The sequence below is a fragment of the Panthera onca genome, chromosome X (assembly GCF_046562875.1).
Source record: "Panthera onca isolate mPanOnc1 chromosome X, mPanOnc1 haplotype 2, whole genome shotgun sequence".
Classification (NCBI taxonomy): Eukaryota; Metazoa; Chordata; class Mammalia; order Carnivora; family Felidae; genus Panthera; species Panthera onca.
The window spans coordinates 19,192,568-19,336,746 of record NC_138357.1 but is presented as its reverse complement, the minus strand read 5'-3'; the positions used below and the strand labels follow the sequence as shown (position 1 = coordinate 19,336,746).

Sequence of the window (144,179 nt, the reverse complement as noted above, 5' to 3'; positions counted from 1 at the left end):
GATGGCCTGTAATTCTCCTACTTAGTGGGGTCTCTGTCTAGTTTGGGAATCAAGGTAATGCTGGCTTCATAAAATGAATCCAGAAGCTTTCCTTCCATTTGTATTTTTTGGAACAGGTTGAGAGGGATAGGTATTAACTGTGCTTTAAATGGTAGAATTCCCTTGGGAAGCCATCTGGCCCAGGACTCTTTATTGTTGGGAGGTTTCTGATAACTGATTCAATTTCTTCACTGGTTATAGGTCTGTTCAAATTTTCTATTTCTTCCCGTTTGAGTTTTGATAGTGTGTGAGTGTCTAGGAATTTGTCCATTTCCTCCAGGTTGTCCAGTTTGTTGGCATACAATTTTTCATAATATTCTCTGCTAATTCTTTGTATATCTGTGGTGTTGGCTGTGATCTTTCCCCTTTCACTTGTGATTTTATCTATTTGGGTCCTCTCTCTCTTTTCTTTTTGAGAAGTCTAGCTAGGGGGTTATCAATTTTGTTTTTTCTTTCAAAAAACCAGCTTTTAGATTCATTTATCTGTTGTACTGGTTTTTTTTGGATTCTGTATTGTTTATTTCTCCTCTTATCTTTATTATTTCTCTTATTCTGCTGGCTTTGTTTTTTGTTTTGTTTTGTTTTTTGGGTTTTTTGTGTGTTTTGTTGTGTTTTTTTAAATTCTATTATTTTTTTTTTTTTTTTTTTTTTTTGCTGTTCTGCTTCTAGCTCTTTTAGGTGTGCTGTTAGATTTTGTATTTGGGATTTTTCTTGTTTCTTGAGATGATAGGCCTGGATTGCAATGTATTTTCCTCTTATGACTACCTTTGCTGTATCCCAAAGGGTTTGGACTGTCATGTTTTCATTTTCATTTGATTCCATATATTTTTTTAATTTCTTCTTTAACTGCCTGGTTCACCCAGTCATTCTTTAGTAGGATGTTCTTTAGCATCAATGTATTTGGAGGCTTTCCAAACTTTTTCTTGTGGTTGATTTCAACTTTCATAACGTTGTGATCAGAAAATATGCATGGAATGATCCCAATTCATTTATATTTATTGAGGGCTGTTTTGTGACCCAGTATGTGATCTATCTTGGAGAATGTTCCACATGAACTTGAAAAGAATGTGTATTCTGCTGCTTTTGGATAAGAAGTTCTGAATATATCTGTCAAGTCCATCTGGGCCAGAGTATCATTCAAGGTCATTGTTTCTTTATTGATTTTCTGCCTAGATGATTTATCTGTCCATTGTTGTAAGTGGAGTATTAAAGTCCCCTGCAATTACAGTATTCTTATCAATAAGATTGCTTATGTTTGAAATTAATTGATCTTTGTGTGCTTGCAAGTTGGGAGCATAAGCATCCATAATTGTTAGCTCTTCTTGATGGATACACCCTGTAATTATAATATAATGCCCTTCTTCATCTTTTGTTACAGCCTTTAATTTAAAGTCTAGTTTGTCTGGTATAAGTATGGTTACTCCAGCTTTCTTTTGACTTCCAGTACCATGATCGATGGGTCTCCATCCCCTCACTTCCAATCTGAAGGTGTCCTCAGGCCTAAAATGAGTCTCTAGTAGATAGCATATAGATGGATCTTGTTTTGTTTTTTTTTTTTTTTTTATCCATTTTGATACCCTATGTCTTTTGATTGGTGCGTTTTAGTCCATTTACATTCAGAGTGATTATTGAAAGATATGGATTTAGTGTCATTGTGTTATCTGTGGGTTTCATGTTTGTGGTGATGTCTCTGGTCCTTTGTAGTCTTTGCAGCATTCCATTCACAGAGTCCCCCTTAGGATCTCTTGCAGGGTTGGTTTAGTGGTCATGTACTGCTTCAGCTTTTGTTTGTCTGGGAAAGCCTTTATGTCTCCTTCCATCCTAAATGACAGCCTTGCTGGATAAAAGATTCTTGGCTGCATATTTTTCCTATTCAGCACATTGAATATTTCCTGCCACTCCCTTCTGGCCTGCCAAGTTTCAGTGGATAAGTCTGCCACTACCCTTGTGTGTCTACCCTTGTAGGTTAAGGCCCATGGGTCCCTAGCTGCTTTCAGAATTCTCTCTTTACCTTTGTATTTTGCCGGTTTCACTGGGATATACCACGGAGAAGATATATTCTTATTAAATCTGAAGGGAGTTCTCTGTGCCTCCTGGATTTGGATGTCCGTTTCCTTCCCCAGATTAGGGAAGTTCTCAGCTATGATTTGTTCAAGTAAACCTTCTTCCTTTCTCTCTTCTTCTTCTGGAACTCCTATGGTATGGATATTATTCCGTTTCATTGAAGCACTTAGTTCTCTAATTCTCCCCTCATGGTCTAGTATTTTCTTACCTCTCTTTTTCTTGGCTTTATCCTTTCTATTTCACTTATTCTCCCCTCTGTCTCCTCCATCCTTGCTGTCACTGCATCTAGTTTATTTTTCACCTCTTTTACAACATTTCTTAATTCATCGTGACTATTTCTTAGTTCCTTGATCTCTGCAACAGTAGATTCTCTCCTGTCTTCTATGCTTTTTTCAAGCCCGGCAATTAATCTTATGACTATTATTCTCAATTATATTGTTTATATCTGTTTTGAGCAATTCTCACTGTCATTTCTTCCTGGAATTTCTTTTGAGGAGAATGCTTCCATTTTATCATATTGGCTAGTTTGCTGACCCTTATGTGTTTTAATGGCTTGTTATGAGTCCTGCACCTATGAGCACTACTATATTAAAAAGGGGTCATACACTGTCCAGGGCCTGGTCCTTCAGGGGATGTTTTCAGAGTGTGTTTCATGCTCTCTGTTGTGACTCTGGTTGCTTTATCTCCCTACTCATAGTGGTGGTTTGGACCTTCCACCAGGTGTGCTTTGATTTGTTCATTGAAGTATCCCCATGGCCCACCACGTTGTCCCCATAGGCCCCCGAAGATGTTTCTGTTACTCTGTAGCCCGGATTCCTGGAATTCCAAGCCTTCTGGCCTCCATACTGCTGTGTTTGAGGGATGAGGGAACTTCGGGTCCCCCTACTTCTCCGTCATGTTGACTCTCATTCTTAAGACAACATTCTAAGGGTGCCTCTGTGGCTCAGTCTGTTCGGTGTCTGGCTCTTGGTCTCGGCTCAGGTCATGGTCTTGCAGTTCATGGGGTCCAGCCCCGCATCAGGCTCTGTGCTGACAGTGCAGAGCCTGCTTGGGATTCTCTTTCTCTCTCTCTCTCTCTGCCCCTCCCGCACTCTTTTCCTCTCAAAATAAATAAGTGAATATTTTTTAAAAAGAAAAAATTCTAAACAAAACTATAGATTTCTGTACATGTATACACCTCTGTAAGTGCATGAAGAAGATCTGGGTACAAAGGAGGGAACATTTGTAAACTCATTCTCTGAGGTCAGCATTACCCTGATACTAAAGTCAGACAAAGACACTACAAAAACCCTGCAAACCAATATCCCTGATGCATTTTGATGCAAAATTCCTCGACAAAATACTAACTGAATTCAACAGCACGTGAAAAAGATTATACACTATGGCCAGACCAGGTTGATACTTAGAATGCAAGAATAGTTCAGCATATGAAAAACAATCGACATAATACACCACATTCACAGAATGAAGGACCAAAAATCTGCAAGATCATCTGAGTTGAAGCAGAAAAAGCATTTGACAAAATTCAACACCCTTTCATGATAAAAACAATAATCTAGGAACAGAAGGAAATGACCTCAGTATAATAAAGGCTATAGCTAACATCATATTCAGCTGTGAAAGACTGAACGCTTTTCCTCTAAGATATGGTTAAAGGCAAAGATGCCTACTCTTTCCACTTCTGTTCAACATAGTACTGGAAGTCCTAGCTAGAGCAATTAGGCAAGAAAAAGAAATAAAAGGCCTCCAAATTAGAAAGAGGTAAAATCGTTTGTTCACAAATCACATGATCTTATATGTAAAAAAAGTCCTAAAGATTCCACATTAAATAATTGTTAAAACTAATAAGCAATTTCTGCAAAGTTGCAAGAAACAAACTTAACACATAAAAGTCAATTGCATTTCGATAAACTAAACATGACCAATCTGAAAATGAAATTAAGAAGACAATCTCATTTGCATCAAAAAGAATAAAATACTTAGGAATCATTTATTACAAATAAATGGATGACATCCTATGTATATGGATTGGAAGACACAATGTTCAAATGTCCACCCAAAGGGATCTACAGATCCAGTACAATCCTTACCAAAATGCCAATGACATTTTTTATAGAAATAGAAAAAAAAAAAAAAGGTAAAATTCATATGGAATCTCAAGGGACCTCAAATAACCAAAATAGTCTTGAAAAAATAAAGAACGGGGGTGCCTGGGTGGCTCAGTCGGTTGAACTTCCAGCTGCAGCTCAGGTCATGATCTCGTGGTTCATGAGTTCGAGCCCCGCGTCGGGCTCTGTGCTGACGGCTCGGAGCTTGGAGCTACTTTGGATTCTGTGTCTCCCTCTCTCTCTGCCCCCTCCCGCTTGTGATCTGTCTCTGTCTCTGTCTCTCAAAAATGAATAAACGTTAAAAAAATTTTAAAGAACGAAAACTCTAAAAGCCCAGAAGAAAGCATAGAGGAAATGGTTCAGCACATTGGATTGGGTAATGATTGTTCGGATATGATGCCAAAAGCACAGGCAACAAAAGCAAAAATAGATAAATGGGACACCAAATTTAAAAACTTTTGTGCATCCAAGGAAATAATCAACAGAATGAAAAACGGCCTATGCCGTGGGAGAAAATATTTGCAAATCATATTTCTGATACAACTCAACAACAAAATAAGCAAATTAAAAATAAGCAAAGGACTTCAACACACAATTCTCTAAAGAAGATACGCAAATCGCCAACAAGCATATGAAAAGATGCTCAACATCAGTAATCATTAAGAAACACAAATCAAAACTGCAATGAGACATCACCTCGCACTCATTAGGATGGGCACTATCAAAAAAAACAGAAAACAAGTGTTGGCAAGGATGCAGAGAAATCAGAACCGTCGTGCGTTGTCGGTGGGAATGCAAAATGGTGCAGCTGCTATGGAAAACAGTACACAGTTCCTCAAAAAATTAAAAATAGAATTATCATAGGATCCAATAACCCCACTTCTGGGTAGATACACAAAAGAATTTATATGCAGGATTTCAAAGAGTTATTTGTACACCCGTGTTCATTGCTGCATTATTCACAATAGCCAAGAAATGGAAACAGCTCCAAAGTCCACTGATGGATGAACGGATAAGCCAATGTGGTATATCCATACAATGGAATATTATTCAATTTTAAAAAGGAATGAAATTTTCACGCGTGCTACAACAGGGATTCCCTTGAAGTCATTATGCTAAGTGAACTAAGCCAATCACAAAAGGGTAGATACTGTATGACCAGATTTATGAGGTACATAGAGTAGTGAAAGTCAGAGACAGAGAGTAGAAAGGTGGTTGCCAAGGGTGGGAGAGGTGGGAGATAGTGCTTGATGGGCATAGAGTTTCAGTTTTGCAAGAACAACATGTTCTAGGGATCCGCTGTACAACAATGTAAATATACTTACTGAACTATATACAGTTGACCCTTGAACATCACAGGTTTGAACTGTAAACGATAAACACAAGTTTAAACTCTAAAGGTCTGCTTGTATGCGAATATTTTCCCATAAATATGGTACAGTACTGTAAATGTAGTTTTCTCTTCCTTATGATTTTCTTAACATTTTCTTTTCTCTAGCTTACTTTATTGTAATACAGTATATAATATACACAGCATATGAAATATGTGTTAATCGACTGCTTATGCTATCTGTAAGGTTTCCAGTGAACAGTAGGCTATTAGTAAAGTTTTGGGAGATTCAAAAATTATATGCAGATTTTTGACTTCACGGAAGGTCAGTGCTCCTAACCCCTGTATTGTTCAAATCAATTGTACTTAAAGTGATTAAGATGGTAAATTTTATGTCATGTCCTTATAACCACAATTAAAAATAAAATTTAAATTTAAAACAAAACAGAAGGATTTGGATGGATATGGAGGGAAAAAGGAATACGGGAATGAAGAAGAAATACCGTTTTACCTCTATTTTTGCTATAATGAAACTGTTTTCAGGTATTATATAATTAAAATATTTGTTAAAAGCTAAGTGCCCATCGACAGATGAATGGATAAAGAAGATGTGGTATATATGCAGAATGAAATATTACTCGCCATAAAAATAATGAAGTCTTGCCATTTGCAACAACATGGATGGATCTGGAAGGTATTATGCTAAGTGAAATATGTCAGACAGAGAAAGACAAAATGTGGTTTCACTTATATGTGGAATCTTAAAAAACAAAACGAAACAGGGGCGCCTGGGTGGCTCAGTTGGTTAAACGTCCGACTTTGGCTCAGGTCATGATCTCGCGGTTTGTGAGTTCGAGCCCCACATCAGGCTCCGTGCTGACGGCTCGGAGCCTGGAGCCTGTTTCGGATTCTGTGTCTCCCTCTCTCTCTGCCCCTCCCCCGCTCACGCCCTGTCTTTCTCTCAAAAATAAAATCATTAAAAAATTTTAAAAGGAAAAGGAAACAGAAGCAGACTCATAGATACAGAGAACAAACTGGTGGTTACTGGGGGTGGGGAGGGTAACATAGATGAAGGGAATTAAGAGGTCCAGATTTCCAGTTATAAAATGAATGAGGCACAGGGATGAAAAGTACAGCATAGACAATACAGTCAGAAATATTGTCACTACTTTGTATGGTGACGGGTGGTAACTAGACTTATCGTGGGGATCGTTTTGTAATGTATAAAAATATCCAATCACCATGATGTACCCTGGAAACTCGTAAGATACGGTATGTCAATACAAGCCAAGGCTTTGGGGCACCTGGGTGGTTCAGTCATCCAAGTTTGGCTCACGTTCAAAACCTTCTACTGCCTTTCTACAGGCTCAGCTGCAATATATTCGAAACAATATATTCAAACGCCCTGAGCTCAAAGCCACGAAATAGGAGGCGGGAAGAAGTCTTTGAAAGACCCTTCTGAAGATAGTTGATGAGATAACTGAACTAAATGTCAAGGAATGCTAAAGCCCTCAGGCTTATTATACGTACACAAAGTGATCTAAAGCAGAGGTGGGCTGGGCCAGACCCCAAGAGCTTGTTCCAAGGTTATTTTCATACAGTCATCAGGTTCAGCCTAACAAAACGATTACATATAAGTCCTTGGAGGGGCCGCTGAATGATGAAGAATGATTTTTAACCAGCATGTTATTTTTTTATGTCAAGTATACATCAGCCGTGCGGGGGAGGGGGTGGTGTTGAGACTTTTGTTCTCTTTAATTCGCCCAGGCGTTTGGGTATACACCATTAATGTGCTCCACCAACCATTCATTCATAGCTAGAGCAAAAGGAGCTTTAACCTGACCCCTGTCTCAAAGCCAAACGGACGGGGTTTAAATTCGAGAGTCCAGCGTCCCGTCAAGATATTTATCTAGTCAACTCTTTGCTACCTTCGCTAAGGAGAGGAGAAGCATTCACACGGAATACTGAAAGTGCTTTCGGGGGTATGACCAAGGAATCTTTCTTTTCGGCATTACATTTGCCTTTCTTGTTCTGTTTTCTTTAGGTGGAACAAGAAAACCATATTGCACTCCCGGAGTCCCTCAGGGGCTAGTGTCACAGATGAGAATAGCTGGGGTCCAAGGCCAGCATCGCCGGGGGGGGGGGGGGGGGCCTGTCATAACGACGATTGCTCACAGGCACCCCGTGCGCTCCTGGCTGTCTCCCACGTCTCTGGGGCTGGCAAAGGAACAACAGCGCAAGGTTGTTTCCAAGAACAAAGTTGTCAGAGACTCTGAAGTCACGGTAGCTCTACTTTAGTCTGGAGATCTACCCCAGTCGTTCCAGACCCCCGGGAGCCAACCCAAGCAGAGCATCTTCATTCAGGAAGCATACGACATTGTTGTTAAAAACACGGTCCTTGAAGCCAGTCGGCCTGGGTCGCAGCTCTGCGACCTTGTGGCCTTGGACAAGTCACTTAAGTTCTCTGTGCCACATCTGTAAAATGGGCATAATGATAGTTGTGAGGAGTAAGCGAGCTCACATATACAAAGTGCTTAGGTTAATCTTAAAGCTCTCAATGTACGTTAGTTCTTTATTAGTTCCTCCTTCCATCCGGTCAGCTTAGCCCATCCAGACCTCCCCGAGGGCCTTGTGGAGGCTTCAAGTTTCCGGAGGCTTTGCAGCCATGGGCACACTTGTCACATGGTGTTGTGTTGTTTATCGGCCTTCCACGTTGGATTGGGAGCATCTTGAGAATGGGGCCAGGTCTTATTCATGGTTATATCTCTAGCAGCTGGCAAAGTCCCTGGCCAGAAAGAAAAATAGAAAGAAAGAGAAAAACAATAGTACCTCAGTTAATGTCTTTGAATTAAGCTCTTTCGAGGTTCCCTTAATTCTCAAATTCCTAATTCAGATCTCAGCAGTAGCCCAGTCAGGTGCCCCACGTGGCTTATTTCTGAGGTCAGTGACAACATGTCTCACTGTCAGAAACTTCCATAAGTGGCAGGGGACAGTCATGGAGAGTACCACTATTGTCCCATATGATGCCTCCAGCAGAGTTTCACCAAGTGCCAGAGAGAAAACCTAAATAATTACAGCCAATGGACACCCATTCTTCTGTCGGTTACTTGAGAGATATGTGTTTTCAGGGAGCCTAGGCATGGCGGGTGAGCAATGCCCCCCAAAGATGCCCACATCCTAGTCCCCAGAATCTCTTACCTTCTATGGCAAAAGGGCCTCTTCAGAAGTGATTAAATTAAGGCTCTTGAGTTGGGGAGATTATCCCAGATTATCCTGGTGGATCTGATGTCATCACCAGGTCCCAATAAGTGGTAGGCGGGGGAGGGTGGCGGCTGATGGCTCAGTTGGTTAAGCATCTGACTCTTGACTTCAGCTCAGGTCATGATCTCCCGGTTTGTGAGTTCGAGTCCCACATCCGGCTTGCACAGAGCCTGCTTGGGATTCTTTCTCTCCCTCTCTGTCTCTCTCAATCTCTCTCAAAATAAGTGGATAAACGTTGGGGGGAAGAAAGGAAAATTCTGAAAAAAAAGAGGGAGGCAGGAGGGTCAGAGTCAGAGAAGCAGATATGGCCTTGGAAGCAGAGGTCAGAGAGAGATTTGAAAGTGCTGTGCTTGCGGCTTTGAAGGTGGAGGGAAGGACCGTTTACTAAGAAGACCTGCGGGCAGCCTCTAGAAGCTGGAAAAGGGAAGGAAACAGATTCTCTGGTGAAGCTTCCAGAGAGAATGCAGCCCTGTCTCTCCTATCCTCTTCCACAAACTCATCCGATGGTTCCTTATCACCTACAGGATAAAAGTTCAATTCCTCGGCATTGCACTCAAACCTCTGGCCCGAACTTGCCTTTCTGGACTCGCCTTTCACCGTTTCGAGCTTCCACACATGGAGCTTCCTCCTGTGCCTTTGTCTTGTTCTGTGTGGTCCTGTGCCCACCACCTTGTCGCTTAGGCTGATTCCGGGGAGGGGAGGGCTTCTTCCCTCCTTCCCTTCGCGCATCGAGCTGAGGCACTGGCTCCCCCAGTAGGTTACCAGTAACTCCCTGGAGCCCTTCCTCATTCCACCTCATTAGGTGTTCACGCATTTTGTCTATCACCCTAGAGCATCGACACAGTGAGGACAGTAGCAAAAAATGAATGCACTTATAATAAGGAAATAAGTACATTTATTATTTTTTTAAGGATGCAGTGGGGGGTTTGTTTTACTTATTTTGGACTGAGAGACAGAGAGAGAGAGAGAGAGAGAGAGAGAGAGAGAGCAGGAGCTGGGGAGGGGCAGAGAGAGAGGAGGACAGAGGATCTGAAGCGGGCTCCACGCTGACAGCAGTGAGCTCGAATTCATGCACCATGAGCTCATGGCTTGAGTCAAAATCAGAGGCTCAACCGACTGAGCCGCCCAGGTGCCCCAGAAAATAAGTTCATTTCTTGAAGATCTCTTCTCTTTCACTTCTCACCACCACCACCACCTCCCCTACACACACACACACACACACACACACACACAGCCATACATATAGTAGTCACTCAATAAACGCTGCAAGGAGGAATACGTATTAGGGTCAAACAGCACAGTGAGAGCACTGCAGGGGAACAGTCTGCATAGCTCTCAGACGCTCTTTCCATTCTGCTGAGGAGAAAAGGTGATAGGAACCAAAATTAGGAGTGCAGAGGGCCGGGGGTTCCAATCCACGTCCTGACACGTTTCCACTATGTGACTTCAGGCAAGGTACCCAACATCCCTGTGCTGCCTCTTCCTCATTTATAAAATGGGAAGGGTAATGACACCTTCCCTTGTAGGACTGTGGTTAGTCCGATGAGAAAAGTTCAAAGCCCTTAGAACGCTCTCTGGCAGGAAGGAGGCACCGTGTGGGCCAGCTTTTACTGGCAGGGTGATGGTGATGAGTGTGCCATTAACAGTATCTTTCCTCCCTAAGCCTTGTCAGCACGGGCCTGTCCCCTTCACCTCCTAGTGGCCTCAGTTTCCCATGTCACCAAAATGATAGCCCATACCACTCTGCTCATTTCCAGGGTTACACTTGATTTAAATGTACGGAAAAGCCATTTTATTGAAAAATGTTCAGAAACGCTGGAAAGCGTTAAGCAAATGTCACGCATTTTCAGTCCTAGTTATGATTTGATTCCACCAGGTGCCTCTCCCCGGCACCCACCCTCCCCCGCCACCAAAACGGGAATGCCTCAAGGTGATGAAAATTAATAATATCTCAACAGAAATAATACTTCTGTACATTATAGTAATTTCTAAATTTTTTCCTGACACTCTATATTACAGGGGACTGCTTCGTAGAAGAATACCCCTTTTGTGAACAGCCCGAGGGTTTCCGCTGTTATTTTTTAACATGAGATGTGACATCGGGCTCAACATTGAGACCGGGTGGGAACTTTGTCAAGTTCAACTCATCGCTGCAGCTACTTTGCTCTGTGTTTAATGAGCAGGCGTCCTCCTTTTGAGACGGGCCGAAGTGAACTTGGATCAGACCCTTAGTCCTGGAACAATGCATCCCACCTTTGTTGGAGCCCAAAGAGCTTTTCTGTGCAAAGGCCAGCGTGTCTTAACAAATGGCATTCCGCACATTTTCTCGGCCCCGGCTCCAGCCTCAGCGGGATTCCACTGCATTCTTGGCAGTCGGGCTCCTCTCCTCTGGCAGGGGGTCAGCCCGGGGCCACTGAGGTCAAGGAACCTCCACAGGCCGCCCCTGCCTGGAGGAGGCGGACAATGCAAGCCCCCGCCACAGCGCTTCCTGCTTCAGCAGCTTGGGCTCGAATGTGCACAACTGCCCCCGCGAGAGGGGCTCCCGGCCTGCCGAGGACCGGGCGGCCTCAGCCAGCACTGGAGCCAGCGAGGAAGCCGAGGGGGAGAGTCTCAATCTTAGTTCATGATTTGAAGGAGGGGAGCCCTGTGGGAAGGGGCCGGGAGGGTTACGCTTCCTTAGGAAGCCCTTGCCGGCAGCCCGTGCTGTGGGAGATGCACGAGGGCGCGTGACTGCCACCACGGTCCCGGTCACTGATCACCGCCGGGCCTCCGTGTAAGTGGATGAGGTCCATCAAAAGGCCTCCTGCAGGAAGGAAATGCTATGAGCTGTGATTATGTTTGGGGAGAGGGATTGTGGGTGAGTTTCCTTTTCTTCCTTATATTCACTCTACTTTCTCATTTAACAATGACGTGCATGCTAGCGTAAGAGCGCTTAACACCTCCACCCTTAAAGGCCACACTGCAGTCCTCGTGTGGAAGAGTTCCCACGGCCGAGGGTTGGGATAAGGGTCTGACTTCCGGAAGGCCCCTTTTAAAACGCGTGAGCGTGTGTGGAGTGAGTTGGGGTAGGGGAGTGGGTTTCATGCGCGAACCCATTGATTTCAGAGCAGGGGGTGCGGAAAGCAGAAGGCAGAGCATACGAGCAAACACGATTGTGTGGCACGCATGGGTGTCTCTTGGTCTGCCTGAGAACCGTCACACCGTGAAGGAAGAGAGAAGGGCTGGGAGAAGAATTCCAAGTTTTGTAGGGAAAGTTCAGGAAGGCAGCCCGGATACTGTAACCTCAGGGCCTGGCCTTATTTCCTCCTTTGGAAGATGAACAGGTGAGGCCAGCACTGTCCAGTCGAGTCGTGGAGCACCGGAAATGTGGCTGGTCTGGAGTGAGCTGTATGGTAAGTGTAACATACCCACTGGAAAAAAAAAAAAAAGAACGGGAGATATCTCATTAATAAGTCCAAAAATACTGATTACGTGTTGAAATGATAATATGTTGGTTATAGCAGGTTAAAGCACATATATCACTGAAACTAAGTTCCCCTGTTGTTGTTGTTTTTTCTTTTTACCGTGGCTACTAGAAGATTTAAATTGTGCCTCTGGCACGCATTGTATTTCTATTGGACGGCGCTGGGTTGCACAATCGTCTTGGAGCTTCTTAAATTTTCCCATTGAAATATCACCAAAAGCTCATACAAGTACCACTGAATGCGGGTGGGGGAGGCAGGCTCTGAGCATAATACGAAGTCGTCTGCTAAAAGCAGGGGGTGTCTTTGAAATCTCCTCTTTTCTGTTTTAAAATGGATATGTGCGTGTTTTAATATAAAAACGACAGGTCTAAAAGAAAGAAAAAGAGTTCTCTCCCTGCCTCCACTCACCAATCAATATCTTTCAGTAAGAAGACACAAAGTTTCGCCTGTCTTTCAAGCCCCACCGCACCCCAGCACACTGTGTTCGAGTCCTGGGGGTCCAGCGACCTCAGTTTGGGAAACACAGGTGGTGAGCTCTAAAAGGGCCCCTCCGTCTTTCAGTTTCTATAGGAAACTCCTGAGTTCCTAATTGCCACATGTCCCCTTTTGTTCTCAGGTTCTCACCTTTGCTCCCCACCCCTTAAAGTTCCCGAGGCCCCCGGGCGTAGATTGGGCCAAGTAGAAAGGACAGAGGCGGCCTTTCTCTATCTTTTGTAGCCCCCCAGAGCTATGCACACAGGTGCCCCACAAACACTCGTCATGTTGAATAGTTCAGTAACCAGAAAGGGGGCCCGGCTCCTGCTGCTGCCAGCAGTGTGAAAAGGTCTTTCAAACTGGTTCTGCTTTGAAAATTAACTAGGGAAGAAAGCCGCCTCCAATCCTCTGGGGGACGCGGACGGGGTCGAAACCAAATGACAAATAAGCAGACGAAGTAAGAAATCAATTAGGAACCAGCGCGATTCAGACCATCATGTGACGTTCCCTCACCAAGCTGGAAGGTAACCCTTCCGAAAGGTGCACCCCAATCGGTGGGGTGAGTCAGGACTGATCACTTGCTGGGCAAATTCCTCATTTTCTCTCTCCTAACCCTGTATGAGCTTTCCAGTGACCCTGGACGCTTCGTGTTGACGCCTTTTTTCCATTTTAACCTTCCCTTTTATTTTTAAAAAATTTTCTTAATGTTTATTTATTTTTGAGACAGAGAGAGACAGAGCATGAAGGGGAGAGGGTCAGAGAGAGAGGGAGACACAGAATCTGAAACAGGCTCCAGGTTCTGAGCAGTAACACAGAGCCTGACGTGGGGCTCGAACTCACGGACAGTGAGATCGTGACCTGAGCCGAAGTCGTTTGCACAACCGACTGAGCCACCCAGGCGCCCCTAACCTTCCCTTTTAGACTATCAATTCTGACTGCCCTTGACTCTCAAAGATGCCAACGGTGCCCGGTTCTGGGCCACTCATCATGCTGCAGCCTCTGTAACATTTGGTGTAGAGGGATCCATCCCACAACGCATTCTCGAACAGAACCCTTGGAAGTTATAAATATATATTTTTTCTGGGTGACCTGATGACTGGCTTTGAAATAAGCCTCTAGGTGGGGCGCAGCTAAACCACCATCACCAACAGGTCCTTCTTCCCTCAAGGGGTCTACTGAGAAATCACTGTGCCTCATCCCATTCCCAGCCCACGAACAAACAGGAGCTGGGAGCTGGTGCCTGGCTGGGGAACAGGGTGGGAGGCTTGCCGTTGTTTCCAGAAAGGGGAAAACCGGGACTGCTTGCCCTGTCTACGTCACAGGGCTTTGTGATCCTCCCTCTTCCTTGGGAATTCCTCTGATCTGAGACCCACAGAGCTGCTTCTGGGTACAGAGTCGGACCTACCTTGAAGCTCCGGTAAGGAAACCCCTGTAAGCATGCTCCATGAGTCAGAACAAACTCACTCAGCTGTTGAGCAGTTCTGGAAACTCTAAAGGTTCGCCCCGTGGTTTAATGAGCTCCTGTCCTGCCAGCTTACGGTGCCCCAGCAGGTAGGAGTTCCACATTCGCTCAGCTGGCTCCCTGGGGGGAAACAAACTGAAATGCCTCTGGGTCAGTGTGGTCCCTTTCCTGTTAACAGAAAGCAAACTTGAAATTCACAAGAAAACCCAAGTCCCATCAGTGCACAATAATTGGACAAAGGCAGTTGTCTTTCTTCTGCGGTCAAGCAGGATGTTTAATGGTGTAAGACAGGAAGCATCACAGTGTTCGTTGTCACTTGAATAATTCCCGTGGATCGATCTGTGCGTAAGCTTGGTCAGATTTCTTGAAAATGGAGTGCCTCCTCTCTAATCACAAGCCTAGGTGAACTGGAAAGAGTTTCTGCCAGCTACAGGACCAGCCCCTTCATTGCTTCTGTGAAGAAATGAAGCTCACAGAAAGAGCAATAATTTGCCTATCTCACAGCAAATTAGTGGCATGGGCGGGGCGAGAATCCAGTTCTCCTGGCTCAGCAAACCTTTTAGGTCACTTACTATGCGCCTCGTGTTTTTTCTAGGCACTGGAAGACAGCAGCAAATAAGGTAGATGTGGTCTCTGCTCTCACTCGAAGCTTCCCATCTATTTTTTTTTTTTTTTTTTTTTTTTTTTTTTTTTTTGCAGCATTGAAATGGAGCAGATACTAATTCCAATCAAGCCTGGCAGAGTATTTGGAGCCTGCTTTGGATTCTGTGTCTCCCTCGCTCTGTGCCCTTCCCCTGCTCATACTCTGTCTCTCTGCCTCTCAAAAAAATCTTAAAAAATATATATTAAAAGAATGTACCTGTTCCAGTCGGGATCAAACTCAAATTCATTAATTGTAATTAGTCAATACGTTTCTTAAGACTTTGAAAATCCGTAAGGTCCCCGTTTCCTCTCTCTCCCCTCTTCCCTCTTGTGATTGTCTGGTCTGCTTTCCCAGGTTGGATTTTACCAACTGCCAGATACTCCTTTGCTCCTAGATTTCCTGTCAATTGCAAGTTAGAATTAGAAGCTTGATCAGGTTCAGGTGTGATTATTTGAGCCGAGCTACTTCATAGACAGTGTTGTGCGGGTCACCAGGAAGCACACATTGTCTGCTTGTCACTCTTCCTATGAGGCTATCATGCAATTGGCAATCAATGCCTAAGACCCGCTGATGGATTAGTGGATGCAAACTGTTGACATCCCAACCCTGTCACTCTCTCTGCCTTTATTAGCTGCAATGCTTTCTATAAAATGAATCTTCCCCTCATGAAAATTTGGTTCCCCTCTGGGGTAGGGTTTATGCAGGGAGGGAAGATAAAGGCTTGATTCTTTCTCTTCACTTACCACTTTTGAAATGAGTTAGTTGCCTACCATCTTCACAAGGGATCAATGAGTTTATTGTCTTGTTCTTGTTTTGTTCTTTAAGCAACATCCTATTTCTCGGCATGGTCTCCCTTTTGGTCTCCTCCTGTGCGTCAGGCGCTGTTCTAGACCCTGGGACTACAATCGCGAGTGAGAGACGTGGGCTCTGCCCTGGTGCAGTTCACAGTCTAGGGCTGGCCGCACCACACACTCCCCACTAGACAGCTGCTTAAATAGGGCATATCTCGCCAGATGTTGACAAGTGACCGTCCATACACAGAGCTCACTAAATGATCCAGGAATTCCACGGTCACGGGGTTATCCTCAGGTCCTTCTCAGCATGCTCCCCTGCCCCTAACGCCTCACCTTTTGGAACATCCTCTCTCCCTGCTAATCTGCCCTTGATATTCATTTTAAGCAGATGCTATGGAAGAAATTATTAAACAAGAGGAATCTATACAGTGTCATTTCCTTCCCCTTCTGGATCTCCCAGGAATAACCCCTGTCACCGATCTGTCCCACTCAAGCAGCTAAAGTGTCGGGCTTTTCTAGAATGCTCCGGCCCTGGCGTCTGTGACAGTCCCCATCCCCGCAGCCTGTACCCCACCTATTGGGAATAGGGTGCTTCTGTGCATCTGTAGGGGAGCAGTTCTGCTGGGGGCCAAGGACCTAAAGTGCAGGTATAAGACCCTCAGCCACCCAAAAGCCACTGGCTTCCCGGCTGCCCATTGGACATTTGGGGGAGGAGCTGTTTCTCTCTCTGGTATGCCCTGCTTGGGTCCCAACACCATAGCTGATATGAAATAGGTTGGAGAGGTTGCTGACTGCCGTGAACAGGTGATCTTTTAATTATTTATTTTGGGCCCCATGCATGCTTAGAGCCTCACTGCAAGGTCAAAGCAACAGCCCACACAAAAGTTGGCTAAACATGTAAGAGATGGAAAATGTTGATGGTGGCAACTAAATATAGACGCACATATGGGTGGATTCCAGAAACTACAAGGCGGTGAACCTGACACTGAGCCCCAGCAAGATTCTGAACCACATTATCAAACAGGTGGCTTTTGCATATTTAGAAAAGAATGCGGAGCCCACACACGATCGGGCTTGAAAAGGTTAAAGAGGAAAACTCTGGGCAGCTCCAGGCAAAGGAACGATGTTTGATGATGGGAAGGAGCAGAAAGGGCCACGCCAGGCCAGCGGGGCTGTTTCTGTGACAACGTTGACCTGGAGGAGGTTTTAAATACAGGACGTCACGAAGAAAATGGGGAGTCTGGAGCATGACTGAACCTATGGCATGGATTATGTTTTGCAACAAATATATGTAAAAAATACAAACAACAACCTAGAATAGTTTACAGTATAAACCATAGTATATAGTATAAACGGATAGCGGGTTTCTGAAACTGACTATAACTCCTTCCTCCCTTACAAAACAGTGAAGTCCCCTCTCCAGATTTCTGGTCCAATAGGTACCCCTTTTTAACTTGCATACATTTTTAAAGTAAGCTGTATGCCCACCATGGGGCTTGAACTCTTGACCCTGAGACCAAGAGTCACACGTTCTACAGACTGAGCCAGCCAGGTGCCCCTAACTTGTATATTCTAAGTTCTGTTGATCTTCTGTGTGTTGTCTTCCACGATAGTCTCATCGGTAAAATGGTGAAGTGTGGGCTGGCTGATAACGTTTATCGACCTGGGAGTTGATTGATGGCCGTGTCAGGCTGGAGGGAAGAGTGGATACTCCAGAATCCCAGCCCTGTGTTGGCGAACATACTTTGTCAAGGAAAGATGCAAACAAAAAGAGTCTCTTGATCAAATTTGTTCGTGACTCCAAGCTGAGACTTGCCCAATTCTCTACACGTACATCCGCGCAAACTCCTACCCCAAACCCTTAACCTGAGACATTGGGATATCAAGAGCTGGAAGAATTAATTGACCCTACTCACATTCCTGCTCTGAGGTGCAGTCCCTGCTGGTTGCAGATCCCTCGCTCTTATCTGCTCGATCTCTCCTCCAAAGAAAGAGCGCACACTTCTATAGAGCCTCTGTTCTCCCTCCAGGTAAGCCCTGGGAGAAAACAAAAGCGGACAGGTATCCGTTTCATTCAAAGAGCCTGGGAAAATGAAATTCTGCGTAGGGATCATTTCATGTTAAAGCCGTACACACCGTTGTGCCTTTCGGTCTGAAGGAAGTCGGTGTAACCAAATACAATTTGGGCACAAATCTTAACATTCTTAACTGTAATTATTTGTCCAATCACAAGGCACTGCTCTCAGGAGATTCTTTAGGTCAGTCCTGTCATTGCCAAATCTATTACCGAGAAGGTAGGAGAAGGAGGACAAAGGGCACCTGAATGCAAAATGCTGGCTTCTCTGAAACGGCCTCAATTCCAGCTCAAGTGCCTTAGGTTTATACAATTTAGAAATTACATCCCCCCTCCTTTGTTTTAGAAGCGAATTTGATGGCTTTGATAAATCTCCTCGAAGCTTTGGCTGACTCAGCCCTCTTCAAAGAACATTCAAGCAGCTCCTTCACTTTACTTCCTTCACTTTACTTTACGAATACATGAACAATGCCCACCCAGGCCAAGGAGAATTGCCCACTGTTTGCTTGCAACCTCTTGCGAGGAAAGCGACAAAGTTTATGAATATATTGGATGGGACTCGCCAACTTTCCTTTTGTAACTTAGGTCATTTGGACTGGGAAAGCCCTTGGGTTGAGGATGCAGAAACACACATAGTCTCCTCCTTTGTATCTTCCCTCTGGAACTCCTTATTGAACAGGTGGTTATATTTTTATTCCCGTATCTTATCAGCACCTTATTTGCCATGGAATGAAGAAGGCGTTTGTTCCAACATTTTTGTAGATACTGATCAGTTACAAGGAAAGTTGTGCTTTAAAATACTCGGCCCAGAAAATACTTTCTAAGTCCAAGAAGATGAGGTTGGCCTCAAGTTAAATTCTAGCTTACAGTTGGGAAGGAAAAACCCAGTTTATCTTGTTCTGAAATCAGAAAACCTAATAAACTTGATAGATGCAAAACTTTATTTCCCTTTTCAGAGTCTCAGGAAAACTAAATGGAAATCCATGTACTGTGCCTGTACCTGATCCTCGTCTACCTTTTCTCTTTACTCTTTGTTTTTACACATAAGACGAATTTCTCCTGGATCCAGAAATGAGTGGCGAATGATATGGGGATTTCAACAAAGCATAAAGAAACCAGAAAAGGTCTCAAATGGTCTCTATTTAGTTCATTTCTTAGGTGACTTTGGCGAATTCATGCTAGAGAAGGCTGAGCCACAATATGTATTTTTTTTTTTTTTTTTTTTTTTTAGGTTTTGAGACAGTGAGAGCAGGGGAGGGGCAGAGAGAGCGAGAGGGCGGGAGAAAATCCCAAGCAAGCTCCCTGCTGTCAGCAGAGCTCAAACTCACAAACCATGAGATCCTGACCTGAGCCGAAATAGAAAACCAGACACTCAACCAACTGAGCCACCCAGATGCCCCCACAATGTGTATTTTTTTTCAATATATGAAATTTATTGTCAAATTGGTTTCCATACAACACCCAGTGCTCATCCCAACAGGTGCCCTCCTCAATACCCATCACCCACCCTCCCCTCCCTCCCACCCCCCATCAACCCTCAGTTTGTTCTCAGTTTTTAAGAGTCTCTTATGCTTTGGCTCTCTCCCCCTTTAACCTCTTTTTTTTTTTTCCTTCCCCTCCCCCATGGGTTTCTGTTAAGTTTCTCAGGATCCACATAAGAGTGAAACCATATGGTATCTGTCTTTCTCTGTATGGCTTATTTCACTTAGCATCACACTCTCCAGTTCCATCCACGTTGCTACAAAGGGCCATATTTCGTTCTTTCTCATTGCCATGTAGTACTCCATTGTGTATAGAAACCACAATTTCTTTATCCGTTCATCAGTGGATGGACATTTAGGCTCTTTCCATAATTTGGCTATTGTTGAGAGTGCTGCTATAAACATTGGGGTACAAGTGCCCCTATGTATCAGTACTCCTGTATCCCTTGGGTAAATTCCTAGCAGTGCTACTGCTGGGTCATAGGGTATTTTTTTTTTAATTTTTTAATGCTTTTTTATTCTTGAGAGAGAGAGACAGAATGTGAGCTGGGGAGGGGCAGAGATAGAAGGAGACACAGAATCCGAAGCAGGCTCCAGGCTCTGAGCTGTCAGCGCAGAGCCTGACGTGGGGCTCGAACCCACAGACCGCGAGATCATGACCTGAGCAGAAGTCGGCCGCCCAACCAACTGAGCCACCCAGGCGCCCCCACAATGTGTAGTTTTACACACACATATGTGCAGAGAGAAATCTTCCCAAAAGTTATACGAAGCACCTCTCACCCATTTTTCCTCCTTCTGCTCACACACAGCATGGCTACCTTCAGAGCTTCGGTCCTCCCTTAACAAGGAGGTGTCCTCCAGAAACCAGTTTGGGCAGGCTTCACGGGAGAGTCTCGAAAAATTCACGACAGTGATCAAAATCCCCTCCTCCTCAGTCCCTGATCAGGAACAGGACTCTTCAGTTGTTTACCAGGTGTCAGAGAACATGGCCGAAGAATGGTCCCCCGGGGAGACACTGAGGCACGCACCTTTATCGGATTCAAGTGAGAAAATCAAGTACAGCCCTCCAGAACAAAATGGAATTTGAGGCAATTACCCAACTAGCTCAGCAACAAAGTTAACCAGACCCATTCAGTTACAGGAGTGTTTAAGACCCCCAAATGGTCATAAACTAACCGGCCTCCAATCTCAGATCCCCTCAGGCTACACAGCTACCCAGCTTCAGGCTCAGAGCCACAGACTGCGGAGAGGCAGAAAGGCTGCAGGGCATGTTGATGGGAACCAGAAAGCCACACCAAGTGGGTCCCGATTTTTACAGGAAACAAAGTTCGGCACTACACAGTGGGACCTGAATTCTGAGAATTGCCTAGCTCATTGCAGTGCCCACCTGCAAATTCGTGAGGATTTGTACATGGCGATGATTCTGTATTCAGTGCAATTGCAGGAAGCATCTGACACCAGAACAATGTAAAATCTCGCAAGTAATTTTCCCAGTAATCCCATTCCTCCCAACAGATAGCTATTTGTGGCCCAACACACTGGAAAGTCTCATGGTAAATTCATTTTCTTCGTTGTATTCAAAGCCGTTTGAAATAAGCCACAATCAAAAGTTATGTCAACACTTAAGGGCTACTCTTGAGCCCCTGGCTTCTCTCTCCCAACTATGTAGAACTCAGTGTAATCCATTGAGGTGTCTTCAAATCACCGAAATTTACAGTAGGTAGAAACTTTAGATATCGTGTTCCAAACACCCAAGACTTACCTACCCTCCGTTGGCCAGTTGTAACCCATACACAATGATGAGTGGTTTTTTCTCTTTTTAAGAAATGATCAAATATTAAAAAATTATTAGGTCACCTTGGCTAGCAAAGGGTATTGTGGCTTATTGGGCATACAAATGAAATAAACGTTATGGGTAGCAGCACTTGGACAGATCACTTTCTTATTCTTGACTGCACTTGAAAGTGAACACACTACTGGGTAAAGATGAGACTACGGTTTGCAAAGAAAGGAATGCGTTATTTAAATAATAGCCAGCCCTCACGCTGACAGTGTGGAGCCTGCTTGGGACTCTCTCTCTCCCTGTCTCTCTGCCCCTCCCCTTCTCACTCTCTCTCAAAATAAATAAACATTTTAAAATAAATCATAACCAGCCCTCAGTTAAAACAACAACAACAACAATACTGTTTTATCTGATTGACATCTTTCTCCACGGAAGAAGAGTTGATGGAATGAACGAATCAATGTATCAAGGAATGCACAAATGAATCGGTTCTGCTTACAAAACATCTCATTGCACTGGAGCAACCTTCTGGAGAATAGTCTAAAAAGCCCTGCTCAGTACTGCTTGGCTGGTGGTTGCGTTACCTTCTACTGGAATCATATTTTGGACGTCTGATGTCTCCCATTAGCAGGTAAGCCCGGCCTTATCTCTCTCATATTGCCCACACGGCACCTGGCATAGAGGTGGGGCTCAACTCTCACAGGTGCTGTACCACTTTGCCCCCAGCAATCTCAGGGCACATGTATCGACCAAGAGGACAGAACTTCAGCTTTTTGCTGCCCATACAGGCAGCCCTCCTTTCTTTCCCCTCATTTCTCTTCCTGCTCTTCACCATTAGGCAAGTGCCGCCCCTCAACCACAGTTCCACATCCTTGGCGACTTTCAAGGAGCCCCCTTCAGAACAGAGGCTCAAGTAGGCCTTGTCCTTAGTGGAAATCCAAACCCACAGGAGGCTGAGACTTTGGAACCAGAAAAGCATATGGACCTCAGACAAACCATTTTAGAGCGTAGGCAAAAGCCCAAACACCACCTGTTTTCAATATGAGTGTCTCCATTACCAAACACACATTTTTACTTAGGCCTCAAATTAGGTCGAATGCGACACCAGCCTCCAATTCCCCACCAGCCCAGCCGTCCCCAGAGCAGGGATCCGCCTGTATAATCAGCTTGCCTAGGCCATGGTGGTCTGGCCGGCATCCACTCATGGTGCCCTCAACCCTGAGTGCTCCCTGCACATAGCCACCCGACAAGTCTGGCCACGTCACCAGACAGGGTCCGGCCGGTTATTAAAGCAGTGAACGGGACGAGCCACGCCTTCCCACCGGGAAACAGCTGAAAGTATAGACTAAATGGAAACCATCTTCCTTTTGGCCAGTCGTGACAAGATTCTGGAGACCTTCTTGGCGGTACGATCTCTTGAGGATGTGAAACAGTCCAGCGGCTGGGGTTTTTCAGAGCTAACGAGTGATTTGGGAAACTTGGAAGGAACCTCCCGAGCCCTGACCTTCCTGTCCACCCTTGCCTCAAATCCCTAAATGACGATGTCATTGCTTCAGCTGAACACTTTGCTCCCAGTCAAAATGCAGAGGCTCCAGGAGGGAAAGCGGGCCACCAGAGCCTCTGGGGTTTGGGGAGTGGGTGGTAGGAAAAGGCTGATATCTGAGAGGCTGAGGGCACCCGGGACAAAGCTTGCTTCCCTCACATTTTTTTCCTAGCGTTTCAGAATCTGTCGGTGAGAGATCTCACAGATGCCATCTCTGATTGGTCTGACCAAGCCAGCAGTGACTGCCACGGAAGTGCATCATGGAGGACAAGCGGACAGAGCCCAGCCTTTAAGGAAGCTGGATAAGAGCTCATGATGAAGCTTACCACCAAGCTGTTAGGACTTCCTGATGCATCCTCGAATCAGTCACTGTGTGTCTGTGACTTTTAACAAAAGAGCAGAACTCGCCCTCCCAACGAGTGCTGGCTCCTTCCAAGTGCAGAGGTTCCTTGGAAGGCTGTCCACTAGCTCCAGCCATATTGTCACACTCACATGACTTGAAGCACCGTTCACGGGACCTGACTTCCGAGCTGTTTCTGAGCCATGTGAGAAAATCCCTCTCCTTCTTTCATAACCACATCTCGTTTCTGAGCAAAATTATTGACCTTGAGGCTGAGCGAACCTCATGAGAACTTGGCTTTCTTGGCACTTGTCTTACATGCAAACGGATCTGGTTGGTGACGGAACCCTCTGGCCAATGCTCCGGATGTGGCCTTTACTAACTTCCGGCTATTAAAACAAAAACTTATATCCATCGTCAGTGGCAGGAGATATGCCCCAAAGTGGTGGGAACTCCAAGCGTGCTGCAGGCTGGGAAGGCATTCTCTAGTGGGTTCTGGAGCACCGGCTAACCTTTTGAGGAATCAGCCTACACAGGCACCGTTGGAAAAATGAGGGCACACTTGTTAAAGAAGAAAGGTCAGGGGTAACTATTGGGGAGTGGGAGCAGTTTTCTCAAGGTTGATTCCACAGGCTATGTCAAGCTCTCGGCCACTGCTAAAGAAGTATGAATCTGCATTAACTATATTTTAACAAAACCAAAACCAAAGCCAAAGCCATGTCTGGATTGGGAGGGGGGCGGGCGGGCCCAAAGAAGGGAGGAGAAGGAGGAGGGGAGAGGCTGCTTTGAGGATAGTGGCTTCAGAGTTGGTGGTGGGAAAAGGAAACATGAATCAGGAGGGTGGGGAAAAGCGGGGGCAGCAGTATAGATGGAATCATCCTTGAAATAAAAACTTTCTGCACTTCTGACCATGCAGGCATACTGAAGGGGACTCTTCCCTGCTGGAAATGGAAAAAAAAATATTTCCATAGCATCATACTGACATTTGAAGACAACCGACGAGAAATGCGGGACGCTGGTGAACCCAGGCAACTCCCTCTGGTCTGGTCAGGCAGGGGTGATCCATGTAGTCAGAGAAGAATAGAGTCACTGGGGCACAGACGGTCCCTTGGCGCTCCCTTGGACACTGCCTCTAATCCCCACCTGCTGAAACTCTTCAGTGAATGCTACCAAGCCCCTCCTCTGTCTTGGCCAAGGTGGAAGCTGTTGTTATTCCGCATTCATCCGGATTCGTGTGATCACACCGAATACACCATCCTACTCTCCTCGCGAGGTGACACCAAGGGAAATCATCCCCTCCTCCCGTGAGGACAACCAGGAGCTCAGCTAGGCCTCTCCAGTCGAAACGGGGAAGGAGCCACGTGGGTCCTACATACAACAACTACGTTTAAGGCTAGCACTGCAAGGCATTTCCTTAAAACATTTCCCCCCCAAATGTTAGTTATTAGGTTATGCCATGGGCTAATCTCTTGTTAAAATTTAAACCATTCAAACCAAAAATGGGTTTGAATTATGAAAAATATCTAAAGATCTGAACGCAGACAAGCCAAAATTTTCCCGGAGTTATTTGGTTGTTTATTTTCTAAAGTATCTCTTGGCAACATGTACGAATCTGCAAGGAAATTTTAGTTAGAAACGTCCGAAAACGTCCATTTCCAGTGGAAACACTGACAGCAACTTCAAAGGCTCTGCCACCTAATCACTAAGCAAACAGTCCACGTGCGTACACTTTGGAGTTGGCAGAAAACCTGTCCTAACATTTAGAGATGCCCGGAGATAGAACACTACCGGAGGTAGTGAGATCCCTGTCACTGGACGTGTCCAAGCAGTGCTCGGGCAACCACATGGCAGGACTATTGTAGAGGGCAATCAATCATCAAGGATTCAAGATTGGCCTGGCTGACCTCTAAGGGACTGTGGGAATTGGGTGGAGCTGGTGTATGTCTAGAAGGTGATAAATTGATCTCTATGTAGCTCTGCGTACATTCCGGAATCCCTGAATCTCAATGAAGTTTCCTATCCCCGCCGGAGCTGCTGATGGCTAAGGCACTGACGATGTAATGCTCCACTTCTCCATCCCGGCTGCAGCGAGGGTGCCCTATACTCCTACTCGTGTTTCCCTCTAGTAGTACGCAGGTGTAGCCAACCCAGTTATCTGCCTACCCAATAACCATTCCTCCCTCCTTGCTTGTGACTCAGCGCCTAATTTGCTCAGTGTCTATCCTCCTCCCTGAAGCCAGGTCTTTCAAATAGGACTAGCCTTGGGGCGCCTGGGTGGCTCAGTAGGTTAAGCCTCTGACTTCAGCTCAGGTCACGATCTCGCGGTCGCGAGTTCGAGCCCCGCGTCGGGCTCTGGGCTGACGGCTCAGAGCCTGGAGCCTGCTTCCGATTCTGTGTCTCCCTCTCTCTCTGCCCCTCCCCCGTTCATGCTCTGTCTCTCTCTGTCTCAAAAATAAATAAACATTAAAAAAAAAAATTTACAAATAGGACTAGCCTCCGCCCAGGGCTTGAATCTTGGTTAGACTTTATACTCAACAGCTTCGGACACGTGAGCCACTCTGGACAAGAGGGGAGGGAAGGTTTGCCGGAACAGGGTACCTTCGAGGAAAGGTTCTTGGCTCCTCGAGAGACTTGAGGGAAACAGTGTCTCATGGCTACCAACAGAAAGTGGTGTGTGAAGATGTATTATTACCATAACTGCTACAGCCATTTTTTCAGCTCTGTTGAGGTTTTCCAGCCATCTCTCAATCACGAGAGAAGGTATCCAACGTGCCACGGTGGGCAAATTGAAAGATGGAAAGAACCCGGATCCTTGATAACAACACTGAGAAATAACCATCCCTGCAGCTTTCCTTATGTGGTAGATTCTTGTCAGAGGAGATGATAAACCCCTTATTGTTTAAATCCTTTTGGGTTAGATTTATCCTTCCTTGTAACCAAGACCGTCTTAACTAATACCACTGTCTTTGATGGGATCTTGGCTTCTCAGCATGTTGCAGGGATGTGGCGAAACCACTCTTTTAATCCGTGTGCTCTGGGCCAGGAGGCCGCATGAAAGACGGACAAGGGAAGTACTCAGAATCATCCTCTCCCCCTACTAGTTCTCTAGAGTGATCCCCACTCCTTACTCAGGCTTCCCTTGTGGTGCTATCATGCTCAGCTAACTCCTTAATCCCTTATGAAATTAGACCTCTTGTGGGTCCGCCTCACTCCCTCCACACTTGCCTGGCCTTTTCTGGGGCCTGAGGTGTGGTGGATGGGCTCCGTTTGGGAATATTAAAGCCTGACCCGTCACTGTGGCAAGACGACTGCGGTCTCAGTTTACCTGATGCTTGTCTTCTATTGCTTTGGAGTTGCCTCTGACTGACTGCCCCACAGGGCTGTGTGCCCGTATCAAAGGCCAGGCTTAAAACTGCTTTGCCTGGGTCAGTAATTCTCGAGGCGTAGTCTCCGGACCAGCAGCGTCACCTGGAAAACTTGCAGAAATGCAAGCTGTTGGGCCCCATCCCAGATCTGCTGAATTAGAAGTTCTGGGGATGGGGCCTGGCTGTGTGTAGCAGATCAATCGCTCCGGGAGATACTGACGCACACTCGCGTCGGAGAACCACCGCCCTCGACCTCGGCCACTGCCATGACTGCTCACGGGGGTATAGGCATTTCCTAGGGCGCTGATGTGATTATATCACACTGCAAGGGTCCCATTTCGCTCTGCAGTTATACTTCCTTTGCCGTGACTGCTTGATCGTCTGTCCCCCTCTCTAGTGGCGAGCTCTGCCAGAATGGTCACCACGTCTATTTTGCTTCGCCATGGTATCCCCGGTGCCTGGAACGGTGCCCGGCATATGGTACGTACTCTGTCGACGTTCCTGGAATAGGAAGAAGGACCCCTGCGGGCCACATAAGTGATCGTTTGACATATATCGCTCCATACTAAATTCAGCAAATTCCTAAGGTCATATCTAGCGAAGACGTTCCAGTTGTGCAATGTTCTCTCTCTGAACTGGGTAAATTGACTTTCAGGTCTGCCCACCTTGAAGCAACGAGGACGCCTTCAAATGACTCCAGAACGTGACTTCTACTCAGCAAGCTGTCGTGCTGGAGAGCCGCGGAGATCGGCTATTGCTCATTCCTTTGTTCACTTTTCCCTGCAGCCTTGACGCTGCAGAACACTGAGCACCCCAGGGCCAGGATGAAAGGAAACACGAAAAAGGCCTAAGAGGCCCGGCAGGGCTTTTTGTTGGTGCCAGCCCAACGCCACTCACTCCCCGCCCTTCCGAGACCACATCGGATCCTTCGGGAGAGGACAGATGGGACTTGGCTACTGGGAGCCACTTCTGCATGGCTTTCTCCCTTCTCCCTGTCTGCTCTGGAGCTTTGCTATGTGACCAGGAGAGAAGAGCTGTAATTCACAAATGCGATGGCAACTCAGAGTCTGGCAGGAAATTGGGGACAGGGGGGTGGTGGCGTGTGGTGGGGGGAGGCACAATCTGGGGGATCGAGGGGCGCTCACCTGAGCGTCCTCCTGCCTGCCTCCTAGGAGGGAGGCTCAGTGCGTGGTTTCTCTCCCCTGGCTTCACCGGTGGAGAGGAGAAAAGAGGTGTGTTTTCAGGGTGTGGAGGACGGCGAATGGGTAAGGTAAAGGGACGATTGGGCGTTTCTCTTGTTTTCAACCTTTAAATCAGAATATGTCATTATTAGACACTTAGAATCTTCTCTTGTCGGGAAGAAGCAGGCTTCGCACTCCCATCTGCTCGTCTTCTATAAAACCCCAGCCATACTTTGATCCAAATGCGGCCTTCCTGCTACCACTTGGCAACGGCACGGCGGGTGTACAGGCCCACTCCATTCTACATGTGTGCAGTGTGTGGCCTACAGAGTGGGCGCCGAGAGCGCGGAAGGGGCCAGGGTCCATCTCAGAGTTCCGCAGCCGGGGCTCCTTCCTGCCCAGTCTCCAACCTGTGCCCGCTGCCGGAAGTGAGCTCAGCGGCCAGGCCTCAGGAATGCGGTCATCCAAGTGGTCACGGAGCCCGGCGGGCAAGGCCTTGTCAGACTGCCCCTGCCCTGGGCAAGGCCTCGTGATGGGGCAGCTCCTGGGGCCCTGGTCCCCTAGAAGGCCACTTCTTACCTTGGAACTCCATTGTGTTTTCCGGCTCCCAAAGTCCCGGTGTGTGCGTCTTCCCAGCATTTCCTCATAACCACCCTGTGCCACACACAGGGCACAGAGAGACCTCATTTAAGAGGAAAGCCCAGAAAGAAGCGAAGCAGCTGTGTTGTAGTTTTCAGACTGTGATCTAGGTCACCAAGGGGTAAGGTGACATAAGCTGCCTAGGATGGTCCCGCCCCTCTCACCCCCTCTTCAGAGGAGTCCCTCCTTAACCTGATATGTATTTGGCCCATTCATCCTGCAGGCTGGCTGCCTAATGCTTGAAGTTTCCCATCTCCCCTAAAATCCCAAGTCCCTGCAGGATGGCGTCTGGGGAACCAGACTCCGGGGATCCTTCCCCACGTTCCTCTCCAGAACCAAGAGGCCAGAGCAGAACAGAGTGGCCTGAGATGCCTGGCAACACTGGGATGTCTGCAGGGGTAGGGCTGTGCGGGTGGGCTGGAAGCAATGCTTGAAGAAACGGAGAAGACACACCCGCGTGGCTGGCCACAATCCAAGGACGTGACAGTGTGGGAGGCTTCGAGGACCCCTTCTAACGTATCTGAGTGCACTGTTAGCCTGGGCATCCAAGAAGTGCCCCTCGTGTGGAACTGGATTGTCTTTACCAGAAAGCTCCCAATCAAGACGGTCTGGGGGACGCTAGGGCATAGGAGGTGTGAGAGGCGCTGAGCCCCTTCTGGATGCACCGTAGAGTGCTCGGCACGGCCAAGCCCAAGGAAAACCCTGTAGGATCCGTGCCACATGCTTCTTAGTTCGTATGTATACACCCGGGTCAGCATGTCAAGGCCTGTGCAAGAATTTCCATCAGATCGTGCCCATTTGAATTTTAAATTGCCTTGCCTAGCTTTTGAGGGTTTCATACTCTGATCCCATTCTTCTCTAGTCCTGTACTAACAAATATTCACCTCCATTCATTATTATGTTTTTAAAATTTTATTTATTGAAGTAATCTCTACACCCGATGTGGGGCTTGAACCCATGACCCTGAGATCAAGAATCATATACTCTACCGACTGAGCCAACCAGGTGCCCCTTCACCTCCATTCTTTAGACACATTGCTTTTCCACCCCTTGATGACCCACATCTGTCCCGCACCTGTCCTCGGGCCAGTTAGTGCCACCTGTCAGCCCTTACTCCTTCAATTTCACAGCTGCCAGCATCTTACTGGGAGGCAACCCGCGGCACCCAAAGAGTACTAAGAACGGAGGATCGGTCCTGCCCACAAGTAGTTCACAGAATTCCCTGTCCTTCTTTTTAAGTCCAGCTAGAACCCTGCCCCTCCCAGGAAGCCACCCCTGCCACTGTGGTGTGCTGCTCTCGCTCGATCAGCAGGGCAGCTAAGAACTTCTGTAATTCACTGGCATGTTTCCCAAGTGACCTCTGTCTCCCCAGTGGAACTATGGGCTGAGAATGGGTCTCCCATTTATACCCTCCTTCATCTTCCCATGCAGAGACCAAGGCCAGCCATGTCGTAAATCATAATACTGCCAAGAGAACACTTATCATGACGAGCAGTGAGTAATGAATAGAATTGTTGAATTACTATTTGTACACCTGAAACTAACATAACACTGTACGTTACCTATACTGGAATTCAAACTAAAAAAAATTTTTTAGGGGCGCCTGGGTGGCTCAGTCGGTTAAGCGGCCGACTTCGGCTCAGGTCACGATCTCGCAGTTTGTGAGTTCAAGCCCCGCATCGGGCTCTGTGCTGACAGCTCAGAGCCTGGAGCCTGTTTCAGATTGTGTGTCTTCCTCTCTCTCTCTCTCTCTCAAAAATAAACATTAATATTTTTTTAAATAATTATAAATTTCAAAATAAATAAATAAATCATATGACTTCCTCAAATCCCATGTGGCTCTGGAAACCCACACACCCAGAGCCAAAGTGACTGTCATTAGCAATCTCTGCTAACCAAGGGCTGGCCTCTTCAGGTACTTCTTTGGAGTGTGTTTCAATATGACAGGGACCTGCAAATTTTTCGGACGTAAACTAGTTCTCCAAAAGGGAGCTGAGTAGACAAATTAGGCAACGCGGGGTACATAAGGGCCCATCCAGCCCTGATTGTGTGTGGGCCAATGGCCCAAGGGGCAGGTTGAAGAGTAATACCAATGTCTGATGGCTACCTCAGAGGATGCCTCCCTTACCACACCACCCTCACCCACCCCTGGAGTTCAGGGATTTTGTTCACATCAGCTGGTCACCATCAGCCTACAGCATCCATGGTTTAACCAATTTCGTAAGTCACTACTCGATTCCCCAGGTGTGTGTTACGTGGTCAGACCAGTGAGGCATCCCTTGCCTTTCTTTCATTTGGAGGTAGAGTCCACAGCCCCTGCTGGTCTCACAGGTTTCTCTCTGGACCTTGGATCAAGGCTGGGGTCAAACACGAGTCTGAGTACCGGTAGAGCAGGACCTTCCCAATTGTTTTCAGTATATACCACCCGATGGGCATGTGTTCAGAGGAACAGTCAACAAAAGCTCCCAGGTTCCCTCTCTGGGTAGGAAATGGCAAGTCAAACTCTCCTGTCCCTCAAGCACACGTTTTGTCTTAGGATGTGGTCTTTTCTAATGTTCACGAAGACCAGTCCAGGAGAAAAAAACCTGGTACTACACTCCTCTTCCACGGCAGTGCCTATGAACTTGGTTCTTTGTGTCCAACATCTGACCCATGTGTAATGTTTAAGGTGAAATCCTGTTGAGGGTTCTTGAAGATGCCCAGATTATAGTCACAGGGTTCTATTTATCCCAAGATGTATTTACCTCCTTGCAAAGTCTAGATGATTAGGCAGGTTATGAATTTTCCGTATGTAAACATGGTGTTTTTCTTAACAGACTGTGTTCGTGTAAATGTTCAGCAAGTTTACCCTTTCCAACGATGCCGCTGCCAGGGCCACCCCAAAGCCCTTCCACACAGGGTCACAGGAGGCTGTCCTGGAGAGGGCGGACAGAATCACTTAATGCCTGTTCTTCCAAAACCAGCACAAAGGCCACACGGTCCCTATGCACTATCAACTGAGCTCTTCCTGCTTCGAAGTTCACTGAGCAAGGAGCCACCACGTGAGGTTACAAAACCTTTTTATCAACATTTGTTTCCAAAAAGAAGGGAAAAGAAGAGAAGAGAAGAGAAAGGAAAGGAAAGAGAAAAGAAAAGAAAAGAAAAGAAAAGAAAAGAAAAGAAAAGAAAAGAAAGAAAAGAAAAGAAAAGAAAAGAAAAGAAAAGAAAAGAAAAGAAAAGAGAAAAGAAAAATACCGTACCGGTCCTGCAGAAGGCCAGGTTAAAGGTCATGGCCAGTACGGTTCTAATAGCGGCAAGCGTGACAAACGTGTCCCTTCCTGATGACTGACACAACAAAGTAAGGAGAAAGGAGTCACGGAGGGAAAACTAGCATTTGGGGAAAAAACAGAAACAAAACACCAGGCTCTGGTGGCCAACCAACCTCTGTTCCAAACCTGGTTCTTGCATCTCTTACTGTACGTCACCCTTGGAAAAGTAACCCGAGTCCTTACACACAGGTGCAAAATGGAGCGACTTCTACGTGTGGGACCATGGCTGCGCCTTGGCCTTCGTGCCCCGCGCACAGGTTTGTCCTGGCTCCCTGCTCAGTCGGGATGTTTACGGGTGCCCAAGCAGCCAGGAACTTTCTTTTCACAGCAAATACGTTCAAATAACTTTCGGCTGCTGCGGCCGGAGCTGGTTGCAAATTATTCCGCACCGAAACGAGCTTTTCATTGCATTTTACAAGCGAGGTGAGGGCGGGGGCACTCAAGACCTATAAAGGCACGTACAGTGAACGGGTTCAGATCCTGATGCCAGGGTTCAGAAAATGACTCACCGACCGGAGTTCCTTCTTTGTGGCTAACCCGGCACCAAGTGCCCAGCGTGGTGAGTCACCGAGAACAGTGGGCTACAGTCAGTTCTAGGTTATCAATGTCGGCGCAGAAAAGCAAGTCCCGGGCTGTGGTAAACCTAAGCAATTCTATCTGGAATGCATTTTATATGTGCACGCGTGTATTTTTTTCTTGGCCGGAGACTTACCTTCCTAATGATGTTCCCCTTAGGCTATCATTAAAGTTAGCCCGCGCTCCCCAAGCACACACCGCCGACAGCAGGGGGAAGGCAGCCGTAAGCGACGGGGGTAAGGTCGGCCTGGGACCAAGGGTTCGAAAAGACACAAACGTGCGCGGCAGTACGTACGTGTCTGTGTGCGCGCACAGGATTTCCAGCTGTGCCGCGGGAGAAACACGGTCCACGGAGTGGCAAGGAAGGTGCTGCAAAACTTCCCCAGCCACCGGAGAACAAAAGCGTAAAACCCTTCAGAAAAGCATCTTGGCCTTGAGCCTACCGGTCGCCTTTCATCAGCGCTCACCGGGTATGCCTGAGGCGCGGCGGCCTGTTCTTTCCAACAATCTGGTGCTTATTTTTTCAGGATGCCTCGCCGATGCTTAAGAAGCGTCCCAAGGAGAGTGAGATGTGCACTTACTGCCACGTGTGGACACTCCTGCTGCGAAACGGAGTCCCGTAGAGTCTACGGACCAATGCTCGAGTCTCTCCAAACGCTGATGGATAAAAGTTCAACTTCACACGAAGACTGAACCCTGACCATCGTTTGTGTATTCGAATGACTCCTTGGCAATCGGACAGACAACTTAAGGCTGACCGGGAAAACCCAGGTACGCGTTTCCGGAACGCTCTCCTCTCCATCTTTGCATGACGGCGGCCGCTGCTTCGAGGCCTCTGGGCTCGAGGAAACTTTTAAGAGCACGGAATCCTAGGGGCCCCTGGGTGGCTCAGCTGGTGAAGTGTTGGGACTCTTGGTTTCAGCTCAGGTCACGATCTCACAGTTCGTGGGTTCGAGCCTCACATCGGGCTCTGCGCTGGCGGTGCATGAGCCTGCCTGAGATTCTGTCTCTCCCTCTCCCTCTGCCCCACGCCTGCTCTCTCAAAAATAAACTTAAAAAATAAAAATAATTTTAAAAAGTACAGTATTCTAATAGAGTAGGAATCATTCCCAGGGTACATTTCCTTTGAACCATTCTCACACATTAACAGTGGTGTTCATGTGCGGTGTTCTAAGAGGATCTTCCCAATTGCTTTGGCCAGTCAGTACCTTCTTCACTGGTGACGATATGTTAACAAACTACCAGGAACGAACTTAACGTGAACAGACAGCATCCTAGTGATGCACTCCAGGATTGTAGCACTATCATGACTGTTCCTCGTTCAATTCGACATTTGTTTCTTGAAAAAAAAAAATCACGTAGATCCACCTGGGCCAAAATAGTCAAAATCCCAAATGGGGTACCACTGAGAAGCCATGCCTTTAGAATAGGAATCTGTATCTTTAGGGATCCCTCCTCTCAAAGGTAATTAACTAAAAAAAAATTAGGACACTATATGCTACCTTCCATGTAAAAAAGAAAAAACAACAACAAGGAGGGAAAAACCTCTATTCATACTTGCTTGCACATCACGAAACTTTGGGAGATATATTTATAAACCAACTAGTAAGTTTAGAGTCTGGGGGTAACTGGACAGATCGGATGGATGCTGGAACGGAAAGGAAACTTCCCCTGTATACCTTTATGTAGGTTTTGGTTTTTAAACCCTGTCAAGGTATTAATTACCTAATGAAAAGCTAAACTAGATAACTTAAATATTATAGGGATTTGCCTGACGGATGGCCTGGAATTCCTAGATTACCGTACGTTATCTCCCAGAGAGTTTTCACATCTGTAAGGACTTCCAGGAGAAAGTAACCGGAGGAGGTTAAAAATGGAAACTGAGCTTGTACAATAAAGTGTATCCCAGAATGCAGAGCTACGTCTCCCCCCCCCCCCCCCAAAACGAAGTGCTGAGTTGGAAAAAATGTTCCCAGTGCTTCTTTTTTCCTGGTTTCGAAAAAGGCAGGAAAGTTGTACTTGGTAGTTTGGCATTTGCTCGAGGGTGAGAAAGCACACGCAGGCCTCCTGGAGCAGATCCGGTTATGAACGTACTGTACCGTTCAGCTCTGCAAGTGGACACATTCTGCAGACGCAGAAGGCCAAGCCGGATTTTGTGTGGCATCACCTACATCTATTTTTATGCTGGTTCTAGAATCACAGGTGGCAAATTCTACTTCATGTGAACTGTTAGGTTTCTAACACCGAGGGAGGAAAGTTTTAACGTGCACATCGATTCTCTGTCCTTTGCCTTTTATCAAATAATAGGTGCTGATTACAGACTCTTTTCTGAAATGAAATGTACATCTAAGAGTCGTTAAAATGTTTTTTTCTTAAGGTACAAGAGTGGTGAAGTACTGGGAAAGAAAAAGAACTTCCAAATGACTTTGTAAAACACAAAGTCACATGCTATGAACGGAGACTCTGGAAAAGTCAGGTCTACTAACAAAGCTTTTATTCTACCTCATACTCTGAACTCTTAAGATTTTAAAATATTCAACTTGCCTTTATTCTTTTTTTGGGGGGGTGGGGGAAGAGTGGGGTGCAACGGTGAGCCTGCCAGCTGGTTAGAAGCCAAGAGTTATCCAGTCAGATCTGAATGGAAAAATCTATGATTTGTTTATTCCATAGTTCAAGTTCAAAAGCAAGAGACAATTTAAATAATAAAAGGGTAACAGGGAAAAATGCAAAGAAAGAAAACAAATCCGTCAGAGTCCAGAAGAACCTTCAAGAATATTTAATTCGGAAAATGTTATTGGTGTAGAGAACTTGACTGAAAGAAAACAGCTGGGCAGAGTTCAAGGTTTTAAATTAAAAACAATCTAACAAGGTCTACGGGGATAACTCTTTGAGCCACAGTTTGGAGACCAGATTCATTTCTACCAAGTAAAAGTAATAGCAGTCTAAGCTAAAAAGGAAATTCCTCACAACTGAGGTAGTTACTAAGTATCAGCACACTTTCCAAGTTCTCACAAGGCGGCTGAGCTATTTACAATCCATTTTCCTCATACATAAATGGAGCACCTTTTCAATTTTGTCTTCTGTGATTTGTTTTAAAAAAAAACACTTATACACACCAGCCAGAATATGCCTATTTTATTAACATCATGCTTTAATAAATAACTGGCTACTTCTAATAAAATTAAGCCTCTGTTTACAACAGCCCCCAATATTCCATTTGACCATTCTGCAGAATTTGGTGTAAAAAGTTGAATGAAATGTAGACCCTGAGCTATCAAGTAATTATGTTTCAATATAAAAATAGAGAATTACTCTTACAACTGAAGATTGAACAAGAACACAAACCACCTCTCTGTGGGTTTTAGCTTCTGTGGAATCGGTTGGGATCTTAATGGCTGTCTAGAGCAGGAAGAGACGTGCAGAATTTTCTTTCTGAAGACTTTCGGGAACTCCTTCTTAAAGTGATTTGTTACATTCTCATAGTTTTATGAGCCGTCGTTTGTGAGGATACAAGCAACGGGTTCCTAAGGGTCACCGCTAAGATACCGTCTTCTCAGATCTATCTCCTCTCTCCCATCCCCCTCCAAAAACAACATCACATGAAAAGATTCCGGACACGCAGATCACCCCTCCCCCCGCCCCCGGTGGACGTCTTGGCCGTTAGGGTGGCACAGCGCCGTGAACCACTGCCAGTCCTTTGTCTTTTTCATCAGAGAGGCCTGGGCAAGAAGACTCAAGCAGGACACCTTAGAAATCTTTTTTACACAAACTGGAATCCAAAACCAAATGCAAATGCACAGACACAGACTTTTTGAATGTTGACAGCTATCCCGTGAGCCCAGGCTGTACCCTGGTTCTGACTAGCCCCCAGACAGCTCCCTCCACTATATGGCTGGGTTTGAGATCCGGTACACCATAACAGGGGGGACCAAATGAGCTTATCGGTCACTTATTTCGGCCATCGGGGTACCAATTCAAAGCAGGTCGGCGTGGACGTGAAGACCAGCATACAGCGGCTTGCTAAACTCGCCTGGATAAAACACAAAAAGACAAAAACCCACCCCCGAGCTAGGTGTGAACATGTGGTAACGGGGACATCCTGAATGCCTTCTAGATTTCCAGGGAGAGTGTATTCAAAAGAAATCTTCTTCTAAATGGGCTACACTTTAAGTATAAACGGGTTTAAGGAAAGGACCGATCTGTGATCTTAGTTTGTGTAACTCAATTCAACCAAGATGGGGATAGTCTGCAGTCTCTTCCGGTCCCTGGCCATAAACGAGGCATAGCCTTCTTCTTGCACTGATACTCGAACACAGCGAACGAGTGTTTCAGAAGCCCCCTGTACGGCCTTCGCGATCTGCCCTAACTTAGTAAAAAACAAAATCACATCCACTCGTCTCCAGATAAGGCAACTAAAACAACAGGGATAAATGGAAATTTCACTGCTTGTTGGGCTTTTCCTTTTAATAAGATAACATGTACAGCTATTTAATATTTCAGAAATACGTACATGTTACATGCCAAGAAAGGACCCTGGTTTTCTTGTAAGAAACAAGGTGAGATCATAATTGAAGGAAAACAAAAAAAACCCCACAAACAAAAAGAAAAAAAAAACAACAACAAACAAACAAGAGTGATAAAATCACAAATGCACAACTAACTACAGTTCTGTACCTACACTGTTAGCCACGTTTAACAGGATTCCAGGGGAGCAGGAAGTGACTTGACATCCAAGTCCCTTTTCCCCGCAAAACTGAATGAAAACACAAAGTCAGCCTTTTTGAAACCAGTGGCCACATAGTAAAAACTGTACATCGTTGTCCATTCATTTAAAAAGCAAAGTCACTAGGATGGTATAAAAGTGATAACCGGTTGCCTCCTTAACTTTTTGACGGAAACTTTTTTTCTCGACAATCAAGAATTATCTCCACTCTCTCTGCATAACCAGGAACAAGATGCAGGAGACAGCGAGGAGGTAGGGCTGCGCCCCAACGCGGGTGCCGGTGCCGCCGGTTTTATCACTGGCGCTCTTCCCCGAGTGGTCAGTCGCGTTGTACTCCAACTCCGAAGGGCACTGCTGATACTCACAACCACTGCCGCTTCCCTCTCCGCTGCTCTCATCGCCTAGTGGTTAAAAAAACGGAACAGAGGTTTCATTCTGTTTGTTCTCGTCACAAGGCGCCCAAGGACGAGGTGTAAATCTCAAACCGCGACAGACGCTTACTGATATCAAAGAAGTCCACGTCATTCCCGTTGTACGCGTTCTTCATTTTGCTGGTCATGACCCGAAGGGCCATGATCTGACGAAGGATCAACATGTCCGTTTTGCTGGTGTCGACCTGGACCTCTGGGTTATTGCCCTGGTTGGCTAACCCGTTCCCCGTCACTGCGAACAGGTATCTGAAATGAGAAACGACCCTGTGAAGATGATCAGTAAAACAGAAGGTCGCCAAAGATCACCAGAGAATCCTGCTTGGAGTCTAGTTATTTCCACGGAGGGCGATGCCCCGGAAGTTCTTCCGCTTCTAAAGAGCTTGGATTTCTCCTTTTCCCGGGCAGGCATCTTGTTTCTCCAATTTGATGGGAACCTTTTTTGGAAAGCAATGGAGGTTGGTGGCTCAGAGTCAAGTGCCGATACGGAGGCTACGGAGCAAAGTTGCTAAGTGTCTAGGGGGAGGGACGCAAGACGTCACCCGAGAAGAGCACGAGACCTTTGGAGAACTGGTGCTTTAGGAGGCGAAGCTGGTGGGCAAAGACCCACAGGGAGGGGCCGAGTACCATAAAGACGAAACTACTGGAACGGCCTGAGCCCTGGCTGCAGCCCTCACGCGGGGTTGGAACTGCCGTCACAAACCTTGGGCCCAGTACTCTTTGTAAGTAGCCGGGTGCCTTCCCAATGCCTACGGGGTAAAGCCCATTCCTCAGAACGCCCAGAAGCCTTCCACGTCACTGCCACCTACTGTGAGATGCTCCAGGATGCCTCCCTCAACTGACAACAGACACGGCCCCCTCTGGAGCGCTCCCGGGGCTGACCTGCTCTTGCCTCTCCCGTTCCAGCAGCCATCCTCGTTGCCATTCCCAGCGGCCATCCTCTCGTCATTGCAAACGGTGCTGGGCAGAGAGGACCAGAACTTTTTGGCCTCTTTCAGCTTCTCCTTGACATCGGTAACCTAATGAGGTGGGGGGGGGGGGGGGGGGAAGCAAGCGCTCTGTAAAAAACTCACGGCCACCTAAACGTGTATCTTCTGATCATTTCTAAAGTAGCTCCAGAGTGCTATGTAATTCATTTTCAACTTGAGTCACAAGAGAGAAATGCAGATCAAATGTACACAGAAAAGAGCAAAATCACGCCCATGAACTAAGAGTCGAAATGCAAGCTCTGAACGAGTTGCCCGGATCCGCTGCCCACTCTACCTCTTTATTACAACCACCATCTGCCGCCTGCCAGCCTCCGTGCCCTGTAGATACAATGAGAAGACACCCTCTCTTCCCACCAGGCTTTTACACTCTGGCTCAAGCATCTAGAGCAACCCCTCTGTGAAAGTGAGTGCCTGTCATCGCGCTCCCTCCTCCTACTGTATGCACAGCCTGCTGCCACGTGCTCGTACTTTCCGACCGTCCCAGCGCTTACTACACACCCTCTTTGTCACTTAAGCCTGGGATGTCGGCTTCTCCCTCTTTGCTGGGGCTGAGAACGAGGATGAGTCTTACTGCGTCCCTATAACATGCACAGCGATGGGCGCACAGTACATGCATCACGTTTCCTAACTACGTACCGACTTTATGAGCTAGAAAATCAGAGGCAGATTTATTGACATCCGCATGCAAGTTGCTTGAGAAGTTTCACCTGAAAGACCCGCACTTGAAAGCCTTCCAACTAAAAATGCATTCGGAGCAAATGTTTTCAGTTCTTTGCCATTAAACGCGGCTGTTCCTGCCAAACTGCTCACCAGGCGGTCCAAACTAGTGCCGGCTGCTGTGGTTGGGCGTTCCTCAGGGTGATACGGTCTGAAGCGAGCGCTGAAGGCACCTTCAGAGATGGAACGGGAAATCCGGCCGGCCGGGAGGGGCTTGGGAGGTCCACATCCCTGGAAAACCTGCATTGAGGCAAGCACGAGTCACATTAGGGGAGTCGTGTCCCAAGCTGGAGCAGGGGAGGGGCTCTGCCCGTCCTTTCCAGTGTCCTGCCTTCATTACCTTCTGGGACACTTGCACACTGTTCTCTTGCATATTCATAATAGCATCGGAAATCTTCACATCGATGGGGTCCATGACCGATTCGATGTTGAAAGGGCCCTCGAGCCTCTCCGCCACCATCAGCATCGCGTCTAACATGACGTTTGGGGAAGAACAATACAGCATAAACAGTAAATCGTCAGTCTGGCCTTGGGTCATCAGTGTGGTTATTTTATTGTCTCTCGTTTCGGGGGGTGGGGGGTGGGAGGAGGCATGCATCATAATTCATGTTTTTCTTTTTTAAAAATGTTTATTTTTTTGAGAGACAGCATGAGCAGGGGAGGGGCAGAGAGGGGGACAGAGGATCTGAAGCGGGCTCTGTGCTGACAGGCTGAGGCCAGTGAGCCCGACGTGGGGCCGGAATTCACAAACTGCAAGATCATGACCTGAGCCGAAGTCAGTCGCTCAACAGACTGAGCCGCCCAGGCGCCCTTTACAGCTTTTTCTATTACACCGAACTGCTTTTAGTCACTATGCATTGCTAGCTCTCTAAAGTGTGAAGTGGCCAGGTGAATGCTCTATTCCACAGCAAGGAAACCCAATCAGGAATGTTCTATTATACTGATTATTCATTCCTTCGTGTGTCAGTGGCTATCACTGTAAGGCTGTCCGACTCAAAAACGCAAATCTGTTAAAATCCTGGCATATCCCTTTCTTGCTTTCATTTTTGAAATGAAACCCTTTCAGATCCCTGAGTGCACACCTGCAAAGTACAAATGACAGTGTTCCTAGGAATTCTAATGACTTTTCAAATAATGACATTTTGAAAAATGCAATTTTGTGTTAAGATAAACTTCCCATTTCAAACACAAGGGCCTCGAGTAGTAACGCAAAAAGATGTACCTCCTTTTTGTTCTGGTGAAAAGACAACACAAGGCCACAGCACACAGAAAGCCACGTGCTCACAGCGTGAGTCTTCACGGATCAGTCTGCGAGTTACTTTCACATTCTGGAGGAGTCTAGAAGGCTTCGGCACACACGGACTCTCTTAAAATACGCTGTACTTGTTTGTCTGCCGTATGCGCTCATTGGGATTATGAGGCTTGGTGTTTTCAGTGTCCTCTAATTTTCACCAAGAAATGTCAGGCAAATTGGATGTCCGAATGGGAAAAGGACACTCCTGACAAGCACTGGACTTTTCAACTTGTTCTCTCCCCTTTCCACTCTAGTGCCGAAAGCACGGCAGAAGGGTAGGTAGGCCCATGTTATCCACAGCCTTCAGGTAGGCCAAAGACAGCTCCTAGAAAGGAGGGCTAGTTTCCAGAAGATTATTATGTGCCCTTTTCAAAGAAGGCCGCAGGCCACCACGTGGATCTCCTACCTAAACTTTCCAGTGCAAAGGAGTTTTAGCATCAGCATATCAATGACACCAAATTTGGCCATCAACCTTTCACCTTGAACCTAGGACAAATACAACACACCATTTTAAGGCACGGGGATCATTGCTCTCAACTGCAATGGCGATGTCACAAACCACAAACAGATTTCCGTGAAATGCGCTTTTTTTTTTTTTTAAAGTAATAACAAATGAAGTTTCAGGTTGCATTGTGGTAAGCGCCAATAAAGTGACGCTTCCAACCTCTAAGCAAAGGCTGCCGGCATGAATATACCATTGTCCCAGAGGAGGAAAAATGCTTTTGATGTGCTAGCAAAAGGAGACTTTTGTAAACAAGTGGAGCACAACTTAAATGTGTTCATCATTGTCAAAGCATCAGGGCTGGCACGTACAGAAAGCACATTCTTCGCCGAAGAAGTCGCTTGCTCCAAATAAAAATATTATGAATAGACAGATAATAAACATCCAAAATGCAGAGCTTTAAACAAGAAAAAAAAAACCAGCGCGTTTTGAAACTACTTATTCCCCTAGTGGCGAGGAAAGGCCAGATCGCTAATGTGTTTGTGAAAGACTGAAAGGAAACATAAACCCGATTCTTCTGGCTGTTTGGCGTCTTTGTAAACTCCGGGAATGGAGGGAAGCCGGGCCTTTGTTGGGGCCGGTGCCATGGCGCTGGGCGCTGCGCGGCTGAAGAATGCGCGAGCTGCCTCCCACCCCCGGGGGAGTCACGGTCGGCTGTCAGGGAGGCTCTTCCGTAGGAGCCCTGATGTCGAAGCCCCAAGAGACATCCAAAGATGGTTGGTTTGGTGTTTTTTCTTCCGGCTGGTCTAGGCTGCCGGCCTCTTATTTGCGGGGTGTCTGACTGGTTCCTGCCTCCTGCCAGCAACCCTAAGACCCCAATACAAAATTCATGCTGGCAGCAACGTGTGACATGAATAAGGCTGGCTAGGAGTCAGATGACTGTTAACGCAGCTACAGTAGGTGATGGAAAACGAGGCGCAACCAAGCATCACTTATGCTTTTCCAGAAACTGGCTTTGTTTCGGTGGGGGGGGGGTGCAGGGGGGCGGCGGTGGGGGGTAGTATTTGGCTGACCTCTTGAACCAACCTCTTCCAAAACCAAGTCCAGGGCGCTTCAAACTGCTTGGATCCATCTGGATAAAGGCTGACCACACTGTAGATGCAACTCAGAAGGAAAAGGAGGACGTGGCGGCCAGAAGGCAGATGTGGAAAACCTATGCTTAGTGTCTCCAAGGGTCTAGACCAACTGCGGGACTTCAGTGCTCAGGTTATTTGGCACTGGGTCGGCCCCGCCCCATCAACAAAGTGTCCCCTTCGCGCTAGGCAAAGCGATTCCTTTCACACTGTGCCGCCAATGATCAGAAACCCACACCTTCGGCCTCATGACTGACTGGGGAGAACAAAAGGCAGTTTCCCCGACTTAACCCCAAGATCTGATTTAAAGAAGTGGGGGTGGGGGGAAGCCCTTGACCATTCATTAACTGCAGCCGTTTAAAGGGGAAAGCAAAATTCTTTGCAAAGAAAGGAAAAAAAAGAACTTATAGCTGAGGCATGTAAATTGGGAGTGAATTCCACAACCACAGAGCAAATTAAACCCTGGTGAAAATTCATACAAAAAGCACAGGGGATGAACAATGTCTATTATTCCCGGCCTTTTAGACAGAAAGAATAAAATACCCATTAAAAATTAGGTTTAGATACCATTATACACCTCATCCCTCCAAAAAAGGATCATTCCAAATAACTGAGGAAAATTGATTCAGAAATCCTATCGATTTCCACTTGGGTTTAATTTGGTTTCTTGAAAGGGAACAGATGTAATTTTTAAGACTCTCAACAAGAATAACAGCAGCACCTCAGCCTCACAGTACCTGGTTGAAAACATTAATTAAGCCAAGCCAGAGCACGGTTTTGATTTGATGTGGGCCCTTGGAAAAATATTTTGTTAAAAACGGGGGAATGTGTGTTTTAATGCCACGAGTTACAGTTTCTGCCAGACGTGTTCGAACAAAGGAATAGTGCAAGGGACACGCCCCCCTCTGCACCTTACTCCTAACGGATCCGGACACAAGTTGGCAAAACTGGGTGACCGTCACCGTACGTCGTTGGTACCGTATGGCGAATTCTACTCCTTTGCCCCGAGAACTAGTACGTGAGGTGTTATAAAGTAAAAAGGCTAACCAACATTACAAGAATGAAGTTAGCAAAATTGAACTGCAAATGTGGCATTCGGGTGTGGGGGTGAGGGTGGGATTAAAAAAAGAGAGAGAGAGAGCAAAAGCATCAACTTTAGATCTGGAAATGCCACGAGCTTTCCTTGCCATGGGAAACAGTCGAAAACAACGATCTCCCCCCTGGCTTCATTCTGGGCATGAGGCGCCATTTGTCCGCGTGTTGCCTTCGCTGGTCTTAGGCCTTCCCTTTCATGGGATTCGGCTTTTCTGCACGTAGATTTTTTTTCCTCAGGTCTTCTAGCTTTGAGCTATTTAGGCTACAATTGTGCCGAAGTGCTTAATATTCACGTCTTTTTTTTTCCCCTGTGTCAGTGTGCTCAAGAATCTGCTGGAGCCAATTTATTGATGCATTTTCAAACAGACTTAATATGGTAATTAGCTCTCATGCAGACTAGAAAGCATTCTCTCCCACTCCAATCCCCCCCCCCCAAAAGTGCCAGCAAATTGTATGCACTTAAGTTCTGCAATTACACAAATGTGACTGGGGGCTGGGGCAAGAAGCGAAGTTTGCTTTTGTGAGCTGTTAGTATGTGTATTCGGTGCCACTATCACAGGAACGTCCATACTGATGTTTTAAGACTAAGCTATGCATGAAAAGCACGTCAAGGGAGTCGATGACTGGACATTTAAATTAGCCTTCACTTGTCCTTTCCCACAGATGTCGATTAACCCTCTCGGAAATTGGGTCCTTCGCTTACATGGCGGTCTGGATGCCGGGCTTCAGGTGCACGTTCAGAGTGTTTACCTCTAAAATGACTAGATCAAGAGCCCCTCCGTCCCCACCAGAGCGGTCTACTTCTATCAAATCCTCTACAGAAACAGAACTCCTAAATTCTTACAACTGGATTGCACTTCAAATACCCAAGGGGTATCCGTCCAGTATGCAGAAGATTTGGTCACAGTGTGACAGGTGTAATGATTCAAAAGCTCAGCCAGTGGGGTGCCTGGGTGGCTCAGGGGGTGGATTTCGGCTCAGGACATGAGCTCATGGGTCGTGAGATCAAGCCTCGAGTTGGGCTCTATGCTGACGGCACGGAGCCTGCTTGGGATTCTCTCTCTCCCCCTTTCCCACTCAATTCTCTGTCTCTCTCTGTCTCTCAAAATAAATAAATAAGCATAAAAGAAAAAACAAAAAGCTCACTCAGTGATGGCTGTACTCCAGCATCTACATGGACACAAACCTATCGTGTTTAACGAAAACTGACCTTTAGGAGGAAAATGTCAAAAAATCCCATTCTCATTATTAAAACTTGCTACTCACCGTGTCTAATGTCTTCTACAAGTAAATGAACTTGTAGAACGGTATGAACTCTGAGTACAGTCAGAACCCTGGCAGACAATAAATACTGAACAGAACTTTCACAGATGACAATTACAACATTCCTTATGGCTGGCGTTGAGCTACCTCCAATGACACAAATACTTCCCTCGCTTACTCACCTATGAAATTGTTCCACTCAAAATCAAGATCCCCTTGGTGGGCCAAACAGCCTCTCATAATGTTTGAGCAGTAGTTGTAACATGGCTTCACGGTCACGAGCCCCTGGCAGTGGGAGCAGTAGACCATCCTCAACAAGGCATGGGTACACTGGGCAGTGGGGTTCACCTGGTTTGGGAGAAGAGAAAGACAATGGTGGGGCCAAGATAACACAGAAATTCCAAGTCCATCAAGCTGACCCTGAAGGTTGGGCCACAAATTCAACTTGAGGATGAGTTGTGACAGACCATGCTGAGCGGGCCCGGCCTGCTTCTTCTAGAGGAAGATTAGATAAAAGGAAGGAGGGAGGCTGGGAACAAGGGTGGAGGGAGGGAGCAACAGGGCTTAACCTTAAATCATCAAGGTGCATGGATTTCCCACCCTGTAGACTCCCATTCTTCCTCCCTCCCAGTCCTTCTCTGTCTTGCACACACTCACTCACTCTCATTTTCCATGGCTCAATTGTTTCAAAGTCCTCTTACAAGTAAATCTCCGGGATCGGCCACGAGACACAGCAGAGGTGACCTCCTCCTGCCCGCCATGCCTGGCCTGGGGTGGCCTCTGCCTTGCCAGACTGGGACCCAAGCGTATCTTCTTCTCAAACACACAGACCACAAGACTGTCCTTTGAACCTTAATCCCCCAATCAAGGTTTAGAAGGGTACCCAGTCTGTACTCCATTCTGTGCCAGTAGCTATGCAGAAGGGAAAAAACAACAAATACTCTACAGACGTGAATCTGAGTAAATGTAAACGTGGGGTGAGGCGGAGGCCTTCCGAGGCCCGGGAGCAGTACAACACAGTGTTCAGGGGGAAACCTGATGGAAGAGAGGAGGCTTCAGTTACATTTTGAAGAAAGGGTTGGATTTAACTGGCCAAATGAAGGGAGACCGTCCAAGCCGGGGAGAGGGAAATGAACACGGGCTGTAAGAGGGCGTACCGAGCGGGTGGGGCTGAGCAGGTGCGGGGACTAAGACTGAATGCCAAGGAAGGAGGGTGCGTGTGGCCAGGGCCTGAAGGCACATGAAGACCAGGCAGACACGGAGATTCCATGTGGCACGACACAGGAGGCGACTAAAGTTCACGACGAAGGGAAGTAGCAAGGATGAAAAACGGTACCCAGGTCAGACTGGGCTGGCCGTCCACTTAGTGTCTGCTTTATACTTATTGTTTTTAATTTATTTTCTTTAAAAATTTTTTAATGTTTGTTTGTTTTTGAGAGTGTGTGGGGGTGGGGCGCGGGGCAGAGGCAGAGAGAGAGGGAGACACAGAACTCGAACTCACCAACTGTGAGATCATGACCTGAGCCACTAAAGTCGGACGCCTAACCGACAACCACCCAGGCACCCCAACTTCTTTTTTTTTAATGTTTATTCATTTCTGAGAGAGAGAGAGAGAGAGAGAGAGTGAGAGAGAGAGAGAGAGAGAGAGAGAGGGTGTGTGTGAGTGGGGGAGGGGCAGAGAGAGGGAGACAGAGGATCTGAAGTGGGCTTTGCGCTGACAGCAGAGAACCGGATGTGGGGTTCGAACCCACAAACTGTGAGATCATGACGTGAGCCGAAGTCAGACGCTCAACTGACCGAGCCACCCGGGAGCCCCTCCTCTTTCTACTTCTATACGGTGATGCTGTCTGAGGCCCGCAAGAGCTGGTTCCACGGGCCATACGTTTTCATCGATGCTTAGAAAGCGTGGCGAGGCATCACTCGCTGGCAGCTGCCCAAAGGTTCCCGTCTTCCATTCTCTCTCTCCCCAGCCTCGGCTTTTCGGGGTCACTAGGAGAGGATTAGTGCATCCTTCTCGGTCTGCACACGTGAACTTTACACCAGCGCAGGGAGCACATGCTGGGACCCAGGGCAGTCCCAGGGTCTGGGACTGCCCAGACCCAGGGCAGTCTGGCCGCGCACTTCACCTCCTCCGCGTGACTTCGGATGCCGCTTATCAACAGTACCCTTAGGAACAGGAACCGGGGCAGAGGTCGGGGGGCGGGGGGGCTGGAACTAGCAGGAGAAAACCTTAACACCTTTGGGCTCCTACCTGATGTATACACACACACACCCTCTTATCTTCACCAGACCTCTAGCCTAAAAGGGGCGGGGCGGGAACATCCAAAAACAAGGTGGTACCCGTTTATGTTAAAGTCAACATTCCCTATAAAGAATTAGGACTTTTCCAAAGTCTTAACCAGGCCCATGTTAGTCCTTTTAATTATGTTTTAACGTCCAGCGTAATCTTGGCTCCCCAACCAGTCTGGATGACTAAAAGTTCATTCCTTTGAAAGTCACAGGCGGTTAACGCCTGTCCTCCCCACCCCCTCATTTTGTGGATGAGCAAACAGGCCTGGAGAGAGGAGGTGGCTGGACAATCCTGGCGTCACAGAAGTCAGAGCTGGAAGGGGCCTTAGAGATCACATAGTCAGGCTCTCACATTTAAGAGATAAGAAAACCAAAGCCAAGCAGATCAACTGACTTGCTGACAGTCACCCTGTACATCTGATTCTAGAACTGCACCTGATCAAACATTTCCCAGACGGATCGTGCTTCCCTGTCTTCTTACTACACACCAGACATGAAACTCTCAGCTGGGGCATCGGTTGCTTTCCTCTTTAATGATACTGCTAAAAGCCTGTACTTGAGAGACGTAAAGAGTCAGAATGTAAATCTCTACGAGAAATCACAGAATAGCCTATGGCGTTTGTTGAATATTATGCTTAAGAGTTAACAACGTTGGGGCGCCTGGGTGGCTCCATCGTGACCTCACAGTTCGTGGCATCGAGCCCTGAGTTGGGCTGCGCACTGAGCCTCGAGCCTGCTTAAGATTCTCTCTCTCTGCCCCTCCCCTGCTGGTGCCAGCTCTCTCCAAAAAAAAAAAAAAAAAAAAAAAAGAGGAAACAATGTCTCAGTACAAAAACACGTAGAAAGCTAAAGTGCCAACAAATAGTTACTGAGCACTTATCTCAGCGGTGGGGATTACTCTGGAATGTATTTGCGATAAGGTCGGGAGGCAGGTAGGAATCTGTGTTGGAATATGGAACTTGCTCTAGGAGGCACACAGACATTCCAAAATGGTATGGGCCTTTAGGAAATAAGCAAAATTGAAAAGCCCAAGAGTTATACTCGAGAAACAGTTTTTTCCAGAGAGACCTTTTTCTCCTTCTTTTTTTTTTTTTTTAAACTCTAGGACGTGGTCCGCTGTATTCTTAGTTCCACTGTAAGTCAGATCTGGGATGTAGTACATCTTGTAGTACAGTTCCCTAACACAGGGACACGTTGGCTCGAGTTTGAAAAACAGAAACTGAAGGAAATGACACAGTAGAGTTTTATTAAAGGAAGATTATGAAGCTGGGTTTGGCCGACTTTTTCCATTTCATTCTCTGGCTAAGCACTGGCTCATGCTCCACACAGGACTGGCGGTCTAACCACTAAAAACGATCACAAGGAACTGAGCTATAACATGCTCTGGAAATACTAAATACCAGGACCGAGGAGAGGTGGCAAAGTTCTAAGAAAACTGCGATGGGGAAGCACACGCACAACAGCCATGTTGGGGCAAATCGAATGGAATCTTTTGTCTCACAACCATTAGCCAGACCACCGTGAGGAACTTCACATGAAGGGAATTCAGACCCTGGGAAAACAAAACCCTTGTGTGAGAATGAGGCCCCGGTATAGAGGAGGGTTGTAACACAGTCAGGAGACGGAAAGAAACAGGGGTCCCCTGTAATGCTCATCCCCACCCCCAGAGGTAATAGCAACAATGTGACCACTCCCCAGGCCTTGGGTCCCCCTCTCACCGACCCAGCCAAGCTCAGGATGGTGAACCCAGAGTGCCAAGGAGCAGCTCTCCCTTTGGACTCTGGAGTACCCAGGGGAGAAACAAAATGGAGTAGATTCCTTAACGCCCCTCACCCATTTAGCTCATCCCCCCTCCCATAACCCCTCCAGTAACCCTGTTTGCTCTCCATATTTAAGAGTCTCTTATGTTTTGTCCCCCTCCCTGTTTTTATATTATTTTTGCTTCCCTTCCCTTGTGTTCATCTGTTCGGTGTCTTAAAGTCCTCATATGAGTGAAGTCATATGATATTTGTCTTTCTCTAATTTCGCTTAGCATAATACCCTCTAGTTCCATCCATATAGTTGCAAATGGCAAGATTTCATTCTTTTTGACTGCCGAGTAATACTCCATCATTGTTGCGCTATATGCTAACTAACTTGGATGTAAATTTTTTTTAAAAAAGAAACAAAATGGATACCTATCTTTTAGAATCCTCAAGAGCTTCATTCTGGGACTTTATTTATTTTCAACGGAAATTCAAGTTCATTCACATTCTACTCCCTCGTAACCCTCAAAATCAATGACTTGAGTCCCCAAATAACTTACTAAAGTAAGTACTTAGTAAAGTACATTTACGTTGAGACCCAAGTCCAAGTGGTAGATTGGGCCACATGCAGAGTGATAAAAGGGGTAAACTATACTCCAAGGGCTTCCTTTGATCCCTGTGTTCAGCACCAAGGGTCTGGGGAGCTCAGTCGGTTAAGTGTCCGACTTCAGCTCAGGTCATGATCTCACGTTTGTGGGCTTGAGCCCCACGTCGGGCTCTGTGCTGACAGCAAGGAGCCTGGAGCCTGCTTTGGATTTTGTGTCTCCCTCTCTCTCTGCCCCTCCCCTGCTTCCGCTGTCTCTGTCTCTCAAAAATGAATAAATGTTTAAAAATCAAAAAAAAAATGTTCAACACCATGGTTCCTTTGGGTTACAACTCTTGACCAACATTTGAGGTTTTCCTTTGGTTTAGAAGGGTCTGTTGAACTCTGATGCCAGTAATTTCAGAATCCTAGGGGCTGGGGTAGGAGTGGGAGTAGGGGTTATGATTACTTTGATAAAAGGCACGTTTTCTCAGACCTCTCTTAGAGGAGTTACTTCTCAAAATGGTATTTAGAAACAGAGAAGGGAAAATTATACATTCTTCCCTTTCCCCTTTGAACCACTAAGAGAATGGATCAATGGGCTCAGGAGAAAAAAGCTTATTTAGCATTTATGGTTTCATGATCATGAAGGTCCTGATGTCAAGGCTGAAGAGTAAAATATTCTGCTCTATGTCAGAATTACCTGTCTACTGATAGCTTTTATTGGATTTTATTAGTACGTAAGATACAGTTATAGAGTACTTACTAGGTGCCGGGCTCTGTTCTGAGTACTTTACGTGTCTATTAACTCATTCACGCCTCAAAATAATCGTATGAGAGGAGTATTATCATTTCATTTCACAGATGAGAAAGCCGAGGTCCAAAGAGTTGAAGGGATTCACACATGATCGTCCAGTAAACGGCCAAGATTTGCATGCAGGCATTTTTGGTTCTAGAATAGGTACTCTCAACTTCCTTGAGTATCGGAATGGCTTCTTTTGAGTAACAGAGAACAGTGAAGGAAACGTGAGGGCAGCACGTGAGGCTGGGCCTTCTCCACAGCTCCCCAGACCCAGCACAGGGTATCCACACACAGGGATGGGGAGGGATGTTTATCCACATGGATCAGTACTTGACTAGATCCTTGGATGAGAGGACATACTACTTAATAAACAAGGACTTATTCAGCCAATGCTATAACATCACAATGGTTTAAGATGCCACAGGGGCGAAGAAAAAAATATATATGCCACTCACCGGCCCCTGCTCACCAAGATTTCAACAGCTCAAGCAAACACTGCTGCACATGGAGAAAAAAAGAGCTACTTCAACAACAACTCCAGAAAACAATACACTTATTTTACCAAAGTTCTAACATTTTGAAAGAACTGTAGCTATGTGGCAGCGATGATCAACTTCTACTAGGAAGTGGGGCATCACATATGAAAAAGGTTTGACATTATTTATGTAAGAATGAGGTGGTGTGGGTGCCTGGGTGGCTCAGTCGGTTAAGAGTCTGACTTCAGCTCGGGTCATGATCTCACAAGTTTTTGAGTTCGAGCCCCGTGTCGGGCTCTCTGCTGTCAGCACAGAGCCCGCTTTGGATCCTCTGTGCCCCTCTGTCTCTGCCCCACCCCTGCTCCTTCTCACTCTCTCAAAAATAAATAAACTTGAAAAAAAAGAATGAGGTGCTTTGACTTGTTTACTTTGGCGGGGGGGGGGGGCAGCATGGTAGAAAAGGGACATCATCAGGACTCAACACTTCTATATGAACTCAAATCAAAATCTGAGTTAGTGACCCATGACAATATATTAATAGCCAATTTCCAAGTCTTAGAAAATCCTTCAAGACTGACCAAGGTCTTTCTAAAGGCTAAAGTGTCTTAGGATGTTAGGAGGCAGTCTGTGTTTCATGGTAAAAGTCAATGGGAGGGAGGAAGAACCCTCATTTCCCTTTCATAAGATACTCATTCCTGCCATCCTCAAGATATACATTTGACGCTGATATCCGCACACCATTTCTGCTATAAAAAGGCTTTGCAGAAAAGTCCCCTTCTCTGCAAAGACTTTTCTAATATAGATTGCGACTTTCTACTAAATAACCTCCATTTTCCAAGCACCACCTTAAAAACTACTGCAAGCAGCCTGACGAAAAGAAAAATGCTGGAGAGGAACTCTTCACGCAGCCTGGATTTCGTTTCAGTAATTCAGAGCGAGCCTTAAGCCACATTACACAGTGATGGCGGTCAACAAGCTGCACTGAAGTTAAAAACACATTTCCTTTTAGTTTATTCCAGTCCCTGACATACATTTGCTGCAACGTTTTTTGGGTCTGCAAAGCCAATAGTACTGAACAAACAAAAAAAGATCTAGATTTTATCGGTTGCTTGGTAACATAAGCACCCAATAAAAATAAGGGGAAAATCTTTCCCAAAATTATGGTTAAAAAAAAAGACAGGGAACCCAAACACGCTGTGAGACGTGACGAGTTTATTCAACAACTTCCTAGTTTTTGAATTCACTGAACACTCATGAAGAAAGGACGATGAGAGGCTCCCATTTCCTTGAGAACAGGATTTTAATTTTTTTTTTAACGTTTATTTATTTTTGAGACAGAGAGAGACAGAGCATGAATGGGGTAGGGGCAGAGAGACAGGGAGACACAGAATCAGAAGCAGGCTCCAGGCTCCGAGCCGTCAGCCCAGAGCCCGACGCGGGGCTCGAACTCGCGGACCACGAGATCGTGACCTGAGCTGAAGTCGGACGCTCAACCGACTGAGTCACCCAGGCGCCCGGAGAACAGGATTTTAAAGACGTAACAAAATACATGGAATTAACCAGGACCCACTCAGGAATATTTATAGACACACTGTAGGTAAGACTGAAGCATCAGTTGTATTGACCTGCTTACAGAGGGCTCTATTTTTGTCCTGAGAGTATGCCGCTCAGTTTCCTCAGTCCTTCACACTCCTCCCATCCCACTCCCTTCCCTATTAGCTCAAGTCCTACCTTCCTCTTTGCAATCCTACTGTTTATAAAGGTTGTGAGTGAAAACAAATATTAAGTGTTGAAAAAATGTCTACACCCTGCTTCTTAAAAGCTTTTTGTATAGGGGCACCGGGGTGGCTTATGTGGTTAAGCGTTTGACTCTTGATTTCAACTCAGGTCATGATCTCACGGTTTGTGGACTGGAGCCCTGCGTCGGGCTCTGCGCGGATAGCACAGAGCCTGCTTGGGATTCTCTGCCTCCGTCTCTGCCCCTACCCCCCCCCCTCCACGTGCTCACCCCCTCATGCGCGCGCTCTCTCTCTCGTGTGTATGCATGTGCGCTTTCAAAATAGATAAACTTTTTTTTAAAAAAAAAAGCTTTTTGTATAGATTTATAAAATTTACATTTATCGTGATTCGGGAAATGGCAGAATAATTTGGGCAGCACTCCTGTATGTGCTGGGGCACTGTGGACACAGAAAACTGAAGGGGGAGCAACGGAAATCGTTTCCAAGGCAGGACAATCATTTAGACATCACAATGTAAAGCACTGATTTCTAATTATAGCCCCTGTAGTTGGGGTGGGGGTGTAGACACAGTCCCATTATGTCAGTGTTAATTAAAACCATGAGAACGCAACTGTCTTTGGCATAGGAGCTATTAATTTTCATGGTGCATGCAACCACTTGTGCGTTCTTGAAAGGCCGCAACAGACTTCCCCCTTCCAGGCAAAACTGCTGCCGTGGCAGGTAAATACGAAACGCATCACGAACCATGACAAGTACGACGGAGTAAGGAATACGGAGATGTGTAACGCCAGAGTACTCTTGAGCCATTTGTTACTAATTAAGGGGACTCTTCCGATGTCGGGACTGTAAATCTCGGTGGAGTGAGCTGCGAGGCAAGTGTCCTTCAACTAAGAAGTGACTTTCTCCTGGAGTCAGTTAAGCCTGCTGGTGCTAATGGCCTTTAAAAGGTTTCAGTGATCATCAAATCATTGCTAAACGTGTAACTACAACTCTTGTGTTGCAAAAGTTAGCTGGAAAAACAGGGCATCCGCTTACAAACAGAAAGTGGGAACATGTTTGAGTTAGGTATACAGTAACTAGTCCCCAAGACCACAGTGCTTTTCCATATTTGACTTTGAAAGACACCTTTGTAGAGCGGGTGGGTAAGGTGGCGGGCCGGAATTAGGAAATATATCCCCCACTCTGAGAGGCCTTTCTTTTCCACGCCCAAGAATAATTAATTCTACCGGACACCAAAAGAAGGAATGTCTATTTCTTGGGTTGCTCGAGTTACACCTGCAGACTACCCTTTGACAGCAACTGGCAGTGGTGGGAGCCCATATGAAAAACCAGTGCTTGGGTCCCCAAACTGGTCAAGAAGCTTATCTTATTAACCAAATATAGGGGCTTTTTTCCAGCATGTTCAATTTGGAATAAGGTTTTGATAGATCATTTATTGTCTTCCCTATACCACTGTATATTAAAATTTTCTATTTCATAGTCATACTCTAGAAATTAGTGTAATAAATATTTTCTCAAATACCTAAGTATTCCTTGCAGGCTTCTAAGCAACAACATTACAGAGATGAGAGATTTTTTTTTACATATATTGTGTTCTAACTCCTTTAGAAACTGATTTGATGCCCGAGTGTCTTATTATTGTGTGATTTAAATAACATAACCCAACGTAGCTGAAGGGTTTGCTTTTAAGTTAGTCCTTAGCCTACAAGAAGCTCAGCAGGGAAGCACAACATTATTTAAAAAGTTTACGGGGCTCCCGGGTGGCTTAGTCGGTTAAGCATCCGACTTCGGCTCAGGTCATGATGTCGTGGTTCGTGGGTTCGAGCCCCGCATCGGGCTCTGTGCCAACAGCTCAGAGCCTGGAGCCTGCTTCAGGTTCTGTGTCTCCCTCCTTCTCTGCCCCTCCCCCACTTGTGCTCTGTCGCTCTCTCTCACTCTCTCTCTCAAAAATAAACAAACATTAAAAAAAAGATCTTAAAAAAAAGTTTCCAATTGCAAATACAAACTTTAAAGCAGACATGAAAGAGTATTTTCAACTAAACAAGTGGCAAGTGATGTTTACTCAAAGTAAATCAAGCCCTACAGCTTGTGTTCACTGTATTCTCCCAAAACTACGCAAATATCTCTTAGGCAGATACGAGAATACAGTGACTGTAGAATACACATTAACTCTGAAACAAATTTAGGGTTATATTTAGAAAGGAACGTTCTCCAACAACTTAACAGTACTAAGGTACCCAGGAAATCTCTTGCTTAAAAAAAATTTATACCAAAAGAAACATCAGAAACGGATCGTGACTCTTACTTTGAGTCACATGCTCCTTACGGCACAGGCTAAGGGCGTTTGGATCTTACATACAAAAGCCGATCTTGCTGATTTCCCACCATGAATTCTGAGAAGCAGGTCAAGAAGAATGGGACACCGGGAAACCACAACTGCTTCCTTGTCCCTACCCTGGGAAGTGGGCTGGTGTGGACAATGGCAAGCCTTCTGGCCCTCAACCTTCTCATCGGTAACGAAGGGTCTCAAAATCACTTCTTGTTTTATCTACAGCCTTTTACCCCAAGTGAGAGGTTCTGGAATCTCAGTTCTCTAGGGGGTCTCCGACTTAGCAAAGTTAGGCTAACCAGACTTGTGCTGGCCTGTCCCTTTACCCAAGAATCGAAAGGGGGATGGTTAATTTAAAAGCAACCACTTTTCAGACGCTTACAAAAAGGGCTTTCTACTCCTCGTCTTTCTCTTCAGCGCGAGTCTGCACACATGCACACACATACACAAGCAGGCACACACACTCATTCAAGTCACATAGCAGCGCCTGTCTGCCTATCCAGATTAGGGTGAAGCCAAGGACTTGCTGAAGAAGGGCAGGTGTGTGAGGTGAGCTAAAATGTAAATGACTCTGATCTGGAGTCACTGTGCCTTGTTTCGGGACTCTGACACGAGCACCTGCAGGATTCATAATGGATGCTGGGGTTGGCAGAAGTTCAGCAATCAGATTATTCCTTTAATTATAACCACTATCCCCCCACATGCACACATCCACCCTCCTATGCGTGAACAAATTGTTGCAATTTGTAAGGAAAATATCAGGAGAAAAAGGAGTGAACAGAAACATGCTGGAAAGAATTGTTTCCTGCAAATTTATGGCCTGGAGATGAGAGAGAACAAACAAAACTGAAATAACGAATGCAACCAATCAACGAATCCTCGTATCACCCAATCCTAGTACGAAATATCCCATAAGCATCTAATCTTTTACGGCACACAATTCATCAGAATCTTCTCTTTGCTGGGTTAACGCAAGTTTCGTCTCTAACTAGGGTAACCATGAATCCCGGTCCGCTAGGGACAATCCTATTGCTTATTTCAAATTAGTGGCACATGTGGTCTGGGTAGGAATAAGCACCTCTCGGTTTCGACGATAAGCATCCTGGTTTGGACGATAAATTGAATGGTCACTTGAACTCCAGATGAACTGGTAGACAATCAGATTGATATTCCAGTTGTGTTGCTGTTCAGTTTTTATTCTGACCTCTCCTTCAGTCCCCAAAACAACCAAATGGCGTAAGTAAAAGCTGCTGACCTTATGACTGCAATTTTTTTTAGCAAATGGACTACAATTTAGTTTTTTTCCTTTGGAGGCCGGAATGTAATGGCACCAAGATCAGTCCTCCAGAAGGTAATGTGCCCCAGGTTATTCTGTTCCTTCACTGGTATTAAGTCATGGAAGGGTAGAGGTGGAAAGGCCTTCAAGTTTCGTCTTTTTTTCGGGGGAAGGGGGAGTAAAGGAGCCATAGAACCATTTCTCCCTCAAAATCTGACTCAATACTCGACTTGGCAAAGGGGAAAGCAAAGCTTCTCCGGTGCAGCCAGGAGGTGAAGTCCCCGTGTCTCTCTTCCTCTCCTCAAGGAGGCCCCTGAGACACCTTCTTAAGGGGCTTCAAAGAACACAGTCCAATTCCTTCAATTTACAAATGAGGAAACTGTAATATATTCATTCTGTCTATTGGTACTCCCATAAACAAAGCCACAAGTCAAGAGCAGGTGGCCCACACTGATTGTCATAAAAAGCTCTGCCTTCTCAAGAGCATGGAGTACACCTTAAAACATAGAACAAGGAAACACGCAGTAATGGATGTTAAATACTGTTGCAGACTACAACCGGCAGGCCCAAACCCAGTCACTCAAAGCAACTGAATATGGAACCTGTCTGCTTCTTCCTCTGGAGGGAAAGTAGAATAGGAGGCAAAAAGAGTATGGCGATATTAAACTCAGTTTGAAAATGAAGGTTCCAAAGTGAACATACAATCTGCTTCTAAGAATAGCTACCAAGGAAACCACTGAAAAGAATGATGATGTTCCTCACAGCATTGGTTTCTAACTATACGGCGTACGCGGATCGGGCCAATGTGTGCGAGGGAAAAAGGCAAGAGAGAGAAGAGAGCAGAACAGAAGAAAACCGTTCTCGAGCCCGCGTATTTGTCTACCTCCCAAACTTCCTTTTAAAATGCAACAACAGGGGCACCTGGGTGGCTTGGTCGGTTAAGCGTCCGACTTCGGCTCAGGTCACGATCTCACGGTCCGTGAGTTCGAGCCCCGCGTCGGGCTCTGTGCTGACAGCTCAGAGCCTGGAGCCTGTTTCGGATTCTGTGTCTCCCTCTCTCTCTGCTCCTCCCCTGTTCATGCTCTGTCTCTCTCTGTCTCAAAAATAAATAAACGTTAAAAAAAAAAAATAAAAATAAAAAAAAAAAAATAAAAAAAATAAAATAAAATGCAACAACACAGGGGCACCCAGGTGGCTCAGCCGGTTAAGCATCAGACTCTCGATTTCGGCTTAGGTCATGATCTCAAGTTCGTGAGATTGAGCCCCACACAGGGCGCTGAGCTGACCGCGTGCAGCCTACTTGGGATATTCTCTCTCTCTCTCTGTGCCCCTCCTCTGCCCACGCTCTCTCTCTCAAAACAAATAAACATTAGATAGATAGATAGATAGATAGATAGATAAAATGAAACAACACACACAAAAAAACACAGGCTGCAGCCAGTGCTTACCACGGACACTTTGCTCACTACGTCCCTCGCAACTGCCAAGCCCTGAGCAAAAGTACGGGCTGCTACAAACGCGCGGGTGACCTGCAGCTTCAGCTTCCGAGGGACATCTCCAAAGGGCTTCAGCTGCTCCGTGTACTTGCTCACACATTCCAGGTACTCGTCTGTAAAGTGGTACTGGGAGTTCACCAGGCGGAACATCCGCTCCAGAAGGCGAGCCCAGAAGTCACTTAGCATCTCTTCCAGGTTGACGCTTCCCGCCACATAGTAGCGCTTCAGCTCTCCGAAGAGATCTTGAAATAGCTCAGAATTCTGCATGTATAAGCGGCCATATGTCTTCACGAACATGTCATTGAGGGATTTCTCTGCATTTTCCAGCAGTTCTTTGAAGAATTCTAAAAACCAAACAAAAAAAAAAAAAGAAGAAGAAAAAGAAAGAAAGGGTTTTCAGTAACTGAATAACGGAGGGCTCTTTGGGTCCATTTGAAGACTGAAAAAAAAAAATCAGAGAATTAAACTGGAAAACATGCTCACATAGGTGGATTTCTTTCGGGGGGATGTGGCATTGCCGGTCGTTTGTCAACGAAAGGAAACCTAGGTCACAAGTCACAAAGTCTCAGGGGGAGAAAAAGAATATTTTAGACCAAGAACTTCTCGGAAGTCAATATAAAACACACACACAGCCAGGCATTTCTCTCATTCAGTCCCAAGGTAAAGAAAGAACCAGATAAAAATGGGTACATGAAGTCTAAAACATGAGATCTGCCAGAACTTTCTTACCATAAGACTCTAAACCAAAGCCAATGATGCCTCCGAATTGAAACCTAACACCAGTGGACAGGTATTTTCAAAACATGTTGTTTTACTTGGACACATTTTTTTTTTTTCTTTTTCTCCTTACATCTACATGACATGTAAGAACGCTACCCAGGAAATGCTAGCGGACAAGAAACATATGAAACACCCTAAAAGCTAGCACTGAGATTTTCCGCAACTAAGTTCACAGGTGTTCCCTGGGACATTAGTACAAATTGGGGTATCCAAGCTGACCTTGGGTTCTTAAAGGATTCATATGGTAACATCATGAGATTCTTGGCGGGAAGTGGGGAGGAGAGAGAGGGAAATGTCTAACAGACTCAACCACAGATCTGGTATATTTATAGGACAACAGGGAAAACTAAAATAAATAAGAATTCCTGGTTATTTTGGATTTACTTTTTTGGCCTGAGTGTTAAAGATAGTAATCTCTTAAGTACACATGGCAAATTAGTTTCTCCTGAAGCTTTTCTTAGGCAGCTCAGAGAAGAGAAGAGCTAACGGTGCATCTGTATCAATAATTCTTCAAGAATCTATGGTTGGTATAAAAATAAACACTTCATGACATCAAGTTTATAAGCAGGAAATGTAATAAATACCGAAGCAAAATATAAGGACATCAATTAAGAAAGTGCCTCCAGGGGTGCCTGGGTGGCTCAGTTGGTTAAGCATCTGACTCTTGGTTTGGGTTCTGGTCATGCTCTCACAGTTTGTGAGTGCAGGCCCCACATCGGGCTCTGCTTGCTTGGGATATTCATTCATTCATTCATTCATTCATTCATATTCTGTCTCTCTCTCTCTCTCTCTCTCTCTCTCTCTCCACCCCCGCCCCGTGCTCCTCCCTGCCTCCCTCCCTCCCTCTCTCTCTCCCTCTCTCTCTCTCTCTCTCTCTCTGTGTCAAAAATAAATAAATAAACTTAACCAAAAAAAGTGCCTCCGACCAAACATGGAGCAGCAAAGAAAATATGGTGCCTCTTTCAAAGCCAGAAGAACATTAACAATCTTATCAAAATGCAATAGGGTGACAAAGCCATTATCTTCTCATAATGGGAAAGCATAATGGCAGGCAAATCATAGGCTGAAAGCTGTTTTCAAATAGTTTCTCAAAACCTGTACTGGAAACACAGAAGCCTTTTGGAGGGGATGTGTGCCTTTGCTTACTTCCAAGAGATTCCATACCTATGTCCCTAACTCGTCACCACGCATAGTTGCTTGATGCTTGAGGCTGAAGTCCACAGTCTTCTGCATTCCAGCTTTACAAACTATGTGTGTTTTGTTTGTGGGGGTAGTTTTGTACAGAGAACGGCTCTTTCCTTTTCCTTTGGTTGAGTTTTTCTTTCTACTACCATTTATCTTGTATTTTCTGGGCTTTCTTCAAGGAGAGAAAGGAAAATGGATTCTCTCTGAAGAGGTTTAAAAAAAAAAAAGGGGGGGGGTTGGGAGGCCAAGTCAACTCCTCACCTCCATTACAACTGCACAGTCTGGCATTTTTACCAACGTTCTCTCCCTGGAATTAGACCAGAAAGAATACAAGGAGATAGGGGAACTATATGAAAAGCATTATTCAAATCAGGTATCTGAGAGGCCTCTGATTCTCTCCAAAATCCTAAGTGATTCTCAAGTGTGGCCCCAAGACAGGCAAGCATCAACACCACATCACCAGGATACTTGTTGGAAATGCCAAGTTCTTGGGCCCCACCCTAAACCCACTCGATCCGAGGCCCTGGGGATGGAGCCCAACCATCTACAACTCTGCTTCCCCTAACATGTGAGAACCACTCACCTCTCAATAGGGATCAACACCAGCTCAGGGCTGTGCTAATATGAAGCATGTGGGTGAAGCGTTTTAATTAGAGGAAAAGGTCTTTCCAATGAATTGGGTTTTTAAAATTTTTTCTCTTGCATTCTCGGGTATGATTTATGATGTTTTCGGGGGGACAAATGTTCCTGTGTGGAAGTCTCTAGTAAGTGTGCAGAAGCAGGTAGCACTTTTCTAGAATTCAAAGCTGGGGAGTCTTGCGGTAAGAAGAGACCTTAGTACATGTCCGATGAGTTGCACACATAGCTCCCACATACTGGAAAAACAAAGCCTGGTCATTGAGATCAAAATGCAAGCCTTCGGTCAATCCAGTGCTATTAATATTTCACGATCCAAAAGAGAAGATTCCAAAGGTAACCACAGGACCTTCCTTAATATCGGATTTTTATTATAGTGCTCATAAAATTGGCACACGTCATTTAGCGTAGAAGTAGGATGTTGAAAATTATTTGACTTGTGCTTTGATGACTCACTTAATAAGTAACTCTGAATACTCGCATTTCTAGTGAATGGCATCCACAGGTTTTAAGGGTAGGGGCAGAGTGGCATTTCAAAGGTATTTTAATTTAAAACATCTATAAAATGTCAGAGTTCGTTGTTTAGGCTTCAAAGGGCTCCAGGTCAATGAAATGCTCAGACACTAACCATTTTATGGACAAAAATAAAAGTCTTAGAGTTTGTCATTCAGATCAAAAACCTATGGGTTGGTGTAGCTCTGTATAACACAGCTTTGGAGTATAAGAGAAATGATCTAATTAAGAGGAGAACCGATTTCAAACCGGCATGCCCTCTGTCTAACACCATCATGGACCTTACTTTGTTTCCCATGACTCAAATCCGGTCTAGAAAGGGTGTGTGTGTGTGTGTGTGTGTGTGTGTGTGTGTGTGTGTGTGTGTGAAGTACATGCGCTGTGTGTTATGTTAATTTAAACTTTAAGAGATTAGCTTGGCGCTACATACATATTAAATTCTAATTCCTTTGATTGTTCAGAAAATTCATTTCCTTTCCTTCACACTTTAAAGACTCTTTAGTGTGGCTATATAAGTTGCAAATATAAAGATCGTTTGAGGGGGCTATATATAGAAATTCTATAAAACTGATATAACAAGTTAAAATCTGATAATTTAATCCCTCCTAATGGCTATGCAATTTGACAAGTATTTACTGAGTGGCTATTAGGGGCTCAAATCAAAGCACACTGTTTCACCATGCATTTTAACCTTCTTGCCGAATCAGACTCCGATCAGCATTTCCAGAAAGACAAATTTCCTTCATCCAATTCACCTTCACTATACCGCCAACCCTCCACACGTGGTTTTACGTGCCCCAGAGATTTTTAAAGCATCTATAAAATCCTTAATCCTTCGTTTCATATAGCAAGTTTTAAAATATTCATCTCTTTCACCTATGGAAGTTAACAGAACAAAAGTGAAGGGATCCCAGGAACCCAAACTAATTTCTCTTTGGACTTCTTATGGTCCTGTTCGGTTGGACTATGTGGCCTATGCCATTTGCCTCGGACACCTTGCAAGGATGGCAGGCATAGTTTAAATTCTAAAATCCATACTAAGGGGCACCTGGGTGGCTCAGGCAGTTAAGTACCCAACTTTGGCTCGGGTCATGATCTCACGGTTCATGAGTTCAAGCCCCACATCAGGCTCTCTGCTCTCAGAGCCTGCTTCGGATCCTCTGCTCCCTCTCTCTGCCCCTCCCCCCCCCAAAAAATAAAAAAAAAAAACATTAAAAAATAAATAAAACAAGATCCATACTAATTACTAGGCACCTGGGTGGGTCAGTCGGTTAGCATCTGATTTCAGGTCAGGTCACGATCTCACTGTTTGTGAGTTTGAGCCCCAGGTTGGGCTCTGTACTGACAGTGTGGAGCCTGATTGGGATTTTTTCTCTCCCTCCCTCCCTCCCTCCCTCCCTCCCTCTCTCTCTCTCTCTCTCTCTCCCCCTTTCTGCCCCTCCCCCCCCCAAATAAATAAGCATTAAAATCCATACCAATCAGGTACAATATCAAAGCATAATAATTTGCTCTAAGGAGAAAAAAAGAGAAAACGGGAGAAAAAGCTTTTACATCTGCTACTCCTATCAAACTAGCAGCTTTCGTAGGTTGTTAACAGAATTCTTTCACATCCCCTCTCCCCCTTTCCTTCCTAGGACACTTCCTTCTACAATGAGGACTAGAACGTGAATTACACATTCAGGTCCCGGTCCATTAGCCATCAACAGCAACCTCATAAATGGTTGTAACGTTCATCTCCACTTTTCCCCATTATTCAGAAATCAGGATCAGGGTCAGAGCTTAACTGCTAAAGAAGAACCGCGTAGGCGTGAAGACACCTCGCAGTCATTCCTTCTTAATCATTGTGTCTGAAGCCAAGTGTAAGACACTTAGTGGCTCAGAGAGAATCAGCTAGAGCAGTGTAAACCAGAATTCCACAACGACCAGAAGCTTAGTTAACTGGCATTAGGTCTCCCCTGTGGCAACTGCTTGTTTTCATGAAAAATGCCGGGCAGGGAGTGTGTTTCAACTGATGCTACCAGTGGCTGAGAGACAGTCAGAGAGAAGACTGTGTATAAGCATTGAAAATAGGGTATCTGTGACTAGGGTTTATTTCTCCTTCAGCTTCCAGTTTGGAGGCTTAAGTGTTTACGTTCTAAGGACCAAGCTACTCCCAGGTCTCATGAAGGTGCACCTGACATGGGGGTGGAAATAAACACTGCAACATGCTATACATATCCAACCCGGCGTGACTCGGGGGAAAAGCATGGGACCTCTCATTGATGAGCTGTGGAATGGACAGAGGAGCTAACCTCTCTGATCTTCTGTTGCCTCATCCATCACATGAGGCGGTCACTACTCATCTCACATGGATGATGGCCAGCACGTAGGAGATGTTCAAGAAATGGACACTTTCTGTCAACTGTGCGGGGCTATTTTGTCACCTTTAGAGTGTCTTCCTGTCTACAATCACTTAAATCTTTCTTTTGAAGCTGGTTTTTATCTTTCCTGGCAGAGTCAAATAGTATCCAGCTCCGGGTACGTAAATGAAGCCAAAGCTGCTGGAGATGGATTAGGAAGACCCAAGGCCTTACACAACTGGGAACAATTTAGTCAAGGGAAATGCTTAATGGCTCTGGCTTCCAATGCCGTGAAACATCTCAGACATCTACGATGGTGGCAGCTGCCACTGAAACACAGCAAAGAGAGAAACCTCAACCCATCGAACAGGTTTTGTATTATATTAGGAGGGAGTATCACACACACCGCACGTAGATAAACACAGTTCAGGGCATTAGATTAAGCCAAGAACTGGGGAAAGGAAAATTAAGAAATAAGCGGCAGGTCGGTCCCCAAGCCTCCCCACGTATGTCTTTTGCACACCGCCTTCTTTTCCTGGAGTCTGCTCGGTACATTGAGCTGGGGGACTATAAGTATTTTCCAGCTCTAAAACGCGATTATCCTCAATGTCAGGAGTATCACTTTAACATGGGAAAAACTAGAATGGGAAGGCAACTTTTCCATATACGAGTTTCCTCCATAAATATCCTGTCTTTTAAAAGAACGAAAAAGAACATCATGTACAGCCACTTGTCTTGCATCAAATAAACATTCAAAATTCTTGAAACAGGTCAAAAGTCCCCCGCTTCTGCTGTTAAATGCCATTAGTTACTCCATTATAAACAATCGACTGGCCATTGATTAATGAGCTAGAAAACATTCTAGAACTAACCCATGACCTACAGAGACTGGAAGCCCTTTCTATTCAATCCGTTTGGCGTGGTGCTATAAATTACCACCTTGTATTTATATTATTATGAAGCTGCTTTTTACACAGATGGATTAATTTCCTCTTTACTGTAAAGACTGTATTTCACAGCCCTGGTATGGTGTGCAAACATTAAGTTATCACCTCGACGAAATTCCTGAGAAAAGCAGCCTGTGAGTGCTACAAATCATACCTTTCGCACTGTTAAGAAAACTCCGAGAGCTCTATTCACCCCCTCACCTGAGATCACGCATTAATAAAGAACGGTTAACATAAGCATCTATAAACGTCAGAGAAAACGGAAATTAAAAAAGCATCTTACGGACTGAAACCAAACTGAAACTTTGGTCTTTGACCATCTCCTCCTGTCTTGCGTTTTCAGTAGCCTCTGTATTTTAAGTTTTCAGCAGGGACTTTCCTCTATCCTGGCATAATCTTACACTCCAGAAGTGCCTGTGAGGGCATGGTGTACGAAAAGGACATATACATGGGGCACCTGGGTGGCTCACATCCAACTCTTGATTTTGGCTCAGGTCATGATCTCATGGTTTGTGAGTTCAAGCCCTGCATCAGGCTCTGCGCTGACAGCGCAGGGCCCGCTTGGGATTCTCCCTCCCTCCCTCCCTCCCCCCCCTCTCTCCCCCCATCTCTGCTCCTCCCTTGCCATCCTATCTCAAAATAAATAAACTTTAACCAAAGTTTTTTTAAATAAAAGGACATGTATTTGACTAACACTCATCAACCGGTGGCATCTCGATAGACCTCTCCTAGGTTGATGACAAGACAATTGCCAAGTGCAGCCCTTACTAGGGGCTGTGAACATATGAAAAGGTGCTAGGGATCCTGCCAAAGTAGGTTGATCTTCTTAATTAATGCATTTCGAACGCTAAAGCTCCTTATGTTGATCTCTCATGGCCCCTGTCTCATGCTACTGTAGCCAGAGACATGGGACAAATACTGTAAGGCCCCTTGTACTGGACCTCGTCCCATCCATACTAAGGGTCTACCCAACACTAGCCAGTTTCCTTTAACACCCATGTTTCTGCTCATTCAAGTGCCCAGAGAAGGCAGAGGGGATGCTGAAGCTACCCCAGGAGGGTAACTTCCATATACTAACCTCTATGTGGATCTACTGTATGGCCTCATATACAAACCTCATCATACAGTCTAGGTGCTCATGACCTAATATCAAGAGAAAAGTCAGGACAAAACGCAGCATAATCAGTTATGATGCCAATTTGCCTCTACCTGCACAAAACACGATGAGGTAGGGCCAACGTTGACTAGACACAATGAGTGTTAGGGACCTGGGGTAATTTTTTTCAACAGACACTGCTCAATTTTGAGCACCCAAATCATTCAGTGACATTTTATAGCCAGAAAAATACTATACCTTCTTGTATCCAAACATTACTTTATTTCCCTTTATTCTATTCATTTAACTTAATTGCTGGAAGTTTCCATGCATTTTTCTGCGGTCTACAAATGGTCTACAGTGAGCACTGATACTTCAGGAGAAAAAAAAAAAACATTTTCTTCAAACACCACCAAAGCACTTCTTGTATTTTTCATAAAAATAATTTTTTTTTCCTATCAAGTATCCCTTTCAAATTATTGCAATTTGAAAGGTATGGAGAGGTATGAAAAAAATATAAATAAATTACCCACAATCCCACCACTAAAAGAGAGCAACAATGGTTTATCAAATTACCTCTTTTTCCCCATGAAGATATGCATCACATGCTTGAGATCATACCGTATTTGTACCCTGTTCTCAGGTAACACCCTATGGTTAACGTTTCCTATGTGATTAAAGATTCTTCAGAAACATCACCTGTGGGGCACCTGGGTGGCTCAGTCGGTTAAGCATCCACCTTTGGCTCCGGTAATGATCGTGCAGTTCATGAGTTCAAGCCCCACATCCGGCTCTGTGCTCATGGCTCAGAGCCTGGAGCCTGCTTTGCATTCGGTTGTCGCTGTCTCTCTCTGCCCACCCCCCCACTCACGCTCGCATGTGCTCTCTTTCTCTCAAAAATAAATATTAAAATTTTTTTTAAAAAAAGAAACATCGCTTTGTAACAACTGCGTATACATGACACCGTACGGACAGGTCACAATCGTTATGGGACACTTAGACCGATTTCCTGTTTTTCATTATTATAGGTAATGCTGTGATGAACGCCCTTGTACATCAATCTGCACGCAGACCTTTCTGTCCCTGAGATAAATACCTACACGTGGAATTAGTAAATCAAAGGCTGGGAATGCATTCGAAACTTCTGACAGACTGACCTCCAGAAAAGGTGTGCCCACGTGGCACTCCACCTGAGTCACATGTCTGAGTCATATTTATTCCGGGAGTTTCGATGGCTTTGCTAGTTCTTTCAAGCGAAGGGGGGACGGAGACGGGAAGGGACAATAAACAAGAAAGGCCTGACGGGCTTGAGAATTCTCCCAGTCAATCAGTTGGGAGTCAGTGCTAGATCAAATACGCCCCTTTCTTTGCCCGGACAGACAGCCGCCCGCAAGAGGGTGGGCAGAGAGGAACAACAGCGTTCTAAACTCCCAGGCTCAGAGTGCAATGAACCAACAAAGTAGATAAAAGCAGTTCAGCTGAAGCTCTTCCATTTATTTACTTGCCTCCAAACAGATCAGCCGCTTCTTGCTGCTGCCGTGACTTCTAAAGAAGTCAAAGCTAACAGCAGAGGCCCCCCCCCCCTCCGGCGAAAGCGCCCGGGGCGGAGGGATCCTTGGAAGCTGCACAAGTATTTGCAACCCGCCCAGAGCGCCAATGCTCCGGCCACAATTGGTCACACTTCAGATAACAACTCAAAAGGCAGAAAACCTTTGTCAATACAGAAATGTGTGTGTTTTGTCTGAGCTCTTGATTTGATTACAGTAAGGCTGGCAGTGGCTCTTTTTCATCAAGTTTCACAGAGAGATTATAAAAGAGTTAGCAAAAATGCCGGGCATTTTAGTCTCCTTCGCATGGAAGGAAAAGAAGATAGAATCGTAAAGGAAAGGGGAGTGGGGCTTCCCAACGAAATCAAAGACCATTACTATTATGAGCTGGAAAAGAGCGCTACATTTGCAGGATGGCCAGAAGGCCTCGGGTCTTTCTCTGTAGTTTTGTGGCTGTGAAATGCTGTCCACTGCACTGTGGCAGAAGTTTGAAAAGGCAACACATTTCTTAAAAAGGCCTTAACGGATGAAATCTGAGGTGAGGATGAAAAAGCGACCCTAGGTTGTATGTACATTAGACATTTCTTTGACACATTATTTTGAGGATATTTAAGACTTTAAACAAATGTTACTATTTATTTGAGAGGGAGAGAGAGACAGAGAACGTGGGGGAGGGGCCAAGACAGAGGGAGACACAGCCTCCGAACCAGGCTCCAGGCTCTGAGCTGTCAGCACAGAACCCGATGCGGGGCTTGAAGCCACGGACAGCGAGACCATGACCTGAGCTGAAGTCGGAGGCTCAACCAACTGAGCCACCCAGGTGCCCAAGACTTTTTTTTTTTTTTAACCTAAAAACCTCCCAGGGGGCCTTTGGTTAAAGTCAATATGGATGTGCAAAGGAAAATAATAAAACCATGCAGCTGAAAAAATAAAGTCAGAGGTCATGGCAATTCCGGAAATTTCAGTTTGGCTAATGGCCATGAAGCTGGGTTGGACGTATCTGCCTTTTAAGGTGAGCGGCCGGCTTCCTCCCACCGAGGTCACCGCTTTCGTGGGCATGTGCACTCTAATGCCACCAACTCCCTGCACCTCCACGCTGGTTATCCGACTGGCCTAATGAAGTGGATGGCCAGTATGAAGTCTGGGAAATTTCCAGTCAGTGATTAAAACACAGATTTGGCTAAATCTGCAGAGTGCGACACGTCCTGCCTTTGTGAAATGATAGAAAACAAGGGGGCGTGAGGGCTTAAGGAAAGGGTGGCCACTTTGATTTGCACTTGGCCCATGCAGATAGATGGGACAGACAATTATTTCTTTTATGTGCGTTTTAAGCTAATTCAGAAAATTTCTACTATTATTCGAGTTAACAAGCTTCAGGCTCAAGGGAGGGTTTTCAAAGACCTGCGGAGAGTAGTGGAGTTAAGAAATCATAGCGGGAAAATAGAGGGTACCAGACAGGCGGCTAATTAACATCTTGTAAGACCTTTCACTAAAGCAGCTGGTCTAGTCACATGTTTAGAAGATGCACAGAATTTTTAGAATTGAAAGGGTCTTTAGAGAGCATCCAGCTCAACCCCCTCATTTTATGGATGGGAAAACTGAGACCCAGCAAATGTCAGAACCAGGCTGACAATTCAGTGTGCTGTCTCCCAAAGTTACTCCATTTGCTCCCTAAAATGATGAATCAACAGAGTTTTCGCGATGGGCTAGCATCAGACAACCTATCTCCTTAAGATTTCTTCAACATGCAAACCAAACCGTTTGATTCGGGAAGTTAGGCAAAAATACACTCGCATACTTGTTAACATCAGTTTTACTACGTGATTCAGAGATATACTGAACACGGCAGCTCTAATCTTCTTAATCTATTTGGGTTGTTTGAACCATGCTTCTTTTAAAAACAACTAGTCTCTCACAAAACGCGACATTTTGGGGTGGGCCTTTATGTTGTGGTCCCAAAACACGGATTACGCCCCACTCCTATTATTTCTATTCCTCTGCCTGGCAATTCTTTCAAAGCCCCCTGAACTGCGCATGTGATTAGCATATTCATGAGACAACCGATTCAGCTATGTTAATTAGCAGTTCTCCTTAAAAAAAAAAAAAAAAGAAAAAGAAAAAAAATCCCAGAACTCGCCAAGAGGGGGAGCAGCCAGCTCTGTCACTATCGCTTCCCGGCTCTGGGTGTCTGGATTTCTGGCACCGAACATCATAAGTTAAAGAGTGGACAGAGAAGATTACAGTGTGGAAAAATAAAGAGGTGGGACCTTAGACTCAGATGTGCAGGTTTAAAATGTGAGAAACCCGAGAATTCTGTGGGGGAGATGCGCTGCCTGAACGTGTACCTCTGTACCTCACTCGAGCCTGAGAACACATACCTGCACACAGTTGACAACTTAAAATAGGATTTACAGGGGGGCCTGGGTGGCTCGGTCTGTTAAGCGACCGACTCTTGATTTTGGCTCAGGTCATGTCACGGTCCTTGGGATCAAGCCCCATGTTGGGCTGTGCACTGACAGCGTGGTGCCTGCTTCAGATTTTCTCTCTCTCTCTCTCTCTCTCTCTCTCTCTCTCTCACACACACACACACACACACACTAAATTCTCTAAACTCTAAAAAATGAATTTACAGACTGTATAATCTCTTCAGATGGGCAAACAACAGAAAACTAAACGTGTAGAACAAAAAAAAAAAAAGCCTTTAGGGATGAGGGAACTGGCTTCGAAACACCACATTTGGCACCTGAACTCCGGAGCTTCTCAAGGCGGAATGATGGAAACTTGGGATAATGGGATGGTCTCTGGTTAATGAAGGCTAATCCCCTAAAAAGCCTACAAATCTTGTTTTTGTTGAAAAGTTTATAACAAGCAATTGTTCCTGTCTTAGAAAGAAGTGGGTATCTCATAAACAAGACTAAAGGTTTTAAGTTGCCTGTGCTCGGGGTCACCACTTTAATTTTGTTTATGTTTGTTTATTTTTCAGAGACAGAGGGAGAGAGAGAGCGGGGCAGGGGCAGAGAGAGAGAGAGGGAGGGAGGGAGGCACAGAATCCGAAGCAGGCTCCAGGCTCTGAGCGGTCAGCACAGGGCCCGATGTGGGGCTCGAACTCCTGAACCACGAGATCATGGCCTGAGCCGAAGTCGGACACTTAACCAACTGAGCCACCCAGGCGCCCCCAAATTTAATACCATAAGCTTGGAAATAGCAAAAGATGCTCCTTTGAAGTTGCTTGACCTTGTACGTTCCCATGTGTCCCTTTCCTATTTCCTCAGGACTCACCCTCAGCCTTCTTTATACCACCTTGCAGCCCCATCATGGTTCTCCAGCTGCCATCCTGCTGCTCGGTCCAACCTTCTCTCTTCCATTCACCCCAAGAACCTCGGGCTTGTCCTTTACAACGGCGTGGACAATTCTTTGAGCAAAGCACCCTGCCCTAGGATTTCTGAGCATCAAGACAACCTCTATACGATTTTACTCACCATCATCTTTAGGCCTGAGGAGTGTTAGCAGTTCCTAACGGCCATCCTTAAAAATCAGTCAACAAACACAGCACACCCACGTGAGGCTTACGGTTTCTTGGATAGCAGTGAACTGACGTTTTACCATAAAAAAGCATTTCATTATCTCAGAAAACCCAAATTAGAGGAAATAGGCAACATATCCCAGACCTGTTCTGATCGCCAGACCAAACACATTTCAACTACTATTCCCTCAAAAGAAATTTACTCTGTTCTCACTACCTTTATTGTCTATGCCATAGTTGAAGTTAGAAGAAACAAACTAGAGTTTCATAATCATTTTCATGACCAGTTTTGAAACTGATACAGTATTATTAAAACATTTATTGAATGTGAAACCTGGTAGGGAAGGGCAAGAGAAACGTTTCTCTGTAATTTTTTTTAATGTTTTTATTTATTTTTGAGACAGAGAGAGACAGAGCATGAGCAGGGGAGGGGCAGAGAGAGAGGGAGACACAGACTCTGAAGCAGGCTCCAGTCTCTGAGCTGTCAGCACAGAGCCCGACGCGGGGCTCTCGAACTCACAGACTGTGAGATCACGACCTGAGCTGAAGTCGGACACTTAACCGACTGAGCCACCCAGGCGCCCCTGTTTTCTTCTCTGTAATTTTTGAAAAAACTTCTATTAACACTTACTGGTGGTGTTTCTCTGTGTGGCTTCTTCAAAACTACACGTTGGAATCATATGAGTAATGCCACAAAACCATGAGGAGCGAGAAGGGGAAAGAATAGCTAAACCAGCAGGCCTGGAGGCGAGAGAGGTCACTAACGTCTGTGGCCTCATACCAGGAAGAGACAGGTCTAACAGGAAATGGGGCAACTTGGAGGTGGCGGAACTTGAAAACCGCTTTATCTCCAACTCCATCATGCTGCCAACAGGTTAGTCGTTTGTAAAGAGCAGGACTTTTTCCTTCTAAATGACATGATAAAACCCCAAGGGGTCATTTTTTTTTGGTATCAGCAGCTCAAGTTTTCAAAGATGGCTATCTGATTATCTTTCTAGGTATCGTCCTCAACGTTAAAGAAAATGCTTGGGTTACTGTGCTGAATGAGAAATGCCATAGTCAAGCAAATACCAGTCTTTCTAATAATTATAATAATAATTTATATAAAAATAAATATAATAATTATAATATAATATAAATAATTTGTATAATAATAATAATTAGACCACCAATATAGACAGAGGTGGTCTAATGATGTCTTTTGATATCAACACCCATCTCTGCGTGGTATTAGCATGTTGTTAAGTACTCTTTATAGTTACAACATGTGCGGTGAGTGGGGTACTGACTAATAAACAGGAAAGAGATATAAAAACATTTGTATCCAGGGGCACCTGGGTGGCTCAGTCAGTTAAGCGTCCGACTTCGGCTCAGGTCATGATCTCACGGTTTGTGAGTTCGAGCCCCGCGTCGGGCTCTGTGCTGACAGTTCGGAGCCTGGAGCCTGCTTTGGATCCTGTGTCTCCTTCGCTCCCTGCCCCTCCCTAACTTGTGCTCTCTCTGTCTCTCAAAAAATAAACAAATGTAAAAAAAAATTAAAAAAGAAAACATTTCTATCCATCCAGGAAAATGGAGGACATAAAATTAAGACTGAACCCAATTTTGCACAGCAACTGTTGGTAAAATGGGTACGAAAAATGGTATGCTATGTAGGGAAAACTTCAGTTCAACTACATTACAAATTAAATATGCTCTCATGGTCTAGCCTGAGAACCCAACACTTATTAAATCGGTTATAAGTTTCAAATAACAAATCTCGAAGCCAACATTTGAAATACAACCTGTTCTTTAGCTAGGGACTGCCTTATCAGCTATATAAATCTAATTTCATCCAACTTCTCACCATGGTAACAAGCCCTTTGCAGAAATACTCAAAGACATTTCACATCTCGAAAATTTGCCTTGTAGTTCTTCACCACACATAATGTCAAGAAAAGCACGCTTCAAAGGTACTATGTAATTAGAATGGCCTTTAAAACAGGCACAAAGACAACCATTCCTATGAAACTTAAACCTACTTCATAATAATCTTCAGACTGTGTACAGAGCACCAGAGAAAAGAATCCTGAGGGGTTTGGGATCCCACACTCCCTGGGTTTTAAAGTCTGTTATCGGTAGCGTTGCCTCCGATATGATTGAAGCGTCTCTCATTTGGACCCTATTGGCTAGTTGTTCACTATTAAAAGAAAGTGCGCCTATGAGTTTATGTTTGGCACAGGGGACCGAAATGGGTTTGGTCATGACTTTACGTGGACAGACCACACCAAAGTGCCAGCTGAGAGACGAGGCCCAGCTTAACAGCAATTATAAATATAGTAGCTACTTCTGGGTCATCGCTGCATGGAAACCCAAGAGCTGAGTTTTAATCCTATCTGTGTACCACAGGGCTTCTAGGAATTCTAGCGGTCTCGGAGGAATCCAGTTTGAAATCTAATTGGAAATCCAGCATCTGCAGAATCTCTCTGGTTATGGTAAGTTTTCAGACGCCTGCTTTTTATTAGGGAGGTTTTTTTGTTTTGGTTTTTTTTTAAAGTAACTTGCGTCAACGACGCTATTTTGCGCTCACCCAAGAAAATAAATGAAAGCCTTTCAATTAAACTACGCTAATCTCTTTTTTTGTCTCCTTGTGACCATATTTCCATAATGCCTACCATACCGATTCTAGAGCATCCAGAAGGGCGCTAGCAATGACACTGGAGGACTAACTCGCCCCTAGGACCCAACAAGGAGAGTGTCTTCGGAGAAGGCAGGGGAGCTCTGAAAAAGCAATTGGACAAACTGAACTGTCACCTCTAAAATGTGACTCGAATAAAAGGGAAAGACCAATCCAAGAGCAAAGCACGTTGATGCTTACTTGGACCAGACTTCCAAAACCTACCATCAAACTTCTTGTAACGGGAAGCAAAGATGGCTTGCAAACGATCGCACTGTTCGCTGACCACACTTTTGAAATCATCTTTACTTTGCAGGCTGTATTTCTCCTCCATCTCCTGAGAGCAGCAGGTATAACCCTGAGGACAGATCTTCAAATGATCACCTGGAAGATAAAACGGAAGACAATCAAGCTCCATTATCATTCATCAAGGCCAAGAGGGAAGAGTTTGGCTCAAGTGCACACTCTCTGCTTCGTTTCCACCTGTGAGGTTCCTGCAAAGGCCTAGGCATCATGTGTATCTGAAAAGTTTTACTAAACTAAAAACATAGCGGGGGGGGGGGGGGGGGTGGCGGGGGCTGGCTGGCTCAATGGGTAGAGCACGCGACTCTTGATCTCAGGGTTGAGTTCAAGCCCCACGTTGGGGGTAGAGTTTACTTAAAGAAAAAAAAAAAAAACTAAAAACATTCGTTCTGTTATGGGAAAGCGAAAATAATAAAGCCACCTACAAAAGACATATCAACCAAAGTCTTTTTTTTTTTATATATAAACTATTCAAGATTCTATGAGGCATAAGTTTTTCTAGCTTTTCTGAGTTTACATTCCAAGAGGGGGTACCTTAAGGAAGAATGATTTCTAAAATACATGACAGCCGAAAACTGAGCAAATAAACCAGCGGTAGTTATACTGAGGAGAAGCAAAGGGATAAGTGGATTTCAAGGGGTTGTCGACCAAGAGGAAATAATGCGAGTTCACACTGGATAATTTCAGGCTATGATAAGTCACAAAGGGTAATGGCAGGTGATCTTCAAACTTCAGGTTTTCTTGTCCGGCACCCTCTATGCAGTTGTTAGACACTGTGTGACCTTATGATACTGGGATGTGTAGCCACTCATCCCAATATAGACTAATGGCATCTGATAAATATAATCTTTATGTAGTGATATAGCCCTGAGAGTCAAGAGAAATGTCAAAGACGCCATCACTCCACAGCAGCTCAGACACACAGAGTATCTCCCTCCCCTATACCAACTAGGTTCTGCTTGTGGTTCGGACTGGACGGTGTGGAGGGCTTTTTTTTTATGTTTATTTATTTTATGAGAGAGGGAGAGAGCACACGCGCAGGCGAGGAGCAGAGAGAGATGGGGAGCGAGAGAATCCCAAGCAGGCTCTGCATCATCAGTGTGGAGCCCGAGGTAGGGACCGTTGTTAACTCTGAGATCACGACCTCAGTCAAAAATCAAGAGTTGGACGCTTAACTGAATGAGCCACCCAGGTACCCCTGGAGGGCTTTTTTTTTTTTTAAATAGACCCCAAAGTTCACCCACACCTTGTTCCTTCGGCCACAGAACAAAAATGTGCTTTGCAGAGACCATAGCTCTTCCTCCTAATGACCAAGAGATGCGGTGTCATTGAAAACTAAACCCAAACAGGTACCACCCCTGGAGTTGCTCCACAAATCGGTGTGACCGAATTTTTACAGAGGTTTACAAGGATTCACTGCCACTGTTCCTTCTGCTATTGCTGTCCATGTTCCATGTAAGATGAGGGGTCTGGGAAAAAAATCAAGATCTCAGGAACTCAGGAACTGAGTATATTGAAGACACGCGCACTTGTCAATGGTAAGTGTGTACAATAAATAAAGGGCCGTAGAATGATGAGCAGATCAAACAAGCAACGGGAAATGAACCGGACCGTGCGCTGGCCATTGCTGCTTCTTGGCTGCGTGTGCTTAGAAGTTAAGTCTTCACCTAAGACAGATGCCAATGTGGCCTCGGGGAGGTGGGGGATTTCAGATAAAATGGAGTTAAGGAACTTAATTTGACTAAACTAGGACTGTCAACTGCACGTATGCAAACAATTACATGATCATATATATTCCTGATCATTCTTCCTTCCTGGCAATTAACAAGCAGGGAGAATGTTACTGCCACACAAAAAGGGGTGTGCGGTATTAAAAGACTAATAGAGAAGGCGGAAGGGAAACAATCTTCAAACAGCTTCCTCATCCAGAAACTGCTAAAAGTTCCTTTTGGCATTTTTGAAACCCTTGGTCAACAGATAAATCTCACAAAAAATGTGTGTGTTGCGGGGGTGGGGGGGTTGTGTATAAGAGTTTAGAAGCTTAGATCTCATTAGTCGAAGAAGAAGGTTGCTAAGGCTCAGTTTTCTGCAAACACCTTTGTTACAACCAAAAACAAAACTCCCTCTTTGCTGGCTTAACAAGTTCACAGCAGGCCTTTGGTGCTGAGACACATAATTAACAGAGAGATACCCAGTGGTCTCCAGGTTTCAGGGTTGAGGATTTCCCCCCAATATAGTCCCAACGTGTGAAATAATATGAAGAACCCCAACTAGTACAGTACTTGCTGTGGTTGCATTAAATAATCCATCACACTTACACCCCACATGGAAAATTAATTGGAATGCTCAGAATGAGAACTTAAGACACGCAGGGCTATATAAATGAATTATAATAAGGGAGCAGCTACTCTTTAAGACTGTCACAGGCTAAAATTCATCACACGCTGGTTTTCGAATGCATGCAAAGAGTTCATTGGGGTATGCACTGCATTTCCGAGGCAAAACAATTCATGAGTTTGGAAAACAATCTATGTTCACCGGATCTTAACAGGGTTCACATATATAATAAACAAAGGGGCCACTTATTGGAGGCTATCAAAATAAGCTTCTAAGTCCAAGGAAAACTACTCCTTTTTCCCAGCCCCAATGCAAGCAGGCAGGCAAACACACACACACACACACACACACACACACACACACGCACACACACACACACACCCGAAGCCAGAAAATTCAAAGAGACAGCAGGAAAGAATAATTTTCTACATTTAGGAAGGTGCTAGACATTGAGGGGTTTCAACTGACCCACAGGAATTTTGCATTGAGGAGACACCTTTCAAAAACGGGTAACAGCAATGAAAGTTACCAGCAACCTAAAAGGCCCAGAGTGGCCCATGTACTCTGCCCATTTCACAGCCACCAGGGGCCCTCAGCAGGACTTTACGGAGACCTGTCTACAACAGAACACTGGAATACATATTTGTTCTGGCAATACCTAATAAGGAGTCCACTTTCATTTTAGAGAGGTCTTTCCAGGAAGACTTGGTCTAACAGTAAAAGGCTTGCCTTGTGTCAAGGATGACAACAGGATGGATACTTGGCTAATGCTCCTGCTGGCAAAGTGGTCTTGCCCTCTGTTGCAAAGCAGCCCCTCCAACAGGCCGCTTATTCTGTCGGCATTTCTAAACAGCATTGCTTGAAAATGTAACGTGACGTTCTCGCCCAAAGCCCTGCCTGAGACACACGCAGTCCAACCCATACCTGGTGAATTAAATCCCAAGCTCAGCGCCATGACCAGTTCCTGCTGATGAGAAGTACGAGGAGGAAAAGGTGGGGGCAGTCTGGGTGCATTTGAAAACGGAATCAGAGCTCGACATTCTGGTCAGAACTTGACCGATGCATTTGATTTTTAAAACCTGCATACTTCTGGGGGCGCCTGGTCAGCTTAGTCGGAAGAGCATGCGACTCTTGATCTCTGGGTCCTCAGTCTGGGCCCCATGTTGGGTGGGGAGATTGCTTAAATAAATACTTAAAAAAAAAAAAGTGCATATTTCTACTTTAAGTGCCCAAAATGGTTCCTATTAAAAACCAGAGCACACGTATTATTTCAGAGACGTTGTTTGTCTGAGACATTCCTAAAATGCTGTGTCTGGATGAGAAACGCCTTTTCTTTCTGGAGATCTCCTTTCTAAACCTGGTGATCCCTTTCTCATTTAAGAAAGACGGAGCAACGCTCTCCTTGGGCTGAGAGAGCTGAGCACAGGGACAACAGGATCCAGTATGGGGCAGGCAGACAGCCACTGCAGGGAGGGGGGAGTGCTGAGCACGTGCCTTTTTTTCAAAGGGCCCTGGGTATTTCTGATACATACAATTCCATAAGAATTTTTACTTGAGGGGCTCCTGAGTGGCCCAGTCGGTTCAACATCTGATTTCGGCTCAGGTCATGATCTTGCAGTTTGTGAGTTCGAGTCCTGTCAGTGCAGAGCCTGCTTTGGATCCTCTGTCTCCCTCCTCTCTACCCCTCCCCAGCTCATGCTCTCTCGCGCTCTCTCTCTCTCTCTGAAAAAGGGATAAACATCTTAAAAAAAGAATGCATTAAAAAAAGAATTATTACGTGAAAGGCTTAAGCAGTAGAACTACAGATGAGCTATGAATAGCTGTGAACCAGTTAGTTGTAGTTTCCTCTCTTTCCCTAACTCAGCTTCCTCCGTCCATGACCCTTGCTGCAGGTAGGGTTTTCTCCATGTATCTCTTCTGGTCCCTTAAAACTCCCCTGGCGGCTTTCGCTCCTTTCCTCTCCCCATACTGTTCTTTGTTGCTCTACCCCGTATCTTCTGACTGCGCAGAATATGAACCTGGAGAGGGTTTTTGTTATATTTGTTGTACTTGTTTCGTTTTCCCTGTTCTTCATTTAAAAAGCAGGTGAGTTGAATGCTTTATGCTTTTCTAAGGAAGCACCTAAATTAAGTTGCTTTTTGTACACGGCCCTTGATTAGCTTTTTTCTTTGTGGGTCAGTGGCCTTCTAAAGAAAACAGGTCCCCAGCCCTGTCCTTGGAGGCTCGGATGAGATTCAACGAAGCGTGCTTTTTAAAGCTTAACTCTATGTCATTAAAAACAAAACAAAACAAAAAAATCACTCAAAAGAGCCAAACGTTTTTCAATCACACCAGCTCTATGTAATTTCTCTTTAGTCTTGATATCAATGCCTTAGTTTTCGAAGCTGAACAAAGACAATCACAATAAATTACTGCTCAGTCCTGCCGAGCAAGTATTGGCTCCTTTTTGGAAGCGCTTCAAATCAACGGTTAAAGAAGTAGGCACTGCACGTGAGGCATCTAGCCCGTGCTTTAACGGGACTCTGTGGCGAACAATCTGTGGAAGTGTGCTTTCTCGTTTTCCCTCATCGACCTTCCCCTCACCAAAGGCTGGCTCTGATGTACAAACGGGGTGCAGCTCGTGTCAGTGGATTTCGGCTGCTCCTACCCACCTTCCCGTAGAAAATGTTACACGTGGCGGTTAGTTCTCAGGCCAGCTCTCTGCTTATTTACTATCAACTTGACTATTTTTAGCTATATCTTACAACCACTTTCTAGGTCTTTCTCAGAAAATGCCTTTTGAAGTCCAACTAGATGCCAAGAAAATGTCTCTCCAGTGCTCACATATCCGGGCGGAACGGTGATAAAGAATATCTGTAGTCACCGCTAAGGTGTTAGCTTTCTGCACCTGTAGGAGATAAAGTAAGTCTCTCGTAATTAGTCCCCCAGAGTTCGAAAAGGAGGGAACAGCAGCCAGAAACCTTTAAGGGACACAGTGGCAGAGAACCCAGGCCTGCCTACACCGGCATGATTTGTAGGGCAGACATCTTCTGCACCCCAATGGATTTTACCAATAAAACAACCAAATGCTCTCGGTAAATAATAGACACACAAATTGCACCCTAAGGGGAAGGGCTGGCTGCCTTGAGAAGAACAGACTGGAAGGCCCTTTGCAAACTGCAAATGTAAGAGACTAGATAATCTTACATTGGTCTTTCCTGCAGAAACCGAGTGTCTCGCTTGGGTTTTGATGAAAACTTAGCGCTTTACAAGTAGGGGTTTTTAGGAAGTGAATGTAAAAGGTTCCAAATATTTAACACTATTTGCACCTTTCATTCTGCAAGGCTAATGGCAGTCTAGGGATAAGAAGACTGATGTGGGGATTTCAGGAACTGGGTTTGAGTCTCAGCTGACATGATCCACTGTAGGCTCTTGGGAAGGCTCTTGAGCCTTAAAAAGCCCTTTGTAAACAAGGAAGCATTATGTCAATGTAAAAAGTGCCATGATCGCGGGACCTGGGTGGCTCAGTGGGTTGAGCATCTGACTTCTGCTCAGGTCATGATCTCGCAGTTCTTGAGTTTGAGCCCCACACTGGGCTCTCTGCTGTCAGCGTGGAGCCCACTTCGGAGCCTCCGTCCCCCTCTCTTTCTGCCCCTCCCCTGCTTGCGTTCTCTTTCAAAACTAAACTTTTTTTTTAAGTGCAACCATGAAACAGAAAGGAAGAACATCATTTATGCCCTGATAAGCCACCGAAGTTCTCCATGAAGAGACTTTTCTGACCACTTGTACTAGCTGAGGGACAGGGGCCAGGAGGGCAAGCACCCTGTCTCCTCTGGCTAGTTCAGGAAAATTTCTTATTCCAGCCTGGATTTTAGGGGAGTAAAGATGGCCAGAAAGGAGGTATTGAATGGCATGCATAAGTGACGGTTTAGTGATGACAACGAAGCACAGACCTCCTAAGGGCCATCAAAAGCCCTGGGAGCTAAAGGAGGCCTGATGATGAAATAAAATGTATCCCGGATGGGATCCCGGAAGAAAAGAAAACGATCCTGGGGGAGAACTAAGGAAATCACACAAAAACTTGCAGGTGAAGGTTTAGAGCAGTAGTGATTTTATTTTATTTTGTTTTATTTTATTTTTATTTATTAATTTTTAACATTTATTCATTTTTGAGAGAAAAAGAGCATGAGCAGGGAAGGGGCAGAGAGAGGGAGACACAGAATCTGAAACAGGCTCCAGGCTCTGAGCTGTCAGCACAGAGCCCGACGTCGGCCTCGAACTCACAAATTGTGAGATCCTGACCTAAGCCGAAGTCGGACGCTCAACCCACTGAGCCACCCAGGCGCCCCTATTTTATTATTTTTTTAACATTTATTATTATTTATTATTAAATAATATTAATATTATTATTAAATAATAATAATTATTTAGTTATTTATTTTTGAGAGACAGACAGAGACAGAGCACAAGTGGGGGCAGGGCAGAGAGAGCAGACACAGAATCCGAACCAGGCTCCAGGCTCTGAGCTGTCAGCACAGAGCCCGATGCGGGGCTCAAACTCACGAACCGTGAGATCATGACCTGAGCCGAAAGTCAGTCACCCAACTGACTGAGCCACCCAGGCGCCCCAGGCTTATAGCAGTATTATTCATAGTAACCAAATATCCATTGACGGGTGGACAAACAAAATGTGGTATATCCATATGATGGATCATTCAGCCATAAGAAGGAAAGGTATGTGTTACTGCATGGCTGAATCTAAAGAAAATAAAATTAAAAAATGAAATGAAATGAAATGAAATGAAATGAAATGAAATGAAATAAAATAAAATAAAATAAAATAAAATAAAACAAACGCTAAATGAAAGAGCCAGTCACCAACATCCACATACCGCAGGATCCCATTTATGTGAAATGTCCAGCATAGGCCAATTTACAGAGACAGAAAGTGGATTCGTGGTTGTCTAGAGGAATGGGGAAGTAAGGGGAGGTTACAGCTAAAAGGCAGGGGATTTCTTTCTGGGATGATGAAAGTGTTCTAAAATTGATTTTGGTGAAGAATCCACAATTTTGTGAGGGTATGAAAAGCCGTTGTACACTTTAAATGGGCGGATCATTTAGGATATGAACTATATCTCAGTAAAAGGGTTAGTTAAAAAAACTAAGGAAATCAGAAATCAGATAGGGACTACAGATAATAATACATCAACATTGGCTTATCAATTGTGACAATTTACCACCCTAATGTAAGATGTAAATTTCCTGTGCTACCACTATCCTCCCAACTTGTGTGAATCTGAAACTCTTCTAGGATAAACAAGTGTGTTGCTTCTTTTAAAAGCAAGCTTCAGTTCTCAAAGGGTGTGTATACGTATGGAGGGGCTTTCATCAGGTTTTTAAAAAATATATAAATACTTGGTATAACTTTACTAATGGGAGCTACATTAAGCTGTTATTTGCTCTAAGTAATTTTCCTAATCCCTCAATTGCTACTTTACTCTTTTTCTAATTTTGATTTGTCCCAAAAGTAAAAACAATTCCTTGCCATTGGTCTTAAGAGTTACCAAAACAGTTTCCACCTACTTTCTAGAGCTAAATTCACGTAGCCACAAAGTGAGCTAAAAAGCAGGTTGCTGGATAACCCCGGGGCCTCCACGCTACCTGAGAACCCCAGGAGGAATATGCAACGTTCTCCTTCTTGGGAACAAAGACAGAAAATCTCTAAAGGTTTTTTACTAATCCCAGGAGGGAGAGGGAACATATACATTAACCCAACCTCCCTTTGCGAAAAGGAATGGAACTACGGCATAGGATATGCAGTGCACATGGAAAGCCTTAAGTCACTTGACCTAAGCCTTAATAATAAAGCACATCAATTATAGTCATTATGCAGATGTGGGATTTGAGATCACCTACCAATCAGTAGGAGAAATGCAGCTAGTTAGTATTTTGCACACCCGTGCCGAAACACTGCTCTGGAGGGCTTAAGACTGCCAATTATTTTTAGGTCCACTAATCCTGCAAGGTAGGCCAGAGAAGGCCAATCAGAAACACAGACGTGTTGAAAATCAGTTGTATTAGGTCTTTCTAAGAATACCTTCCTGTGAGTGTAGTGGGAAGAGTTAGGGTCGCTGCTTTAAAGCTCCAGGCTTCATTCCCATGAGCTTGCAACAGCTTTCAAATCCACTCCAGAGAGAAATCAACAGGGTTTTCATTGCTCTTTAAATGATAAGCGAATTATGAACCAAAGTTTATGCCTGGCAACCTCAGAACCCGCTTTTAACTGCACCAAAGGTTTACTAAAGGAAGGCATATCAGCCAAAATGAGCGAGCGGCGTGAAACGCACACTCCGACCCGTGTCACCGTCACGTTAGAGCAGCCAGGGCACCTGCCTCTATTTTGCACATTTACAACCACTTTGTCCAAGGTCTAGGACCCAGCAGGAATACTACTGCTGGTGGGTATAACCCAAAACCCTTCAACAATTCGGAGGATCCAACAAAGAGTACCTAAGCAATCGGTGCAGATAAAGGTTCACAGGACTGTGGTGGAGACCTTTTGGGGGGTCGGCGAGGGGCAGGCTTCCCGGGCGTGTACCTGGGCAGCATCATTTCAGAGTTTCTCTCGAATCCCAATTTCTAATCTTCATTGGGCTCATAATTTAACCGAATGCCTGGAGATACGGGATTCCAAATGCCTACGTTATATATTCAGCTACAAGCAACAAAATAGCCTAGAGAGGAATACCGTCTATTGGCTGGGACACTTTTGTCTCTGGTGCCCAACAGTTACTTCTGGCACCTGTGAACTCATACCACGCATCACAAGCCTGGTTAGAGGCTTGTGGTAGAGGAAGACCCTGGTGGGGTCATCTCTAAGACAGCTCATCGGGCCAGGCTTGGAGGGCCACAGGGATTCTCAGGGTGGGGAGACGCTGGCCGCCAGCACCTTGCTTTTTCTCTGCACACACCTAGCGTGCACCAAGTCTTAAGGGTTCCCCTGTGAGCAGCCTCCGGCGGGCAGTCGCTTAAAACTAGAGAACAAGTGAATGAAGGAAAGTATCCTCAGGAAAACAGGGCGTGACTTTCCTTATTCTAAATAATCTCTGAACCAAAGCCACTTAGGTTTCACAGCAAGATCAGAAAGGGTGAGCGGTGAAGTCCCGAGTTTATCACAGGCGTAGAAGAAAATGCAGTTGGTGGGTGGGGAAGCTCACAGACACTTGCTCTAAGACAAACATCAATGCCTTTCACTTCAGATACATTTCATGGGTCGAGGGGGTCGTGAACGTTTTAAAAATTATCTTCGCTTTTTTCCTAATTGCTTTCAGCTGCGGTACCTAGGAACCCAAAACTCCTCCTGAACTTCTTTTTACTCTGTCTCGCAGGATACACCCAAAATTCCTCTCCAAAATACCGTGTGAGACGAGGTTTTCAGTAAATCTGCTTTCTAGGAAAAGCATACCCCAAGAACAACATACTCATTAATCATGAATCCTCCCAAAGATATTTTTTCCAAATGGCTATCTAGAAAGCATTTACACTAAGTGATAGCAAAGTCGGCTGCTTCACATAAAACAAATGATACTCTCACATCAGATTTCAAGCCACCCGAACCATTCTTTAAAACTCTAGCCAGGCATCAACGAAACGGCAAAGAGGAAAGAAACATTTGCATTTTCAATGTTTGTACTTAATGACGTCCCTTAAAATCCACTTCCACACGACTCTTGTTCAAGGTCTCAGTGAGTTACAGCTTACTCTAATACAGATCTGCATTGAAGGCCTCTTAATTAGAGTCCATTCCACGGAGACTAAGCTCCATGGACAGGAGCCACAGCTGAACAGGGGTTAATTTCTCTAACACGAGAGGAAAACTCCTGCACCTTAGCACAGGCATATGGAGAAGGGGCAGGGTCCCCCTGTGGCAAGGCTGAGTCTCTCCGACCCTCAAAACCAGCTCTTCTCCTCACCGTTATCAAGCCCCCTAACACCCGGGCCTGCCACCTTTGGGGCATACACCCTAGAACGGATTCCTTTTTAGTGGGCTCTCTGCTATTTAGAAAACTTTTGTTAACGGTCAAGTTTTCAACGTATACTTCCAGTTCTAGGTCATGTAATGGAGCTTGAAGTGGAATCTGTCTCGGCCCTAATTTTGCACAGAATGCCACTGTTCATGTCGCTATCCAGAGGATTATCTATCTGTACCCTTTGCTTCCTTCCTCGAAGTCAACTGGAACGAACAGTCCCACAATTCTGTGGTGATGCCAATTATTCCAAGGTTCTGGGGCTCGGCGAGCAAACTCACAAACAGCTTTTGGGAAGCAGATCACTTGCACTGGTTTCCCTTTGTCCACATACATCTTTAGTTGCTTGAAAAGCACAAGGTCAGTCACTCACCAAGCACAGAATTACTCTTATAGAAATGATGTTGCCTTTCCCAGAAGATGGAGTTTGCTGAAGTCTTCAGCGTTCCCACTCTTCATTACAGGTCCTCTCGGCTTACCATTATAGGTGACGTACCCCGCGTCTGATTGGGATTTATCCTGATGGCAATCTATTAGCTCCTTGGCACCACTTGATCCCCCAATCTCACCTTTCAGAATCTTTCCTTTACGATCAGACCAGCTGATTAATTACATTTGATTTCTTCATTAGGATTAGAAAATCCAGTGTATTGATCACTTGAACTAGTTACTTCGATCGGTCCACCTCAAGAGATCATCTGGGAAGAGAACGCTGCCCCCAAATTTTCCCCAAGCCTAAATCAAAGAACCGTTCACGTTACCTAAACTAACCTTGGACCTGATTCAGCAACACAAAAACACTAATGCAGTATTTACCAAGCGCGTCTTATGTGCCAGATGTCATCCATCAGTGCAGAAAATACAAAAGGCTTGGTCTCTACTCTCGAAAATTACAAGAGGCCCAGACACGGATTTTATTGTTGCTCTACACGCTTTTTCTTTCTCCCTCTTACTCTGTAATCTGAATTCCTCCAGCCTCTATCCCCTCAAATCTCCGAGGTCCTCTGATCTTCTCCTGGAACAACTCGAGTTCAAAAGACAGGAGAGCTTCTCACATTGGGGCTTCAACAGATAGGCTTTTGGAGGTGCCTCTGGACAAACTGGGGGAAAGAGTCACACCCTCAAATATCATTTATGTGCTGCCAGATACACTGGGTTCACTTTTTGAGTCATCCAAAACTACGGAAGATATGAGCTTGGACTCAAAGCAGAATCTCGTAACGAAGGAGATAAGCAAACTCCTTGGGGACCTACTTCTGCTGCCTGTCTTGGTCAACAAAGCAAAATCCACAGAGCAAAAACGTCTCGCACAGATGCTTCTGAGTTAATCTGGCTTGACACATCGGGCCACTGAACATTCCCATTTATTTTAAAAACCTGCACCTCTCAGACGATGTCAGGGTTTTGATTTTTTAAAGTGTCGAACTCTGGGGGCACCTGGGTGGCTCAGTCGGTTGGGCGTCCGACTTCAGCTCAGGTCGCGATCTCACCGTTCGGGAGTTCGAGCCCCGCGTCGGTCTCTGCGCTGACAGAGCCCGGAGCCTGCTTCAGAGTCTGTGTCTCCCTCTCTCTCTGCCCCTCCCCTGCTCATGATCTCCCTCAAAAATAAACAAACACTGAAAAAACTAAATAAATAGAGTATTAAACTCCGGTCACTTGAGGATGAGCTGCCCTAAACTTATGTTGCAACAGACAATCACTCCCTGGCATGGCTCCATACCACTTTTTGCAACTGAGGTCCCAGGAGAGGAGTTTTTGTGCCTTCGAGTGACCGTAACGACAAGCCGCCAAGGAGTTGAGGTACTACAGAGCTCCTCTCTGCCCCACTAGGAATAATCCCTGTTTGTTCTGGGCTCAGAAACTCTGATAAAAAGGTGCTTGAAGCGAAATGTGAGGTGCCATGCCGACTGCGTTCCACGTTACTCTCATTCCTTAAGGATCACACGGAGGGAAAAGTAAAGGCAGATCCTGGGCGCTACACTGAAGTATTAATGGGACTATTTATTTATGACACGAAAAGATTTACTTCCTTGCGGAAGAAGATGGAAGAGTGACCGCTGCTTTGCCGGCAGGTGACAAGGGAAAGAAAGAAACCAGTCATTTGCTCTGCATTCAAGTCTCCACAGGCCCTATTCAATTTTCAATTCCTGACCATCCTCAGATACAGGCCTGCCAGATAAGAGGCCTCACTCAGAGTTACCCCGGGGCCACGTAGATGTGAATGTTCCAGAAAAAAAAACTAGCGCACTGGAGGCGGCCTGGACCTCATTACTGCAGAACTATCAGATAACCAAGAATGAAGGGCTGCCCGTTACCATTTTTGCTTTGGGTGGGGATGAAAGGAAAGAGGCCATTCTAGTTTGAGCCTCTAAGAAATGCAAGTTGCTGTCACAGGGCTGGCACTGGAGTCACCGTGGAAGGGTGCTGTCACAGGACCTAAGTAAGGGACGCAGCAGGGCTCTGGAAACCTGGCCGAGAGTCAAGCTTGAGACGTATGCGTCAGCTGGCTCTGGGCCAGAGCAACTCGCCAAGTGGGTGCCTGTTTCCTCATTTCAATATCCGACTTGCCTTCCACACATCTTTCGGACCATGGGTCAACTGCTCGCTTGTAAAGCAATTACTGTAGTCAAATCTCAGCTCCCGAGGAAGTTCCAATCACTCCTTCGGTCCCAGAATGTGACCCACCATCACGGCCACAGGAGTGAGAGAGAAAAACCGGAAGAGCATTGGGTGAGGAAGAAAGACCAGGAAGATAGCGCGGAACCCAAGGCTGAGTAGAGGCGATCTGGCGCGAGGGCCTCAGGCTCCGTTGGTAACTCTCAGCGGGCAGAGGGACGCGTTTTCCTCTCTCGTTTCCGTTACACGGAGCCTGCAGATGGCACACCATTACCACTGCAATTACTGGCTGCCATTATGAAAAGTCTTTGATGTGACAGCAAAAATTATTAAAATGGCCCTTCTTAGAAAAAGAAGGGCGATAAACGTAGCCTCCTTTGTAAAATCCTAGGACCAGTTTCATACCAGGACTTTGTGCCAGAAAAGAGGTTGTCCGTGTAATATACCTGTTTCCAGCTTCTCCCCTTCAAGATGTCTTCTCCCACGTGGAGAACAAATAATGGTATGTGGTTCATGATCTATCTTAAGAGTATACTGACAGGTACCTCAAAGGAAAATACAAAAGTAAACTTCTCCTCGTGGACACACGTGTATTTGCACAAGCTCCCAGTTTTTCCTCACCCCACAGTAACCAACAAGAGATCATTATCAGGGGCGCCTGGGTGGCTCCGTCGGTCGAGCGTCCAACTCTCGATTTCAGCTCAGGTCATGAGCTCACAGCCATGGGATCAAGCCCTGGATGGGGCTCTGTGCTGAGTGTGGAGCCTGCTTGGGATTCTCTTTCCCTCTGCCCCTGTCCCCCATCATGCTCGCTCGCTCTCTCTAACAAATAAACTTAAAGAACAGATCATTTTGAAAACGGCCACGTGGTGCCTGGCTGGCTCAGTGAAGCATATGATTCTCGATCTCGGAGTTGTGGGTTTGAGCCCCACGATGGGCTCAGCCCCACGGGAGGTGCCTGGGGGGCTCAGTCGGTTAAGCTTCCGACTCCGCTCGGGTCATGATCTCACAGTTCGCGAGTTCAAGCCCCGCGTCGGGCTCTGTGCTGACGGCTCGGAGCCTGGAGCTGCTTCGGATTCTGTGTCTCCCTCTCTCAAAGATAAGTAATAAACATTAAAATAAAAATAAATAAATAGATAAATAAATAAATAAAAACGGTCTTCGAGGATGAGAACAAATGATAACACACATTAAATGTCGGTCTTGGTTTAAAGAGAACATGTGGCAGTGCTGTACTTATCTGCTGGAATTAGTAAACTCTGTAATGTACTTAAATGGGTATCGGTAACCAGAAACATGAAAGAAAAGAGAAGAGCTCACTTTGTTCTCGGTCTCTCATAGGATCACAAACCGTGCAAGGTCACATTTTCTTTTCTTAATCCACCTAATCTTAGGTTTAAACTGAGTCGAGACAGCATAATCCCAAGTATATCCAATGTTACAGGGGCACATCCATGACCACAGCGCACGATTTTAAATCATATTCTGGAAATGAGCTTCAATGTGGGGGGAATGGGGCCATTTCGAAAGCTTAAGTGAGTAAATGTCCAGCATCATAAGCCCGTCTTTTTTTAATATATTTTTTTAATGTTTATTTCTGAGACAGAGAGAGACAGAGCATGAGCGGGGGAGGACCAGAGAGAGAGAGAGAGAGAGAGAGAGAGAGAGAGAGACACACACACACAGAACCCTAAGCAGGCTCCAGGCTCCGAGCTGTCAGCACAGAGCCCGACGCGGGGCTCAAACTCACAGACCGTGAGATCATGACCTGAGCCGAAGTCGGTCGCTCAACCGACTGAGCCACCCAGGCGCCCCATAAGCCCTTCTTTTTGCAAATGAGAGGCCTAAATTATAATGCCTCCGACCAGGCTAACAGGGAAAAATACTCTTGCTTTTGTTCATGGGTATTTCTAACATATGATCCCAGCCCAATATAAAGACACCAACTAACCTAACTCAAGTGTTTCCACTGTGACAAATTCAATCCTACAACAATGATACTACCACAATGAAATAAACTTGGAGAAGAACCACAGTTCAATCTCAAGTTTCATACACATGTTTGAGGAGGTGTTTGGCGGCACAAGCCTGGGCGTTCATTTGGCCTAATGACCAGGTAGGTATGGGTTAAGTGTGGGGCATATTCACAAAAAGGCATGCTTTCATTATCGCGAGATGAGCTTTCATGATTTCATGATCTGAGCAAACAGAAACACAAATCTGACAGCCCTGGGAGAGCAGACAGAAGCCAAGCTTCTTTTTCACTACACACCAAATGAAGAAAGTCACAACAAGGAGGCCACTGAACAAACAAAGGGAAAAGAAAAGCTTACCACACACATCACTTGCTCTGAGTCTTTGAGGCAGGCAGGCAGGCTCCATGTGACGAGGAAAGCGTAAGGACTTTTGAGTTCAACGGGCCTGAATTTGAACTCTGTGCAACTCTGGGTCAGTCTCTTCACTTCAGAAACGACTTCACCTTCTCGAAATGAGGGGCAAAACCAGAACCTACCTAACAGAATCACTGGAAGCATGAAATGTATATGGTGCTTCACAGAAGAGTAGCTACCATGATAAATACTGACATCGGAATATACTATACAGGGGGCACCTGGGTGGCTCCTGCTGGTTGAGCGTCCGACTTTGGCTCAGGTCATGATCTCAGTGTTCGTGAGTTCAAGCCTCACATGGGGCTCACTGCTGTTAGCACAGAGCCTGCTGCAGATCCTCTGTCCCCCTCTCTTCCTGCCCCTCCCCCACTCATCTCTCTCTCTCTCTCTCTCTCTCTCTCTCTCTCAATAATAAATAAAACATTAAAAAAAAAAAAGAAGAAGATACTATATATTCCTCAGAAGGGGATCAGCTGGAAACTTCCTTTAATCGATGGAAGGGTGTTGTTTGTTGGTTACTGTCACTACTGCTGCTACTCATCTCAGGTAGCAAAATAAAGGTTGAGTCGTATGAAGCTGCCATTGTTCTAGGTCAAAAGGATCAAATACCAGCAACGTTTATATAGCCCGTCCTAATTATTTTGAGGCATCAACTTTCTATCAACATCCAAATATTTCTACATACAAACAAAGATCGTTCGCGTTCTAGAACTGCTGCACTCGTGAATACAATTCGGAAGAGTGACATAAGATACTCCTATTTACTTACTTAAATATGCATCTTACTTTTTAAAAAAAATGTATGTGCCTGGAGTGTGCAGTATGTCGCTGCACTGCCCTGACAAAACGATCATTTCCTCCCTCGTGGCCAATCATTTTGCTGAGACAACACTGTGCTCTACCACAGAAAGGTGGATGATTCAGAAATTTAGAATGTCGAAGGATAAACATATGTCAAAGAAAAACCAAAAAAGAAAAGAAAAAAGGAGAGAAAAAAAAAAACCCAGCGAACCCACCCTGAGATGAAGGGAGTTTGTTCCCTGTCACATCAAAGGAAGGGAGAACAAAGATGGAAATGACAGCTCCCTGCGCAATTGTGATGCATTCAAGTGCTGATTTTTTTGATGTTTCTGATGAGAGTATATTGACCTCCGATCGTCTGTCACTTTAGCACCTGATCACCTCCTTATGATCTATTTCTTAAATATTTCTGTCAAATACATCTTCCCCTACTAGGTTTTAGACGGGTACCATAGATTTCCCTCCATTATCCCCTTACAATTATGCAGAAGATTCACAGACATGAATAAGAAAAAGAAAATTCACCAACATAACGCTTAACCTGCCAAGATGTGTAGGCAAGGTTTGGAGATGAAAAATGAGGGCTTCCTGAACAAGTGTTTCTAGAAGAGTGTGTGGGAGGAGTGTGCAGGGAGGGAGGGAGGGAGGGAGGGAGGGAGGAACAGGTGCTCCCTGGCCTTGGTCCTGAGTAGTATATAGGACTCAGGGCACCAAGTAACTGGTTAAACATGTAACGGTGATCACAGCACTATTAAATGCCACAGCGTGATAAGAGAGGAAAAGAAAAGTTCCAAACCCATTAAATGTGTTTTTCCTATTTTTGGCTAAGAAGCTATGGCAAAACCAGGCATTTGGAGGGAGAAAGAAAGAGTTTGAAAAGTAAACAACATGCAAGACGCCTGGAGACTGGTTTAAAAATAGACAGAAAAACAAACCTTACCTATTGTTACTTCAGAGTAAATGCTCCCAAGTACTTATGATTTCGAGAGGGCTGCAGAGAGAAGAGAACCTTTAGTGTGGATAAAAAGCAGACTGAAAAGAAGTGAAGGTATCTTTGATGAGATAAAGAGCTAGTCGAGACATAGAATAGAGAAAAGCCCATAAGGCACTGCAGGCTGGACACAAAATAACAACCAGGCAGGAGCAACTTGCGAGAGACTGCAAAGCCAACCGAGTAAGAGACTCTTTTCGTTCTATCAAAGGGAGGAAGCCATGTAGGGCATCCACGGGCCCACTTAATCGCAGTCACAGGACTGAAAAGGGAGATGGTTGATGGACTGAATGAACTCTTTGTCTTCTAAAGAGATTCGCATTCCCGAACCCGAATGCTGAACGGGGCAGGTCAGAGGTACTAGATCAAACAGCGGTAAACATGGTGGTCTGCATGCAATCAACAAACCAGGAATCGATAAACCACTGTGACCAGATGGTACCCACCAGCCAGTTGTGAAACTGTTTTGGCCAACATGTGTAGGCCATCTTTACAAACAGCGACTGGGCCCGAGAGACTGGTGCTTGTCAATGTGATTCCTATTCAGGGGAAGGGCTCCAGAAGGGACCCTGTGAAGTAGAAACCTGTAAGACTCATTTCCATATCAAGTGGGCTGGCGAACTTTACAATAAAGGTGGTATCGTGGCACGTTTACAAAAAGAAAGCCTATGAGGGAAGAGAAAATCAAATATTTTGGCAAAGGAGACAGATCATGTTCATCTAAGAAACCAGAGCTCACAGAAAAATACGCGGTTCAATAAAGGGGACCCCGAAGATCAAACGTATAGGCGTGCTAAAAACACAACAGAAAACATTACCCTGTATCTATGCAGCTTTGTACTGGCTTTGACTCTTCAAAGATACAAAGGAGATAAGCAAAATTCAGAAGTTAGATAAAAAGATGGGGGCAATTATTTAAGGGATGTGGGAGAGACAACAGAAAATAAAGGTTCAATGTGGAAAGATGGGAATGCTATTTCTTTCAATCAAGCATATGGAGAGGCTTTAAAAGTGTTCTTTTTATAGTCTCCTGATATACTGAATTTATTCGATAAGCAATCCTAGAAGTATAGCAATGGATCACTTACACATTGCTTCAACTTTTGGAACAACCCAATAAGCAAGGGAAGCCTTGGTCTAACAAAAAGAAAAAAAAGGGGGGGGGGGGATACGAAAAAAAAAACATTCAAAGTAAGTGAAATTTACTGTAAAATATTGGAGCCATCCTCTGAGACACATTTTGCACACAAATATCCCAGCTGCCTATTTAACCAACTCTGCTGTCTAATTTCTAGACAGTCAGTTCTGGCCTGGGTTAAAAAGGGCCCTGAGGACCGCATTAGCCCACCATTTCTTAAATGATTTTCACAATGATGACCCTGGGTCTGCCTTAATTGATTACGGTTTTTAATCTTCTGTTTCATAAGGCAAGGGAATAAATATTCCAGAAATATTTTCACCGAAATGTTTAGAACATTTTTCTAAGAACGTTGATATGTGAAAGGGTAATTATCTGGAAAAATCTCTTACTCAAAATATTTCCTTTTCAGATGAAGCAAGATAGCGAAGCTATTATTTTAAAGCCACAAGCGGTAAGGTCAACAGTCGGTACAGGACCCAACTCAAGAGCTTCACAAAAGTTCTACGTGTATTCAGAGAGCAGATCAACAGGGTGACTTATTAAGGAAAATTCGCTTGTTTTTGTATATATTTAGATACTTTGAATTTGTGTTCCAAAAAAGAACATTCATTTCCTTTCCACCTGACTGTGGTGTCCTTGCCAGAGACACAACTTGACCAGAGAACTGACCCATGGCGGCAAGGCTATTTTTCCTTTCAAAAGACATCCAGCAACAGATTCATGTTACCAAAAACGTTAATCCCAGAAGACTCAGAAGAGAGGACTTAAGTCAATATGAAAATAAGGTTGATTTCTTCGAATGGGCTTATTTAATTCTTCAAACATGTCCGTTCCCATTTGGGAAGAGAGCCTCTGCTCATTGCACTCCACGCCATTCTTTATTCCTCTCAAGACAGCTTGGGCTTAGTGAAGGAAAAAGATCCAAAATATCCAAGGAGCAAACAAACAGAAATAAGATGCTTACGTAAAGCCAACTCTCAAACCACGTGCCTTAGGACAAGTCACTGTGCACACCAGAAAAGCACCATTTCTGGTCTTTGTTAAGAGAATGTATGAAGTGTGGGGCGCCTGGGCGGCTCACTGGGTCGAGCGTACGACTTCGGCTCAGGTCATGATCTCGCAGTGAGTCTGAGCCCCGCACTGGGCTCTGCGCTGACATTTGGGATTCGTTCTCCCCCTCTCTCTGCCTGTCCCCGACTCGCGTGCGGGCACTCTCTCTTTCTCTGTCTCTGTCTCTCTCTCAAAAGTAAATAAACATTTAACTTAAAAAAAAAAAAAAACAAAAAACAAACTAGAATGTATTAAGCGCTCCAGGGAAATGAAACGTAACAAACCCTGTGTAACAACATGGAAGGCCAACATAAGAATGCTTTCTGGAAAACAAAATTGCAGAAGTTCTCTCGTTCCTTCTCCTTTCTATCAGAGTACCCAAATGCAAAAGTTACTCATCTCTCATGGCAAAGAAAAAGGGACAAGGCAGGATTCTGAGTAAGGAAAAGACTCCCACACAAATCAAATGCAATAATGGAAACAAAGACACTGGGGGGAAAAATCGGACAGAGAAAGGGCAGGGGCAAACGGTGGCTGGCTCTTTGTCATCCTGAAAATGCCAGCGTACCAAATATCACATGCCGGATCTGTACCCTACATAGAACACAGTACAAATGTTCTACATTCGAAGGAACAAAACGAAGAATGGTTCTACAATTTTAAATAGCCCTGGTCCGGAGACTGAACTTTGCTATAAGCCCCTCGTTGCTCCCAGTCTCTCGCAGGGCATTTTATAAATGAACATGTGTGTGGTCATAGATGGCACTCAGCGCTGATATTTGGGGATCATTTCTTTAGAACAATGGCCTCTTAACATTTCCTACTTCTTAGCAGGAACGGACGGACGCTAAAAGCGCCAGAGTGCTGCCTTGCTAAAGAAGGGATGAAAAGCTTACAATATTGCCAGCATTTCTGAGAGAAACAAACCTCCTCTGTGAGGGCTGTCCTGAAAACAGCCCTCTGTGATGGCTCACACAATCTTTATTTCATGAAAACCTACACAATGATGACTTTTCAGCAAAAGCTTGTCAACTCCTTCTTTCCTCTCGGGAGAGCCGAGCGGGTGCTGCTGTGGCCCCCAGACCCCCCCAAGCTCCTGCCACCGCCCAGCTGTCTCCCACTACAAAAAAACAGGTAAGTCAAGTCAGGATAGCCTGGGCGAAGGGCAGGAAGGGGGAGGCGATGATGTTCCTTTTGCTAAGACAAACGGTGATGACGGTTTGCTTTTCTGACGGAGAGCCGGGAAGGCCATGGCCGAGAGGTCAAGAGGTGCCTGGGTGAGCGTGGTCAACACTACCGGTTCAGTAATAGGAATCAACCATAGGAGCGCGCCCTCCTCCGGCGAGCAGAGAAATGATGTTTCTTTCCACACGCACAGCATCGCTACAGACTGAATGTTTCTGTCACTCCCACTTTGAGATGCTGAAACCTAACACGGGATGGTATTTGGAGGTGGTATAATTAGGTCACAAGGGTGGAGCCCCCATGAATGAGATTAGTGCCCTTATAAAAGGAACCCCAGGGGCCCTCACAGCGGACAATCAACAGGCACCTTAATCTTGGACTTCGCAGCCGCTGGGACCGTGTGAAGTAACACTTCCGTTGTTTAAGCCACACGGTCTCTGGAATTTTGTTATAGCGGCACAAATGGACTAGGACAAGCTAGCTTTTTTTCTCCCACTTCCCCAAATATCCTCAAGCCTTTTATTATAAACATATGCCACTTAGCCACTCCTCACCTCCCAACATTGCCCGCACTCTCTGGAGGATGGAAAACAGTGAAATGAGGCCACATGTTAAGCAAAGGCTATCAGAGTTTCCAACCACTGAGAACTGGAAGGAACCCATGACCTTGAGATCTGATTCCCTCAGTCTACGGAGGAGGAGATGAAGTTCCCTGCAAATGTGGGTGGAATTGTCCAAGGCGGCACAGTACTAAATCATTTGGGCTCCTGCCATCCAGTTTGGGATTTTTGTGTCCCTTATCAGTCAGGTGAACCCAGATATTAGCAGTTAGGGAAAAGCAAATGGGAAATTCACGAGTCCAACATGGTGCTAGACACATTGCTTGCCCCCACCCCCCGCCGCCAACTGGTTTTTAGTATCTTCCCCCAACTATTCTTTAATCAAGATGGAATTCACATACCATGCAATTCACGCATTTAAAGTGTACAGTTCATTCGGTTTTAGTTTATTTGCAGAGTTGTGCAATCACTACCATCTAACTCCAGAACTTTCTCCATTTATCAGTTGATGAACATTTAGGTTGTTTTCACCTTTTGCCAACTGTGAATAATACCCCTACCAACATACTTTAATTACGTTATTTGCCTTTTATTTTGATATTGGATATAGACATTGACAGGAAACCCTCCTGGCAACACTAAAATCTTCGTAATCTCCAAACTTACAGTTTTGTCTGTCTTTTTTTCTTTTTTCGTCTTTTTTTTTTCCTTTTCTTGTTTTGTTTTGCTCAAAGGGTTTCAAATTCTCTTAGGCATGTACATACCTAGGAGTGGAAATGCTGGGTCACGTAGGCCAAAAAGTCTACGCTGCACTTTTAGAGAATCTGCCACCCATAGACATTTTGGAGTTAAGTATTCCATCTGGACTGGCCTCAGACAGAAGCTTAACACAAGTTATTGGTCTCCACAAGCTGGCTGCTCTGGCCACCAGAAACAACAATGACATTTAAATTGGGAGTGATGACCAAAACAAAACAGACTCCAAAACATGGGTTTTAATCCCTCAAATAAGAAAACACACTTAAATTTAGTCACTACTTCCTGTTTTCATCCAAAAACTTAGACAAGGCATTCTGAACTTCAAATACACACGCACAATTGTAAAAGTAGCACGAAACAGTAAGAATCATATACACCACTTTTAATAACTCCCATATGAATTACATCTTTCAGAAATTGTGAAAGGAATACCTCACTGTCTGGATCAGAACACAACAAATGATCTCAAAGAGATCTAGAGATGAACACTGTTGAAAATCTAAGAATATCCACTGTTCCTAATGCAGCTAAAAACTGTGCTTTCTAGAGTAACTAAGATGTTTAAGACAGTCTCATTCTCCACTGATTAAGAGACCCTAGGGGCACCTGGGTGGCTCAGTCAGTTAAGTGTCCGACTTCAGCTCACGTCATGATCTCACGGTTCCTGGGTTCAAGCCCCATGTCAGGCTCTGTGCTGACAGCTCAGAACCTGGAGCTGCTTCGGATTCTGTGTCTCCCTCTCTCTGTCGCTCGCTCTCTCTCTCTCTCTCTCTCTCTCTCTCTCTCAAAAATAAACATTAGGGCGCCTGGGTGGCTCAGTCAGTTAAGCTTCTGACTTCGGCTCAGGTCATGATCTCACAGTGCGTGAGTTCGAGCCCCACATAAGGCTCTGTACTGACAGCCCAGAGCCTGGAGCCTGCATCAGATTCTGTGTCTCCCTCTCTGCCCCTCCCCTGCTCGCACGTGCTCTCGCTCTCTCTTAAAAATAAATTAAAAACATTTAAAAATAAACAAATAAACATTAAAAAAAATTTTTTTTTAAAAAAGAGACCCTACTAATGCAAATGTTATCAACTCATCTTAGGAAGACAGCTTGGGCAGGTAAAAGGTCATTCTTGTCAAAGATGGGGGCGGGCTGCAATGGATTGTTTATGGAGACTCACAGAGCTTGTTGATTTCTTTTCATTCTGAAAATTCTTCTTATTCATTACTCAGGCTGCTGGGCAGAGCATTTTCCCTGATCACAGCTGCAGAATTGTAGCCCTGAAGCCAAATAAGTCATTTTTTTTTTTTTTTTTTACAACTTCCCCAGTGTCTTGTCTCTTAATGTTTTATTCTATTTCAACTTTGGTTTTGGTGCCTGCCTGTGAGGCACACCCCCCCAAGCTTTCCAGCTAATTTTTTAAACTTCACCTTTTCATCCCAATATTTCATTAACCTTTCGCCACTCTCACGCGTCCTTGCTCTACCTATATTCCCATGAACCATCCTTTCTTTCTCTAGTCAATGAACATTTACTGGCTACCTCGTATGTGTCAGGCATGATGCCAAATGCGGAGGGTAAGAAATGAGCCTGGTCTCCGCCCTAAAGGAGCTCAGAGTCTAATACAGATTATTCCAGCAGCCCATTCCCTTCCCATTTCTTTCCACCCCAGTTAGGACAACATCTTACCAAAAGTATCTATTTAAGAGCCTATCTTGACTTTCTTGACTTTCCCTGTTCCCAGGAGACCCTCTGCCACTCCATGGATACCAGCACTGATAGGGCCATCTCTTCAGAACACGAGAATCTCAAGAATCTCCAACCTTATTTAATAAACCAAAGTTAGAATGATTTTACTTTCAAAGATCTTTAAAAAATCAGTCTGTAGGGGTTTTTTTTTTTTGGTAGAAAAAGGAAACAAGCCTGTTAAAACCTGCAAATATGCACTGTTTTCTGCATTACTCATCTTTCCTAAATAGTTGCAGCTGTTTTGCATGTTTTCTGCAAAAAGATGAAGCAACATCCTATACTGGATGTTAGGTTAGAGGGCACATGCTTTAGACAGTAAGATCAGAAATGGCAAATGGCTGGAGAGTGAAATGTTCATAAGCAATCCCTTGAGAGCTGTACAGAAAGGAGAGAACGCTGTAGCAGGACATTCATCAGTTCTCCAAGTGTTTACATGCTATCAGAGCAGCCTTCTCAAGTCCTTATCAGCTTCATGGATTTCAGGTCAAATACAATGAAGGCACGAATCAGGTATGCACAGAGAGATGATTATCATTACATAAAAGCTACACATGTGTTTTCAATGGTTCCGTTCAGTGGTTCCCATCCTGTGGGTCTTTGAGGTATTTTCAAAATATCTATAGGTCTGCCAAGTACGGTCTGCACACTGAATACTATCTCACTTATAGAACACACTATGGTTTTCTCAGACTACACAAGGTTGAGATCCAGTGCAGCCGGCACTCAGCGCTCCCGTGCAGGGAAAGAAATCAGGGGAAGAGAACATAGCCAGTTCACGAGAACGCTTCATATGTGCAGCAAATGGGATCGCCACAGATGACACCAAACCATATTCTGTTGGAGCCCAAAAGAGAGAGTAAGACCCTGCATGGTCTCATTTAAGGGGCAATGATGAAGAAGTCAGACACCGTGGTCCTCAAACCGACTGCCACAGAGTGGCTGGGTGACGTGGGGGCAAGTATGCCCTCGTCTGGATCTCAAAGACTTCATTCTGTACGATGACTTCTGTACTCCCATCTGGCTCGAACATTCATAGGACCTCTAAGATCTTATGTTCCCCGTGATTCTGTTTCCAGGGGCTCCCAGGGCCTCCTGTGGGGGGAAGAGCTGATGAACATCAGCCCCCCAGTGGAGCTCCTACACGGAGTGCCTCTCCAGTAACCAAGGGTTTATTTTATTCACTTGAACATCCTGAGCCACAGTACCTGGTTGAGTTTCTCTCAATAAATACTTGTTTTGGATGGATGTGAGGGCTGGAAAGGGCTTCAGAGCCAACAGATACAGACCAAACCTCTCATTTCTTAGTCACCGGAGGTCCTTAGAGATCCTTAGGGAGATCTTCTGATAATTTCTGACCCCTTCCGTAGTGAGTGTACTTTGTCTTCCCTAACCCTGCCTCTCCAAGTTCAATGGCAATTTCTACCTTCTGCATTTAGTAGCAGGCCAAATAGGGTAGCTGTATTTTAATAAATTATGAGGCGAAAGCTGTGTATACCTCTGCGGGGTGGTTCAGTTTATACATTCCAATCTATGAATGCCAAAAGCTGGGAACGGACAGAGTTTTCAGTCCATTACGTCTGCAGGGCTGGAGGCTTGCCAAGGCTAATGGGGGGACATTTCTAGAGATAATAAACGGGCCCCTTTGCAGACTTTTGCTTTGGAAGCCAATTTAAACTTAACACCACTGACAAACGGAATATGATTCCCATTCTATCAAAGGGTGGAGGACTAAAAAGCAGTAATGAACTAAAGCAAAACATTCTTCCCATGGCCACTGGCAGACTAACCTACCCGCAGTACAAGCCTGGCAGGATGGACATAAGGCTATAGGACCAATTTCATAAATTGTATCCGAGCACAGCATTTATTGTTTTGGGTCTCAGTTTCCCCTTTCAAACTGGATGCCCTATAGGCTACTTCGAATCTCTAGGATACTCTGGTCTTTCTTGATTTCATTTTCAATTAAAAGAATCCAGGAAAAAATAAAGTAGTGGGATTACATCAAGCGAAGAAGCTTTTTGCACAGCCAAGGAAACCATCAACAAAAGGAAAACCCAACCCACTGAACAGGAGAACAGATTTGCAAATGATATATCCGATATAGGGGGTTAAAATCCAAAATACAGAAGGACCTCATAAAACTGAGCACCCAAAGAAAACATAATAATTGATTAAAATAGTCAGGGGACCTGAACAGACATATTTTCAAAGAAGACATGCAGATTGCCAACAGACATGAAAAGATGCAAAACATCACTAATCATCGGTGAAATGCAAATCAAGACGACAATGAAGTATCACCTCACACCTGTCAGGATGGCTAGTATAAAAAAGGCAAGAAATAACAGGTGTTGGCAAGGATGTAAAGAGTAGGGAACCACTGTGTACTGTTGGAATTTAAATCGGTACAGCTACTGTGGCAAAAGTATGGAGGTTCCTTTAAAAATTAAAAAAAAAAATAGAAATACCGTGTAATCCAGTAATTCCAATACTGGGTATTTGGCCAAAGAAACTGAAAACAATGAATTGGAAAAGATATACGCACCCCAATGTTTACTGCAGCATTATTTACAATAGCCAAGATGTGGAAGCAACCTAAGTACCCATCACTAGATGAATGGATTAAGAAGCTGTGGTGTATACACACACACAATGGGGTATTATTCACCCGTAAAAAAAAAAAAAAAAAAGGAATGGAATCGTGCCAATTCACAATCATACGGATGGACCTAGAAGACACTGTACTAACTGAAATAAGTCAGACAGAGAAAGACAAATACCAAAGGATTTCTCTTAAATGTGGAACCTCAAGAACAAAGTAAACAAAGACAGGGTCAGAAGTCCAGAAGACAAACTGGTGGTTGTGGGAGGCATGGTGCAGCAGGGATGGGCAAAATAGGTGAAGGGGACTAAGAGGCACAAAGTTCCAGTTACAAAATAAACAAATGAGTCACTGGGATGAAAAGTCGAGGGAACATAGTCAATAATATTGTAATAATGTTGTCTGATGACAGATGGTAACTACACCTACTACGATGAGCACTGTGTAATGTATACATACGGTTGTAGATTCACTACGTCGCACGCCTGATACTAACACAGCACTGCATGTCAACTACACATCAATAGAAAGGAATGCAGGGGCAATCACTTGCAATTGATCGAGATAAAATCCTAAGGAATACGTGTGCTAAAATTTTTTTAATGTTTATTTTTTTTTATTTTGAGAGAAAGAGTGCAAGCAGGAGAAGGGCAGAGAGAGGGGGAGAGACAGAATCCCAAGCGGGCTCCATGCCATCAGCACAGAGCCTGATGCAGGGCTCAAACTCACGAACCGGGAGATCATGACCTGAGCCAAACTCGAGAGTCGAACGCTTAACCGACTGAGCCACCCAGGCGCCCCAGGAATAAGCGTTCTAAGAGCCACTGAAACCGAAAGTCAACAAGACTAATAATATAACCTGTTCACACTACCATAAAGGTCCACATTTGAAGTCCTCTACGTGAACCTCAAGGGCACAGGGCCCCATGGACAACATGCTGAGGTGGTCTCGAAACCTTCAGGTAATGAACCTGGACTTGAGGAGCTAAGGTGCCTTCGAAACCTGGAGATTCGCGTTTCCATCCTCGCTGCTTGTCCCCACTCTCCTCTCGATCATGGCCTCTCTGAACCAAGTTGCTTAAGAGGCACTTACCAACTGCCACAAGGTAATCCAGGTGTCTTCATGTGACATTTGCTGGTTAAGGACCTTAACTGTCTTAGCCTGCTGCTGCTGGATTAACTAAGTTTTCCTATAACTGGCAAGGGCTGGACTGGGACCCTATCCTGGCCCGACTTACAGCTTCACCACAGGGGCCTTCCACTCAAGGCTCCAGTTTAAAACACTGCCCTGCTGGGGCGTCTGGGTGGCTCAGTCGGTTAAGCGTCCGACTTCGGCTCAGGTCATGATCTCGCAGTTCGTAAGTTCAAGCCCCACGTCGGGCTCTGTGCTGACAGCTCAGAGCCTGGAGCCTGTTTCAGATTCTGTGTCTCCCTCTCTCTCTCTGACAGTCCCCCATTCATGCTCTCTCTCTGTCTCAAAAATAAATAAACGTTAAAAAAATTTTTTTTAGGGGCGCCTGGGTGGCTCAGTCGGTTGAGCGTCCGACTTCGGCTCAGGTCACGATCTCGCGGTCCGTGAGTTCGAGCCCCGCGTCGGGCTCTGGGCTGATGGCTCAGAGCCTGGAGCCTGCTTCCGATTCTGTGTCTCCCTCTCTCTCTGCCCCTTCCCCGTTCATGCTCTGTCTCTGTCTCAAAAATAAATAAAAAACATTAAAAAAAAATAAAAAAATAAAAAAATAAATTTTTAAACACTGCCCTGCTGCCCTTGCTGACACCTGTTATTGTCCTGGGAAGGGAACTGACCCACCCCAGTGCCCCCAGAGCTAGAAATAATTCTGCAGGCCTTCCCACCTCCCACTACACTTAGGGTATGCATTCTTGTCCAGGGACCCTCCACATCCTAACGCGCGTTCTGCCTGCTTGGGGCAAGGGCTGAAGCTGAAGACACTCAGAAAGTCCTCCACGACCTCCCCCATTTTAGCAAGAGAGACACAAGGTGAGCGAGGGACTTCATCTCTCAGAAGGAAGCAATTCACTTCTTTAACCCCAGAAGATTTCTGTATCCTTGTTAAGCTTCAGAAAGTAGAAAAGGGACCGAAGGCACGGAGGGATTAAGTGACTTATCCAAGGTCATCTAACACAGCACAGGAATCCGTCTCCTAGCTCCAAGCCCACTAAACCACACGCCACAATAATAAACACATAAATCTGATTCCAAAACACCTATTCCACACTATTTGGACATTTCTGTACAACTTGGGTATTATGGTGTTCCCTAGGCTGATGATATTTGATCACTGGGCACAAAACCATAATTCATACTTTGGCCTACAGTGCTGTAACCAATTTAAAAAAAAACAAAAAACAAAATACACAAATAAAACAGTAAAGAGCGCTTGTCTGCTACTCTTTCTTACTCCCTGGGAGGAGGTTCGTAGAGAATAAAAGATTCACTTTATCGGTCAAAAACAAAGACACTGGCAGGCCCTGGAGGAACGCAGTTGTGTATCCTGCATTCAACGTTCACACACAAGCTACATGGAGGGAGGCAGATATTTGCGAGCTGGTCCCCAAAACCCTCCCCGACTCTTACTGCATCCAGACGTGTAGCCAAGGTTATGAGAAGCGATCTTCATAATGATGGCCCACAGGTGCTATCAGTCAGGCTCGATTCTATTCTGTAAGATTCTTTCTATGCCATCGGTATATATGGCTTTCCTGCCTCTTTAAAAAGCACTCCCAATGAATCCAGAACCCGCTTGGCCAGGAGACTGACCTGGTGGAGCTTCGTTCCGCAACCTTAGGCTAACTCACCCCTAGCGAAGAACTGGAAAGTTCGCTTAGCCTTTTTTTGAAGGCAAACTTTTTGAAATCAGGTTTAATTACCAAGTTCTCTTCACGAATATACCATTTCCTGTCCTGAGGCTGACCATAAATTATAGCCCACCAGGACACATTTGACAGGGAAAGAAGACCCTATTAACAATCATGCAAGGGGGTGCCTGGGTGGCTCAGTCAGTTGAGCGAGCGACTTCAGCTCAGGTCGTGATCTCACGGTTTGGGAGTTCAAGCCCCACATCGGGCTCCGTGCTGACGGCTCAGAGCCTGGAGCCTGCTTCCGATTCTGGGTCTCCCTCTCTCTCTCTGCCCCTCCCCCACTCATGCTCTGTCTCTGTCTCAGAAATAAACATTAAAAAAATGTAAATAAAAAAACAAACAATCATGCAGGGACAACACGTGTGAACCTGAACTGTACAGGGCAAATCAGAACAAGAAGCCCTTCTCTCACCTATAATCTCTCAAGTAAAGTATCCTTTGCTTCTTTCAAATAAACAGGGTCAAAAAAAAAAAAAAACTACACAACTGTCCCACTCCATGCCATCTCTCTTCCAACTGTTAACCACCTCAAAAACAGTGCCGGAAACTAGTTGGACCTGCTTGGTTTTTTCTTGCCGGGGTATGAAGCCTTAATGTAATCACAATGATCTGGATGGCCAATGGAGGCCCTTCAATGAGGACACAGGTCTCCCTGAATGAGACACTCGGGAGACAGCAACGTGGCACGTTTTCCAGTACTCCAAACGTCCACGCGGACTACAGACTTCATTCCTTCTGTCCTCCACACCAAATTCTAAAAGGAGGTTTTCAATTCATAAAAGGACTGCTAATAAAATCTGTCATCTTTCAACATGTTTTATACTCCTTATCATCTGTAAGATTTTGTTCAATTACAGTTTCTCTAAGATTTTGAAGAGCACAGTAATTTTCTCATCTAAGGAAATATTGAGAAAATTACTTCAGTATAAAGTAACAGGATATTGGGCGAGCGACACATTTGTTTAGTACTCTGACGTGGCTTCTTGCATGCAGATCCCACCTTATACCACAGATGTATACATGGGCGATGCCAAGTTAGAGTGCGTTATGATATGCAAAACCAGGGAATTAATTTTATTCTGCTTGCCATCAAATGATTTCATAGAAAACCACATCCTTAATTCTCCCAAGAAGTAGGATGTACAATTAATTTAACCCTTATTATGTGCTCTATGTTTGCTTTCCATCCTGTTACTGCCTCCCTTCGTGCAATCAAGAGCTCCCGAAAAACTATTACGTCAATTACGTTTGCCTCCTCTGAGAAAGGTTATATGACCCTTTTATATACCCTGTGGGGCTTCTGACCCCAGTTCCTGGTTTTGTTATATTCCTGTTAGATTGTAGTCCTCACAGAACCACTGTCATTTCCATGAGATAATTCAAGTCTGTCTTAAGTGATATTGAACTTGTAACCGTTAGACAGTGTGAGCTAAGCGACGAAACCTAATACAATATTTAGGATGCGGTTGATTAAAAATGACATGAAACCCTAGTCAAGGCTGTCAAAATATTTTTCAAATGCTTCACTTGCACAGTGACTCAATCTCACCCGATTCCCTGGTTTGGCATACGGTAAGGTGCTGTAATTTAGGACATCTTCCACATATACACCTATGTATAAGGTAGGATCTGCACTTGGATATACAAACAAAATCAAGAAGCCACATCAAAGTATTAAAAAAAAATGTGTCGCTCGCCCAATATCCTATTACTTTATACTGAAGCAATTTTCTCAATATTTTCTTAGATGATAAAAGTACCACACTCAATCCACAGTACTATTCTCTTCAAAATGAATTTGAATTGAATTAAACACCCTAGTATTTACAAAGCTTTCTTCCCAGGATAAATCATTCTTTCTGCACAGGATATGAACATGTAAATGAGGATTCTCAAACAGCAAGTAACTAGTGAGACGTACAGCGCCAGGCATTTAATTATCCTAAGGGATTGGGGAAAGACAGAGGTTGAGAATTAGGGCTTAAATAAATCATTTTCATCAGAAAATTGTTTAGTGACCTATAAAACATTCAACCAAGGACTCTGGAGTCAAGGTCTCGCAGCCCAGCTGCGACTAATATTACTATTAACAACCCACCATTCAAGAGGGAGACCAAATAATTAACACTCAACTTGATAAAAAAAAAAAAAAAGGCCAAATTACTCCCATATGATTGCTTTTAAAATAAGCAAGGTATGTCAACTAGTTGATTACTTAGTTAAAAATGAAAGCTGACAAGGTAGATTGAGTGGAGGTGGGAGATCAGGTCTCTCAAGCCAGTACATATGAAAATCAAATTTCAAAGTCAAGTGTCTTCTTACCAAATGCTTTAAAACAAAAACAGAAGAGCTCCTCAAAACCCACCCACATCGCTCCAGAAATAAGCTTTTGCCCTGAGAACAGAGGCTATGTAATCTGAGGTTTTTGTTCACCTCCCCAGCCACAGCAGCAAAATCTGTCCCCCAAATTTTCTGGTAAAGTCATTCTGTTTTGTCTTTTACTGTTAACCCAAAACAAAACATGGTTGGAAGGGAGGGAGGAGTGAGCTGTTTTGCAAGAGGTGGTTAAGACTTCCGGGGTTGTTTTTATTTGTCGGAAAACGCAACTTTCTGGAGAACCACTTGAAATAAAGCAGCAAACAGCTAGACGTGGGGCATTGGGAAGTTCATTATCTTAGCTAACCTGCATCAATTGATAGCTCCTGGAAAGTTCCTCAGTTTTGTTGTCAGTTGGCGCTTATTTCTTCATACCTTCATTGTTCCAGGGGGACAGTTCCATCATCTCTGCTTTCTATCCTGGACCATGTTTCCGGGCTTATCCGAGAGATGCTCTCAAATGCTCCGGTTGTGATAAGCCCCCTTTCTCCTTGGATGTTCTTTGGCCTCCAGAAGCCACTTGCAGACTTAACTAATTTCCCTTCCAAGGACTGAATGACCACTAGCTCAATAACTATTTGAGGACCTAGGTCTACATTCAGAGAAATTCCACAGAACTGCTAACCAAAAGAGATGTTCTTTTAAGACTGTAGCTCTTGGGGGGTGGGGGGGAGTGGGGAGGAGAGACTCGAAGCAAAAAGGAAGTTTCAATTACTTTGTGAAGTGGAGCAGAAAAATTAAGTGAGATCCAAGCAAACTTTATTAGCAATCCTTAATGCTTTTGTTTCATGAGTTCTCTGAAACCTTTGCTGGAATGTTTGAAAAATTCATCACGCTCCGGCATCCCAATGTAGTTGCCGTGTCTGGATGTGTGTGGAAATCGGTCTTTAAAAGCAAGTTCCCATTCAGTGTTTCGTGAGCACGTTAGGAAATGAAGAGAAGTCCTAAGCTGCCTTCTTGTTCAAATACAAACGTAATTGGAAACTATGGCAAATTTAAAAACTGTTAATTAAAAGCCTACTTTAATTCTTGATTTTTAGGCCTAGACTAGCCTCACTAGCTCTTCTTCTCAGGGTCTTGACATAAGTGCAAATTGCCAAGATGCCCCCCGCCCACCCCCACCCCCCCCACATCCCTACCATTTCTTTTGCTTTACCCAAATCACGGTTCTCTCTGGGGAAAAGTCAGCAGCCTGCCCTGTCCCAATGCTGAGATACGCTCAGATTTTATCATCTCAAACTTATCAAATAAAAGCCTGCGGCCGTGACTTCTAAATATAAATAAAGCCATCTTTATACACAAAGCTTGTCCTTAATGGGTGTATCAATTCTTGGAGAGAAAAAAAAATATGCTTGAGTTGATTTCTCTTTTTCCAAATTGGTTAACATAAGGCACCTTTGGCCACTAGACCAGTTGCAATGTTTCTCACAGAGGGAGGCAATTAACTTAGCCAACAGAAACTGAGGCCCCAAGACAAGCAATTTGCTTTCCTGGACAGTCTGAAAGTCATTCTAAAATTGAGCCAAGGGGGCTGCAGGTGATTTCATAGAAATGACTGCTGCTCCTACCCTAAATGAGCACATTCGGTCCTTCATCGCTGAGCCCAAACACCAAACTTCCCCGCCCAGACCCAGGCTCCACAGCTTGAAAGAGGTTACATGGAACCCGAATTTTGCTTTTAAATTTCAGAAAGTCTTTTTGTGTTGTAATATATACCCAAGGGTATATATGTTAAGGGTAGTCATAAAATGCTGGTGTTCATTTTCTAGAAAGACCTCTCCTTTCCAGTCTAAAGTGTAACACTTAGAGTCCTCTCTCCAATCATCTACACCTACTTGTGACCAAGCCCACCCCCTGCAGACAATCAGCTTCAGGGCAGCTCCTGGCAAGCACAAGTCTGACACGTTCACAGAGAAAACACCAGAAAAATGCAGTTTCTGGCTCAGTAAGAACATCTCCTTACTCGCTGGATCAGAATTCTCCCCGTTTCTAACATTTTCTGAAAATTAGAAATCAAGACACAGGACGTAATGGGGAATGTACTTCTCTGACCCTCTCTTTTACAATCTACTTATAAAGCTCTCCCCTGAAGAAACCCAGATCCTAATTCCAGGCCAATGAGTTTATGATTACTTAAAGGTCACCGACCCCAAGATATGTGTCACTTGTTTTCCTAACATGCAGCTTTGTCTTCTGGACTGTCAAAAATGCTTTGCTAGGAAGTAACAGTGAAAGCCACTTTCAGAAAGGCTCGCTTCCTAGTCGTATCATAGCTAAAATGGGGCCGGAGGGTGGGAGCGGTGAAACTCCAAAGCTTAACATGAAGTAGTCTGCACGGATGGGGTTTTAACACTTCTGTTCGGCGTTTTCATGTCTACAGCGCACGGTAGGGACAGCGTTCTCGAAGGAAAGCAGTGCCGAGTTCTAAAACAGAACGTGCTCAAATTCCTTCGCTTTTCTCATCAAATCCCTTTCCGCTAGGCCACTGTCTACTCTTAGAAAGGTCCACCTGCCTTGAGAGCTGAAAAGTAGAATAAAATGATAATTCCCTCCTCCCCACCCCATGACTCAGAGGTTAAGCTCAACTAATACTCGTAATTGCTGAACTGGAAGTTTTGCAAAGCCCTTCGATAAGGTCTCTGGTACAAATTAGGAACATTTTAGGCGTTTGCTTAAGAGCAAGCACATGTCTTCGGGAGCGCTGCACTGCCTGCTTGTGGCTTTTTGAGAGTTGCCGGGATATTTTGGATAGCAAGCTTTGAAAGTTCAAAGCTAATTTCCAACATTCTGCTCCTCAGTGTGTGGCTTTTAACATCCTATTGGTGGACACCCTTAAACCCAAATGACCCTACAGGTTTCACTTTTGAATTTTTGCCGATGCCTGAGGGCTGCGTGTGCCGTGCTCCCTGGGGCAGCCCCATTAACGTTTCACCGACACTTTCTCAACTTCGCCACCAGGTCCATGGTTCCGGCAAGAATCTGCGATAGGATCTGCGATAGGATCTCGTCACTCCCACTTCTTTTCTGACTGCTCCACGGGCATGTAGTGGATTGCAAGCAAAAGCATTCCTTACCAGATGCTCATCCTCAGATAAAGAAGAGCTACAAAGAATCCAGGCAGCTGCCTGGATTTCTACAGCATTAGTAGGAAAGAGCAGACATAACTGGTCCCCTACACCTTCTACTTTTTTTTTTCCCCTTAACACTTCATGGAGCATCACGTTGTTTGCTCCTGGATAGGAACCAGACTCACCAGGAACAAGCGGTGCTGAGAAAAGAGCACGCGTCTGATCAGTACCCCAAAGGGGATAGCACCAGAATGTATTGATCTCCGTTTTATATGCTATTTCATTTTTTTAATGTTTATTTATTTTTGAGAGAGAGAGAGAGAGAGAGAGAAAGCCTGTGAGCGGGGGAGTGGCAGAGAGAGAGAGACACAGAATCCGAAGCAGGCTCCAGGCTCTGATCTGTCAGCATGGAGCCCAATGTGGGGCTCGAACTCACGAACTGTGAGATCATGACTGAGCTGACGTCAGATGCTTAATTGACTGAGCCACCCAGGCACCCTACATGCTTTTTTTTTCTTTAATGATTTTACAGGTGGGTTAGTAAAAGAAAAGCACAACAGCACAAATGGGCTCAATTAGCTAACAGTGATGTGTAGGTGTCAAAAAGCTAGGGTAATTTACTCTTCGTTAATATCAGTGCGTAAGCTCCCTCATTCAGAGAACAAGGAGTGTGTATTATGTGGCAGGCAGGCATTAGACTCGGGTTACAAAGTCCCTGCCTTGAGGAAGCTTCCACTCTTAGGGTTTGCCATCACCAGGGCTTAGGGGCAAAGAGTAAGCAGTCATCTGACAAAAACGAAGTCAGGAAGGAAGTCAGACATCAGAGACAAAGTTCACATAAAGGTTCTCCAAGGCCCCATTCTGGAGGCTCTTGCATGGGAATGGCAGTGCAGAATACACTCATCTTCAAGTTGACCTGCCTCTAAAGTACTCAGTGATAGGTCCAGCTAATGAGGGAGAATGGACAAAAATCAGGAAGGCCGCCGTCAGGGTGGGTGGGTGGGCAACCCGACGATGCCTCTTATCACAGGGACATGACTGTAGACAGGGCCCTCAAGACAGGAGTCTGTGCACAGAAAGCAGGTTAGTGGCTGCCTAGGCCTGAGACAGGTGGTATGAAAGGAGACTGATCGCTAAAAAGGTACAGGGTTTCTTCCAGGGGTGACAAAAATGTTGTGAACAGACTGTGGTGGTGGCCACGTGACTCTGGGAACATACTAACATCACTGAACTGTACGCTTCGAGTGAGTTTTACAGTAGAGGACTTCTACTTCAATAAAGCTGGAGGGAAAGAAGACACCAACCCAGCACACTTTTGTGCCTGGAGGTGCCCGGCACCATGGGAAAGGGCTGAAATCAAAGCCCTCCGCAGCCATCTAGGGCGAAAAGCCTTACTCTTTGTACAAAATAGTAATTCGGTTGTGCCTCGAGTACCATGCTATTGTAAAACTCGGGAACACTAGGGAATAGACTTTCTGGAGTAGGGCGGTGGCGGGGGGGGGGGGGGGGAGACAACTAAAAGAAAAAGGAGAAGAACGTCACAGGAAGAGAGACGCTCAGTGGGAGAAACAAGCCTAAAGGTGGGAAGGTAGCTGGGAAAAGAAAAAGGAAATAAAATGTGCAAAGTCACGTGGAATACGGCCAGGGTGAACCGAGCTTCTTTGATCACAGAAACCTTTAAAAGCTTAAAAGTCTCCAAAATTGGGAGGGCGGGGGGGGGGGGGGGGGGGAGGGGGAACGAAAGCAACCTACAGTTGGTTACACATGTTGAGAGGAAACAAGGCCCAGTGAGTCAATCTGCTTCTAGAACCTTGAGAACAAATCAGTGACCCTTCTTGGGCTTCCACTTCCAGTCTTCAAAAGCACTGTGATTCCTAATTATGCTCAAATCCTCTCTCATTAATCAAGCAGAGCCCTTAAAGAACCAGGAGCTCTTCAGAACAGGACTATCGTATTGCACTCTGAGTTCACAACACAGAAATTTACTAAGCAAGTCATTCAAGAGGTATATGGACGGCATCTAAACGGACTAGCTTTCACATGAGAGATCAAAACCTTCCGAGTATCCATAGGGTTTTAAGACCTTGGCAAAACCTTTGACAAACCTTGTTGGTTTAGGCTGTCAAAACTCCCCAGGAACCTGCAGGTTTGTTAGGAAGCTGTGGCAGCCTATTAGGACACTGTATATTTTTTGCTGCCTGGTTGGCCAATATAGTCTAAAACAAGTAATATAAACACTTGCACATACTGCATAATAAAGTATCTTCAAAGCGTCTGACCATTTCAGACCTCAATTTGTAAATATCATCTATCATGCATGACAAAGTATCTCACAGGATTAATACGATCATTGAAATCCTGCCAACATTTGTGTATTGTGGGATTACAGAAACTGAACTACCCACCCCTGGCATGTGTATGTAGTAGTCCACAGCTTTCTGATTTGTTAATGTGTCCTCAAGGAAATAATTCTAATGGAAGCAATTCACAGTAAAGTTCTCCCCAAGTACTGAAAGAAACACGCTAATAAGATGGATAGAGGCATTTTTGCAGATTTACAACAAAGGGCAGCTTCTGGAAAATGCAAAAATCTGTCCACCTATTGCGGTAACCAGATTCTCAAAAACAATTTCTTCATAATCATAGAATAAATAGCATTCTTTAAAGGTAAAAGCCACTGACACTAAAAAAAGAAAGCTTAATAGGAAACCACTTTACAGCTGAGGCAATTTCCATTTCTTAAGAATATTAACTGGAGAAACTACAAGTAGTTACACATTCTTGAAAATGGCCCACTTGTACTTGGGAATATCACAGCCCTTGGCCATTTAGCAATCCGATTCTCGCTGTTAGGGAGAGCAAAGCCTCCCTTCTTTCTCTTCCTTTCCAGTCGCTGAAAAGCACACTTCCTCCCCCCACACACTCCAAAAGGATGAGAAATGCTAACCCAGGGAAAGCAAGTAGTGGCTCTAACCGCTGCGACTATTAAACACAAGTGCCTGGATGTGAACTTTGCTTCATATTGTCCACCGCGATGGTCCTTAAAATATTTTACCGGTCCAGATACTGGTCTAATCCGCTCCATAGCTGCAGGGGATTACACCGTAGGGTTTGCAACAGTAAAAACTCGTTTAGGAAGGGAGAGAAGAATGTAACTTGGAATAAGACAGACAGAAATGGCCCCTCTTCAAATTTCCCAGTACAGCTTTGAGAGCTGTCCTATAGCCAAGTCTCCCCGGGGTTCTCCTAATCCTCGGCAGCCACTGAAGAGAGCCAGGATGAAACTTTTTTCTGAACAAAGAGAACTGAAAAGGGCCAAGTCTCAAAGTCACAGGCTCCCAGCTCGCCACTGGCTCAAAGCCAAGGAGCAGCCCGCGTGCTCAGGGCCAGTGGCCCTGCAGCTGATGGACAGACAGCAGGCCGGGGAGGGCCGGGCAGACAGGGAGAAGCCACCCATCTGACCCCGGGGGCCCCCTCCTGCCGCCTAGAAAACCTCCCCAGGGTAACAGGGCTGCCCCCCGCCCCGGGCCTTGCCAACGGCATTTCACACTCGCCGACTTCTGGCAACGAAATCCCCGTATCTGACATGACGGCCCAGGCATGTGTCTGGGCACGGTGTGCGCGTGTGCGGCCCCAGCTGACAGAGCATTCCTGCCTCCATGATGGAATCCAACACAGATACCCTCGCAGGAGCAGCCAGCCGTGCTGACCGCTCGCTCGGTGACAGATTCCCGAACACGCTGGGAGCTCGGGGCTCTCCCGGCGGTAACAGAATCGGTCTGCAGGCCGCCCTGGGCTGCAGAAAGGAGACCCAGAGACGGCCGAAATGCCCTCGGTGAAAGGAAGCCACGACCTACGCTGCCCACACCCGGGGGGCCGGGGGGGGGGGGGGCGGGCGGCTGTCAGCTTGCACTTGCAGCCTGTTCTCTGCAAGTGTTCCCCAGGCCCTCCGCGTGTTTGCTCTGGGCCTGTCTCCTCGAGGGGCTGGGGGGAGGGAGGCTGACTATCTCTCTGCCTTTGTCTGCCCCTCACAGGGGACCCTGCCTGGGAGGCGCCGGGCAGAGGCTCAATGCCTGGAGCCTGCAAGCGTGAGCACAGACAACGGTGGGCACGCTTTTTCTGGAGGGCCTTCAACCTGAGAGCGACTGGGCAAGCGGCAGCTTTGTTCTGTTTCCCTTTCTTTCACTCACAGATCCGTGTGGCTTTGACTCCTGCTGTGCGTCCCATCCCGGATTTTTCCTCTGCTTCCCTTGAGAGGCCGCGGGTTTCTTTACTAGCAGGAGCTCCTACCTCCAAGTTCCTCAAAAGCCTGGGGAAGGGAGGCATCAGGGAAAGAGAGAGGAAAACATACCGAAGGAAGCTAATCTACACCAGGACTCCTCCAACTGGGGGATCATGACCTCCAAAGGAACCGGAGAGAATTTCAAGGAGGTCAGAGGCCCTGGAGCCCAGGGCCCAAGACCTCCCAACATCTGTTGCCAGTGAGGGCAGAACAGCCTTTTTAATACAATTTCCTCTCCCACATCACCACCAATGTTTTTTTCTAGCCCCTAGGTCTACCCAGCACCCCCTGCCACATGACCTCATCTCTCATTACTATCCGAATTATTGCCTCATTACGTTGTCCTGTACTGTTCATTTCCCTGGGCAGCAGGGTTGAACTAAGAACTTAAATTCTGAGTGGAATTCTACCTATTTCCTGTCTTTGTTGCCTTCTCATGAACAACATCTATCAGTTGGATCTTCAAAAAATGCTTTATGATGCTAATACCAATAGTTAGCAACGTACATTGAGCACTTGTTATGTGTCAGGCACCATGCCAGGCACTATATCATCCATGGTAGCTCCTTGGATCATCACAATTCTAGGAGGTAGGTACATAACTATTATTTTACCTCCTTCTACACGTATGAACACTGGAGCAGAGTCACTAACGAGCTCCAGAGCCTATGCTGTTTTTTAATGTTTGCGTGAGATATAACTCACATGCCATAAAATTCACCACTTAAACTGTGCTACACAATGGCCCTTAGTGTATTCAGGCTCATGCGACCATCACCACAGTCAATACGAGAACGTTTTCATTACCCCCCAAAAAGAAATCCCATACCATAGTCCTCACATCAGTTCCCAAGCCCTAAGCAGCCAGCAGCCACCGATCCTATACTCTACGGATTTGCCCGCTGTGGACGTTTCTTAGAATTGGAATCATACGATACGCGGTCCCAGAACATACACTCTTAACCATTACCTGACACTGAGGAAGAGGAGGATGTCCACTGACCAATCTCAAACCCTTGTTCCTTCCCCCAAGCCAAATCCACATTACCAACAACTTCCTCTGACAACATGAAACCCCACGCAACGTGCTTCTGTTGTTGGCTGGAGGCGAGATTCGGTTGGGGGGCGGGGGCGGGTTGGATCCCTTGGGGAGTTATTAGGAGACAGCATGGCCCAAGAAAATGGGCACAGCCTCTGGAGTCAGAAAGACCTGTGTTCACGTCACATGCTGCTGACAGTTATGTAAAACGGAGCACAGCCACCATGGAAAATGGTTGGGCAGTCCCTCAAAAAGTTAAACGTAGAATTACCATATGACCTGGCAACTCCACTCCTACAATTATACAGTGGACCCTTGAACAACTAGGGGTCAGGGACACCGACCCTCCCCCCGGCACAGTCAAAAATCTGCTTAAAACTGCTTACCCTGAAAACTTAATTACTAAATAGCCTACTACTGACCGGAAACCTCGCTAATGGCATAAACAGTCGTTTGCCTGTATTTTGCATGTCGTGTGTATTATATACTGTATTCTGACAATAAAGTCGGCTAGAGAAAAGAAAGTGTTATTAAGAAAATCATAAGGAAGACGGGGCACCTGGCTGGCTCAGCCAGAAGAGCATGTGACTCTTGATCTCGGGATCGTGAGTTCAAGCCCCACACTGGGTGTACAGTGTACTTAAAAAATAAAATAAAATCTTTAAAAAGAAAAGAAAATCATAAGGAAGAGCAGACACATTTGCAGTAATGTACTTAAAAAATCTACATAAAAGTGGGCCCCCACAGTTCAAACCGGTGTTGTAAAGGGATCAACTGTATTCAAGAAAATTGAAAACAGGGGTTCAGACAAAAATTTGGGCAGGAATGTCCATAGCAGCACTATTCGCAATAGTCAAAAAGTGGAAACCCAATGTCCACCAAGTACATAAAAAAATGAGGTACAAGAAAACAATGGAATATTATACACCCATAAAAATAAAGCAAGTGCCAAAAGATACGACTGGGGATAAACCCTGAAGACAGGATGCTAAGTGAAAGAAGCCAGGCACAAAAGGTCAGATATTGCATGATTCCATTTACATGAAATGTCCACAATAGGCAAAAATCCATACAGACAGAGAAGAGTTTAATAACTGCCAGTGGCGGGGGGGGGGGGGGGGGCGGTAAGGAGTGGTGACTTAATTGGGTGCAGGATTTTACTTTTTTTTTTTTTTTTACTTTTTTTTTTTTTAACGTTTATTCATTTTTGAGACAGAGAGAGCACGAACGGGGGAGGGTCAGAGAGAGGGAGACACAGAATCTGAAACAGGCTCCAGGCTCTGAGCTGTCAGCACAGAGCCCGACGCGGGGCTCGAACTCACGGACCGCGAGATCGTGACCTGAGCCGAAGTCGGCCGCTTAACCGACTGAGCCACCCAGGCGCCTCGAATTTTACTTTTTTTAAATGCTTGTTTTTTGTGTGTGAGAGAGCACGCAAGCCCGGGAGGGGCAGAGAGAGGAAGGGACAGAGGATCGGAAGCGGGCTCTGCACTGACAGCAGCGAGCCCGACGCGGGGCTCAAACTTACAAACCATAAGATCATGACCTGAGCCGAAGTTGGACACTCAACCAACTGAGCCACTCAGGAGCCCCCAGAATATTACTTCTGAGAGGATGAAAATGTTCTACAATTAGTGATGGTTGATGGTTGCACAATAATGTGAATATACTGAATGCCATTGGATTGTACACTTTAAAATAGTTGAAATGGCAAATTTTCTGTTATGTGAAACTTACTTCAATAAAAAAAAAAAAATAAGAGTTAAGAAAGGAAATCCTGGGGTGCCTGGCTGGCTCAGTCAGAAGAGCGTGCAACTCCATCCCGGGGTTGGAAGTTCACACCCCGTGTTGGATATAGACATTACATAAAAAAAATCTTTTTTTTAAATCCTGTATTCAGATACTTTGCAAGTGGAAGAAGTCACAGTTCCCTGTAGGGCAAAATACATTTTACAATGTTTTTAAAGGAGGGAACACATGGAAATTAGTGCTGATATACACGAAGGTCTCGAGTAAAAGAATCAATTGGTGAGCCAAGGATCAAAACCACTGCCCTCACTCTCTGGGCAAAGATACCGATTTCCATTCTCCACCTGAAACACTGACATTTCTATCAACATTTCTGGAGACAACAGAGTGGTCCTCAATAGCAAATAATAACAGAGAAATCAGAGGCTCCATGGAAACTGGACTGCTTTGACCCGACGATAGGAGAATCCAGAATTCTCTTTACAAAACCTTTTTAAAATGTCACTTCTCGACTCCCAGGGACCCATTCCCAACCAAGCAGAGCAGCCTTACAAATTTGATGTAGCTCCTGGATGGCAAGAAGTTTTAAGGCTAAGAATCTATCTCAGCCAATCCACAGAAAAACCCAAAGCTTTTCAAAAATAATAGAGACACTCTGAGTCCAAAGCATCTCGAGTGAGGGGGATTATAGGAGATGATACACACAGAGTAGAGCATTTGTATTTTGTGAAGAATCCTTCCCTGCAAAGAGAAAATAAAGTATTTCTTTCCTAGAACAGAAGGGCAGCGTTTTGTTGTTGTTGTTGTCGCTGAAGCACTTGTCTGTATATTTATATGCGATGTGAATATCTATTTTTGAAAACAAATTCCTCTCTAAGGCATTGTTTTCCCTTTGAAAATGAGTCTTTAACATGATCGAGAGCTTCCCTAGGAAGAAATGGTTTATATAATCCATAAGGGGAAAACTGCACAGAAAAGGGACGCAGACACCGCTCAATACGGTCCTGTTACGATCCATGCCAGACTCTGGAAAGACCTGGTTCTGATATGCTTTCAATGACTCTATGAAGACAGTTCATCAGAGGGCTCAAATATGCAGCCAGCCCTAGTTAAAGCCTCCTCGCCATGGAGCGCTGACCAGTGCTTCATCGACACCAGTGATTCTGAGTAAGCAGGAGGTCAAACAACATAGCATCCCCCTCTACATAAAACCAGAGGTCAGCTCTCTGCATGCTACCTGGCCCTCCCAAGCAGCACAAGAGGACCCCTGGGGAAAGGACAGACTGGTGATGAGTCCTGACTAGCAGGCCCTCAATGGCAGCACTTCTGGGCAGCACATACAAAGGAGGTCCTATGTGAGCAGCTATTAAGAGAAGGAAAGGAACTTTCTACGCTTAAGACTACAACAAAGAGGGCTGCCGGGGTGGCTCAGTCGGTTCAGTGTGGATAAACGACCGACTCTTGATTCTGGTTCAGGTCGTGATCTGTTTGTGAGTTTGAGCCCCACTTTGGGCTCTGTGCTGACAGTGTGGAGCCTGCTTGGGATTCTCTCCCCCTCTCTCTGCCCCTCCCCGCTTGAGCGCGCACACACACACACACACACACACATATACATGCTCGTTGGCTCTCTAATAGGTAAACTTTAAAAAAAAGAATGCAACGAAGGGTATTCACTAGAATCTGCTATGCTAGAACACTGATTTCAAACATGAGAATTTGTTCCAATGTGATATCCGAGGCAACCATTTGAGCATGTGAATTTCACATTGGCTTTCTCGTGCCATATTTGCCATAGTAGTTATGCACTTCTTAATCATTCAGCATGTGCAAAACTATACTATTGTTTTTATTAGGTTATTACTTTTTAAATGTGCCGCTAGTTAAGTTTTTTTAGTGCCGTGCCCTAACCCCAATCTTCCCATAAGGCCTGTGGTTTTACTGCACGATTTTGCAGAGCACAGTGATCTTTAGGGATGAACATGTTGTGCGACGGCAGGACAAGACTGCCAAGTTTGTAGCGTCGACAGGTTAAGCGGAAGCTACACAGTGGATCGCTAACTTTTTACCTGCCCTTTCGCGGGAAGCACGTTAATTACAGTGACTCCTTCGGCAAGCCCAGGGATCTCTGTACCAGGCACGGTCTGCCTGAGACCCCACATATCTAAGTGGGAGACATAACCCAAGTCAAACTTTCCAGCTGCCAGTGAGAAGGGACCAAATTAACATCTGTCACAGGATGGAACGATATTAAGAGTGAGAAGAACACAAACAACCCGATTTAGAAAATGGGGCAACGACCTGAGCAGATATCTTACCAAAGATCTACAGACGGCAAATAATGATATGAAAAAATGCTCCACATATCATACGTCACTGGGGAATTGCAAATTAAAGAGATACCTATTAGATAGCTATTCTAATGCACACCTATTAGGATGGCCAGAATCCAAAACACTGACAACACCAAATGCTGCTGAGGACGCGGGGCAACAGGAACTCGTTCATCCCTTGGGGGGTGGGGTGGAAAATGCCACAGCCACCTTGGAAGACGGTGTAGAAGTTTCCCACAAAACTGAAGACACCCGTGCGCCTTGGTACTTATCCAAATGAGCTGAAAACTTACGTCCGCGCAAAAACCTGCACACAGATGTTTACAGAAGCTGTGAACATAATTACCAAAACCCGGAAGCAGCCAACATAGCCTTCGGTGGGTAAACGGAGAAATAAACTGTGACAATCCTGACAATGAAATCTTATTCAGTGCTAAACAGAAGTGAGCTATCAAGCCGTGAAAAGACACGGAGGAAGCTTACATGCATATTGCTAAATGAAACAAGCCAAGCTGAAAAGGTTACCTACTGGATGATTCCCATGATATGGCACTCTGGAGAAGGCAAAACTACAAAGACAGTAAAAAAGATGAGTGGTTACCAGAGGTTGTAGAGAGGGAGGAATGAACAGGCCGAGCACAGGTTGACACTATAATGATACATACATGTCATTATACATCTGTCCAAACCCACAGAACGTACATCGCCAAGAGTGGTCCCTAATGCAAAAAGGATGGACTTTGGGTGATGATGACAGCTTCCCGTAGGTTCATCAACTTGTAACAAATGTACCACTCTGGCGCATGATGTTGGTAAGGGGGAGGCTGTGCGTGGGGGGAGGCAGGGGGTCCAGGGGGAGACTCTGTCCTTTCTGCTCAAATTTGCTATGAACCTAAGATTGCTCTAAAAAATAAAGTCCATTAAAAATATTAAGAGTAGCTCTTAAATCAAAGTTTAAAGCCCTTTCAAAAACATGTACGCTTATTATTGTGACAATGCACTGTAATGTGTCCAAATGAACCCACTCTCCAGAGAAAGGGCCGTGCACACAATACAATGTAAAAGGCCTAACAAACTGTGACAATTTTGACTCCCGTATAAAAAGGAGCCAGGCAATCTTTTTTTTTTTTTTTTTTTTTCTTTTTCGTGGAAAGAACAGTGCTATCCAGTTTTTAAAAGTTAGTTCGGTCTCAGGGATCCCCGTCACACAAAGTCATGTCCTTCAGCTGAAGACAGGAGAAGGGCCATACCCTGTTGTTAAATCTGCAGTGAGTTAAAGTCACTTCTTTTCAAAGAAAAGTTGTTTTTTTCCTGAGTATCTCAAAGTCCAAACTTTGAAAGAGGAAAGAGAGATGAGAAGAACTTTAGGGTTGCTATAAATGTCTCCGTCTTCGGTTTGAAAGGTTATGTAAGGATGCACAATTACCTAAGTAGGAGGGAGAGCCCAAGCCAAAAGCAGACCCTGGGCATTATCTTTGGCACATGTAAAACGTTTCTGGAAGCGTTCAGAAGGCTTCAGACCTTGGGCTGTTGAACTACGTGTACAAGCAGGGACCCTGAAACATCCCAGGTCATCAAAGACCTTGAGAGGAACCAAGGGCCTTAAGAATCTACCAGCACAGATGTCAGATCTCAAGCACCCCCATCCCCGGTCCCTCCTGCAAACCTGTCACTGGCCAGCATTCCCCTGTCCAACCACCACCCACTACAGTCCCCAATCGCGCTGGGAAGCACTGACCTTCAGGCTCCCCCCAAAGCCCTTTTGAAGACAGAGGCCTCACCTCAGGACCTAGAACCCTATGCCAGGACTCATAATGAATGTGCATGTGCTTGCATAAAAATATTAAAACATATCTTGATGCAGGTAATCGATACCTCCAAGAGCCTAGTATTACTTCCCCTACCGATATCCTGCACCCTTCCAACTTGTGGGTGAATAAAGTAAATGGATTTATGGGCAACACAGCCTCTATCTCACAGGAACATGTCCTTTTTGACTTTGTGGTACAGCATCTAGTTCAAGGACTCAGTACTGCTTGCAAACTGGGGGGCCTGCAGTAATGTTTGCGAATCAATTTTTATGGGGTGGCAGGTGGCAGGGGAAGAGAGCATAAAAATGTAACTGCGATGGTCTTAGGAAACACTAAAGAATTCAGTTGTTAAACATCAGGGACATTCCAAATCAGTGGGCTTATTTGGTTCTGAATTTTACTTAAAAGTATTTATAATCAGAACAGAAGTAACTAGTTTTGTGTTGTTGTTTTGTTTTTTTTTTTTTAAGTAGGCTCTACCCCCAATGTGAGGCTAGAACTCAGGAACCTGAGATCAAAGAGTCGCATGCTCTACCAACTGAGCCAGCCAGGCGCCCCCAGAAGTAACTGTTTTAAATAATGGCAATGCCTCACACTCACATGGTGCTGAAATCATCTTCACATATATGTTATTTCGTCCTCACCATCAGCTCTGAAGCTGTGATCCTATTTTACAGTTACAGAAACTGAGGCTCAGTTTCCGAGCAGAAAAATAAAGATACAAATCCTCTTCTGAGAGGCTTGTGAAATTGAGAGAAGATGCACTGACCTAAATGCTGGGAAGTGCCTGGCCCCCAGCTTAACCAAGACAGGCACTCGAGGACTAGCTAAAATGCAAGCGCTCCTGCCCTACACGTCTACATCCCGGCCAAAACTAACGTTTGATTTGTGGATGGATTATAGATGTGTATGTATAATTAAGCTAATGCTAAAATTAAAGAACATTCCTAAAATAATACCAGTTTGGCAGAGGGTTAGGACTGGGATTTCGACTTCTTGGAGGGCTCGGATACGAGTTCTTTGTACAGCAGCTCTCCTATGGGAGGGAGGGCCTTGCAGGAGGAGGGGACGCTGTTAAATAGCAGTGAGGACACTGGAGTCCATTTTACTTGGGGTTTTTTGTTGTTTTCTTTCTTTCTTTCTTTTTTTAATCTAAGCAGTTCTTTCAGAGGATTCTAGCAGGGACACAAATGGAATTGAAAAATGTTTAAACAAAGAATACATATTTGCTTGTTCAAATTAAAATTACTTCTAGGCACATTATCGAGAAACTTTATCTGGAAAGTAATTGGGCAAAGCACAAGGGCTCTTAATTTTAACACGTAGTGTTTCAGAGAGAATGAAAGGGACATGATTTTATTCCCTTTCAAAGAGCAGCAATAAAGACCCTGATGATCCTGTATTACACACGATATGCAGCTCTTAATGCCATTAATGGAAATGGGAGGCAGGTGCATATACTCAGAGACTAAAGAACAACCTGAGAAGTGGCTATTAAGTCAGAGATCTGTCTATTCAGATCCCCCCCCCTTGCCTCCCTTGTTTTAAGGACCAGCTCAATAACTAGCAGAGTTGTTAAAGCATTAATAGTCCTAATTCGCTCTGACACACTTGAAGGAAAAGTACCTATTCTGTGAGTACAAAGGACTCCCTCCCTCCTCCAGTTTCTAGTCTGTTTAGTTTGTTTTTGAGACCAGAGCTAATTTTATGCAGAATTAGATTTTAGACAAAAAAAAAAATAACTCCCATGTTAATCCACCCAGCGCTTCGGGACCCCAAGCTAATTCTCATGGCTATTAGAGACCAGATTCTATCTTAATACTTGAGGTGGGTTGGGGGGGGCAGCAGCCAGAAGCCCCCCCAGTCCCTTTAATCAGGGAATCCTCATGCAACCCGCCATGGTAGTGGTGGCAGAAGTTGGAATCTGCAGTACATAAAGGGGTCCCCGCACCTCTGGTGAACAGGCCGCTTAACTCCGCACGCGCTTCTGATCGGCCGGATCCTGACATGACCCTGGTTTCACATGGGTCTGCTAAATCTTACTTGGCCATAACGCATCAGCCTCAGTTCACAAGAGCAAAGTGGCTTCATGGACGAAGGCCTACAGTTATCCCGGGGGTGCGCCGAAAGTCTCTCCTTTGGTCTCCCAGTACTTCCTGTTATTGTAGTAATGCTGCATGAAGGACAGCAGTAGGTTTCAATTATATGCGGCAAATAATTTCCCTGAAGCATTCTGTAGTGATATTAATTCCTTGTTGTTTATCACTGCCAGAGTGGAAAGAGCAGAGCATTGGAAGCAATTCTGGTGAATAAAGGTTAATATCTGAACATCAAGCAAATAGATAGATAGATAGATAGATAAAATAAAAGTGCACAGAAGACTAAATGAGATTTCCACCTTGTTAGTGAATTAGGGCTCACGAATTTAATATGTTATTCTCAAATTCTTTCCCGAAGCATTTAGGAATAATTATACACCACTTAAAGGACAGGCATGGCCAGATAAATCTATTAAGTCTATAATTTGTACTAGAAGCAGGGTTTCCTGTACAGGCGAGCTGGATTTAATTTTATCATTTGTACTTTAAAATGTTTATTGGTTATTAATCACATGGTATGTCGGACTTCTGAGGCTGCAACCCTTCATTTTCCTGATACGTGAGGGCTCAAATGCGTGAACTCGGCTTCCCCCCTCCCCGCCCCATAAGCTCGCCAGTTTGCAACTCTGAACATCCATTTACACTCAGTATAAATGATCCCCGATCCTGTCTTCGCGTTAGCCTCAAAAGCTCAAAAACCAGATGATCAGAAGCTTCCCCCCCCCCCCCAACACCCATGTGTGGTCTACAAGCCATTTTCTTCCTGGGACAATCCTACTGCTGGGCCCTCCTCTAGCTGAGGAGGTGGCATCAAATCCTTTCAACAAGATACACAGGTTTGCAGCTAAAGGCACTGTAGCAACTCTGGACCTAACAAGTCAGGTGGCAGGCTGGAACGTGTACTCATCCAGGAGCACATACGGGCAGAAGTCCTTATTTTCGAGGCTTCACACTGGAAAGAAGACCTTGCCTGTACCCGGCAGGGACCCGTCTTAACCCTTGGTGTTTTTGGCCCACTTGACGTCGAGGGAAGAAATGTGCCTCAAAACCTAACATCGCCACTGTTAGATCGAAGCACTCAGCCAAAGATGCTGCCTTGGAAAGGGCTTCTGGGAACGTATGCCCCTTTCTTCATGGGAAAGGAGTGGGGTATTCTTCCAATCAAGCTAATATACATTTACTGAGCCCCTCTGTACGGCATGCAAGGCACGATGGGATTACAAAGCTGAGCAAAACACAATGCCGGGCTTTGGGAAGGCTTACGACCCCATAGCGGCAATAAAACCAATAGCTGATTTTAATGTGAAGTATTATTTCCTTGAGGACCGAGACTGTGTCTTATTCATTTTTATATCCCTAGTACCTGACGGTTGGGCACACAGGAGAGGTTTAATAAATGTTTACAGAATAGATGAACAACTCACCATCCTGGTGTCCATTCATTTCTCCACTCATTCATTCATAGCAAAATGCTATGGGGAAGAAAGGGGGATGCCCAACCATGAGTATCAGAGAAAATGGATACAAAGATCTAGGCGAGATGAGCAGAATGCTTCACTGACAGAAGCAGGAAGACGCGACAGTCGCAGCTATTCCTGGGGAACGAGGACTCCGATTGGGCCGTGTGTAGACAGAGTACAGGGTGTAGGAAGGGGAGCGTAAAACTGGGGAGGTAGAAAGATGGGGCGGCGTAAAGGGCCTCTACCCCCAGATTAACTGCTCTGACCACAAAACACACATGTGGCCAGCACCACAGATCGTGGGTTCATACCACTCTTGGTCTGACGGCCAGAGAGACTATTCTGAACATAATGACTGACCATTTGACTTCTGTTTCATGCAGGAGCACTTTAAAGAAAATCTGGAATAAGGATGCATATCTGGATGTTAACGCCTTGCTGTTTATAACTTGCTGAAGGAAGAGGAGCTTGGTTCATATTCCCACTCTGGACCGTGCCCCGAGACAAGGAGTGGGGTCTCTGTGGCCTTTCAGAAGTTTGGGTACAACGTTGTACCGCCCAGCACCCTACTTTAAGCAGACAGGCACACTCAAGCCAGCTTTGTCTTTAGAATCCAAGCTTCAAAAGTGTGCCTCCGGCTTTCTCAAACGGCCCTTCAGCCTAGCTTTTTACCTCAAACTTTTTTACCTTTAAGGAGGTCTCCTCTGATGCACGTCTAGCCATGTGGCTAGGCCTGGGGAGGGGACGGGCGGGGGGGGGGGGGGGAGGAGGGCTGGGGAGGAGCCTAAATACAAGCCCCTCCCAAAGCCTCCGATCAGCCCAAGTCCAAGGACTGGAGTCACAGGAGAGGCCCTTCTTCCCAACTTCTGTGCACTTACTTGGCATAGAGCTCTGATGAGCTTAATGCTACGGTTTCTAAGACCACAAGGGAAGCAGCCAAGAAGGAGGGACAGAAGTGGCTAAAAGCAGGCATGCTGACAGCAGTACAGAATGACAGCTGACGGCAAGGAAGGAGACAAAAACCATTCAGAAAGCTCAGTTACCCAGAACTGCTCATTTCAAGGTTTTATTGTATTCGAGAATACATATGCAATGAGGAAAGGGCTTTCCTCCTATTCCTCTTAGCTTTCCAGATCATCTCATCAGCTCTCAGCGCGTTTGCAGTGAAACACAGAATATCAGAGCCGGCCAGGATCTTAGTGACCAGCTAAGTTCAAAGCCCTCATTTTCTGAACTCCTGGAATGAGGCCCTGACGCGCTCACTTCCTGAACGTCCATCACCCAGCCGGTCAGTGGCAGAGCAGGGCACAGCACCCGGGTCTCTGGCTCCCCGCCCGAGGCTTTCTCCTGCCTGGCAGGGATACACTTTGGGATACACTTACATGCTTACGTTATAGTAAAACAAAACAAAACTCAACTTGCTTAGAGTGTACTGAATACTGAAATGTAACATCAAACTGGAAAGAACAGTAGCTTAGAACTTCTGAAAAGGTCAGTAAAAGAAATTCAAAGATATAGACATAGAGATATGAAATTCCTAGAAATTCCTTTCTAATTACATTTTTATCGTTGTTATTGCTATCAGCAGCCTTCACTTACGAGACATCTGCAGCATCAGGGCTCTAGAAGTTACAGTGAGTTCCTAAAACACCATGCAGCAAGCCTCCCTTCAAGGACAGAAAGCTTTCTCGGCCTCAGCAGATGGCCCCCTTTCCACTCATTGTTACAACAGAGTTCTAGCACAAAAAGGCAACGTGGACTGCTTTCGGTCCCCGCATTCACCCTCCTGATCATTCAGCTTCTTCCCAAGAGGCCACTTGTAAGCCAGGCTTGGGAGAGAGCAAGAAAAGGGGGCCTGGAAAAGAACTGCCCGGATCCCAGATCCTTTTAGCTATTACACACCAGCACAGCTTGGGTGGTTTCTACTGGTTAGCTCTTTACATCGGTTCAAACCTTACATCTTGTTCTGAATTATTACCAGGTTTTAATTGGTTAAATGTACTGTAGTCAACAATACCAAGAAAAAAAAATTGTTCATGTACAGAGAGGGAGGACATGGGAATCAGAAAAATGCTACCTTCCATCAAACCACCTGGAATATTATTGTATCATTCTGCGCTGTGCACATGAAACAAGACATAAAGGCTGGGGGCGGGGGGGCGGTAGTCTGGTACAGGAGAAAAGATTTAAAGGGATACCCACACAGATCTAATTCCTACATCGTCAAGTCCCATGAACCCTAGAAGTGACGATCTCAGGAGGCTATCACCGACCAAAGGTTACAAGAGGTGTGGAGTTCTTTCACTTACAACAGAGAAGCAGTAACTCACCCAGGAGCCATTCACCAGTCAACCTGCTATGCCCGGTAGCTGGTATGAACTAAAGAAAGAATGGCTGAAGCACTTCAGGGCTACTGGGAGACAGCCACGAACACCAGGGTCCCTGGGGGCCATGTGGGACACCACGCTGGCCTGGACTCTCAAAGGGACAGCTTCTCCTGCTAAGGATACCTAGCTTGTGAATGATTTATCACTCCTGTTCCTTATAAGAAATTAATCTACCCAGTTGCATTTTCTGGATCCTCATTCTGTTCCCATAGAGGGTGCCCCAGTAAAAGGCAAAAAAAAGGCAGAAATGGTCCTAAAGAGGGTACATCTGTCTTCCAACTTCAGGCCTTATGGGCAAACTCCTCTTTCAAGGCTCCACTGAGGAAAAAAGAGCATAATAATCACCAGCCATTTGTCAGACAGCCCCCAAAGCAGCAGCTAACCTCTCTCCTCTCCCCCTGCATCCCCCCACCCACCCCGCCCTTTAAAAGCACCTCTTTCACCAGCCACCTGTCAAAATAAAGCAAGCCGCGGATCTTTCAAAAACTGACACTGGAAAGAAGCCGTTGGACGATTTCTTTCCAGGACCTGTTGAAAGATAAAAGATGAAGCAGACAATTTAAAAGGCGAGACTGTACCCTCCCGATCACAAAGCTGAAAGCAGACAAACCGTGGAAGCCAATGACACAGGAAACGCCCTTTGACAGAGACAGACATTAGGCATAGCAAAGTTATTTTCCATAAAGAATAAGAAGCTGAATTAAGCCATTTCACAACTAATAGTCATAAAATCTCTTCATTGTAAAAAAGTGGGAGAGGAGGGAGAATGGAGGGTTATTACGAGCTCCTCCTTTTAGAAACAATGACACCGCTTTCTAGGAAGTCCTGTTTAGATGACAAATGTTTTAGGAAGGGTTTTGTTTGGGGTTTTTTTCTCCCTTTGTTTTGTTTTGTTTTTTGAAGTCAGACACACAGACATGTGGGAAACTGCTCCAATCAAAGGGCAGAAGAACCACAGAAAAAGGCCCTGCCCTTCAAGCAACTAACTTGTACTCACCTTTGGGTTTAATCCCCTCCCACAGGACAACATTTTAGCTGTTTCTGGGAATACTGCTGAACTAAGTTTTTAGGAACCAAAGGTGATGCAGGTTCCTTGCAAGTGCCGCGAGAGGGTGCATCCGAGACGTGCTAGGGAAAAAGTGAACACTTACAGCTGACCAACCACCTGAGTTTAACCTCAGATTTCCTCGCCTAGGCCTCCCCTGCACACCTGGAGCAGAGAAGCGTGGCCTGCGGTTCCGCTAGGCCTTAGACATGAGTGGAAGTTTCAGGCTTTTACACCTTCTAAAAGTTTAAAAAAAAAAAAAAAGCCCAAGAACTCCTCATGAAATTGAACTTAAGGCAGTCATTCAACAGAAGCCAAACACATAGGAATGGAGAGATGATCACCGTTGTGCTCAATATAAAAGCAAACACACACAAACATGCACACCTACAAACCACCAGAAATCATCTCAATGTCCATACGGGGTACCAGAAATCCATTATGGTCGCATTTACCCTGGGGAATATTCTACAGCCATTTCAACTGTAACTGTACAGAACTGTGTGTACCTACAGAAGCATTTTCAGCGTTATCTTAAAAATAAGACAACCTGGGGCGCCTGAGTGGCTCAGTCAGTGAAGCGTCTGACTTTTTGGCTCAGGTCATGATCTCACGGTTTTTGAGTTCGAGCCCCACATCGGGCTCTCTGCTGTCAGCACAGAGCCTGCTTTGGATCCTCTGTCGGCCTCTCACTCGATTCTTCACCGCTCACGCTCTCTCGCAAAAACAAATAAATATTTTTAAAAAAGAAAGGGGGGCGCCTGGGTGGCTCAGTCGGTTGAGCGTCTGACTTCGGCTCAGGTCATGATCTCTCGGTTCGTGAGTTCGAGCCCAGCGTCGGGCTCCGTGCTGACAGCTCAGAGCCTGGAGCCTGCTTCGGATTCTGTGTCTCCCTCTCTCTCTGCCCCTCCCCCACTTGTGCTCTCTCACTCACGCTCTCTCTCAAGAATATTAAAAAAAAATTTTTTTAAATAAATAAAAAATAAAAATAAAGGTAATGGATTTAAAAAAATTAGAGACATACCAAGTAGTATGTACAATTTAAATGAAGTACAATTGTATATACGTGAGTAGGGAAGGGACCGCAGTATGCAAAGGATATAGAAGTTCTTCCTTACAATTGTTGTCATACCATCTATTCAATTGGAAAAAACTTAACCTACCATAAACCATAATCTCTGGAGGCCAAATGACACTGTGACAAGTCAGTGCCAGGTACAAAGTCCTGAGAGCAGAGTGAGGGCAGGGAGAAGAAAAATGGCTGAAAAAGCAGAGAAGGTGCTTTCCAGATCCCCAAGACCATGTGAATTCCTAGATCTGAAGTGGCTTCAGCCCACAGGTTCCCATTTCCCCTGGTGTGCAACCGTCTGGTGGTTCTGGCCATCGCAGGCGGCTGTCTGTGTTCGCTGTTATCGTGATTGTTGTTGTTAGCAGGCAGCTCAGACTCCGAGACCAAGAGATATGAATTCAGGCACAAAAAAGGAAGCAGTTACCAATAAAGATAAGAAGAGCTTGATTCTAAGAAAAAGAAAGAAAGAAAAGAAAAGAAAAGAAAAGAAATCTGATTCATTAGACTGAACACAACACCACGGGCCCAAAAGTCTGACCAGATTTCTCAAGTGTGGTTTCTTCGGATTTTATGGCAGATAAGTACAAGAAATGAAATCCCTGACAACACTGATTACTACACTGTTCACTGTTTCACCTAAGAATCTATGTAACAAATACTTTCCAGATTTAGCAAAAAGAAGAAAATGTCTCACCTAAGGAAATGTTAGGTTTCTTTTGATCAGATAAGCAAAAAATGCATATAACCAGTTTGGCGTCCTGTTTTACCCCAGCCAACTGCAAAGCCTACTACCGGTCACGTGTGGAGGGCTCATTCGCTATAATAAATAGCCTTGCTCTCTTCCATCCTTTCCATGCGTGTCTTTTTATTTTCTGTTTACATAAAATAGGCTCATCTACATAATGCATTCAGAAAAGGCCCATAGTGAGTGCTTCGGCAAACGCTATCTACTGTTAACTAGGCTAATAATTAACGACAATTACCACTATGATTGTAGGAATCTTGTTGAATATGGATTAAATAATTTTAAGTAGGTAGGGTTTATATTACAATTAAAATTTTAAAACCTTGGAAGAAGATGATATGACTTCTTAAAGTTCCAGGCCCTGCCAGATTTTTAAAAATTAAAGACATATGGTTGAAGGATGGGTCACTAGTTCCTTTTAAAACTGCACCCTTGATGTTTAAGGACCAACAGATTTCCATTAGTAAAGCAATTAGAAGGGCTGATGAAATCATGTCAATCTCTTCCTGGTTGTTTTTGTTAAGTGGGGAAAAAAAATGACCAATATTGACTGATTAAACAAAACAAATATGAGGAAAAGGAAGAGAAGAGGCAGAGGAGAAAGGCCCGGTCGAGGTTACAATAAATTGTTTAAAAAGGAACATGAGCACAAAGTCAAATGATTCAGTGGACAAAATTCAATACAGCTGAAAAACACACTTATGTGACGTGGTACTTGAAGAAATTTCCGACACTTTACATCTACCTGGAATAAAATGCCTTTTGCTCTGCTTCCTTATTTAAATTGATCAAAATCTGCCTTCATTTCAAAGAATTATAATCACAATTGAAATACTTGAAGTACATTTTAATGGTCCCTTGGAAACTGTCTGCAGTTGGGGGCCGGGCTTTCTTCCACAAGAGCATAACGCTACTAAATACACAGTATTATACAAATTTAAGGTCTGACACAACTCTCTGATCACACATCAAGTAACTGTTGCAAAAGGTGAAAAATCCCTTTACGGCCAATTTTCGTTAGGAAAAATACTTAATACTCAAGGCAATTTATCTTTGGCAAAACGTAGGATCTGAATCTACATTTCTTAAATGTCACCCCAGGAAGCCACAAAGCATTGGCATACCACTCAAGCTTATAGTGCAGATTCAAAGACAGTTCTGAAATTAAAACTGCGCCAAATGCAATCATTTCCCCTTATTGTTGGTGTCCAGCCTGCATCCCTCTCACATGAAAAACACTTCTCAATTCTGGGGGCTGTTTTTCCTTTCTGCAAAATATGGGGATGGAACAGCTGCTGGAGCTTTGAGAAAGAAAACAAATACTCTGTCCTAACAGCGGAGGCGCCACGAGTCTCTCATGTTAATATGGTCAATTACAGCAATGCCTTCTATAAATGTGACTAATTAAAGGGAATATGGGCTGAATTATACCATATTTTACAATCTCTCTACAAAGAAATACACCCTTGTCACTTTCAAGCACAAAGTGACCCCTCCCCAGAAGTACAGGCAACCGAAGCAACTTAGAGACTACTTTAATAGACAGTTATAAATAACACAATGGTTTCAACTGGAAACCTGCTCTTCCCCTCTATAGGTGTTAAACATCTCCTAATACTGTATTTAGGCCATTCATTTGCTTCTAGCCAACCCTTTTATTACAGACCCAGCTGAGACAAACAAGAATCCCAGAACCTCATGGTGTGTTTACTTCATTCTTGAGCTTAGAAGCAACCGAGAAAATCTCAGGGCTCCAAGAGAAATGCTAAGAGGTTATTGGTGAAAACAGTACATGTTGTGTCTGCTTTCAAAATAAAAGCAGAGACGATCACTCCTCCCTAAACTTAAAGCTATGGTTTAGATGGCTAAGGATTGGTTTGCCCTATCATAAACTCTTAGCCCATACCAGGTACTTCATAGCATATAGACAATTTGATCGCTTTCACAAGAAAGGAACTGCTTATTTCTATTCTATTTTTTAAATTTTTTTAATGTTTATTTTTGACAGAAAGAGAGAGAGAGAGAGAGAGAGAGAGAGAGAATGAGTGGGGGAGGGGCAGAGAGAGAGACAGACAGACAGACACAGAATCGGAAGCAGACTCCAGGCTCCAAGCTTGTCAGCACAGAGCCCGACACGAGGCTCGAACCCACGAACCCTGAGATCATGACCTGAGCCGAAGTTGGACACTTAACTGACTGAATCACCCAGGCGCCCCTGTTTATTTCTATTGTTCATCAGGCAACTTATCCTTATAATAATAGCAAGCCACAGTATTCAAACTAGGGCACTTGCATAATTGTTATATTTAAATTCACATTTAAAATAGGGCAACTTAATTTATTTTTTTACTTTTTTTTTTTTAAACTCTACACCCAACATGGGGCTCGAACTCACAACCCTATCCTCATTTTAAAAATTCTTTTCTCTCTTCACTGTTCAGCTTGTATGCTTTCCAGTAATTAATTACTTTTAAAAGTAAAACCTTTCAGGGGCACCAGGCTGGCTCAGGAGAGCCAGTCAGGAGAGCATGAGACTCTCTCAGGAGAGCATCTCGGACTCATGAGTTCAAGCCCCACGTTGGGCATAGAGATGACTTAAAAAATACAATTCTCGGGACACCTGGGTGGCTCGGTTGGTTAAGCATCCGACTTCAGCTCAGGTCATGATCTCACGGTTCGTGGGTTCCAGCCCCTCGTCGGGCTCTGTGCTGACAGCTCCGAGCCTGGAAACCACTTCAGATTCTGGGTCTCCCTCTCTCTCTGCCCCTCCCCCGCTTACACTCTGTCTCAAAAACAAACATGAAAAAAAATTTTTTTGATATAGATTTCTCAAGAATATCAATTATATTTCGATTTTAAAAATAAGTAATCTGGGACGCCTGGGTGGCTCAGTCGGTTAAGCATCTGACTCTTGCTTTCGGCCCAGGTCACGATCTCATGGTTTGTGAGCTCGAGCCCCGCATCAGGCTCCGCGGACAGTGTGGAGCCTGCTTGGGACCCTCTCCCTGCCCCTCCCTGTCTATCTCTAAATGACAAACTTTAAGGAAGTAATCTGAAAAACAATCCCTGTTCTCAGAGCCGGGGCACATGGCAGGGAAGCTCCTTCCCAAATTTGCCTCCTATCTCCAGGGACACTCGCTCCACAGGCCAGCCCCTTCCTCTCCCCTGGGTTACCTCCGCATACTCCGTCACCATTAATACAGTCTTGGGGAGGACAGGCATTTTGCTACCCAGTGACAAGTCCATCTGGTCCATATTTTGCAGAAGCCGAGTTCTACTGTAACAATCACTGCTGGGCCAGAGGGTTTTGTTTTGAGCCACTCATCGTTCAAAAACAACGAGTTATTTCTGTGGTCTCTATGGGAATAAAAGTGGACACCAAACTTTCCCAGAAACCTGACGGCTTTAGTATTCCCAGCACTGGGCTGGCTCCTCTGCAGACACAAGAGTTCAGTCTGCATTCTGGGGTCCCACGTGATCCCAATCCCCAACATGACGGCTAAAGTCTATTACCAGAGAAGGGCACTCTATGTGAGAGCCTCACTAACTCAGCCCGTCTCGCCCGCACTGCTCCACCAAGTACTCCAGAATTCACCTCAGGACCCAATGACACAAACAGACCCTGGCCATTCAAGTATCTAGGGGGGACCCCGTGACGGTGTGAAAAAGCACTCCTCAGGGAGTGTCTCCTAAGCACTCCTAAGTGCACAGTCTACACGCTGAAGAAAACTCTGCTTTGCCCTGATCATCATTCACCCAAGAGCAAGGGCTTCTCCTTGGAAATAGTTACCACAACTGTCGCGGCAGAAGAATAAAGCAGAGAGGGAGAGGGACGACGCGTGGCTTCTCGTGAAGGGACTAGGTAAGCGACGCCTCAAAACATTTGAGGGAGCTAGCAGTGTTCTAGGTGCTGAGGATAAGGGCAAAGGGACCCGCCCTTGACTGTGCCCTGAGGAACAGAGAGACCGACGGCGTGGGGTAGACTGGGGGTGGGGGGAGGAGAGGAATAACAGAGGAGAAGGTGTGGGCTGGCATGGGAGAGGGCAATGGGCAGACCCCATAAGGCCTCATAAGCTTTGGCTTTCACTCTGAGTGGCGGGGGGGGGGGGGGGGGGGGGGGCAAGGGGGGGGACTGGAGCATTCTGAGCAGAGAAATGATATAGTCTGAGTCAGAGTTCACAGAAAAGGATCGCAATGGCTGATGTGCGGAGACACCCGGGTGGCGGGGGCTGGTGAGAAGGATGATAGCCAGAGCCAAGTGACCAGTTAGGGGAAAGTACAATAATCCAGAGTAAGAGGGGATGGGAGAGGAGACCAGCACAGGAGCTGCCCAGGTGGGAAGAGGTCGACAGATTCTGGATACACCTTGAAAGCAGAGCCCAAAGGCAGAGCTTACGAAAGAGCATCTCCACAGAAGCCACCTGCCACCCGGTGTCCGGAATCTGTGTTCAGATCACAAGAAAACTGACAGTCCCTTATTTTGGAAGGCCGTGATTTCCTCATCTGCCCTCCCCCTCGCGAGATACCAGGCCCTCCTGTAAGACTGCCACACTGCTTAATGATCAATCAGCCTCCTGCCAACAGAGCCTTCTTCCCAGACTGTCTAGGCCCATCAGACCCGAAGGGGCAGGAAAAAGAACAAGTGAGTTCCAAACTGGGGGAAAACAAGGCAGAACATTAACCAAGCAGCCAGCCAGGGGCATTCACTTCAAATCCAGGCCAAAGCGGACCCACTGCATGCCCCCCCCTTAAAAAAATTCTCCCCGCGAACACAAAACACGATTCCTCCGCAGAGCCTCCAACATCGTGGTCGGGGAGGGATTGTTCAAGGACTGCTTCTAAAAGCACACCAGTGAAAAGTTGTCTTGTTTTGCAATTTCGAATCTTAGCATGGGGAAATATTCCATAATTAAGGCAATTTTAACAATAGCAGATAATAATTTGACTATAAATTGGAAGGAATGTAATGACTGCTTATTCTGGCACCAAAGAAACAGGACTTTCTGTGAAGTGACTGCCAAGAAAAAGGATACTCCCACTCAGACCGGACCATTGCAAGTAGTAACTGTTAACCACATGCTGTTTGCAAAGACATAGTGCTTTGTTTTCATCTCTAACCAAACACCAGGCTGAAAACGCAAATGGAGACAAACTCCGTGGAGGAAGAGAAACAATAACTGAAGGGAAGAAAAAGTTCTGTGGCTTAATGCTTGCTGGGACACCGACGTCAGGGCTTTGCAGAATGAAGGAAAGCTTGGCGGTCCAAAAGAAACCACTTTCCAGGGCGCCTGGGTGGCTCAGTTGCTTAGGCGTCCAACTTCAGCTCAGGCCATGATCTCACGGTTTGTCAGTTCGAGCCCCGCAATAGGCTCTGTGCTGACAGCTTGGAGCCTGGAGCCTGCTTCTGATTCTGTCTCCCCTTCTGTCTGCCCCTCCCCTCCCCTCGCTCTCTCTCAAATAAAAACATAAAAAAAAAAAAAATTTCTTTTTTAAAAAGAAACCACTTTCCAGTCCGCTCCTGTAGACCAGAAGCCCGGCCTATAGGAGAGGAGCCAGGCTTAAAGAGGCTTCTGAAAGCCAACTGACAAAGTAGCTGTGAGAAGAAAGGACTAGAATGAAAGGAATGGCTGGGATGAAGCAGGACCAGGTGACCTTGAAGTAGACCAGACAAAGGCAGCAATCCTGCCTGGGGCCTGCCCCCCAGCCTCCTGGGGAAGAAAAGGGAAGTGAGCACCTGGTAGAAAGGTGGAAGCAAGGAACAGGGGCAAAGGCGGCCTGGCCTCTCTCTTCTAAAAGCACCTCTGCAGGTACAGCTGACTTCCTGTGTCTGGAATGGACAACGTAAGAGGCAACCATTTGTCCACCAAGCTTCAAACAAACCATGTGAAACACTCAGCTCCCAAGCAAGTCGATAAATAACACTACGATCTAGGTTTGAAAAGAGGATTCTGGGGCACCTGGGTGGTGGACTCTTTCCCTCTCCGGCTGCCCCTTCACCCGACTCGCAATCGCTCTAAAATTTAAAAAAAAAAAAAAAAGAGGATTCTCTTGCCCTTTCTTATTTAGGCATCTAGGACTGAATGCAGAAATGTTTAAAGCTTTTTTTTTTTAATTTTTTAATGTTTATTTCTGAGAGACAGAGAGAGAGAAAGACAGAGTGTGAGCTGAGAAGGGACAGAGAGAGAGGGAGACAAAGAATCTGAAGCAGGCTCCAGGCTCTGAGCTGTCAGCACAGAGCCCATCGTGCGGTTCGAACCCATGAACCGTGAAATCATGACCTGAGCCGAAGTTGGACACTTAATCGACTAAGCCACCCAGGTGCCGCTGAATGCAGAAATTTCAAATAAATAGTTTCACATGGGGGGGCGCCTGGGTTGCTCAGTCGGTTAAGTATCTGACTCTTGATTTCGGCTCAGGTCATGATCTCACAGTTCACGAGTTCCAGCCCTGAATCGGGTTCTGCGCTGACAGTGTGGAACCTGCTTGGGATTCTCTCTCTGCCTCTTGGCTACATGCCCTCTCGTGTGTGTTCTCTCTCTCTTTCTCTCTCTAAACAAATAAACTTTAAGGGGCTCCTGAGTGGCTCAGTTGGTTAAGCATTGACTTCAGCTCAGGTCATGATCTCATAGCTCATGAGTTCGAGTCCCGCACCAGGCTCTGTGCTGACAGCTCAGAGACTGGAGCCTGCTTCAGATTCTGTGTCTCCCTCTCTCTCTGCCCCTCCCCTGATCACACTCTGTCTCTCCCTCTCTCTCTCAAAAATAAATAAATATTTGAAAAAAATGTTTTAATTAACTTTAAAAAATAAATAGCTTCAGGGGCTCCTGGGGGGCTCAGTTGGTTAAGCGTCTGACTTCAGCTCAGGTCATGATCCCGCGGTCCATGAGTTCGAGCCCGCATCGGGCTTCTGTGCTGACAACTTAGAGCCTCAGAAATGAATAAATGTTAAAAATTTTGATAAATAGCTTCATATGATTTCATTTAGAAGGGATAAATAGAAATATCCATTCCTAGAATACAAAAATCAAAAATCATGCTTGAACTTATTTTTGAACCATAGACATTGCTCAAACACCAGCCATGTGCCATGCAATGTGACAGAAACTGGAGATACATGGTCTCAGATCAGACATGACTGGGCAAAGAAGGGCTTTCTTTTTTGTAAGGTTCAAATGAGGCACATGGTCAAAGACAAGGACCATCAAATGTGTGTACTCCTATCCTTAACTTCTAGCGCTTCTTTAATTATGATTATACGTTTACTCAGTTTGGTAAATGTTTAAAAAGGAAATCAATATTCAAATATTTAAACCTGTCCCCTCTAAAAACCAACTCTTGCCTCTTGTTACTTCAGGTCAGAATGTCAGTTTCCCAAGCAGAGCATAGTAGGCAGTAACATTAGTAAGGAACTAAATGAACTTGAATGTTCTAGAGGGCTTAGAGAAGGTGTGGAAGGACAAAATCACCAACCGAAAGCTCTGAAGTGACTAAACCACTGAATTAATACTATACAGCCTTTAACTCATTTTTTTAAGTTTTGTTTTTTTTTTATTTTGAGAGAGCGAGCGAGCATGTGCGCATGAGTGAGGGAGGGGCAGAGAGAGTAGAGGGAGACCCAGAGTCCGAAGCAGGCTCCAGGTTCCAAGCTGTCAGCACAGAGCCCAACGCGGGAGTCGAACTCACGAACCGTGAGATCATGACCTGAGCCGAAGTCTAACGTTTCATCACTGGGAAACCAGGTGCCATAAAAAGGGGAATGTGTGAGTGAACTAACTTTCCTTTCTTTCAAGAGCAATTCTGAATTTCAAATAGGTCCTATTCTTTCTAAAGTATACTCTATATATATTTGAATTATACCAAACACCATTACTTAATAGTGCCCTGAAACATCGTAGTGCCCTCAAGGGTTAGGGAGCCACCTCTGAGCTTTCGGCCCATCATAAAGGGGCTCAAGGAACTAAACGGATCTGCCAAGATCAGCCAAGTTCTGGGTCTGCTGCTTAGCTTCTGGCCTCCCCACCCTGTTTCTCTCTCGCACTTCTCCCAGATGTCAAGTTTTGCCCGCCTCTAAAACCATCCCTCCTCTGACCTCTCCACTCCCCCAGGCCAGCACTACTTGACTTCTATTCAGCCATGGACTAGGAAGCCAGACGACCCAAGCCTTCTGTTTACCCAATTTGAATCCAAGCACCTCAAAAGCTTGAACTCCTGTCTGAGACCTCTTTGAATCCCCAGCACCTAGCATTTTGCTCTTGATAGAAGAGCCATTCGATCAGTGATGGCTGATGATAAATTTCCGAAGGCCTCGTCTCCAAGTAGAATGCATGGGCTTTATGACAGCTGTTTCCATCATGTGGCTTTTCTGCTTACTTCCACATTCCCAGCTGTGTTCTGGATGGCCGTGCCGGCCAGAAGCCTAGGGATTTACTGTACTTCTATTTCTTGATAAGATACTTGAAGAGAATAAACACATGGCAAAGAGGACATTAAAGTAAGGGATAAAGAGATCTTTTTTATTTTACCAATAAAGAGAAAGGGAAGAAATATCACCTAGCACGCGGACACTTAATAAATGACAAGCAAGACTGGATTCCTTTCTAATTCTCTCCAAAGTACTCTCAATGGCCTAGGCTTACTTCTCTCCCCTCAGCAAAGCATCACAGGCTATGCAGCAATTGCCTCTTGATGAAACAAAAAAATTTTTTTTTCCGCGTTCAGCACACCTTCCTCTTAAATCCAAGTCAGCCAAAATTAAAATGAGCATGCATGGAGTCGAAATTAAAGCCCTCTTCTGAGACAATACCTCATGAGGAATTTCATTAGAAAACTTAGAATCATGGAGTCTCAGAGATGAAAGGGACTCGGAGATCATCCAGGGCCGTGGTTGTCAACCATGGCTGCTCACTGGGACCACTGCGGAGCCTTTAAAAAATCATCATGACCTAGCCCCACTGCCCGAAAGTGCGATTTAACTGGTCTGGGGTGGTGCCCAGGCATTAGTAGGTTTTAAAGGCTCTCCAGGTGATTCTAATGTGTGGCCAGGCTTGACAATTCCTGATCTCATTCAGCATTCTAACGTCCCCACTCCCATTTTTCAGACAAAAGAGAAAGAAGCTGACCAAAGGTACCAGACAACTAATCGGTCAGAGCTCAGCTGGAACTGCTCCTTCCAAGAAACCACGTCCTCCCCGTGGAAAAACTACTCCATCTAGGACAGTGGAGTTGGTCCCCTTTTCCCTCCTCAGTAAACCAACATCCCCCCACCTATCCCACAGCAAATGCATTTTCTGAATGTTCTTTGCCTTGGAATCCCATTGCATAATTCTTAAAAACCTAAACTATGTGCGTCTGTTTTCCTCCATGCACTTGCTTCATTTTAACTTGTGATGAACTCTGGGAGGTTAATCAGGCATGGTTTCCCCTTAAAGAAGCCAGACCGCTTTTGCTCTGATAGGCTGGACTCACTGGGCCCAGCCTTTTCCCCATTATCCTCACGCAGGCCTCGTGTTTTGAATCCTTTGCAAGGTGCACCTCCGATTCTTTGAGCTCACTCCCTTTCTAGTTTGTACCTGCCCCGCCGCACCTCGCGGCCTTCCCTCTTCTCCTGGCCTAAGCTCTTTCCATTTGGTGAAAGATTCCTTTTCCCCTGAAGCAGCCTCTTTTACTCTGCCAGTTAGTCATGCCGGGTTCTTTTTTTCTTCCCCCAAGCAGCTGGTCTTTTTGATGTCTGGCACACATTTATCTGGGCTTCCAATAAGATGTTTTTACATAGTTTCCAGGCTTCCTGGAGGTTATTGACTTTTTTTTTTGGGGGGGGGTAACTCTTCCATTCAATTTTTTTCCTAATTTCTAACATTTGTTAGAGTTTCTTTTTCAAAAGTTGAATACCTGGCTGATGGATCTCTTTGATTTCTCTCTCCCACCAGATTGCTGAATTAAATGCATCAGAACTTAAATATAACATTTCAAATTACCTCCAGGATGGAATTGCTTCATGAATTTTCTGCACTTTCATGTTCTCTGTAGTAAGCAACAGATGCTTGGCCAAGTGGAATTGAAAATGCTAATTCTTACCTGTGCGTGTTTTAGCGGGTCTGCTTATATAAATATCCTAATATCTTTAAGAAGCCTGTGTTCTTCTGCTTGGTAAAGACAATAAACTTCAGATTTTACTTTGTGAAAGGTAACCAATGTGCCCTGAACAGCTTTACATACTGAATCTGATGTGCTAAATCACTCATCTAAATTTACTCCAAATTGCCTAACACGAAAGCCTCCATTATTTATCCCTTAAAGATGATCTCAGAGCGAAAAGAAAAATAATTTTGAATCTTTCTGAAAAATCCTATGCCACTCAGTTATTAATAAAGTGGTTAGGTACTCCCCCCCCAAAAAAAATAATAAAAATATTTATTATATGTTATACCAACATATGGAGATTTAAATTTATTTTACTTCAGAATGTTTAGCTCCAAAAGATTCCGAGGAGAGTAAGAGACCATGGGATGACAATCTATCATCAAAGCAGTATAAACCCCATGAGACAGTTATGTGCAAAGACCATCGATCTGACTCAAGCAAAGAATTAGGAGGAAGACGGCATGCACCCCTGGGGAGTTCATAAATGACTTAATGAAAGTATCATTTGTGATACTTGATGCCACGGAAGCTCAAAGTGGAGGAATGACTCCATTCAAAGCACTGCAGCAAGGAAACGAAGCTGGTGATGTTCAGCATGGAATGAGAAGGTAACAGACAAGAGGAAGGCAGACTGGTTCAAAGAACTGCATGTATGTGGAGTCACTGTCTCATGCACCTGAAACTCACGTAACACTGTACGTTAGCTATACTGGAATGAATTTTTGTTTTTGTCTTTTTTTTTTAGCGTTTTTATTTTTGAAAGTGTGCTCCCAAGAGGGAGAGAGAATCCCAAGCAGCTATGCGCCGACAGCGGAGAGCCCGATGCGGGGCTCAAACTCATGAACTGCAAGATCATGCCCTGAGCCGAAGTTGAACGCTTAACCGAGCCACCCAGGTGCCCTGAAAATAAAAAAAAATTTTTTCAAGAGAACTGCATACTTAAAACAGCCTCCTGACAGCTCTCACTGCTGTTATTTCCCTTGCCTCACCGACCCTTAACTCCCAGTGGCACTAGTTAGCTTCCTAAAACCGTCGACTAATAACATTCCCCAACTCAGTAACCATCACCAGCTCCCCGTGGCCCAAGGAATACAATTTATATTCCTTCAGCTGTTAACACTAGGTTGTCTGTGTCCGGGTATGAACACTTGGCCCACAAGGGACATGACTGGATCCTCTACCTACTATAGCATCAAAACAGTGCTGTGATGGTCTTTTGCTAGTTGATGGCCGTCTTATAGGTTCCATTTCTGAAACCAGCCCTCCATGGGAGCCGGGAAGGTACTTTGTCTTTCGATCTGTACCACACAGCACAGACTGTTATTTTGGGCCAGGGAAGACCTGGGTTCAGATTCCACCTCTACCATTCACTAGCTGGGAGACTGTGAATCTATTTCCAGACCGCTCTGAATCTGTTTTCTTGTCTTATAAAACGGGGAGGATGATGAAGATCATAATACTTCTGCCTTCATATGGTTGTTGTGGATTTCAAATGAGATACTATGTAAAGCCCTTAGCTGGGGACCAGGTCCAGAGAAAGCAGTCAATAGCTTCAAGCTCTTTTCATGAGGCCAAAATGCATTTTTTGTGAACGCATGTGGGAACCACCTCAGTACTAAAACAGTCAATGTTACTGGGGAGCCAGATTCCTTTCCAACTGATTCAGACTTAACACTGATGTTGTTTCCCTGGTAGAGACAACAAGAAACTTCCTTTTCATTCCTCAGTCTAGTCTCCAGCTAATCCTGAAATTGCATGGAACCCAGTGTGAGTCCAATCAAAAAGGAAAATAGTAATTATACTGAATCAAACATCTTATATTTGTATGTTCTAACTAGAGATTGAGCTGCATAAGCCAGAACTTTTATTGTTTTGTTTTGTTTTTTTTGAGCACGTCCAGGAAATAGTTCCTATACTACCTGGGACGATCTCTATACTGACAGGCCCTGTGGCTCAATTAGACCCTCTTTCTTAAGGGAAACGCAGGGAGCCAAACTGAGGATTCCAACAGAATAGAAGATCACAAGTTCTCTGCAAAATCCAACCCACCTACTTAAGTGGGAAAGAGGAAATGTAAATCTTGAGGACATATGCTGTCTTACATACGATAATCACCTCAGTATCAGAAAATATGCCTACCAACCAGGGTGCCTGGGTGGCTCAGCTGGTTGAGCATCTGACTCAAGTCATGATCCCAGGATCGTGAGGTCGAGCCCTTGTGCTGAGCATGGAGGCTGCTTGGAATTCTCTCTCTCTCTCTCTCTCTCTCTCTCTCTCTGTCCCTTTCCCCCACTCATGCATGCTCTAAAATAAAATTTTTTTAAAAAAGTATGCCTACCTCTCCAATGCACATGTACAGCTTTTGCCACGTAATCCTAACCTAGCTTATGTCGTTCCCAGAATCCTTTGAGGCATACATGTGCATATGCATGTGTATGTGCCTGCAAGTGCATTGCTCATAAACATAAATGGGAACTGGAAACAAAAACTCCAAAATCACAACTATGACACACTTCTTTATCCTTCAATGTCCCTATGAAAGAGACCTATGGCAAGCTTAAGAATATCTCTAGGAGCACCTGGGTGGCTCAGGTTCAGTCAAACATCTGACTTCAGCTCAGGTTGTGATACCACGGCTTGTGAGTTCGAGCCCTGCATAGGGCTCTGTGCTGACAGTGTGGAGCCCGTTTCCAATCCTCTCTCTCTGCCCCAACCCCACTCGTGCTCTCTCTCTCTCTCTCAAAAATAAACGAAGAGTAAAAATAAAGATCTCTAACCAACTGCCTCACTCTTAAAGGCAATTTCAGCAAAAATTAGATTAGGGAATAAAGTGCCAAATGTTGAGGCACCTGGCTGGCTCAGGGGGTGGACGTGTGACTCTTGATCTCATGGTCATGAGTTCGAGCCCCATGTCAGGTGCAGAAATTCCTGAAAATAAAAACTTTAAAGAAATAAAAAAATAAAATCAAATGCCGATCATTGCATCTCTGTAACCCTGTCTTTTGGAGGGGAGGCACAATGAAAACAGATTGTTAAACTTCCTATTATCATTTTTTACTAGCAAACTAGCATTACCTAGTTAATAATCTGGTCCCAAATCCCTTCTCCCTTGGAACTCTGGGGGCACCCCTTGCTCACCTGCACCACTGAGATGGCACTTCTCTCACACCACACTGCATTCCGATTACGTGTGCGCGGCTTATCTCCCTGCTACCTGGAAAGGTCCTGGTGACAGAGGACCCTCTGACCCTTCTCGCCGCCTCGATGACCGAGTACAGAATACTGCACATAGTAGGGTGCTCCAAAAAGATATGCCCATTGAAAGCTGAACAAAAACCTATCCTTTCTGTTAAAGATCCCTTTTGATCTACCCATTATTTGATAAGAAGGGGGGTCAAGAGGATAGACAATGCAGGAGGAAGCCCTGTCAGCATGATGTACTCCCTGATACCCTTGAGAGCACATCAGATTATCTTAATTATGATCTAAAAAGACTGAGACTCCTTAAGAACACAGTATTCTAAAGCTTGTTCAAACCTCTAGAAAGCAAGTACAAGGCCATCAGGAATAAAACCTTAAACTTGGGCTAAGCCTGGAGCTAGGCACCCAGACATTGTGACCCTTTGCCTGGAAAACAATCCTGGGCTTTTTGCACCTAAAAAAAATAGATCATCTCCACCCCTACCCCCCCCCCCCCCACACACACACCTCTGGCCAGAGAAAGTGCCTGGCCATTCATTCAGACATGGGCTGAATCTGAATACAAGTCACTATATTGACTATGCTCCCCAAAATGACCAAAACTATCCGAGTGTAGCCCAGGGGAAGACAAGGCTAATGTATGCATCTGGACAGGCCAGGGTGATGGTAAAGATTACCCCCTGTTTCTATACTGGCCGTCTAAAGGTATTTACTTGGGTCTGTCTGTGTTGTGACAGTGTCCTAGGCTCAAATGAATGCCTCTAACACTCCACATTTTTGAGCCATTCAGTCATGCATTTTTGTTATTGTTGAAAGTGGTGCGAAATTGCACTGCATGAGCTAAAGTCCTTGGTGGTCTTCCAAGGATTCCAGCTAAAAAGGCACTTCCTTTGTTCCTCAGGAGAATGCAGTCCAGTAGGTCATTCAAAAGGGGAAATAAAAGCAGCAGCCCTGGGAGGGAGATGAAGGACAAGACAAAAAGAATAAAATGTTTTGGGTGTGAGCACATTAGCTTCCATTTCCTGCTGCTGGTCGCTAATAACTCTCCTATGTTTGGGGCGGGGGGGGGGGGGGGTGTCCAGATAGACATTTATGCAAAAACATCGCTCAGGTGTTTGCCCGGGACCAGGACAATCAAAGGGAACACCTAGCACAGTCCTTGAGGACCCTTCAAACTTCCGTCTTCCTGAGATGCTGCCTGGGGAAGATGTCCTGCCATTAGGCGCCTACACCGAGCCAAGTGGGAGAAAGTGGGGAGGGCAATTTCACAACCCACTCCCTGAATGCCTCCGGTCCATCTCAAAGGCACATATTGTTTGCAGGAGCAGAAGATGAAAACTTGTCACATTCCCATTAAGTGCATCGCCGCATCTATCCCTGCAAAATGTGGGAATGACAACTGTAACCTTCACGCCAATCATCTCTGCTGGGCCCAGGCCCAAACCGAGCAGGGCACAAAGACCCCAGGTCTGACCTGTGGAGCCCCCAAGCTTCAGTGGCTGCTGGTTCACTTCACTTTTTCTGGCGGCGCGGGAGGGAGAGGGGAAAGAAAGAGGGCTTTTCAGGGCTCTACAACCAATAAAATCGTGCCGCTCTGAGGACATACTTGAGTTCCCAAAAAGACAGGCAGCTCAAGGGCAAACAGTCTCTAATCAGTGGCGTGCGAATTATTTGGTAACTGCCAAGGTGCAGTGAGCTCCTAGGCTGCTCCAACAATTTCTTGAGTTCTATTTCTAGACAGATGCCGAATACACTCGGAAAGTGCCCGGCGACTTCCCTCAATTACCTTTGTAATTTATATGTAATTGATGACTGCACTTAATCTCCAAGGTTATTAATAGCCCTTCCAAAAAATGACCCCCACGTCTTCCTAAGCCTCTAGAAGCGCCTGGTTGAAATTACAGTATTTCCTTTGCTGGCTGCCGGCCCCCTGCCCGCCCCACCCGGGTGACCAGCACCGCGAGGCAAAGGCGCGCTCCGCTCACTTCCATGAAAGGTTCGGAATGGAGGCTTGGCCCCCGGGGGGCTCGAATCGCTCCCTTCCCCGTTAGGTGACGCTGGCCAGCAGCCAGCTAGATTCGTGGTTCTTTCTGAAGCCTCAGGGCGAACCGGCTACCTGCGCCGCCGCTGGCCCCGGCGCGGCCCGCGGGGCTGCGCGCAACAGTTGCCCTCCGCGAATGAGACTGCGACCCGGAGGGCACCGGCCGGCCGGCCGCCGCCAGCCTCGCGAGGAGGGGCGAAGGGCACCCGCCGAAAAGCTGCCTCCTCGGCGCCCCGAGAAGGGCTTCCACCAACACCCCACGCACCCCCCAGCGCCGAAATCCGGTGAACTCTTTCACAGGCTAAGGCTTCTCCATTTGCATAACCATCTCCAAACTGAGATTCAGGTTTCCCGTAGTCAGTCCTTTCAAAGGTTTGTAATTGAATGTGCAATTAACCCTGAAAATGAGGTGAGAAAAAAGAAAGGGAGTGGGGGAAGTACCCTTCCCGTCCAATACCTTCCGGAAAGCAGGAGAGTTTCCAAAAGTCAGGGTTTGGTGGGTTGGAAAGTCGTTTGCTTTTTAAAGGCGACTTCTAAAGCCGCTGGACCTACTAAAACTCCTAATCCGCGTCAGCCGTGGAAGAGAGGCGGGGAGAGGGTTTTTAAAGAACATCAATGAAACCTCCAGTCAAGTTCCACGTTTGGCGTCCCCCGGAATCTGGCAAGCTCTAGGTTGCCCCCACGCACCCCACTAGCGACCCTCACCCCACGCCCCGCCTCTCGTCACCCACACAACAAAGCGGGGAGCCCAGCAAGGAGTTCAACCCGGAAAAGGCGAGGGAGCCGGTGACACGCACTCTGCGGGCCAGAGTCCTCGGGGCTCCCTGGGACCGGGAAGACGCGGCGGGGCGGGAAGAGACGCGGGGTGGCACCGGCCGGTCCGCGGCGCCCCTCCACTCGCAGTCCCGGGGGGCCGCGCTGCGCGGCGACTCGCTCTCACGCCCTCTCCCGCCTGCCCGTTGCTCGCCCCGGGCTACCTGCGGCCGCGCGGGGGCGGGGGGCACTCCGCGGCCCCTTCCCCTGGGTGCCTGCCGCCGCGCTCGCCTCCCGGGGGCTCCCACCTACCGTTGATCTCGTGCGTGGGGGCATCGTTCTTGTTGAAGCCTTTGGACACGTAGAGCCGTCGCACTTCCGAGCAACTTTTCGGCTTGGGCTCGGCAGCCAGCGGCGCGGCGCAGAGCACGGCCAGGGTGCAGAGAAGCGCGGGCAAGCCGAACCGGGCCATGGCGCGGGCCGGGGCCGACGCGCTCCCACCTCTGGGACCGGGGGAGAGTGGCGGGCGCGGGGCCGGGGGCTCGCGAGTGGAGCGAGAGGGCGAGGGAGTTGGAGGAGAGCGGCGGGAGGAGGAGACGCGGGGCGAAAAGTGGAGCTGGGCCTCGCGCGTCAGGCAACGGTCCCCGGTGCCAGGCGCCCGGCCGGGGGAGGAGGAGGAGGCGGAGGGCGTGGAGGAGAGGAGGCGCGGGCCGGTGGGCTCCGGGCTCCGCGGGGCGGCGGACGGGGTTGCGCTGGCCGGCGGCGGGACAGGGGCGCGGGGAAGGAGGAGAAGGTGGCAGGCGCCGCGGGGGCCGCGGAGGGCGTGGGCGGCGGCGGGCGCTCGCTGCGCGCTGCTCGGGCTGCCCGGCGCCGGTCCGCTCTCCCGGCTCGGCTCGGCTCGCTCTGCCCTCGGCCGCGCGGCTGTGCCCTCCTCAGCTCCGCCGCTGATTGACTGGCCGGCGTGCGCGGCGACGCTCGGCAAACTTGGCCCAGCGGGCGGCACTCAGGGGGAGGGGGGCGGGCGACGGGGGGGGGGGGGGGGGGGCCGGAGACGGGCGGGAGCACGCAGGGCCGGGACGGGAGAAAACCTGGAAGCGGGCTGGGATCCGGAGCGGCCAAATCCACTTCCTAGGGGGCCGCACCGGGCGTGCGGCGCTCCCTCGCGCGACACGCCCCGCGGGGCTCCTCCCTCCTGCCCTCCTCCCTTCCTCCCCCTCCTCCGGGGAGGCGGGGAAATGCCGGCCGCCCCCCACCCAAAGAGGGAGGG

The 144,179-nt window shown here is 45.6% G+C and overlaps 1 protein-coding gene across 1 annotated transcript; it reads right to left on the bottom strand.

Annotated features, from left to right (window-relative positions):
* Window positions 1-35,049: 35,049 nt before the first annotated feature.
* Window positions 35,050-143,875, bottom strand: GPC4 (glypican 4). The gene is made up of 9 exons (XM_081793977.1): window positions 143,225-143,875; window positions 72,193-72,351; window positions 56,701-57,092; window positions 44,196-44,361; window positions 39,127-39,257; window positions 38,880-39,026; window positions 37,963-38,099; window positions 37,154-37,329; window positions 35,050-37,053 (listed from the first exon to the last, which is right to left on the bottom strand). Exons 1-9 carry the CDS (start codon window positions 143,382-143,384, stop codon window positions 36,851-36,853), a joined length of 1,671 nt encoding a protein of 556 aa, XP_081650103.1. The 5' UTR covers window positions 143,385-143,875; the 3' UTR covers window positions 35,050-36,850.
* Window positions 143,876-144,179: the final 304 nt, after the last annotated feature.

Excerpts from the sequence above, each read along its gene's own strand:
- GPC4 (XM_081793977.1), bottom strand. The coding sequence starts at position 143,384 with ATGGCCCGGTTCGGCTTGCCCGCGCTTCTCTGCACCCTGGCCGTGCTC. Across the intron at positions 57,093-72,192 it reads CCGTTACAAGAAGTTTGATG|AATTCTTCAAAGAACTGCTG; the intron begins GTAGGTTTTGGA and ends TTTGGTTTTTAG. Across the intron at positions 44,362-56,700 it reads TAGTGAGCAAAGTGTCCGTG|GTGAACCCCACTGCCCAGTG; the intron begins GTAAGCACTGGC and ends CTCCCAAACCAG.